The sequence below is a fragment of the Parasteatoda tepidariorum genome, chromosome 8 (assembly GCF_043381705.1).
Source record: "Parasteatoda tepidariorum isolate YZ-2023 chromosome 8, CAS_Ptep_4.0, whole genome shotgun sequence".
Lineage (NCBI taxonomy): Eukaryota > Metazoa > Arthropoda > Arachnida > Araneae > Theridiidae > Parasteatoda > Parasteatoda tepidariorum.
Window position 1 is genome coordinate 26,732,811 of NC_092211.1, and position 144,179 is coordinate 26,876,989.

The 144,179-nt window shown below is 29.0% G+C and overlaps 2 protein-coding genes and 1 long non-coding RNA gene across 6 annotated transcripts in view; all 3 read right to left on the reverse strand.

The window, feature by feature from the left end:
* LOC122270172 (uncharacterized) overlaps positions 1-21,100 on the reverse strand; it is a 127,155-nt gene extending 106,055 nt beyond the window's left edge. For both annotated transcript variants that reach the window (XR_011637524.1, XR_011637525.1), the window contains exon 1: positions 15,972-21,100. This is a non-coding gene — a long non-coding RNA (uncharacterized lncRNA). The remainder of the gene's footprint in view (positions 1-15,971) is intronic.
* A 613-nt stretch (positions 21,101-21,713) lies between these two features.
* LOC107450456 (DNA repair protein RAD51 homolog 2) lies at positions 21,714-50,773 on the reverse strand. Of its 3 annotated transcripts, none has more exons than XM_016066244.3 (10): positions 50,485-50,773; positions 47,261-47,374; positions 45,017-45,133; positions 42,650-42,786; positions 40,738-40,857; positions 39,121-39,304; positions 37,836-37,935; positions 24,973-25,118; positions 22,247-22,325; positions 21,714-22,158 (listed from the first exon to the last, which is right to left on the reverse strand). In XM_016066244.3, the coding sequence occupies exons 1-10, from the start codon at positions 50,566-50,568 to the stop codon at positions 22,028-22,030; spliced, it is 1,212 nt and encodes a 403-aa protein (XP_015921730.1). In that variant the 5' UTR covers positions 50,569-50,773; the 3' UTR covers positions 21,714-22,027. The 3 variants fall into 3 exon arrangements, with proteins under 3 accessions (XP_015921730.1, XP_015921731.1, XP_071040627.1); XM_016066245.3 differs by having other exon boundaries at positions 24,982-25,118; positions 50,485-50,747; XM_071184526.1 differs by having other exon boundaries at positions 50,637-50,725.
* Positions 50,774-55,136: 4,363 nt separating this feature from the next.
* Positions 55,137-117,911, reverse strand: LOC107450430 (protein O-mannosyl-transferase Tmtc3). The gene is made up of 20 exons (XM_016066220.3): positions 117,736-117,911; positions 94,782-94,967; positions 83,852-83,988; positions 79,286-79,367; positions 78,200-78,299; positions 73,032-73,147; positions 71,934-72,106; positions 71,198-71,450; positions 69,479-69,630; positions 68,635-68,718; positions 68,415-68,552; positions 66,928-67,021; positions 65,875-66,009; positions 65,112-65,194; positions 63,771-63,843; positions 62,867-62,953; positions 61,867-61,940; positions 59,531-59,651; positions 57,761-57,937; positions 55,137-55,640 (listed from the first exon to the last, which is right to left on the reverse strand). The coding sequence occupies exons 1-20, from the start codon at positions 117,808-117,810 to the stop codon at positions 55,293-55,295; spliced, it is 2,688 nt and encodes an 895-aa protein (XP_015921706.1). The 5' UTR covers positions 117,811-117,911; the 3' UTR covers positions 55,137-55,292.
* Between the last annotated feature and the right edge of the window lie 26,268 nt (positions 117,912-144,179).

Sequence of the window (144,179 nt, forward strand, 5' to 3'; positions counted from 1 at the left end):
AACCTCAAAAGCCAATTTTCTCTTCCTTAGGCGATTATAGGCACCAAGAAAAAACAATTGCCTTGACGTTAAATCATAATTGACAATCAAAATTTTTTTTTTTTTGCGTAAGGAAAGAACAAATTGCAGCAATTATCAAATGCACATTAATATATAAAATTGGGACGGAAATCAACATGAATGTCCTTCAAATTGTTTACGTTTTCATTCTCACTAATTGCCACCCCCGAAGTTGCAACCGGATATTCGGCTTCTTTATTTACAAAGAAAAGGCCGCTATCCCCTTTCTGCAAGAAAGCAGGTCCACCGCAGCTGCCGCGCGGAAACCGTAAATTTTATAGGTCTCCCCCTAGCTTTATATGGAATGAAAGGCTGCAATACAATAAAGGTCAAATTCGCCGATGTTATTTAATACGAACAAGGTTTAAAGGGTAAAAGGTTTATTGCAGAGTTCCATATCAATTTAGGAATCGGGCAAACACAACTACGGTTTCTCTTTCTTCTAAAAGAGTCTTATTTTCTGTGTTTCTAAAAATTTATGGTCTTTGAAGTTGGCGAGAGAAAAAAGATCACGTGATCAGATAATCTCGTTACTTTTAAGGTGATGCTTTGAGGGAAAGGTCAATCTAGGTAAATAAATACATAAGGGCCCATTATATTTTGCAAGAAGCGAGGGGAAAAAATAACTGAAAATATAGCATGATATACTGAAAATACTTGTACTAGAAGCCAGTAGCAAAAAGAAATAAATATGATACATATTATGGTCATTTTCAAAAGGATAAGAAAAAAGTTTTTTTTTTTTCTTTCGATTTTTAATGAGCCATGGTAGCCTCCCAATGAGGTGACCAGGCTCGAATCCCAGCTATGACTGGTTGATACGAATTCTGCACTCAGCTCGCATCGACCATAGTGCTGACGTCACTGGCAGACCGATCATGGCTTAGAGTCCCCTTGCTGCCAGGCTATCCGTGATTTTTTTCAATACTCGATCCAGGAGTTCCTTTGTATAGTGGATTACCAGGCTACGGAGTTGAACATTGGTAGTCGTAAATTCAATTTCGACGGTTACGTCATTGGATAGCCGATGAAGTAATGACAAAAAAAAATGTGCCGTGGTTGCTCAGGGGATAGAGCGTTTGCCTCACGATGAGATTAACCAAGTTCGAATCCCAGTGAAGGATGGTTGGTACGAAATCTGTTCCCGGCTCGCACTGATCACAGTGCTGACGTAAAAATATCCTCAGTGGTAAACGGATTATGAGTTAGAATCCCTTTGCCGTCGGGCTAACCGTGGTTTCCCTTCCCGTGTAACACGAATGAGGAAAAGTTTCATTAAAAAGTCCTCCGCGAAGGCGAGTTGTGTCTCATTGCTTGATCCCAGATTCTCCTTATTGCCTTCTGGGTTAGGTTCAAAATTACAAGGCTACGGAGAACACCGATAGTCATAAACTCAAAATTAAAAACAGCTGTTCAGCACCGTTATAAAATAAAATGTTGATAAAAGGGAGCTCAACTGGAGTTCTTTTTTAAGAAAAAATAGAATTTGTGAACGAAAGCACCATAATAGCCAATCCTAAGCCAGGTAAAAGTGTGTAGAACAAATTGAACACTAAAAACTAAATTAAACACTAGTAAAACTGCTATAATCATTTCTGAAAGTAGCCAATTATCCGGATTTTTCGGTAACCTCATCAGTCTCGGCCCTGACCGATCCGGATTATCGGGTACACTATTTTGTTTAATATCACTTCATAGATGACCAAAATGTGACACTGTGTAGTTTTAACACTGTGATATGCCAAGACTTTAGAAAAATTTAAAAAATAAATGCCAACTTCGGGAACTTTGCCAAAATTGAAACTGTATAAACTCAAATTGTATTGAGTTTTGGAAATTTGTTCCAAAAAGCAATTATCCAAATATACACAATTGGGACGTCAGGTATTATAGTACTACACTGTAAAAAAATTTTGTGTATCTTAATATCAAAAATGGTGGCAACTACTTTACACTTAAGTGGAGTAGCGAAACACCTTAGATAACTCATAGTTCTTGATGCTTCACTGTACCAGGAGAACGTTTTTATACAGTACTTGATTTAAAGTATCTGCCATTTCAGTTATTCAGTAACATAAAAATTTATAATTACAATAAGATAAGAGTCGGTAATGTTATATTTTCGAACTAATACTAAGTAAGAATCATTAATTTAGGATGCACACATACATACACTTATTCTTAAAATTAGTTTGTTAATCAAACATACGCACCGCACAGAGACGAATTCGAATTAGGCTTAACAAAACCAAAGCGATTAGAAATTATACAATATAAAATCATTTAATTCAGTTCACAGAGATTTGAATACGACTAAAACATAGTTATTCTTATTACCCAACTAAAGCATACATACATATTTTAACGACGAATTTATGTTTCTTTTGACGAACATCAGCGTTGAAAAGGGCAATTAACTCTCACTAACACATTCCAGATTGTAAACAAACTACTCGCGATATTCTACTTGGTGTGTATTTGAAATTCAAAGCGCGCCAACATTATTATTTTCGTAAAAGAAAGAAAATTCTCGTATGGTGTACAAGGAAGAGAGTTTGATGTAAGATTATTCCATTTTAAGTGCTTAGATTTAAATTACAAACTTTAAATCGTATATGAACTTTCGATTTAGTGTAAAACCCGATATAAAGTGCTTCTTCTGACAATTTTTTAGGTTATTATCAACATCATATTCGGAAAGATATCACACTACAGTTTTTACACTGCAATATATTCGAGAAAAATTCGGTATTTAAATTTAAATTCGGTAAACAATTCACTGGCGATAATGAAAGTGCAAACCGTGGTGGCCCAGGGAATAGAGCATTCGCCTCCCAATGAGGTGATCCAGGTTTGAATCCCAGCGGAGGCATTTTGCTCTCAGCTCACACCGACCACAGAGCTGACGTAAAATATCTTAGGTGGTTGGCGGAACATGGAATAGAATCCCCTTGCCGCCGGGCTTAGCATGAGAGGTTTCAATAGCTTTCCTCTCCATGTAACGCAAATGTGGGTTAGTTCCATCAAAAAATCCTGCTAGTTTGTCCCAATGCCAGGAATTCCCTTGTCTTCTGGGTCGGGTCCGAAATTACAAGGCTACGAAGCTGAACATAGTTAGTCGTCAATTCAGAATTGGGTCGTTAGTTCAACTCCGATTATAAAATAAAATAAATTATAAGGATCATCTAAGTATGTTTGGATTTCATAAAAGATTGATCAAGTATTTAGGACAGTGATTCTCAACCTTTTTTTGGCGGCGGCACACTTTTAACGATTTCGAAATTTGACGGCACACAATGAAAAAAATTAGATTAAAAGTTGTTTAATTACCTATTTTACACTGTGTTAAATAGTTTGTGATAATAATTTTGAATGTGAAATAAAATAATATGTACTACAAAAGCACATTTATTAAGGGATTAATTATTTCTTTCGACTAATTTTTTATTAGTTAGTAACAGTTATTTATTTTTTTGCTAGTTATTAATTGTTAGCTTGTTTTCTATTGTTATTAACTGTTAGTTTTTTACATTAATTATTTTTTTTTTGCTATTTCTTGTTAATTAGTTTTATTGCTAATTATTAATTGTTATCTTGTTTTCTATTGTTTTTAACTGTTAGTTTTTTACATTAATTATAATTTTTTTGTGATTTCTTGTTAATTAGTTTTATTGCTAATTATTAATTGTTGGCTTATTTTTTGTTAGTTATCCTTTGTTAATTTGTTTTTAGAATTATAAATTGCATAGCTTACTTTAATGATTAGCTTTTATTTTCTTTGAAAGTTAATATTTAGCTTTCCTTCTTTTGTTAATTAATAATTTTAATAGTCATTGAGTTTTCTATTTATTTCAACATTTTTTTTCAAAGACAATTTAAACTCTTCCTTCTTATTTTAAAATTGTCAGAGACAACACAATCGCAGAGGAAGATGTTCACGCAGTTAAAGTGTGGAAAAGTTATAAAAAGTATATATATAATATTACATACATATAATATTATATATATATAATATTATATATTTGCACTTTTCTTTAATTTAAACTTTACTCGTAATAAAAAAAAAACATTATAATTTTTGCTATATGCATTTTAAAAATTTGGCGGCACACAAAAGTGCCGCGGCACAGTGGTTGAGAATCACTGATTTAGGAATTTCGTCAAAACCATACAAATAAAAAAACATAAAATGAAATAGTTGATGTTTTATTGACCCGTAATTTAGATTCACTCATAAAAATAACAAAAGCCATTCATAAAAGCAAAGAAATTGAATTAATTTGCATCGGAAATGGTAGAAATACATTCAAGTAAATGAACTAAACGAACGCTGTCTGAGTCATTCTCTCTCAATCCTTTTATGTAGAATTTAATGGTTTTTCCCTTTCCCAAGAAAGTGATCAAAGTCAAAGTAGGCCAACCTTTAATTGCGTGAGTTTTTGATAATTGCCCCCTTCGCGAGAGTAAACAGCAGGTGTTCATAGCAGAGTTTTACTCTCTTCAATTAAACAGATGCAGATGAGGCTGCAAGAAGGCGAAGATGAGATTTTTAAATACATCTTCCCCTTTTCGAACAAATGAAACTCATTAACCGGAAGTGCGATCTGTTTCCGCTTCCGTTCCCGCGATTAAACCTTTAACCACTAAATACAGCTGCAGAAGTAAAATAATAATAAAAAAAGATGTTAATTGAGTTGTTTACCCAGTTTTTTGTAATAGCAGCAAGCACAAGAAACTTTCAAACAATTTAGCTTTAATGTTAGTTAACCAGCGTCCCTCTAAATGTTAGTCAAGTAGTAAAATTTCTAAACGGATATTAGAAAACTCACTTTTTTACCTTTTCAGTTATTTAAAAAAAAAAATAATAATAATAATTCTGTTAGAGAACCTTAGCGAGAGATTCCTGTTTTCGGAACATTAAATTGGAAAGTAGGGTTGAAGAATTAGAATATTTAAACACAGAAAGAAAGGCGTTTTCATACGCTAAGGACCGACGGTACGCCGAAATAGAACATTGAATCGAACACTATGAACAGTGTCTTTTTGCATATTACGTGGCGAAAATCAACAGGGTAAAGGGAAAATTAAGCACTTTTTAAAAACGCTACGCACCCTGTTATTTCCTGTTTGAACTGTATTATGATATAAGGTTCTTTTTTACTGTTAACAAGTAAAATTTCTTCTTATTGTGTCATATCAGGGGTTAATTGTGACACAAAAATAAAAAACCCTGAAAATTTTATGTGCAAAAAATTTATATCAAGAAATTAATTTATATACCATACATGTTTCACATTTAACGTAATTTTCCGAACTAAGATCTATAATTAAATTACTTACTAACGAAGAACATCACATCTTTATCGTAACTAATTCAAGAAAAAACTTTAATTTTTTTTGAAGTGATACTTCTTTAGCGACTTCCAACAAGGTTGCGTTAAATGTTTAACGCTACATTTTAATTGGCCTGGAAATCACGTGGTAGGATCCAGTTTTCTCTCATTCATTTCCATATTGTTTTGGTTCTCACTAGCATAAAAATAGTCATCAAAGTATTGTTTTTCTATAAATATTTTAGTTTGATTTGATACACATATAATTTAATAGGGTAGTACTTTTTATTTTCAAACTTAGTGGATAACAATTGTAAAAAATGAGAGAAAACAATCCCACGGACAATGCGACGGATTTAAAGTTATGTCAAGGTACGTCTTTTGTGAATATCAATTGATTGTTAGGTTTTCTCTTTTCTAATTGCCATTTAAATTTCACCAAATGCAGCCATGAGGGATATTAAATTATTTATTGCAAAATCTTTATTGCCACTATCCACTGCAGGTTCACAAGCTCTGGCAGACGTTACTGGTGAAGAAATTGATTATTGTGAGCTGCCTGTGATCCTTGCAGGAGATTTTAATGTGAATTTCTCGTCACCTGAAGCTGAAACATTATTAACCTTCCTTAAAGACAAATTTGGATTGGAAACGATAAATGGTAGGAATGATCCAACAACCAAAGGGGGAACTACCATTGATGCAGTTTTTGCAAGAAATATTGAAAAAATAGAACTCAAATATTTCGTATCTTATTTTAGTTATCATAATCCCATTGTAAATGTTATAGATTTGGATATTTCTCTACTCGAAAATGATAATTAAAAGATGCGATCAATAGTGAATTGTAAGCATTGTTAATAAAGTTTGTCTTAAAGGAACAATATGATTTCACTAAAAATCAATTTCTACCCCTTCTTATTTTCATTTCCACATTACGAAGTTTCACTTCTTCCACGCGGAGGGACTCCACGCACTATTTTTTTTCATGAATTGCGATATTGGATTTTATTGCCTCGTGAATATGAATCGCTATATTGAATTTTAAAATCGAGTGAATTTGAATCGCGATATGGAATTTTAAAAAAGCGAAAATACAAATTGCGATATTGAATATTTAAAAACCGCGTAAATGCATAATTTTTAGATGCTTGAATATGAATTGCTATGCGTAGTTTTAAGATCACTTATAAATACGAAAATCGATGTTTGATATGACAAACACATAAATACGAATCGCGATATCGGATTTTAAAAACTCGCGAATACGAATCGCAACATTGGATTTTAAACTCGCGTGAATACCAATTGCGATATTGGGTTTTTATTCACGTGAATTCGAATCGCGAGCAAGGTTTTTAAATCGTGTAAATAGAAATCGCAACGCCTAACTTTTAAATCAAGTAAATACAAAAATCAACGTTTGATATAAAAATCGCATGAATAAGAGTCGCTATATTTCCGACTCAAATCCAAATATTCAAAATGGCGAAAAACAGCCAAACCAAAAGAATCAAATTGGCAAAAGAATCACATGTATGTATACGTCTCGTTCACGTGACTTAGTAACAAAAGTTTCAACATTTCGTCGGATTACAAGATTTTTTTTTTAGCTGTAATCCCCAAACCAATAATCGAATTTGCGATAAGCGCGAAGAACTCGTATGTTCTACTTCTAGTTTTTAGACCCAGAAGAACGATACCAAAAAGCCGAAATTCCGGAATATAATCACCTCGTTCATATATTCTATATTCCTAAATTTAAATGCGCTTTATTTTCAAGTACTGTTGGTTATTTTCCAAATCTACGCATTCTTTCATTTTGGTACGATTAACATATTGCATAAAGTTATAATAAGTATATATTTCATAAACTATACAATTAAGAGAAAAAAGGCAGAGCGCTGAACTCGCGTTCGTGAGAACGGGAGTTCGAATCCAGAATACTCTCCGTGTAATAAATGGTGACTGGTGTACGTTAAATCTGTTGGGTCACAAATCCCCCATGTCTCTATAAATTATTTTAACCCTGGGGGTACTGAATTGCAATTGGAGATTGGTAACTCTCTGGTTCAGGTCAAAATTACGATTTGTGGATGAATGAATGGGTCCGCCCTGTAAACGGATGTGACGTATGGGTGTGGCAGAAGTCGAATTTTTTTTCTTAGATGGTGCTACTGGAAAATAGGAGCAATCGCACAGAAAAATATAATAAATGAGAAGAGAACAGGGATTGGTGAGAGAAACGAACAGGGGGTGGAGCCTCCTGGTAGTTTGTTTAAGAAATAGCAGTTTTTTTTTGTTGTTGAAAAGTCATTCTTATTTTTCCTTTATGCAGATTATAATTATTACATTATGAAATAAACTATTTCATTTGACTTATGAAATGTATTCAGATAAAATAATGTTATTTTCTAGTGATTTTTTTTTTTTTTTTGTAGATATATCTCAGCAATAAACATTTAAATTATTCATAAAAATATGTACCTAAACCTCAAAAATAAAATTTGATTTATATCCAATAACATTATTATGCACTTTTTTAAAATTACAATATTGAAATAATAACAAACTACATTTTCTAATTGTAAAAAAAAAACTAGTTTTTCTTTCTGACTACGTTTAATTAATATTAAAAAAAAAGGGAAATAATAGAAACAAAATAATAACAGTCATAAATCAAAAGTGTAAGAGTAAAAGTGTAAAAAGACTGAATAATATTTAAAAAAAATATCAGTTAATTTTATGGCGTAGTTGCTGAGTTTTCTTGATTTCGCAAACACCCCAGAAGTTTCTTTTTAGGCGTATTTAGAAAGAAAAATCAATGCGAAAAATTTCTTAACAAATTTCGACCTTGGTATGCCCTATTATGCTTGAAGTCGTAAACTTAATTATTTTTTACTGTGATAAAAATTTCCGGAAAAACACGTGGGGAATTTTGCAATAGCAGCTACAACTTGTACTGACCAGTAAAGTATGAATTCAAATACATAATTTTTTTTCTTAGTTTTTTTTGTAAATTTATGCTTTTTTAAATTTTTTTTTAATTCTGAAAAACTTTTGCAGTTATATTAATACATCCAGGAAGAATTATGAAAAAAACAAACAAAATACCACTTTATAAAAATGTATCTAAGTCTAAATTACGGAAATGCGATAATAATAACATTGAAATGATTTCAATTTCAAATGTTATCATTTTCGTTTCTATCCTAACCAGTGTTAAATTGACGAAATAATTTTTAATAGTTTGTAATTATTCCTGTTTCAAGTATACATTCCCCCCCCCCTTCTGTTATTTTAGTGGTAATTAATAAATAGAAATAATAACTTTTCATTTGTTTGATGAATTGAAATTAATTCGTTTTAAACATTATCATTCTTTTTCACTTTCCATCATTAATATTGACATTATAACAAAGAAAGGCTTTTAAGGTGCTTTTTTTCCAGCAATTCAATAGAATTTAATTTTCTTATTTCATTTTACATATTTATTTTATTTTATTGCCGTGTTTACTACTACTTCGTCAGTAAAACATATTTGAGCTTTTCTTATAACTTGTTTTTTCTCTTGCATCTTTTTATATAAAATTTAAATTAATTACACACATTGAATCAAACGTGTTAATAAAAAAAGGAAGAAAAAAATGGTAAAACTATATCTAAACTATTTAAAGTAACTTATTAATAATTAATTCCATAAATAAATATTAAACAAACGACATAATTGATAGAAGAGTACTGATTACTAATCAATTTTTTTGTATCTAATTATACAGTTCAAGGATTTACTCAGACACGTGTGTCTGCGCATCTGTTGAATGTTATTTCCGGTGTAAATGGTGTAAAGTTTTAGGGTTGCGGTTTTTAGAAGCTTCCATCAGCAGACGATTTATTTCCACTGAATTCCAGTTTTCAACTTCAGTCAATGAATATTCGAATTGGTTGTCAAGATTAAATCAGATTTGTCACGGGCATTTTGGATAGATTTGCATTTCAATGTAAGAAAAGTCAAATTTAAAAAATAAAAAACTGGAAAAAAATAGGGGAAAGCTATTAATAGCTAAATATGTTTTAGTAAACTTCTTAATGATAAAATTCTTAACTTTAATATTTCTGCAATCGATTTAAAGTAGAATCCATATTATCTATATCTGTAACGATCTTGTAATCTTAATTAAGGTGTTAAATTGTACCAAATTTCCGATTAAACTGAACCACAGTATCATTAAGTTTCAGAAGTACGATAATATGGTTCAACTTGTTAAAGGTTGCAGTAAATTTGTACCATATTATGAAACGCTCCAAAATTTCTAACGGTGTATGAAATGTATAAAATGTTGTTCCATGTCCTACATTTTAATTAAAGAACTTTAATTAAACGGTAGGAACATTATCTTTAAACAATATATTGAAATTTATATTCGTTTATAGAATTAAGTAAGATTGTTTCATTTTATTTAATATTTTTTTGTAATAATAATTTTTTTGGGCAATTGAAAAAAAGGCAATCAATGCCGAAATTGATAAATTTAAAAAAAAAAAAAAAAGCTACGTACTTATTGAACATACTCTATGAAGATTTTGATTGTGCGTATGAATAATTACGTTCTAATCAAAGTTATTCCCATACATAATTGAAATAAATTTTGTTCTTCATGTTCTCTCAAAAGTTGCATAAGCTGCAGGCAATAAATTTTCAAAAAGAAAGCGATTCCATGAGGAAAACTTAGCTGTAAGTCGCCTTTTTGCTTTGTATAACTTACAAAAACTAATTTTGACAGTTCAACTACCGTACAATAGACCTTTTCAGAATTTTGATTTATTTCAGTGTCTTCCTGAATTTTTTTTCTCTCAAAAATATGCTTATTTTTTTCAACTACTAGAGTGGCCTTACCTCTTAATTGCAGATTAAAAAAACACGTTCTTCAATAGCGTGCACGCCGTGTCAGGATATTTAGCTAATTAATCATTTAATTGCAACTCAATCCAGAACCCGGCTTTAAATTCAATCCACCTTCATTTTTCTCTTATCTACCTTTATTCACAGGCTCAGTTTTTCATACAATGCTCAATTAATAAAAACAACATTAGTTAACCACGTAATAAAGGCTAACACATAAACTCTATTAAAATCAAACTGCGAATTTAATTTGGCTACTTTAAGTGAGCCATTGTTAATCGACCGAGCTTAATTCTCTTTATAAGATGACACGTCCTTGGTCATTGCAAATCAACGCGTAATCTTGTTAAGCGAACAATAACAGTGACGCAATTAACAACCTATACCGGTTATATAAAAAGTAACAAGTTATTATGTAAATTGGCGTGAAAGGGAGGAATTAGTAATTAGAATTTAGTAACCTCGAACCAGCGCTTCGGAACACGCGAGAAAAACAAAAGTCCATCGGATTTGCGCACAGGTACGGAGCATTAACAACAATCCTTACTCAGGTACATAGAGAAAATGCGGAAATTAATTGTTGAATTTCCTGTTTTGCTACGCACTCACCCGGGCGTGGCACCCCATGAAATAAAAAAGTAAAATATATATATATTAGTTCCGTGAAAAGGGGTAAAAATTCGTCGAATGATAAGGGTTTAGAACTAATGACAATAGTTTTTAATGTTTTTTTTTTTTAATTGCAGCAGTGCATCTTTGCTCATAGCATGAGATTTTAACAACCTTTTGTAAAGGTCTAATGATTTTTTTTACCCCTTTTTTTCTTTTGTTTTTATTGAGTTTTGTTTAGCTTGTTTTTATGTTCTTCGTATGACCTTTAAATGCCCTTTAAACTTAACTTGGATTAAAGTGGTCCTTGTGGTATTATTTTAGCAATCAGATATTTTTCGAATAATTTTTAGTTATTAAACGGATTGTTAATTTAAAATTAGCTTATTGTAAATGACTTTTCTTAAATTGAAAGGTAGCAGAGTGTGCTTGTTTAATTGTTCCATAATACGACAGCTAAATAACGATTTGATGTTAAAATGCAGACGATTCTCAATTAACACGAATAAGTTAAATTTAGCTTTCTAATTCGGCACAATTCATATACTATAAAGCAGGAATGCAAAATGTATGGACTTAAACTTATATAATATTAGCAATTCCTTTTTTTCCCCAGGAAATAATGTAAATATACTTTCTTGTTAACCCTTTGACGCAGAATTTTTATTAAACATATTTTTCCTAATTTTTTCTTCATAATTTTGTATTAATTTAGGTCAAAACAAGTGAAAATTATGCATTGTTTAGCATTCTAATAATTTTTAGTTAAGGAAATACAGCATCGAACACCGGTGTCTCTTTTTTACGTTAAAGGTAAAATTTTCCAAACAAGGCTAACTTTCAAACAATAATGTTTAAATTTGCTCTTATTTGCAATTATTTAGATCAAAGAGAAACAATAATTTCTCAATGAAAGTTCATTAATTCACAAAATTAATTACTGACAAGTTTTTAAATATGCATGAAAAAAAAACTCGAACAACTTGTTTTGGATTTTATGTTTTAGAACAAATATAATTCCGAGAATTTAACAGATTTTTTTTAGTAATTATTAGATTGTTTTTTGTAATTAAAAAATACCAAAATATATTTTTACTTGTAATTAGAGGGTCAGAGAAAAAATATATATAAGGGATACCGGTGTCCCATTTGCGCCAAAGGGTAAAAAAATTGAAAGTGCATTTGCCGTTTTGGTATTCAGCTTCACGTAGGCCTTTTGTTTTACTGCCAAAAACTGCAAGACTAAGAAAAAGAAACCTAAAATTACGAACATGCTTAGAAAATTGTAAGTTTGATTAATTAATCTAATGGAACAGTATTTGAAAAGAATTTATAGCGTAATAAAATTCCAAATATTATGTTATTTTAACATTCCCCTTGTTATAGCGCAGATGTTTAAAAGTGTTATTTTTTCTCCAAAGAAGTTTTTGCTTTTCAAAAATCCGTTTTGCAATAATTTCATCTCTTGTATTTAGAAATTATATGGCATAAAATAATATTATTATCAAAGATTGAACTACAGTTTTTGAGACGTCGTTTTATGTTGTTGCTTCTAATATCAGTAATTTAGCTTCCGCTATTATATTTATTCTAAGAATTTGAAACTAAAAATTAAATTGAAAGGTAAAAAGATAAATTGAAAAAGTTAAATTATAAAGTAGGTAAATTGAAAAAGATCTTGTATTGAAAGAAAAAAAAACTTCCATTAAATGCCCGAGAATAAATTGTATTTAATTTTCTACAAAAGAACTATTATCTGTAGGTTTTTTTTTAATATATATATATTTTCTGCAAAAATAATTTCAGGTATAGAAAAAACAAAAGTTCTGCTTTTACTATTTATTTGTTAATATGACAGTTTTCAAGATTCGTCATTTCTTCGTAATTCTCTATTAATTTTTAACTGAAAGAATAAAAAAAAATTAGCATTGCAATGAAGTAGAAGCCAACTTCCGATAGATTTTTAATTTTGAGCCTCTATTTAATTTTGTGTATCAAAAAGAACAAACTATACCTAATCATAAGGCAGCTTTTTTTGAAGCTAAATATAAATGTTTAAAAAATGAACTTTCGATTTAAAGAATCAGTTTCAAGGTTAATCAAGCTTTATTCCTAGTAATAAAAAATCGAAACAATTGGAGGTTTAATAAAGAAATTTATGATGCAACAATTTATTAAGAATGGCGTAAAACCTGTTTTTTCGAACAACACGAGATTCTATTATTAGTAATCTCATTCTATATCAAATTTAGACACACTTTTTAAAAACGAAAATTCTTGGGAAAACTCAAGTTTTCCTAAAATTTGTTTTAACTATTTTATTAACGTAGTATATGACATTCTACAACTAGAAGAATTCCCCCCCCCCCCATGGCAATGTGCCAATATCGTTCCAACACAAATTACATTACGATCTTCTGATTGCGAATTTTTTTTATTATTTTCTAATTTTAAATGTATTTGGAAAATCGAAAAATTTCCTTGGAACTAGTTTAATTAATTTTATTAGCGAGGTAAAAAAGAAACCTCTACAACTAGGAGAATAGTTTTCCCGCCATGGCAATGCGCCAAAACTGTTCCAACACAAATTTAATCATACTTTTTTCTGATCGTAAATTTCAGTTTACTATTTCCCAATTTTGAATTGCAAATTTAATTGAAAAATTGAAAAGTTTTGTAAAAACTTGCTTTATTTACTATTTCATTAACGCCGTGAAAAAACTTCTACAACAGGAATAATTTTCCCGCCATGGCAATGTGCCAATTCACGTGGGCAACAATTACTTTTTTGTTTGTTAAATTAATATCCTTAACACGTGAATTTGTGAAGGACATTGCGTCAAGGAGAAACAGATAGTGTGTGTCTATTTAAAATACTATGTAGTATATCTTATCCATTAATACTTTTTTTTTACAGAATTTTTTTTTTTTAATGCATCAAAGAAAATCCATCAAAAATAAGTTTTTTTTCTTCTTCCCCCTATCATCCTCGGATGTTTAAATATGAGATAAATCTAGTGTAGTTATTATAATTTTTATTTCTTACTCATTTACAGATTTCAATCGTTTCTGAATTTGTAGAAAATCATAATACTTAAACAGCAATATAAAAAAAATGGCAGGTTTTGGCAAAATGGTCGTTTTCTAATTTCTTTTTGGAAAAGCAACTTTATTGTGTTTTCATCTTGGACGTCTTTAACTGTTTATCCTGAACTGCTCGGTACACAATTTCGCAGACATATTTAAATGCAGCTCAGACGCATTCTGTGTAAATTCTTTTGATGACTGAACAGAATTTTCGGATTGGTACAATGGTGTTTGTAGGATATTGTAAGCTGCATCATACACACGTTTCGGATTCACAAGTTGGATCATACATGAAATATGATTTGAAAGCTAGTCTTTTTTTTAAAATTTTACATGAATAGTGAATGAATCATTTATATTCCGTGGAAGACAGCCACGGTCTTGTGCAAGTCATTGGGTACGTTGACAATGGATCCTTTTATCCCTAACTGATCATCAACAGTTCTCGTATTTGCATGAAAGGGGTTCGGATAGCCACCATTTGCTCTTCGGTAGGGTTCGATTCTCTCAACCACTTAGGTACTTTAGTGAGGAACGGGCTTCATGCTTGCGTTTGCGAACGGAATCCTTTCGTTTTTCCGTTTGTGTGTAACGCTTAAGGTATTCCCGTCTACGTTCCTTGGCTTTTTCAGCCCCGGTAAGTTTAGGCCCTGGCATTGCTTTTTTTCTTGCCTCAACTCTAACTTTTGGGACAGTGTCAATCAGTTTGGACCCTCTTTATTTCTGATCTTCAGCTGAATTAGTATTGAAAACGATCCAGTTTGAACTGTAGCTTAGAATTTCTGATTCTTAATTAAAACAATAAATCGTTAAAATGATGAAAATCCCTTTTGTTCACAACTCAAGAAGTATTCAAGAAGTACTCAAAAATAAACTCACTAACTTAATGCATAACAAAATTAAAAGTGAAAAAAAAGAATGATAAAAAAAATTATCTAACAGCAGCGGTCGTCATAGCAACGCATGCAATGGCGACGCATGCGCACTGTTTACTATTACTCTTGATTACTGTAGTTAAAAAGTGTGAGAATGCCATCAAATCCAAACCAAGACCAATTTTGCCATTGGGTAAAATTATTGCATAATTCAAAATGTAATTTTTTCTTGAAGATAAGGACTCAAAAAAAAATAATTTTCAATATATTCAATGAAAAATATTTTAAAACTTAAGGTTAAACAAAGTATAAATTGCTTGATTAAATAGAAAAAAATTCATTGAATTGAACTTTTTGTTTTAAGGAATTTTTTTTCTTCATGAAAATAAAAAATTTGAAATTAGTTTCTAGAATAATTACTGGGAAATAGAATTCATATAGTATACGATTTTTGTTTAATTAAAGTTTTATTGGTTAAAGTTATTTTCAACAAAAAATAGTGGTACATTGAATGAAAAGTCTCTTGAAAGCTAAGGTTAAATAGCGTTAACTTCTTGATTAAAGGATGATAAAAATTTACAATTTCTATTGTAAGAAATATACTAACAACATTAATCGTGAACAAGCTGTAAAATATATAATTAAATCCGATGAAAATTTAAGGAGTTGAAAAACTCACGAGTATGAAAAACGCTGTATTGCGAACACAATCAAACGTACATAGAATGAGTTTTATCAACTTTCTCATTTTTATGAGTTTCAACTTACATTTTTAGAAAAATGCATTCGAATAAACGAATTTCTCAATATATTTGATCAACCAATATATTCTACGTATGTTTTATCAACCTTCTCCTTATTCTGAGTTACAACTTACATTTTTAAAAAAATGTACTCGAACGAACGAATATCTTTAAATGTTCTATCAACCTATATATTTTACGTATGTATGAGGATGTGTTCCGAATTCCACGTGAAAAACTTACGTAGAATACGTTTCATTAACTTTCTCATTTTTAAGAGTTTCAACTTACCATTTTGGAAAAGTGTATTCGAATGAATGAATTTTTCAATACGTTGTATAAATTTATATATTCTACTTACATTTGCTGTTGTGCTCTCAGTACGAGAGATCAAACGTACTTTTTACAACCCTCTCATTTTTATGAGTTTTAACTTACATTTTTAGAAGAAAAAAAAATAACACTCGAATGAACTTGCCGTCGAATCATAAAAAATTTCCTCTTAATTTCATTGATGTAGTGTAAATTTACAACAAGTCGCGTCGCGTTGTGCATTTTCTTAATGTTCCATTGTCAGCTGTTGTCGCCAAACTATGTCGCCGTGTTTCCAACAGAGATTAAAAAAAGTAGCCAAAAATAGACAGCCATCATTTAACGATGCCATTTGGTCTTGAGGATGAGACAAACATGATTTGCTTTTCATGGCGAAGGACATCTTTATTTCAATGTCATCAGAGGGTGGGTGGAAACTAGGGATTAAATAAACAAAGCAAAATAATTGTAAGAAAGAAAAAAAGCGCGGGACTTTTCTCAAGGTTAAGTGGCAGACAGTTATTGAGATTTTCTCAGCTGTTTTCTCGGGATTCGGGATATATAGTTGCTGATCACGAAGGTTTTGCCATTTATTTGTCTCTGTGAGTTACCTTTATACCTGGATCTTAAAAGATTATCTACAGATTTATTCCATTGCACGATTTGGTTAACGGTTTCAGAGAGAAATAAACAGCGTATTATACTCCAAAGGTAAAATAGAAATGGATAAATATTGTACGCAGATTAAGAAACAATGTTTATTAAATTAAAGACCGAACTGTATTACATTTTGTAGGAAAATGTTAACAAATAATTTTCGTTTTTCTATCATCTTAAAAAAAAAGGAACAAAAACAATTACTTATTGGGGATAATTAAATTTACAAGACCTTAGAGATAAAATAAAAACTAATGGATTGTAGGAATATTATTTAAATACATTCTTAATTTTGGACTATCTTGTCGGCAAAGATTAGCAAATTGCAAGCCCTTACTATACTATAGCGAAAAAATTTTGTTTTACAAATTTAATTATTTTTACCAGGTTTTATATATATATATGTAATATAAAAAGCTTCAATTAATCTTTTTATGTTAGTTCTTTTCTGTAAATCTTTTATTTTATTATTCTAATCGAAACACTCTCTCACACTTTTAAACTCCCATTTCCGATTCTCTAAATTTTTTTTCTTTATCACAAAATTAAGCCAGGGTGATTCCGCAATCAACAAGTTTTGAAAGATATTTAAATAGTAAACAGTCATTAGTTTTTAAACTTTTGATAAGTATCTTTTATTTTAATGCAATTAACGTTCAATGAAATTTTTAGCGTCATCCAAATAGCTTTTCATCAATTTAAAACTGCAATAAGATTAAATTTTTTAAAAAAAATCTAAAAAGTGAGAAACGCGTAGATTCAATATATTTTCTCAAAACCACAAATTGCACCATTTTATTACTTTAAAATTTTGGAGAAAAATTCATAGAAGTTCGAATTACCCATATCTGATAAAGCGACCCCATTATTTTTCCCTTTTTTTTTTCCATAAAGGTATTGTGCTGTCTGTCTAATCATACTTTATCATCAAATGTATCTTTATCGTAAAATGATTTTAAAAAAGGTAGAGTTATTCTACGGTAAACAAAACTGAAAGGACAAGAATTAGAATTCGAAATTACAGTTTTAATCCGTTAATGATTAGAATGAAAAACAGAGAAAAACCGTTTTATCAATAAAACGGTTATAAAACGTCAAATATACAGAGAAAGTCCGTAAAAAGAACGGGAATTTTTTACATTGGAAAAAAAAAAAAAGTTTTCAAATCATATTTTTTGAAAGAACTGAAACTTCACTGAAAAAATAAATAAGATAAATAAATAATAAAAAAGTATGTAAATAAAAAATAAAATTTGTTATCTAACTGATATTGTCGGGGTTGATTGATACCCGTTGAGCGTCCAATAAATTTATCTCACAATAATTTCCCAATTAAAATTAATTAAAACCGACAAGCAAGTTTTCTATAGGCAGTAACACATCTAGAAACACCATTAAATTTTATAAATTTCAATTCTTAATAAAGACATGATGCATTCAGAATAACTTCATACAATATTTCTCCAACAAATCAATCAGTGGTAATAATTCGATTAAAGGAAAGGCTAACCCACTGCTTTCCTATCAAGGAAAAGATTCCGTCCGAGTTCAAAAATTAAGTCAGTAGTAAATATGGGTTATTTTTAATGCAAATATGGGTTTCCGACACGTGTCGCCTTGAATGGAAGATCTGTCGATTGAGCGGGCGATCTCCAAGGACAAACTATCACCCTAATCGACGCAGATTGAAGTCTTTCAGTTCAGCTCCATCAGCCATGCAGAGAGAACAAAGCTGTATTCCGCATTGAATGAAGCAGACTCCGTCAACATCGATACTTTTGGCAGCCATAAAAGACAATGCAAATCGACCAGCATGGCTACCGATGGCTTCTGCATCGGCGTGGGAATCGCCTTATCTCTCTACCCTTGAAGAAAGTGACGCTAAACACGTGGGAAAGAGAGAGAGTGTATGTCATTCATAGCAGACAGAATATACATACATACATTGTGGCTTTTTGTTTGTTTTTTCATTTGTCCGGGCAATTAATTATTAATGGTTTAGAAAAGTAGCCATGCATATGAAATCGTCATTTCTAGAAAACTATTATGAATGGCTAATGATGGTTAAGTTGATAGCTCTATGAGGGATGTGAATTAAACATGTTGGAGGAGCAAGGTTGTAGTAGAAGTACTTGAGGGTCGGGGCGGTGTACACCCCAAGTTTTTTTTACTAATATTCCATCTTTTATTGTAAATGACGCAACTTATATCAATTTTCTTGCAAAGTTGGCAGCTTTGCGAATCAAACGTCGGAAGAGTAGGGTGTAGTAGGAGTACGTGGGAGGAACGGTGTATCCCAAATGCTTTTTTCCTAATATTACCATTTTTGTTTTAGAAATTATGTCATTTTTATTAATTCTCTGGCCAAGTTGGCAGCTTCGTGAGATATGCGAATCAAATGATGTGAAAGGAGCAGGGGTGTAGAGGAAGGAGTATCTGAGGGAACTGTGTACCCCCAATGGTTTCTTTCTTTTTTTACTTATAAAATACCCTTTCTTTAGTCAATTATGAAGTTCTTATTGAATTTTCCTGCAAAGTTCACACCTTAATGAGTACATGCGAAACAAACCAGTCGGAGGAGAGGGAGTATTAAGGAAAACGGTGTTCCCCTCCCCTTGTTTTCGTGATGAAACTCCCCTCTTTTTTGCAGTTTTTAGATATTTGCTGTAAAACTTGTTTATTTTTAGGACTGTACTTTTTTTTTTTTAAATATTTGTTAAAAAATAAAAGTAAAGAGTACAGTAACATTCTTTTTAAAGTTTAAATGGAACAAAAATTAATTCGAATGTCAGGTTTTTGCATTTTAAAGTAATTTACTTTTGCAATAAAATATGTCATAAATTTAAATTAAACAGACAAACCTTACTTTAAGATAATTTTAAACGAATTGCAGTTAGAAATAAAGATTTCTGTAACAACTAATTATTTAATAATTATTATTTTACATAAAATGCTATTTTTAACTTATCCATTTAAAACATTTCCCCTGCAGCTCTGTAAAGGAGAAGTCTAAGATTTGACATTGAAGGCTAATTGTAATGAAGACTATCTTATTCATAATTTGTTTAATTTAAATAAACTTTTTTTAAATGTCCATTTTGAGTTTTTAAATGTAATTTTATGTTATTATTTTACTAACTATTCAACACAATTTCGGACCGACGAGGCTTTGATCTAGCAATGAAATGTAAACTTTTTTTCCAACTAGCCTCATTCAAATCTTTAGAGATCCGTTTCTAATTGTAATAGAAGTTTCAATCGTTTTCTGACTGCTACAACTAATAGTTATCGTCAAAAAGTCATCGATCAAAATTCCATCTAACTGGAGTGCTCAAATCAATTCAAAAGTTTCAATTGTTTCCTGACCACTGCGAACAAAATTTATCACCATATCTTGATATTGTCATGCTAGTCTAGGTATTAAATATATATTCACATGAATTTAAGTCATATAGTTAAAAAAACTCAGTATGCCATTCAAAATTTTAGTTACTCTAAGTGAAAATATCTGTTACGGAAAGTATTTTTAATACAGAAGTTATAGTGTGTCTGTTAATTTTCTAATTTAAGTTATTTTTACCTTAAAAAAAAATAAGTTGCTTATTGGGTTTTGCAACCTGACGATTCTATTTTTTTCTGCTACTTCATATAATATTTTACGTAAAAAATTGCAAAGAAAAAGAAACTTAGCTGGGAAAATAAGTCACCAGGAAGTGACAGAATAAAAGATAAAGGGGCAAAAATTATTTTGAAACATCTTTATATGCACGAAATAATAAAATGCAAAATAATGACATCTAACTACTTTTAGAAACTTTCAATTTGAAGACTAAATTTTGAAATGGCGGGGAAAAAAAAACTTAAAATTAATGCAGAGAGAAGTGCTTTAAAAAAAAAAAAAAAAGAAGATTGAGTAAAAAATTTGAACTTTTTTTGTTTTGTTTTACTCCCTTTTTCCATCATGTTATTTGCGGGTAAATAACTTAGATAGTCACTTCTCAAGTGCAATAAATTCGCGAAGTTGACTACAAACAGGATCTTTAAAGTTTCAACAGCTTTTCAGGAAAGAAACAAGATGAAACTCCGAAAATAAAAAACAAATAAAAATTTCCTACATTTGGAAATATAAATTACTGTAAACTCAAAAAACAGTTACATATGAGATAGTGTTGCAACTTGCAGTGGAAAAAAAAACTCCGAAAAAAGGTTTTTCCTTCACTAAAAATCGCAAATTAACTCATTTTTTATTTATTGAGATACAACGTGATTATCCCTTTTCTCTCCAATTTCCTATTTTCTGATTAAGACAGGGGAGTAAAAAATGATCAAAACGGTTTGCTCTCTTTTCTTTTTTAGAAATTCAAATTGATCATTAGATTACAATTTTTACATTTGAATCAATTTAAATATTATCCGTCTCAATCTGCAAATAAGGTCTCATGGGATAGGGAGATAACTCATCATTGCTATTAGTGTCGCCATCTACTGGTGAATGATAAAACTTTAATTTCAGAAATAACAATTTACTTACTCAAAACCATGAAGGAATAAACACCGATAACGTCAACAATATATATACAGTACAGAACCCGTTATCCGGAAATCAGAAAACCGGAAAACCAAAAAACCGGAACGAAATTCGATAAATTTTCCCACCATTTTTTGAAAAAAAAATTTTTTTTCCTCGTAAGATTATAGGATTTTTCTTTCTTTTTTGAAAGATGTTTACCATACCATCATTTTAGAAATAATCATTACTGTATTACTTCATCGTTTTTTCTTCTTTTTAAGATTATTTCCTAATATTTTTTTTTAGTTGGGTTTAACAATAAAAAAGCGGCTTTTTGTACCGATTCAGAAAACCGGAAAAATCAGTTATCCGGAATAGCGATGGTCCCGATCATTCCGGATAATCGGTTCCCTACTGTATTTTTAAATGCGTTTGAAATAAATTGTTAGTAAAATGCTTTTGAAAAGGAAATTAGAAAAGTTTTAAGAAAACTCAATGCTTTTACTCAAAATAAAAATTTTTAGTTTATTTTAATGAGCATGATTAAAAAACGTTTAGTTTTTTTAATTTAGAAAAAAAAAATTAAAACTACATAAGTGCAAATAACACAAACAACAACAAAACTTTGTCACAAAATTTTTAATTATAAAAAAAGTGAACTTTTAAAACTGCAACATAAATTAGGAAAAAAAAAAAAAATCTTTTCATCAACCGATTTTAGATAGAAATTTCTTCTGCTACTGGATGGTTCAAAGATAATATTTAATTGCACATTTTCATTTTTACGTTCATCTTATTAATTTTTTGCATTTGTAAAATTATGGAACATTAATGTGACGGTTAAATAATACCTATGGTGAAAACAATGACACTAAAATCGATTGATTAAACTATAAAATACATTGTAATGAGTTAGACACATATAGTATTTCTTCTCTTTATTGTCTTGAAGTGGCAGAGGCAGTAAATACAGTACCAGTTCCAGTTACTTCAGAAGTTAAAAAATTGTACTTAGTTTGAATAGTTCTATTTAATGGATCCGACATGTTAATAAATTCAATATCATCTCCTGAGAAGAAAAGATTAAAAGGAAAAATAACATAAGGATTTTGCTAAATAAATCAATAGAAATATTTATAATTCGCCTTTGTATTTACCTGTTAAAACGATTCCAGATTCGTTAATAGAGAAACGAACGGCAGCGTTGGGAGCAACAGGTGATTTCGCTATGATTAACTGAAAAAGATGTAAGCAATTATAAATGAATAGTAAATGTTGCGAAGCAAAGTTAAAAGCAGTGTTTACATCACATTTAGCTGTAATCATATAAAATTAACAAATTTTTTAATTATTTATAAACAGAGAACTAAATTCTTAAAATTTTATACCCTAGTGACGACATTGTATATAAATAGCGGTATTAAAAAAAAAAAAAAAAAAAAAAAAAGAAAAAGTGGCCTGATTTTAATTTAAATCGTCGCGTTTTTTTTTGTTGTTGATTCGCNAAAAAAAAAAAAAAAAAAAAAAAAAAAAAAAAAAAAAAAAAAAAAAAAAAAAAAAAAAAAAAGATCAACATTTGGTTAATGGCAAAGAAAGAAAATAGAAGAACGGAACAGAACAGAACAAAAAAAAGTCGGGGGAGGTCGGTGAGTAGATAGCGGCAAAATTACACACAAAACAAGTCAATTTTACAATTAATCGGGCAATTTTATTCTTGACAGCGGCGATACGGTCGAGTAAGCGAGAAACGCGGAACTAAGTCAGGACTATTTGTTAGAGAGAATGGGTGATACGTGATGTTGGAAAATAGGGTGGTTTTTGAGGAGGATACCCCCTGTATGACCACCACAGCTGCAGCTTCCTGTTGGAAAATTGGTCGTGTCACAAATGACTCGGCACCTCGGGCCATTTCTTCTCCCAACACGGAAATAAAAATCTTTATGACGCAGCTTTCATTGGAGATTGTTACACATTTCGCCAGGTGTATTCTTTATTGATAGTGTTTTTTAAATTTCGAATTACGGCTGTTGTCTCTATACATTAAAGGAAAATATTGTACAAAGTAAAATTAAGAATCAGAATTTTATGCAACTTACTAACTATTGTTGTACTATAATTCGTTACCCAAATAACTTCATTGATATGCCGGATTATGAATGTTTCAGACCAATGTTTTTACAACCAGATTTACTCGAAAGATTAGTAAGTTGGTTAAGTGGCAAAATTTTAACAATTAAAAAATTGTGGCGCTTAAATAATTTTTTGACCAGTTTGTTTTTGACATCATTTACATGCTTTCAGCAATGAAAAATATTTAGAAACTTACATTATTGTTACATAAAATCTATATAGATATTTCTCTTACACGGCGACAAAAAAAAAGCCTCATTACAACTCCCCGAACGGCAACACTAGAAAATCGACTAATGATTGCCGCTAAAAATGTCACATGCCAAATCTAGCTGAGGTGGCTCAACATATAGCGCCTTTAAAAACTGAAATAACTAGAGAGAGCATTCTCATTAAATGTGATCTCTTCCGAAATTGACCCTATCAGCTGCGGCAATCTCATACTATTAAGCTAGGCAGAAGTGAGTAGTCTTTGTCGATAGATCTCTATTTTAGTATTTTGTCGAAGAGCTTTTTTTCACGAATTTATATATTAAGCATTTATTTGACGATTTTTGATTTATATCACGAATTTACTTGTTTTATTATTGTTATTAGTTATTCATTGAAAAATGAGTCTCAGTCGTGCTGTTACGCTTTAAGATTTTATACTATAGCACATTTCTAATAGGTTTAACGAATTAAATGTCATTTATTTGAATTAAAATTTATTTTAATGACTTAGTATTTACTAAAAAGATATAAAAAAAAAAAAAAAGTTGTTATATGGATTTGAATGATTGTTTTGAATTCTTAGAATTTTGTGCATTTGCAATGCACCTAAGTTAGTAGCGAGCGAAGCGAACCATATAAGATTGCGTAGCAATTTTCGGGGGTTGGCGAGCGTTAGCGAGCAGGGGGGGGCCGCCCACTAGTTTATATTAATTATAATACAGATTATATAATATTAATCCACGGACCGACTATTGAGAAACAACGAATAATTTTCAAATTTGAAAACTGGATAGATTCAGAGCTTGTGCCACTCATAGAATCGTTTCCTTAAAAATGTTTGTACGTACTTTTATTATTCAAAATTGGAAAGAAATTCTGATACTGTATTAATCATTTGCTCAATTATTTGGATAGCTATCGATAGTTAGCTCAAACGTTTGTGTATATACTTTTTCAAAATTCGATAACGAATTCAATGATAACAAAATTAACAGGGTTTCTAACATGTTAGGGACAAAGAAAATGGTTAAAGAGAAAGTAAAAGTAAAAAAGGCTATCTGTTATCATTGAAAAAAATGTAAGAGTCATAATTTACATAAATACGAGGGCGATAAACCGTCGTGAAAAATATGACCCTCAGGTGTTGGCAATTTGTTTATCATGGGAAATAACCCTTCTAGCGTAATAAGATGCGCGATATATCGTAGGAAAATGATTACCTAACGGCATGATTTGCTTCTAATGTAGCGTCGGAATTCCAATGTATAGCGATAACTAAACTGGAAAACGCAGATTGAGAGAATAGATTAATTACAACGTAGGCAAAAAAATTAATTGTGGGACGTGAGCAATCGCAATGGGAATTTTGTATAGCAGGAACAGGCAATGGTCTTAGTAACTTCGAATTAGCGGGATTCCACTGTTCTATGTTGTGTTTTTAAAGCATAACATGAGCAAATAATGACTAATTCTCTTACAATTTTTAAACAGGGTCTTAAAAATGTAGAAAACGATTACTATGAAGAGAAAAAAAAATCACCTGGCGTACAGAGGAGTCCAAAAACTGGGCAACCAGCCGGGTGTTCACGCAGTGGGACCACGTGTTTCCTAGGGCGGGAACTACGTGATCCGCATTCCCACCATGTAACTTCACCTTTTTCTCAGAACAGACAGGTGGAGGAACACCTATAAGAACAGGGAGGACACTTCATCAGAACTTTTCAGTTCTAGAGCATTTAAAAAGAAAGGGTACGTAAGACCAGAGTCAATATAAATTATGATTCAAGATCAAGGCCAGAAAACAACTAGAAGCTGTTTCAATTTTTCTTTTCTTCATAATTTGATATTTTTAATGCTACTAGGCATTATTTACTTCTGTACTTTCTGTTTCCGCCTTTTGCAGCTGCATTTAACTTTCGCTTTTAATATTAAGTGAGATTGATGAGAACAAAGAAACTTAAAATGGCCTTTTTTTTCTATTATTTTTTTTTAAAAAGGAAAACATCTTACAGCTTTATTTAAAACAATGCAATGTAAAATTACTTATAAACATTTGGTTTAGACTTTCTATGATACTTGATAAGTTGTTTTTTGTTCTTCTAACTCCACCCAGCTCAGAAACTGAAGAGATAAGAATTCAAGGCCACACTTTATTAGGCTTAAGAATGTTTAAATGTAAATAAAATATAAATATAAGGATCATTAAAAAGTCCACAAATAGTAACATAATTTTTTATATTTATATTAAAAAAAGAATTACATTAATATTAAATATTTTATTATTCCCTTTTTTGAAATTTCCAATAAAAATGTTCAGCATTTTTTAAAATGAATAATTTCAATGATGCAATGATTATCTTTTTGTACCCCTGTACGGCCAGGTTGAACTGTAGGGGCGGATTTTCAAATTTCATATGGTATTTTTATGAAGCTAACACTCTAATAATATCGTTTTAATAATAATTATTAACTTATAAAATTAAAAAAAAAGTCTAACCATTAAATTCAAACGAGTTATGGTTAAAATTTTATAGTTTAGGGTTTCTCCTTATCTTATTTAGATCCTTTTCTCCCCAATCCTATATATTTTGATTGAAAATCGCAATCTTAGATTGTCATATTGCATGGTATTGTTACCAAACATTTCAATGGATTAAGAGTACATAAATCGTTCTATTTTAACCAGTTATTATATATTCGCTTTCGTGCGTATGACGATAGAATTTTAAACTCTAAATTTAACTACTCTCTGACTATATAAGCATTCAAATCTAATCTAGAACTTTGTACCCATGTAACGCAATTCAAGTTCCAAATGTCTTCTAACCGCTACCGCTACAAGCAGAACTTTTTCAATATTAGCATTAGAGAGAATTTATCAGAATTCCGAACACTTAGACACTAACTAGAACATTAAAATTTTAACTGAAGTTTTGTGCTGGATGACATCATGAGTCTCAATTGTTTTCTGAACGATGGAATTTAGTGTTACATTATTGCCAAACAGAAATTATCATAAATTAAAAATTTTTCCTGCAAAAAAGAACCATATTTCAACGGGTATTCTATGTCTAAAGACAATACAAATTCAATGGTTTGAAATTGAAATTTATCGCCTAATTATAGCAAAATAGAATTGATTGTCGATCTCAACTCTGATCATCACTCACAATCACCTACTTAGAGTAGTCTAAAATTTTGAAAGACATGAATCATGATATTCCCCCAAAGAAGTTAAATTAAGAGATTTCCAAACCGTTTGGACATGTTGATAGTCCTCATCAGATACACTTTCCCCAGTAAGAGAACTGTAAAATTTAGTTATAGCGGGCAGCGTATCTTCCTCGAATTTATATACTTACGTATACTTGTATGGATACGTATACTTGAGGACATACGTATACTTGTATGGATATAAACCAGGCCCGTAGCCAGGGGGGGGAGCGTCGGGACAAATCCCCCCCGAAGTTTTGGGATTCAAACTTTTTAGTCTTTCTTTGAGCCTCTCAGTAAAAAGAAAAACAAAAACTATCGAATCAAACTTTTTCCCAGTACACCACCTTCGCTAGGGCATCAACTTCACTTGACCTTGTGGCTCATCTTTCCTTCAGTTAGACTCCTACCCCGAAATCAATTGTTTTTCAGCATATTAATTTATGCAATTTCTGAATCTACGCAGATTTCATTAACATCGAAAACCTCATGGGAGAAATGGAAGTATGGGCATCAAAGTGGAACCTGCGTAAACCCCTTAGTAGACCAGACACGGCATTTTCAGCAATGGAAGAATGCGACAGTATCTTTTTTCCAAACATTTATTGCTTGTTATCAATATTGGCTACGTTGCCCATCACCACAGCAACTGCAGAAAGAACTTTTTCTACTCTTAAAAGCATAAAAACAGCGATAAGAAATGCTAGTAAAGTAGAAAGGCTAACAGAGCTAACTTTATTAAGCATATTTCGGGATATTCCGATTTGTCCTAAAAAAGTAATCGAAAAATTTTCTTCAATTTTTCGCCGCATGTCTTTGTAAACTTTGTTTACAAATTGATTATAATTATTATGCAATATTAATTGAAAAATAATTATTATGTAATATTTTTTAATTACTAGTTTAACTTTTGCAAACAGAATAAACAATATTTGTTACAATGTTTTCCCCCTACTTTGCATGTCTGAAACTGTCCTTGCTTCTTACCATATCCCCCCCCCCCGAAAAAATATCCTGGCTACGGTCTTGAATATATACCCTTCCTAAGAAGTAGACTTAGAGAAGGATGATTAATATTTTCTTTTAAAATGATCGAAACTTAAATGTGTTACTAATTTTTCCAATGACGTATTCATAAATTGGAAACTGTCGATGAAATTTAGAGAAACTTAAATTTTGTTATACAATTTGTCAATGCTGAAAGAAATATATTATTCCATACTGTTGGCAATTACATTAAAACTATGATTTTTAATTTTCACCAAACCTTGCATAATGAGATGAGCATCATGATGCTTAAAATTATGAAAAACAACTGGAATTTTTTTAGTTAAATTTTAAGTTACAAGAACGATGAAGGGGTACACGTCTAGCTCCTGTGAGATGGTCGTGATCACGAATTCTGTCATCACCAAGGGGTTGATCACACACTCAGCAATTCAAGGCAAAACGAAATGCCTCCTTGTCTCCTGGGGTAAAGCCCATGGGGACTATTGTTGTTAATTTAGTTGCCAACTCCTCCTTTTCCCTTAGTATGTTTTCCAAAATGTGGTCCACAGAATTAGATCCTCTGTAGACCGTAACAGGTTTGTAAGTTTTTCCATCAGGTCCTACGATTACAAAAGCATAACCGCAGGGTGTATGAATGGACATTTTCTCTGTATATGTGGCTAAAGGATTAGGTTGACAACTATCAATTTTCTTAATGAGAGACTCAAAATCTGCATAAATTATATAGGGAATGGGATGTTGAAAATTAATATTATGAAAAGATGCAATTTTATCTTTATCATCAGGCATTTTAATATTTTGAGGGGAATTATGTTTACAAAAAGTTAAGTGTTTTTTAAGGGTCTATTCTTCTGCAAATCGATGAAGACATCGATAGCAATAGAAGCTTTTAGGATTATGTTTAGTGGCATCACCCATCAGACGAGAGAAATTTCGAATGAGGCAATAATGATTTTGCGTTTCAAATTAAAAGTAATTTGCAGCATTCAACATCCTCACGCTCGGAAATATACAGTGGAAATATGACCTCGTCATACCCAAAGACGTTAATTCGAATGTTATTGAGCATCTCGATTTTAAGAATTTGGAATATGGGTACTCGCAAGCTACAATTGCCCAAGTTAATATTTGATTCCAATGGTAAATAATGGTTTTGAGATTTATGAATATTCATTCGAAAAGCCAAAAGACACCATACGAAACATTTTTGATCTATATTTTGAATATTTAAAACTGCTTTTTTATTTAAAATTTTAGTGGGAAATGGAATATAACTGCTCGTGCTTAACGGGCAATATCTAGCACTGGATACTTCCATAAAATCAATAAATTCGAGTATCCAACCTGAACCATTGTTACAAAACTTTTCAAAAGCACCATGAATTTTTAGAAAACCAGTGTTTATATTTACCTTCAGAGCATTTTCTAACAACTGGTTGCTTTAAAGCAGTCTTTCTCAAAGTGGGCGATAACGCCCCCTTAGGGGCGTTTGAAACCTAGAGGGGGGCGTTAAGGGACCCAGAAAAAATGGGGGGGGGGGGGTTGATGTGGGTTAGGGGGGCGATGTATAATTTGTAATTTCATTTACTTTATATAGTATTTTAAATTTCACTAAAATTAAAACCCACCTACTACACAATAACGAATAATTAGTTTATATTTCTACCCTGTAAGATGTTATAAAAACTTAAAATACTTAATATAGATTTCGTAGGATAGCCCGCACATCGTACGCAATCTAGTTGTAACAAGTTTCTGCGGATAGATAAAGAAACATGATCGATGATAGTTAAAAAATTAGAGCAATTTTACCTTAATTACATTGCACCAGAAATTATTTTAAACATTAGGAAAAAAACTACCANTTACCAAACGCGGCGACTTACGACTGTTTTTGAGTAAAATCGAACCTGATATCAACAAACTTATTAAATATCATCAAATTCATCCATCTCATTAGATTAGTATAAAAACGAAAACTGATTACATATTTATATTGTTTCTTTTAATTTGATTAAAATATATTATTAATATTATAAAGTTGGGTTTTATTTGCTCTCACTGGCAAAAATTTCTAGTTTAGAATGTAAGTTTAAGCATCTGAACCGACTAATACATATAACTAAATTAATTAAAGTAATGAAATTGTGGTTTTTAAGTTTTAGGGGTGTATAAAAAATGGGGGGCGCTGAAAAATAATTGATTTTCAAAGGGGGCGGTAAAAGAAATAAGTTTAATAATCACTGCTTTAAAGCATGGGGTTGCGTACTCAGGTATCCCCTCTGAGTTTTTCCTATGGCATAACGTCTTTACATCAACAAGGTAGAATTTGATGTTTCCTTTTTCTCGAACTTCATCTCTCAGTTTTTCGTTGAGTTTTGAACGCATCTCTTCGAAGAATAAATTGAAGTCAAACATAGCATCTTCGCTAGGAGTTAAAAATGCGGAAGAAAAAACCCCTAACGCTGGTGATGGAGAAACTCTTTTGGATTATGATGCCTCACTCAACTTCCTCTTTAAATGAAGCAACCTTGTGTGATCAAGCAGTTCGGATTTATTAGAAAATTTCGAAGGACATTGATCACATTGGTGAACCTGTATGAAATTACAGTAATGAATTCACAAATTAAATAGAACATGATTAATTCTGTGTTATTGAAATTATACTTACATTCTTAGTTGTGCAAACTTTATTATTCACATGCTGGTTCATGTTATATTTCCGCGAGAAGGACTTGTTACATTGAGGACAACTAAACTCCTTAATTTCATCATGAATTTTACTGTGTTGTATATAATTGTACTTCCGGCTGAAAAATTTACAGCAGATAGGACAAACCTAAAATAAAAACAAATAATGATTTATACAAATTTAGTTTTACATAAAATAAAGTAATAATAAGTTTATTGACTAACAAAATTTTAATCAATCATAATTTGTTTTTATTTTAGGGAAAGTACAATTATATACAACACAGTAAAATTCCTGATGAAATTAAGGAGTTTAATTGTCCTCAATGCAAAAAGTCCTTCTCGCGGAAATATAACATGAACCACCATGTGAAAAATAAAGTTTGCACAACTAAGAATGTAAGTATAATTTCAATATTTCAATAACACAGAATTAAACATGTTCTATTTAATTTGTGTATTCATTACTGTAATTCCATACAGGTTCACCAATGTGATCAATGTCCTTCGAAATTTTCCAATAAATCCGAACTGCTTGCTCACACAAGGTTCCTTTCATTTAAAGAGGAAGTTGAGTGAGGCATCATAATCCAAAAGAGTTTCATCATCACCAGCGTTAGGTGTTTTTTCATCCGCATTTTTAACTCCTAGCGAATATTCCTTGATTCCTCGAGAAGTTGCGTCCTAAACTCAACGAAAAACTGAGAGCTGAAGTGTGAGAAAAAGGAAACATCAAATTCTACCTTGTTGTAAAGACATTATGTAGTAGGAAAAACTCAGAGGGGATACCTGAGTACCCAACCCCCTGCTTTAGAAGCAACTGCTACATCTAGCTATTAGAAAATGGTCTGGAGGTAAATATCAACACTGGTTTTCTAAAAATTCATGGTGCTTTTGAAACATTTTGTAACAATGGTTCAGGTTGGATACTCCAATTTATTGATCTTATGGAAGTATCCAGTGCTAAATATTTCCCGTTAAGCGAGCGCGAGCAGTTATATTCCATTGCCCACTAAAATTTTAAATAAAAAAGTAGTTTTAAATATTCAAAATATAGATAAAAAATGTCTCGTATGGTGTCTTTTGGCTTTTTCGAATAAATATTCATAAATCTAAAAATCCACAACGAGTTAACCATTATTTACCATTCGAATCAAATATTAACTTGGGCAATTGTAGCTTGCCATTACCCATATTCCAAATCCCTAAAATCGAGATACTCAATAACATTCGAATTAAAGCCTTTGGGTATGACAAGGTAATATTTCCATTGTATCTTTCTGAGCGGGAGCCAAATATTTAACATATGTATATTAATTTGCCAAGGTTATATGTAACGAAATAATTTTACGTTATAAACAAATATTCATATGCGGTATACAATACCACAATGATCATTAGTGTTTTCAATAAAATTCACTGTTATTTAAGGTGCAAGAATTCTTTCATTCAATAACTCCTATATAACAGTAGAAGTATTAGAGATAGCATACACTGAGCATAAATGATTAAAATCAGAGCATTAAAGACTGTTCTTATACCCGTTTAATTAGTCAATTTATCAAAATTTGATTTTCCCCTTCTGCTTCTTGAAGAAGGTAAGTCAAAGAGGGGTAAAACTCCAGTCATTTACTCTATTGTATAAACTGCCAGCAAGATTTGATTAATTCTTAAACTATACCCTTAACACCTGGTATAGCAACAAATGAACAGGAAATCCCTATTGAAGTGACCACCTATTGTTTTCTTTTCTTCTTAACTGAAAAATAGAGATTCTATTCTAGCTGGTGGAATTTTTTTTAAAAAGAAATATATTTTTTTTAATTTCATCTCTTCTAAACGAGGAAATTGAACATTAGTTTCATATAAAATAATTTGGTTCCGTTACATTTTATTTGTATAAGCAGGTTATTCGATTATCCAATATGGAGTTAAGTGGGGACGACTGTAATTATGATGCACCTAGTGTAATTTTGCCTCTCATTTTAAGTGGTTAGCTAGCTTTAAAAAAAAAGCCAGTCAGTTATTTTACATTATTATTTTTTATCTTGTAAATTGAAATGTTTTTTTCTTTTAACTTGCACAAGAAAATAACAGTAAAAGTAAATTTAATTGTTATTTTTGTTAACAGGCTTAACATAAAATATCTGTACATTATCATTTTTGTTATTTACAGCCACATTCTTCGTAATAGAATTTCTATTCTCCCCTTTTTAAGAAACAATGGTCATAAGTGTTTTAAATAATTCAATGTAAAGTACAAGAATTTCATTATGACATAACACTTACACACAATCATAGATATTAGAGAAAGCATAAATTGTGTGAAATGATCATAATAAAAACATATTTTTTGAGGCAACTACTACATTTTTACCTGTGATTTTTAAGTAGATAGCAAGTTTTTAAAGTTAGCAAGTAACCTTAGATTAATTTTATTTTAATCGGAAAACAGTACTTTTTGTCGTTTTTTATGTAGATTGCATGTGAAGAATGCAACAATAACAGGGTGCATAGCCAAATTTTTCAACAAAAAATAAGCACCTTTTAAGCACTACATATATTAACAAAATGCAATGTAATTTTCAAAGACTTCACATGATAATGATAAAATAACCAGTTTCTGACAAAGAACTCTTATCTTGATTATATTAACCATTATAAAAAGATCAAGAGGTTTTTCGATTCGATATCTGAGGGTGGAAAATGAAGCCTGAAATCAAGAATATCTTGCAAAATGCAGCAGAGTTGCACATGAGAGTGCAAGAATCTCACCGAGCCCAGCTCAGTATATTCACATACGAATCCAAAAGTATTTCGTCAAATATGTAAAATGATTGGCACTTTCATGCGCTACGGGCCGACGGGACGCCGAAATAGATTGTGGTTGAATTTATTGTGAAAACGTTTAATAGAACAATGTGTAAAGCACGCTTTTGAACAATACATGTCGAAAATCGATATGGTAAAGAAAATAAATATTATTTTCGAAAAGGGAAAATTAAGCACTTTTTAAAAACACCCATTAAAAAAAGCACTTTTAAAGGCTTTTAGAAAATAAAATCAAAAATAAGCACCTTTAAGCACTTTTCAAAAACTCTACGCACCATGAATAAAAGGAAATTATTAGTTTTAACAACAGGGTTATTATAAAATACTTGCTCATTATCATTTTTGCTATTTACAGCCACAATGACTGCATTATATTTCTATCTTGTAGAGAACAAGGGATTATGGAGTATTTCTAAAGATAATCAGAGATATATTTATATTCATTTAACTTTTATCATCCTTTTTAGCGTTTTAAAATTTTATATTGCTGCGAATTTTTTTCAAAGCATAAAAAATTTAAACACTTATATTAATTTTAGTTAATTTACTAATTCAAGATAAAAGTTTTTTAATACATTTAAGATATTTTCAGCTATGTTTAGCTTTAAAAAAATTTTGTTTCATTCTTGTAATAAAAATTTTAAAGTTTAAACTAAGGAAAAAAAAAATTTAGAAATTATATGAAGTTAAAATTTTTTTAAAATCAAATTCATTTTAATAATAATAATGAAAAAAAATATTTTTCTGCAGTAAAAACATATTTTGTTAATGTTTTGTCGATAACTAATAATTTTGACAAACCGGAGATAAAAGTTGTTCAAATTTACAATTTCAGATCAATTGCTGCAATTATAGTTTGAGCTGATACTCTTTCACCAAATTTCAACATCACATCTACAAATGAATTATTCTATTACTCAAAATTACACTCTGTTATGAGAAAGACTTCAAAAAATCATAAAATTGATAATTTTCTTTCATGAATTTGCTTAATGAGGCAATAGCTGAAAAATTAATTAACAATACTGCAATATTATTTAACAAACTGGACTGATAAAGTTGTATTGTGATTAAAGGTATGCAAAAGAGAAAGCATAAATAGAAATATTGTAAATAAATATTTATTGAACGAGCTTCTAGCACAGAGTTTCAAAAATTAATAATTTATTGAATTTTCAATTCTTATGAACAGCTAATTTGAAGATATTACATTCTGTTAAACGTTGTAATTAAATATTACTAATTAGAACTTAATGCTTCTAATTAAAGGAAAGTTTCAGACAGAAAATACAACTTAATGTTATGATAAAAAAAAATCGAAATTCTGTAATTATTCAATTTTTAAAACCATGTCACCCTTTATGTCACCATGCTGTTAAAACATCTGCAACAGGCACAAAAATCATGCGTATTTTACGTGAGGTTTAAAAGACGACTTTGACAATCATTGCAATCTTATAACATTATTCTTAATATACATTGTTCAACTTTTTTCTATTTAAGGGCAAAATACTGAGATGATTTTTAGAATTGAAGTTCAATTTGTTGCTAAAAAAGTGTCACATGCTTGTTTCAGAAATATTACTTAAGTCGAAATTTTTAAAATGATTGAATCAAATTTTAAAATTTTTATTATTTGAATCTTTATCTTATTTTTCACATTGTTGCAGAAATGCAACAAACCAATTTTTCTATAAATTTTTATTATTTGAATCTTCATCTTATTTTTTACATTGTTGCAGAAATGCAACAAACCAATTTTTCTATAAATTTTTAATTTTACTATGAAATTTATTATTATTTTTATGAGCTTAAAATTATGTATTCTAATGTATTAGCAATTTTTTTCAAATTGTTGATGGGTGTTGAGATAAAAAGGTTTGAAATATCTCTGGAAAATGAAGTTTTGAAATAACAAATATCTATAATTCAAGACTTTTTTAATTACTACATCTTCTTAAAATAGTAAATAAGTTAATGGCTCATGTAAAAAGGCTATTTTTGTTCTTGATAAATTGAGTTAATTTTTTAACATTCAATGTAATTATTTTACTGTAGTTACCCTATTATTAAATGATGGAAGTAGTATTTGCAAGTTTATTCTTTTTTTTTCCTAATATATTTTACAGCATGTTTTTAAAAAAGAATTACGTTTGATTTTTTTTCCTCTTAAAGGGTCACATTACCAGCAGGATAATTTCTTTTTTTAATAAACAAAAAATTTTTCGGAGACTTTATATGCACATTTAATTAACGATCAATAATTTCCAACAAAGTAAAGGGTAATACTTGGTGCTATGTAAACTAAAGCAAAAAAAAAAAAAAAAAAAAAAAAAAAAAAAAAAAAATGAATAAAGCACACACTAAAATGTTTTAGCTTTAAATGTTGAAAAAAGCTTTTTGAAATGTCTTATGCTTTAATTAATAATTTGTTTCCAAAAATTAAAAATATAGTTCAGTTTGTTTTTAAATTTAAAAAAAAAATTTAACTTGGAAAATTTCTACATTTTTTTTAATTTTTTGCATATTTTTCAAAACTTTTTTTGCCTTATAGTTGCTATGATCACTGCTAAAATTCTTTGCACTCATTTGCTTACATAATAATTAGAACATTTTCTATAATTAATACTACAAATAATCAAAAAAATATATTAATAACTCTGGTACATCAAGCTGTAAAAATCTTAATGATTTTTAGAATATCATTAGAAATGCACAGTTTATCATAATGACTATTTTCACTTCAAAGCTTTATTTTTAATTGAAAAGACCATTAGGAATTCAAATAACATGTAAATACCATGAAAGAGAGAAGATGGGCTTTTGCTGGAAAATCCAGTTTTTTTTCTTTCTTAAAATAGTTTTTGATAGCATTTTTAACCTCTGAGTTAGACAAATTTTATGGCAATTATTCTTTAAATAATGCTGATAGAGATATAAACTTTTTTTCATATTTTTTTTTGAATTGCTTAAAAATTTAATATCAGCAATAAAATTTTTACAATTCATTCAAATTACATAGACAATTTTTCTATATCTACAAGTTACAAAAAAAAATAAAAATAAACATATTAGTAAAAAAGTAATCTAAAATTCTAAATAGATGCAAACATGATAGTTTTTCTTTATTGACTAAAACTATAAACTAGTTTTTTACACAATGTAATTTTGGGATAGAAATAATAGGTAAATACAAATTTAAAACATTTAGTTATTGACTACAAATAAAGTTAAAAAAAAAATATGAAAAAAAAGTATGTTTTAAAAAGAAGAGAGTTTAAATTGAGAATAAGAGAAGCAGAATTTTCATGTTGTTATAAATGATATGATATTATAAACAATATTTTATAAAATTATCAGACAATGAGGGAAAAAAAAAGAATATATTAATTGTGAAAATAGTATTTTTTATTGCAACCACAGCACTGGAAAAATATTAGCTAAAACATTGCAATGTTGAAGTTAGAGGTATGTTTAAATTAAATAGAAATGAGAGGGAAAAAATATGCACACTAAGATTAAAGTATCAGTTTGAATTCAAGGTCAGGAAGAAATTTAATGCACAAAGAGTATGAAAGTAAAAATACTTTCAACTACTATTTTTTCAACATTGTTTATTGAAAAAAATTTAAACACCAAATTTTGATCATTCCACCATTTTTTTTTTTAATAAGAAGTGCTCCAAAATTATTTTTTGAATTTCATGTAATTTATGTTAAAACAAAAATTTGATGTATTCTGAACTATCAACTTATACCAAAAGAAAATTCTGATAGTTTAAAGACTATGTGGCAAATCTAAATAAATTTTTTTTAAAGTGAAAAGTTCTTTCTTCTTTCCTTAGGGCTACAAACAAATAGGCATTCTTCATAAACTGTATAAGGACACAGTTGCACCATATAGGTTGCTATCTGGTTAAAAACTTAGGGAAACATGTATTTAATCCATATAAGTAAGAAACTGTGATGGTTTGTAGATTAAAAATTTTTTTTCATGTGCATTTTTGATAATTCATGTTTACATTATGAAAAAAAAATCGTTTTTCAATTAACAAAAATTTTGATCATTATTGTTGACCTTAAAAGAAAAATGCATAAATATAAGGGATAATATCAATTATGAAAATTCAAGCTTTAACAATGAACATTTTTCTATAACTATTACTTAATAAAAATTCCAACATTTTTCTAAAACTATTACTTAATAAAAATTCCAATTATTTTAATAAATATTATTTAATAAAATAATTAGAAAAATAATGAAACAGTGATCTCTAATCTTTTTTTCTCCAAGAACAGGTCAATGTAATTTTAAAGCTATTCGCAGGGGGTCCAGATTTTAGATTGTTTTGACTAAAAAAAATTTAATTTAATTGTATTTACACATGTCCTCAAAATAAAATACAATAACATGCACGATATTGGTGCCGCCTATCAGCTCCCAGTTAACCTCTCGTCAATCGAAAGTCTAACAAACCCGAAAGAAATACATCACAATAAATAAAATGGAAATAATTTAATGTTCCTTTGGTTGCCAGGTACCATTTGAACCATAAACCAATATCAGTCTAGGGGTTGGAGACCATAGTATTAAAATACATAATACAATAATCAAATAAACATAGAAAAATTATTTGTATTAATTTATTTTTATTACCAGCATAGGCACTTGAAATATTCTCATCTTCTTCTGCTATGTCCATAGCAACTGATTCCAGTTCTGCAATATGGGAGGTGATTTGATTAGTTAAAAATATCTGGAAAAATGAAAAGTTTTGAGTTTTCATTTTACAAACTAAAGGGGAAACAAATTGTTTACATAACTAAATGATGCTGGAAAAAAATTTTTGATTATTAGATTAAAGAGGTTTATCTATTTTAGGACAATTTCTTTCACACACAAATATAAAGTAGAATCTGAATAAATATCTGATGGTTATAACGCATGTGATAATCGGAATAATTTTAAAACAGTGCAAATTTCTGCATGTTCGAATTTCTGAATATTTAGTTCAACTACAAAATAATAATAAACAGTTAGCATAAACGGAAAGTTCTTTTTAATTTGGAAGAAGTTAGCATGCCAAATAAAAAGACTTTGAGTGTAACTTATAGCATGGGTGCAGCAGGTTACGAAAGGGTACAATGAAATCAAATATTAAGGCTACAATGCAAAAGAAAATATAAATATTTTTTACATTATTTAAATAATCAAATAAAACAATTCCATTAACTAGTTTGATTGTGTTAAAAATTTTAATTTTCTACTATACAAGGAAGTTTTTAAAATAAGTTCAACTTCGTCAGAAAACTACTGAATCAAATATAGCAGATTTTGATAGTCAAATTATGCAAAATTTAACAAGAAAATTTGGTTTTAATTGTAACATTTTCTCAAAAAGCAAATGATAAACAATTAAAGAGTACATAAGAAAACTGGACTTAGTATGAAAGTTTTTTGGTAATAGGGATATTTTTTTTTAATCAATTATAAAAATATCTGACATAATATTAAGAAATTAAATGGAAAACAATTAGAGAATTCATCAAAAATTTCTCTTAGTGAAAGCAATTTGGCTTTATTGATTTTGAAAGAGTTTGCAATAAATTATTTAAAATTGTACAAACAAATTTACAATGAATATATTTGTTTTAAAGTTTTTCCGTCCTGAATCTTTTTCATAGGGTAGAATAAATGTTTGGGATATTTAGAGCAATTTTTAATCAATAAAGAGCTTTTTTTTTTACAATTATATTTTGATAATAAACGTATTGAGGAAAGACATTCATAAAAAAAAAAAACTAAACTGATAAGGAAAGAAGAGCATGTAAACATTACAAATCAATAGAAATTGTTTTTTTTTTCCCTTCAGTACATACATATGATTAAAGAAAAAGTCATAATTTACAGCAAAATAACCATTTATACATTTATGACTTACCACAATATCATAAGCTTGAGCTAAATTTTTTAACAAAGCAGCTTGCTCCATAAGTATATTATTTCGTTGAATTAAACTTCCTAACTGTTCACCGCCAAATTCTTTTCTCACTAATGAGGCAATAGAATCTATTATTACAACTCTGACTTTATTTCGTATAATTTCTCTTTCTAGATTTGGAATGCTGAAATGTAACAATAGAATAAAATTAAAAAAATATATAAAAAAGGTAGAACATAAAAAAGTTTTTAACTAGGAAATTTTAATTTTTACTTTTCTTAATACAACGTAAAAGCTAACATGAAATTTTGAATATTGAAACAGTTTAAATTTCATCAATATCAAGCAAAATATATAACTGGTAAAAAGATATTTACTACACATAATTAAACTATAATACTTCCATATAATTATTATTCTAATGACTTTCATAAGGGCTCAATTATGATACAGATTTATATATTATTTAAAGAGCACAAAGGAAAAAAAATTGTAAATTTTAAATTTTTTTTTTTAAAAATGTTTTTAATTTATAACATTTTCGTGATTAAAAAAATTTAAAGAACAAAGAGAAAAATTCCTTTTTATCTTTTTGTTTGAGTAAGACAATCGAAAAATAAGATGAAACTGGGATGTTAAGATAAATTTTTTTTTTAAAAGGTTAAAAAACTAAATTTATTATAAAAAGTAAAATTTGTAGTTTGGTATTTATTGCACACATTTTTAAAAAATATTAAAAATGTGTGAAATAAAGCATAAGGAAAACAAATTTTATGCTTCTTTTTGATATGCATGGAAATTATACAATTTTGGTGATTAAAACCATTTAAAGATTAATGAGAAAAATTCTATTTTATTCGAGTAAGACAATCTAAAATAAGTTGAAAGTAGTATGTTAAAACACTATTTTTTTTTAAAAGGTTAAAAAATTGTAATTTATTATAAAAAGTAGAATTTGTAGTTTGGTACTGATTGCCCTCATTTTTAAAAAATATTAAAAATGTGGGCAATTCAGCATAAAGAAAACTAATTATAAGTTTTGTATTTCTTTTCATAATGTTTGGAAATTATAAAATTTTTGATATTAAAAAATTAAAAATAAGAAAAGAGGAAAAATAATTAAAAATTTAATAAATTTTTCATTTTTAATTAGAAAAACTAAAATAAGAGAAAACTAATACATTAAAATACTTTTTTTTCTTTATAAAAATTATTACTATATTTACTTTTATTATTACTTATTTATTTACTATAAAAAGTAAAATCTGTTGATTGATAGTAATGCTAAATTTTATTTGAAAAGAATAAATATCTTTAAAATATAAAAAGAAAGAATAAACATGCATACCAAAAGAATAAATATCAATTTCATCTTAGATAAAAATATGGCAGTTCTTTTTTTTTTTACTTTAAAAATGTATTAGTTTTTTTTAATGCAGGTTCAATATAAATAAACAGCATTACATTGGTCTCTTATATAATTTTTTAATAGTTTTAACACCATGAAAAAGCATAGAAATTATGAATACAAAGTATAGATTTAATGAAACATACATATTGCAGTATATACATTCAAAATATACATATTGCAGTACATGGGTCTACTTTGATACTTACATTTCTCTTAAGGCATCAATACAAGATGCTTTATACACCATAATGCTTTGTAAAAGATTGGCTAAATTTTGGTCATCTTTATACAAATGAGGGAACTTTTTTTGAGCCATAGTTTTAATCCTAGAATAAAGTAAGAAATTTAACAAATTGTTACTATTTTTGAATAAGGTGTTTTTTTAAAATTTTTTTTGTTTTTAAAATGTAAAAGAATAAAAATTAAATAATAATAGGTAACAATGGGGCATTGAAATAACCTACTGAATAGTTTCAAATTAAGTTTTTATTTTATTTTACACATAAGTGCTACAAATTACATTTCAAACAAATAATTGTAAAATTCTTGTAAATAATGTAGTTATGCACTACTTAAAATTTGTACTTAAAGCATGAAATCGAAAGTACAGAAGAGTTTCTTACACACAGGAAAAAAAATGCACGTCAGTATTTTTTATGTGAAAAAATGTTTAACATTTTAATTATATGAAATTAAAATGTTAAACTTGTTAAAAATTTGTTAAATGTTAAATATTTTTCTCAAATAACTGAAATTCCTCCCAAAAACTATTAAAAGCTTATAAAATTTAAAAAATTAACACACATAATTATATTTTGCATTAACATAAGCTATCACAAAAACTTATTTCAATATAATTGATACATTCATAATTCTATAAATTATTATTCAATATAAGTGTATAGTATCATCCCCTCCCCCCCAGGAGAATCTGAACTCTGATTGAAACCCCTAAAACATATATATTAAAAAAAAATCATAAAATAAATACAATAAAATTGCAAAAAAAAAAAAAAAAAAACTTACTTGCAAGAAGGATGGCATTTTAGTAATTGCTTGCAAATTTTATCACAAATAAATTGAAAATAAGTAAATTATTGTGACACTTGATTATTAAGGTGGTTGATTAAGTCAAAATTTCAAGTCCAAAAATGTCGCTACTTTGCCTACATATTTAGCAATAAAATTCACGGCCAAATCAAAGAATATTTAGGTCACTCAGAATGTGGGCTAAAATATCCTTTTTTTCAAGTGAAACAGATTTTTTTTTTAAAGCAAAAATAGTAAAAAAAAAATTCAGTTTGTGGGCTTAAAAATGTAAAGTTTAGATTGAATGTACGCTCTTGGATGCTTAATTGTAACTCAAAGTACAACTTCAGCTCAAGTTTATTGTTTCAGCTTTAGTCTAGAATTAAAAAAATTTTTTTTTTCCTGTATATTTAAATATACTTTTTCATTTGAACAACAGTTTTATTAAAACCTATAGTTCTGATCTTTCAAAATTTTCTAATTTCATAGATTTGTTAGCAATGTATAAATAGAAAATTTATATTAATCTTTTCACAGCGAAATAGACCCCACTTCAATTTTCTATTCATATTTACCTAAAAAAATTGTAAGTTAACTTCTTAATATATGTCAACAACTGTATTTTAGCAAAAGTGGATGCGTTTACCGCAGGGAATGATAAAATGAATGATAGAATGATAAATGAATGATAAAAAGGGAATGATCCTTTAAAAAAAGTATGAAAAGCAAATGAGAGAGCAGCATAGCTGTTAGAGGTGATCATACATCTCATTAGACATGTCTTTCTCAGATTGACAGGGTACAGTTTGCTCCAATTTGTTTTACCACAAATATTATATCATAGGATTTCCATATATATTATATCAAAAAATAAGATTCAGATCTTAATGTACTTCTGGGAAACATAAATAATATATTTCATACATATTTATACTCGGAAACAGCTAAAAAAAATTTTAAATTAAGAAGGGTGTTTTGCGATACAATCTATTAATTATATTGAACATTAGAGACATTTTTTAAAGTAGATTTTTAAATTTTTAATCAAGAATACTTTGATCAGAAAAAAATTAAAAGAAAAATGCATACCTGTCAGCACTAAAGGCTGATTCTGTATCTATATATATCACTTTTGAGCTTAATCCTCCAGCAGATGAAGGCAGCACAGATAAAATACTCAACATGAAACAGAACTGAGTTTTTCCAACACCAGGTGGGCCTGCAAACTGTTAGAATAGAAAATATATTTTCAAATATTTTATAACTATATATCTATTTTATAACTGTTTCTATTTAAGTATAATGAAACTTTTTAGGCAATATTATTAACATTTTATAAGCTGAAACTGAACTTATTGGAGGGAATATTTTTGATTATTGGAAGACATAATCTACAGATGTTTTTTATCTTTTAGAGGAAAAATACATATAAATGTATTTTTTTAAATACAGCTTGTAAAAAAAATAATTATACATTTATTGGTATGGGCAGTTAGTTAATGAAATGGCTATTGATGATTACATACAATTTTTTTCATTCCAGAAATATTTTATATTTCATAATTATTTTTAAAAAAGATTAACATTTTAACTGAAATGTTTCTAATCTTTCTGCTTTCATACATTATAAGTCTGTTTATATAAATATATCGGTGTAGGTCTCAATAAATTTTTCTTTTTTTTCTATAATTATTTTAACATTTAATATTTAGAGGAAAATAACATAGCAATCTCTCTTAATATACCTAAGTATTTTATGTTATAAGTAAATTTAGTTAAAAAAAAAGGGCTCAGAATTTTATTTTTGTTGAATTTTAGGGCAAATTTCATGCAATACGAAATTTTTGAAAAGGAAAAAAATGTGGTTATTTTTGCTTAAACTTATACATTTAAACTTATGACTAAATGATAATTTGTAGTTTTACAGTGTATTTTCCATTCTAATTTTTTTTTTACTGAATAGTAAATGATATCAAGGAAAATTTTTATAAAACTAGCTAGTTTAATTGAGATAATTTTTTTTTATGCCTAAAATTAATATTAGAATTATTTCTATCGATCAGAATAATTTCTTGCAAAGAAATGTTAGTCAATAGAGCTTTAAGTTTTTTTAGACTTTTACTTTTTCATTAACAGTCATTGTAAAATTAATATTGAAATATAATATGTTTAATATAAATCCTTTTAATTTTAAGTATTATAAAGCTATAATTTGCTAATAGCTTTATAATACTTAGAATTGGACTTGGGTGAGCAAAGTTGTAAAAAAAGATTGAAGGTTTTAAAATTAAAAAACTAGAACCAGATATAAAATTCAGAATACATTTTTTATTGCATGTAACATATCTGTAACTTAAATTTTTAGGTTTCAGATAAAATATAGAATGCAATTTATAAATCTTTCGTTGCTAATTATTGTACTAAAATAAGAAATTTTTTTAAAAAATTAATGTAACTAATAACGGCTATTAATTTAATAACCAACTTTTGGTTGTATCTCAATCCCAATAATCAATCACAACACGAAATTAAAGATAATTAGTTTTTAAAAAATAAATTTACTACAATAACATATAAGAATTAATTGTATACCGAAAAATATTAACGTAGGACAAGTTCAAATTTACTTTTAGAGAAAATAACAATGACTTATTACTTTAAGCTACATGAACTTCAAAGACCTTTAGGTTTTTTGTGAGCTTGTGATATTTTTCAATAAATCAATGATTATGTAATCTTAGATAAACGAAAGGAAAAGTTGATAAAAAAACATTTCAAATTTTAATGTTTAATATCAAACAGAAAGCTAGCATCTTCATTAACTCAAAAATTTTTTTAAGATTTTTTGTTGTTGATAAATTTGTTGTCCCACAAAAGAATGTTTCTTAAGAATCATATGGTATTTTCATAAATGCAGAGAGCTTGCAACAATCATTCATGAGTGTTAGGCTAAGTTTACTCTATCAAAAGTCATCACCCTCTATGCTAATTCTAAAAATGGCAATAAATGCCAATATGAAGAAAAGCATTTCTTTGTAAAAATGAAAAGCGTTTATGGTATAATTTTTTTTTTAATATTTAAAAATTACTCCAACATTATCTATTACATTATCTGAGCTCAGATTTTTAAAAATTAAGATTTGGTCATTAATTTTGATAATTTTCATCTAGATGGAAAAAGTTTTGCCAAATGGGTAACTTATAAAAAAAAATTTAATATATTTAAAAAAAATAATTTTTTATTAAAAGCCCAGATGGTACCTTATGGCCAGAATTAATTATAGCATTGCTTCAAGTGTAAGATACCTAAACTTGTTTTTTATCCCCTTAGTAGTTTAATAGTATTCATAAAATACAGTTAAATTACTGAGCTCACATTGGGAAGAGGCACAACCAGTAATTTTTGTTATTAAATACAAGCCTAAATAGTTCGTTAAACATAATCGAAACAAGTACTTCAGTGATACATCCAAATGGTAAGCCACCTTGTAGTAATAAGTCTAAAGAATGGAGAGATAAAGGCAGAAATCCAGTGGAGGACAAAGACTTTTGCTTCAGATACATGTCATAAGCCTATAAAAAATTTCAAGGAGGCATAAGAATAAAAAAATATTTTTTAAAAGCATTTATGAACTATTTTAGAACAGTTAGCGTCATTTACCATAAGAGGTTGAACTAATTTATAGTTTTTCTTCTTTTTCACATGAGATTAAATATACATTTTAATTTAAAATAAATGCTAAGAAAGCTAGCAAGAAGAGATTTGTTTGATGTATACTTTAACTGTAGTTATGTAAAATGATATTAAAAAAAATGTAGACACATACCACATAATTGATTAATAAGTAAAACAAATTTAATCTCTTATAACTAGATTTGTGTTTATACAAGTTACATCAAATAAAAAAATATTTTTACATGCTCAAAACTATGAATTCAATTTTCTAAGAATCTTTGATTAATGAATCACAGTTAATTTGCCATAATAAATCACACTTTCCTCTTCTTTTTTTTAATATTATGGTTACTAATATTTTTATACTATATTATAATAAAAATGTTGTAAAAACCAACATTTGATCCAAGTACAATATAACTGAGAATTTTATTATCTGACCACATAAAATAAGAAAACTCAATTTTAATTTCTGCTATAAAAAGGAGCAATATTTTCTGTATTTGAATATTTCAGTATAATTTTACAAGGGTACCATCTGCAATATTAAGAACTTGAGAAACTTCATTATGCACAACAGTGAAAAAAAGAAGGTAATAATGTCTTCTTCTTCCTTATCCCCAAAGATAGCAGGGCTAAACAATGTCCATGAAACTCATGACCTGGAAGAAGTCGACCACCAAAAGTGGGTTATTCAGAATGTCCCCTTTGTCCACACCAAGACAGGCCAGGATATGTTGGTGAGAAGTGTGCAAGCTGTGCCACCTGGGGCAGTTTGGGTAGGTTTTAACACTTAATAAGGTAGATGCAATGTAGAATAGACAAATAACAAAATAAAAACATTTTATTCACAAAGTTGCAAAGTGATTGCTACTATTGATTATTTGACCCCCATAATTATGCACAGCAGTGAAAAGGTAATAAAGTAGAATAGACAGATAACAGTTTATTCATGTAAATTGTTAAGTGGAATCTATTATTGACTATTGGACCCTCCATAATTATGCTAAGGAGTGAAAATAAAGTAATAAATTATAATGGACAGATTATAAAAGAAAAACATTTTATTCACATGAATTGCAAACAAGGATCTATTAACTATTTGACTCTCCATAATTATGCAAATTAGTGAAAAGAAGGTAATAAAGTAGAATAGACAGATAACAAAATAAAAATATTTTATTCATATGAGTTGTGAAGTGGAATCTATTATTGACTATTTGACTCTACATCATTATGCAAAGGAGTTAAAAGAAAGTAATACATTAAAATAGATAGATTACAAAAGAAAAACATTTTATTTACATGAGTTGGAAAGAGGGATCTATTATTGACCACTTGATCGAAAAAAAAAATGATCTTTAAGTTTTCTAATATTTTTAATCACTAATGACATTTTTCAGAATAATAAAAAAATAAACTTGTCAACACCCATTAAGAAGTTCAACTATTAAACTAATTTTAAGTAAATGTGAATAGAAAATTGAAGTGGGGTCTATTTCGCTGTGTGAAGATTAATATAAATTTTAAATTTACATTGCTATGAAATTAGCTATGAAATAAGAAAATTTTGAAAGATCGGAACTACAGGTTGTAATAAAACTGTTGTTCAAATGAAAAAGTATATTTAAATAAACAGAATTTTTTATTTCATTTCTAGACTTAAGCTGAAACAATAAACTTAAAGAAATGACAAAAGAAAACATATTTACATAATTTAAATGACACTTCCACAAAATATTATGTTGTCATTCCCTGGGAAGGATTGGTACGAAGTCTTTTTCTTCTTAATGCGCCAGATGGCGTTCTTTTTAAATTTGTATGCATTTTTTTGCTTTTTGTTAATAAACCTTTACTTTCTGTCTGAATCTTGATCCACAGACTACATATCACTTATATTCCTGGACTTTATAATTTCTTGAATTTTATTTTAATTTCTTTAGAAATGGCAACTTTACAGTTATTAAACAGCAATTAAATAGTAATCAAAATAGAGAGATTGCTCGAAAAAATCTTTAACTTACAGTATTTGGTTGAGAGACACACTTTGCTGCAACTTCATTCAATATTTCTTCTGCTTTAGATCGGTTTATGCCAAGTATAGTCTGAAATTCTAACTTGGTAAGAGTTAAAACATCCTAAAATATAACATAAGCTATGAAGATAAAACTATTAGAATAAATGCAGGTAACTAACAAACTTTATATTAAACAGACAATGCAGAAGCTAGGATATGTAATGTTGTGCCAAGAAGCAATTTGATTTTAAGTTATAACTAAAGCAGTGTTCTGCTTAAGCATTTTTAGATGGACAGTCCACTCTGTCTGCCCTCTTTGTAAAAATAAGCCACTATGCCTTAAAAACACTGCATTTTCATTCATATTCCATTTTAAAAAAGAATAATTTACTTATTGTTAATTACTATTTAATATTGTTAATTCACTGGTAAAATTTTCTGTTCATAGCTCTAATTCTGATTATTATTAAAATTATTTACTTTATTAGGATTATTCTCAACTGGTTAAATTTTCATTAGTTTCTTTTTTTCCGGGTGGGAATATATTAATGAATTTTTTAAATTATTTTATATTTAAAAATTATTTTTGAAATAAATACCAAATTTTTTTTTAAATGCACCTTTAAATGTTCATTTTCTCATAATTTTAAGTTCAAAATGTAGAAAAAAGTTTTCAAGTTGTTTATTAACTAATAATTTTTTTAGCTTATTTCTTTTGGAAAACAATTTGTGCAGTAATTACTTTTTATAAACTACAAATTTTTATTTTGATAATGCACAATGGGCTATTGCCGACGATCTGGGAAACTTTCCTGAGGATGATTCAAAGACAAGTCATCACAATTTTGATCCTCTGCAGAGGGGATGGCACCCCCGCTTCTGTAGCCTTACGACCTGCATACGAAATCAAGCACTTTATGGTAGAACAGTTTAACAAGGACAAATATCGCACACCCTCGGTCCCTACGCAGATTGATCCAAATGGTCACCCACCCACGCACTGACCGCAGCCAGTGATGCTTGACTTTGGTGATCTGCTGGGAATCGTGTCTTAACAATCAGTCCACTGCAGGACATATTATTAGTATGAGGAAAAGGGAAAAAATATAATAGTTATCCATTAGAAATATTTGAGATAAATACAAAAAAACTGACGAACAGCTATATATATAAACTGAAGTTGTAAAGTTGACTCAAAACAAAAATTTAATGCTAAACATAATAATTTTTGAAAAAGAGTATCCATAAAACATTAAAAAAACAAACATAGTCTGTCAAAAATGCTTTTAAAATTACTATGTTATCATAAAAACAGAAGGAAATTTTAAAGCTGAACATATTATTACTGCATTTTCAATAAAAAGTGAAGAACAAATGAATAAAGCTTAATAGAAACTTGATGTGTTATAATAAAAATGTCAGTGTAAGTTTTTTAAAAGAGAAAAAGTCAGATAGAAACCAAAACTAAAACTTAAGTTTTAAATGAAAAGTTTAATGCTAAAAATCTAAATTTTATTTTTTCACATTTATTTTTAGACAAATGTGACGATAAATGAATTTAGTGTATTAGAAAAGCTCTGTCATACCATTTTGTGTTATAATAAAAATGCGGAAAATAAAAATGTTAATAAAAAATGTTTTCTGCATAAAAAATGTTTTTTTTTTGTACTTTTAATAAAAATAATGACTAATGTTGTTTTTTATACTTAAAATACATAATGTAAATTTAAAATAACATAAACCATTAAAATATACAGAACATTTTAGAAGATTACTGTATCAGCATCTCCGCTAAAAAAATTGTCAAGTTTTGGCAGGAACAGGTATCGACATGAAGCAGTTGGGCGTATGATCAACATGGGTGCATGTCTCTTTCAATAACTAGATATCTTTAGAAGTCTCTCTCAATATTTCAGACAAATAAAGGAAGCTTTAACAAATTATCAATGATTTAAATTCATCGAAGTTTAAAGGAGAAAGAGATAAAAATCAGGGGTCTGTCCAGACATTTTGTGAAAGGTCCGTTTTTCGTGAAATTGTGAAAAAATTACTCACATTCTTTCAACCAGGGTCCGCTTTTATGAATTTGTGCAAATAGGGTCCGTTATTGCAAAAAAAACTTTTTCAAGGAGTTTTTGAATTGTAAAGACATACGAGATTATGCTCAATACTGTAAAATTATAATTAAAAAAATTAAATTTTAAAAAATAAACAACAATTGCTGTTTCTAAATTAGCGATGCAACATACAAATATTTGGCATTTAGCCTATACTGCTGAACGCAGAATATTCATTTCGGACGAATAATGGAAGAATCGTCTGCCGAAGACAAAACTTAATTCGTTTATATCCATCTTTCTTGTTTTCTGCCCTGGAAAGGGTTTATTCGATTAACAAAATTATAATGAACATAAACAAATTTGTGAAGGGTCCGATTAAAAGAAAAATCATTTTGTGAAGGGTCCGTTTTTAAGTTAAAATATTTTGTGAAGGGTCCGTTTTTATGAAAAGATATTTTGTGAAGGGTCCGTTAATGGACCCAAATTTCTTCTAAACAGACCCCTGAAAATAATCAATCTATTTTTGAAAATATTTAGTAGGTATAGAATTTTCTTCATGTGTGAAATTTAGAGAGCTATTGTAATTGTCTATTTTAATATGACTTCCATAAAAATAGGAACTCTGCGAAGCTCATCAGTATCGATACGACATATCCCCCAAAATTCCCACTCCTATATGATTTTTTTTTCCAAAACAGTAAAAAAAATGTTCATGATAAAAATGTACAAATTGCTAGCAAATTAAGGGGAGTTTTCCATATTGTAATCTGTGGCAGAATAATCATCAAGTCTTGGCAACTTCCAGTCAGCGGAACAGAAGAAGCTAAAAAATAAACATCACAGAAAGGGATTACCTCAAAAGGTATAACTCATAACCATCTCCTGGCAAACATCTACATGTTCTTTTTTTTAAAAAAAATTTGCAAGTTTAAATACTATTAGGCGATTGTAGTTGACTACGACGATATCCCCCTACGACATATCACGATACGGAAATATCCCCAACTCAAGACTTCAAATGAACATTCAATCATTAGTAATAATAAATTAAAGATGTTAACAAAAACACAAATACGAAAGTAAGTCAAACTGGTATTAAACAAAACTATAAAAGAAATTTGAACATGTTAGAAACACTAACAAGAATAATCTTGTTCTTATTTTAAAATACCTTGCAAGAAAATAAATTATTTTTTTCAAGAACATCAATAATATTCTGTGGAATTCGCAACCGGCGAATCTTATAGGAACCCATAGTATGGAACAAATATTATAACGTATAAGTATTAAAAATATTTAATACACAAAACAAGTACAGAATACCAGAATCATATTTAATTTCATAAAAACGAGTGTATTATTAATTTTAACATCGACAACCGTCAAAATTCCTCAAAAAGAACAACCAAAGCGCCAACAAATGATTCATTGATTGTTTATACGATGAAACAGGAAAAGCTTTTGGTTGTTTTTTTCTGCCGAATAGATGGCTATTTTACTTTTTTTTTAAAGGACCATTCTCATTACAGTACGCGCTAGCAACACTCGAATACGCCATCTGGGGAGAAGACTGGTTGCATGTCTTAACCCTTCCGCCTTTCTCTTCTCAGTTGTATAGGAATGTACTATGATATTTTCCCCCTTCTTTCCATTTTTCGCATTTAATTGTCAAAAATATTTTTTTAAAACTTCCGCGACACTGTCTCTGAGAACTATTTTCAATGCAGTTTTTAGTTCTATACAGTTCCCTAACGTAAATGTTTTTTTAAATCTATTTTAGATCAAGACAGAAACTAACGTACTTCTATGACTACCCACACATTAATTGTTATTGATGTGAGAGAAACGAACGAATCAATATTTTAATCAACTCTTTTTTGTGAATAGATTCATTAAGTTAGTTTGGAAATTTTTTTTTTCCTTAAAAAGTTTTCCTTCAGAGTTGTTCAGAGTTAGTACTTTAATTAACTGTATAATTGTTTCAAATCGTTTTAATGCAATGCATGTGAATTGAACGATTTCGATGCTGTGAAAATTGCATGAATATTTGAATGCGTGTGGAATTCCGAGAATACTGAAACAATCTGGGTTATAGTTCAAATATAATAAAAAGGTTTTCAAATTTTTAATTCCCCATTGTCAAGCATGCTCAATTTTAGCAATAAAATTTTTGATTAAAAGTGGCTCTATATGACCTTAAATATATTAATGAGCCCTTAAAGGCATAATTAGAAAAACGTAAAGTTAAAATTTTTAAATATGCAATGATAAATATCTTGAAATTTCCAAAACAAAATTTAAAATCTATCCTAAATTTTACTATACCATCAGGTTTCTAATATGATAGATATATTTACCGGCAAACATAAGTGTTTGAATAATGTTATAGAAATATGACTAGGAAAGAATTGCGACCAATAAGCTGTGGGTAATAAACATATATGGCAACGTTACTTTTAAAAAGTAACGAGTAGAAGTACAAGTATTTTTAAAAAAAGTAACGAGTAAAAAGTAAAAAGTTCTTATTTAAAAAAGTAACGAGTAAAAAGTACAAGTAAAAGTACAAGTACTGAACAAAAAAAGTAACGATTTAAAAGTACATTTCTAGGAAATCGAAAATTCAAAGTAACCTAAAATTTTATTGAATAATATTCTTATGTTCTTTAATGTTTTTGCAAAATTGTTGTTATTTATTTAATTATTTTTAATTTTGAAAGTTATGGACATTAATTTATTTTTAAATTCGGAAGAATATTATAATATAATTTTATAATATAATCGTATAATATAATTTTAAAATCAAATATAATTTTAATATCAAACTTTTTATGGATTTGCACGAAAAAGAAATTTTATCTATTGATTTTAATTTTTAGTTTATTATTTTTATTTATTTAAATTACCATTGATTTAAAATTGTTTTACTCTATAGAAACGCGTTTTAAAAGCACAAACATAAACAAAGCAAACACGGGGTTTCAGATAGCTTTGTGATCTTTGAGCTAGTAAAAAATAATTGAATGTGCAGTATAAGTTGAAACAGAAGGTATTTAAACACGAAGTTAGCTGTGAATGCATATATATTGCACATTAATTTTATAAATTAAAAAAACATAAGCATTTTTTTTAAATTTAATTTTTTGTTTTTTTAGAAAGCTTACCGAGTTTTAGAAAAAAGTAACGATTTCATTCGATATTTCCGTTACAAATACTTGTACTTTTTCCCTAAAAAAGTAACGAAAGTACAAGTAAAAGTACTAAATTTAAAAAGTAACGAAGTACATAAAAGTATACGTACTTTTTACTTGTACCGGCGGTACAAGTAACGAAAGTAAAAGTACTGCCATATATGGTAATAAATATGGTCATAGAAAGCATTTTAATAGGGGTAATAAATAAAGCATAGAAAGTATTTTAACTTAGAGAAACTAAAGCCAAATATTTTTAATTTGACCCATCCTGATTGATTCCATTGTATACATTGCTATGTTTCTAGTCTAAAGTAAAAGCTAATTCTTAAAATAGAGATACTGTTCGTTTCCGAAGGGAAGATACTATACGATTTTCATCGAGAATAGGTAATTAGTTGGATTGCGTACTTCCTGTGGTACGCGCGGCGCACGACGACTTTATTCTAGTTTCACCCATGCTTTTATGAAATCGGAGCAGACCTGATGCGCAAATGTCCGGAATGTTTACCGGTAAGAAATACACATTACTACCATTCTAGACAGAGGTAAACTAAACTTTTTTTTAATAAATAATAATAAAAAAAATGAATTGCGTGTATTAAACTCTATTGATTATAAATCTACTCTTCACTGTTTTTATTTTATGAAAGACTTACGTATTCCAATTCTTAAATTAAAAAATCGAACGCTCAAAACTAATTGAAATTCGTTTAAATAGTCTTAACATAATTTTTAAATTCAGTTTGTTTAAATTGTACCAATTGTATTTTTGCGAATTTTTAACGAAAGTAAGCTGAACTGAGTTAACTTTATGCTTTACTTTTTTCTCAAATTAATATTAATTTATATTTTATACAATGTATTTTAAGCATAACCAAAATTTTATGTGTTCATAACATATCGATATTAAAATGCCCAAACTCATGAACAGACTGAATTAAAATAAACAAAGTTTTTGAGTATATTTTCAGCACAATAAAGTATTAAATGCTATTTTTTAAACGTCTACTAGATACGAAAGCTTCCTGTAACTTTTTCATTAGAATATAATATCATTGGTGAACGTTTACATAATTTTGAAACTGTTTCACCGAAATGCCGCAATGAACTGGCATTCAACGGATGCTTTCTATGCATTACGGGGACATCGATCTGCAACAGGAAAGTGTGCAGGTGTGGATCGGAAGTTTCGAAACGACTGGGGGAGTGTGTGGCATGAAGTGGAGGTGGTAGACTGCCGTTCTGCTTTCGCTTCGTGTTTCATATTCATTCAGCCGTTTCGGAACTTCTCGATTCATGCGTGCAAGTTTCTGCCGTTGAACAATGTTCTCATACTGCGTAGAAAGTTTAACGTTAAATCTCAGTGATTGCAGCATTTTTCGATTGTAGAATGCGAACTTATAAGCTTTTTCATTAATACGGACTGCGCGGTAATTTAGTATAACAGAAATAAAATTATGGCAATACATAAATATGCAACAATATGCCAGACACAGATTTGGCAGAAATTCTGAATTTGCGTTCGAATAATTTAAAGCTTTAAGTAAAAGCAAATAAAATTCAATTTTAATGAATAAAGTAATATTTTGTAATCTAAAATAGAGTAATATTTTATTTAGTATTCGAGTGGAAAAAATTACTTTGTATTCAAAAACTTATTCGCACATTTGCTTAAAGGTTGCTAAAATTTTTAGAAAAAAAGTTTAAACCGGATCTATTATTCTTTTGGATAAAATTACATTGTGCTGGATGTAGAAAATATCTTTTTTTCAAATTAAAACGTGGATTTTGTAAATTAAATATATTTTAAATATTTACTTTGAATGCTTAATTTAGTATTATTATTCATATAGTTTAGTTCTTTTATATCAAGTTGTTGTAATTGTTTTTCCATGATTTTCTATGTAGTTGTACTAGAACAAAACTGCTAATATTTTATATTGAAGTACTTGAGTGGCTCTGATACAAAATCTGTTAACTGTAATTAAGTTAAAACAATTAGAACAAACCAATTTACAAAAAAGTTTAGGCTAAACTTTTCTAATAAAAATAGGAGAAAATAGAATGTTCATATTGAAGCTGTGGAAAAGCTTCATACAATTTATTTTACTAATTTCTTTTCAAAAATTTAAGTTTTCAAATTTTGCATCAAGTTTTTTTTTTTTTATCGAAATAAGACTAAAGATGTTGTATATTGTTGTATTTCGATGTTATAGCATTGAGTGTACTTGTAGGTTGGTGATCAGTAGCAAGCGGGGAAAGGAATCCCTCACTTAGTAAAATTATTTTATATTAAGTATTGCAACAGATTGAAACTTCCGGGACCACATTAAACTAAAAACTAAACTCAGCGGCGTGACAGCCCTAGAGGGCCAAGGCATACTGTGCCCATCTCAGTTTTCTTTACCTTGTGCTCTGGGGGTGCAGAAGCAGATGTTCCGGTCATGTGGTCAGCCGAACGCGGAACCCCCAGTGTTTAGTTCCCAAGCATGCTTGGTACTCATTTATCGACCCACTGAAGGGATGAAAAGCTGAGTCAACCTTGCCCGTACCGAGGATCGAACCAGGGACCTGTGGCACGACAGCGCGAAGCGCTACCGCTCAGCCACCGGCCGTCACATTAATTATGATATTTTTATGAAATAGATTTTATTCATAAGTTTTAAAAGACACCTTTACAAAATATGAAATTTACAACAAACATTTGCAAACAACATAAGGAAGCATTAAGCACACCATATAAATTAATAGTATCAGGATAAATCTTAAAAAATATACAGTAAAAGTATCACAATTTTAAATTTTCATTGTCAGTTTCAGTCAAAGTTTTCCTTTTTTGGGAAAAGGGTAGACCCGAACCGTTGTTTTCAGAGCTTGGATGACACTCAATATCAGGAGCTTTGCAAAATCCTGGATTCGATCCTGTTGTTCGAATATCGTTCAGAATTTTTTTCCCTTTTCGTTCCTGGACTATTTGCAAATGATGTTTGACATAAGATTCTTCTGGTTTTAAGGATGAAACGTGCAATAAACATTCTTCAGCAACGTCCAGTTCCCCCAGCTGGTAATGCGCTGCACATAAATTATGCATGGCCGGCACGTGATTTGGATCTTGTTTCAATATGAGTTTGTAACACTGAAATACAGAAATTTGAATTATTTGTAAAGATAATGAACTAAATGAAGAACTGAGTTAAAGTAAATTTGAAGTGACATTTGAGTGCTACCAAAATAGAGGCTAAATTTATTCAATTGTTTATTGCCAGATGAGCTTGAAACATTTTGTTACTTTGTGTCTTCACCCACTAAAATCTGAGAAGTTTAAATCATTGGCACAATCAGTGGGTGAGACGTGTAACGTGCTATATTTAGTGAGTTAAAAAAGTTCAATTAATTTTGGCCTCAGACTATCGAGATCTTTGTAAAAAAAAAATTAAAGTTCCTTTATAATGCTTTAACAATAAACTTTTATTTGTAATGGAAAATATTTTGTGGTGCTACGTGACAGTTTTTTTTTTAAAAAAAACTTTTTTTATTGAAATGGTATATACAAAATAGGTTTTGGAAAATTGAGAATCTGAGGTGCGCAATTCTAGCAGATCGGCTGAACCAGAATTTTCTAAGCTAACTGAAAATGTTGAATTGGAAATTATTGTTTGTCATTAGTTCAATCTGGTTTGATATTGTTTTTCTTACAGAATTGTTTGAACTATTGATAAAAGAAATATTATTACACCATGAATTATAATGTCACGCGGTAACTATTTAACCAAATTGTTCGGAAAGTCGGCAGTTTAACCACTGATTACACTTTAAAATTTCAAATAATTCGGAAAGCGCTTCACTGGCTCCAAGTCACAAAACTAGTCCACACTTTATTTATTTCTTAAAAGGATCAGAGAGTTAAAAGTGAGTTTGTGATTTATTACAGTAAGGAAACACAGGTATATATAGGTATGTACTATGCATAGAAGTACAGGTAAGTGAACACTCATTAAATATCAGAATAACATTTAGGTTTTAATACATTAGATAACATTCAGGTTAGACTAGTATCTTAGAGGTACGGAATACAATTTGTTTAAACATAGTGTTTCGTTGAAAATTAATAATTAGATATTTTTTGAACATATGCATTTCAGGGATATCTAAATGGCGTTTCCTAACATTTCTCTTCTTCTACAAATGCACTACAGCCTTTCACGGCCCGAGGTGGTCTGAATAAACTTTCTTCAACGGATTCTATCAAGCGCTATGGTCCACGTATGACAGGATTAAACAGTATCTACCATAATCACCTCTTTTATAACATATTCTTAGAATCATTGCAAAAGAGGATGAGAAAAAGTATACACATGAGGCCTCGAAAACTAATATATAAGAGAGGAAAAACACAAATAAAAGTGTAATCTATAGTCTGTCTATTGATAGAACTCCCATCGACATTTGTTTGAAGCAGTGGCGGTGACTATGGTTATGATTTTCAACTATTTAGTAGGGGTGTTGGGTCACTAACACAGGTTTTGGCTTGAGTCGGTGAGAGAAAAGGAATCAAGGGAGAGAGAAGCTCTCCTTTTTGAAATGCGCTATTTCTTGCTTCCATAGCAGCAGACGGTCTTGGACTTTGGGGTGAGGGGAGTTCTTTCTATCAACAAACAATACATTTTATGAATCACTGTTGAGAGAGGAGGGATTGAAGACACCAAAACCAGTTTGGTAGCTAGATGACCTCTTAACTCTTTTCTGTTTATTTCTTCCAGCAACCAAACAAGTTTTAATGTTTTTAGTCCCATCTTCCTTGTTAATTACTAATAAAGTTTTCCTTTCTTCTTTGCATTAATTTGAGGCTCTTATTGCGGAGTATTAGTACTTCCGGATCGGTAGTTATGCAAATGCTGCGCTTGTATAAAATAATTTCTGCTCAAATGAGGCCTTATTTTTTTTAGAACAGAATTTCTTAAATTTTTAACTATAAGTACAAACGTAAATCTAAATTTTAAAAATGTTTAGTTCAAAAATTACTACGTCAAATCAAAATTTATTGGAAAACAACATATGTTTGCCTATGCAGTATGAGAATGTAGAAATTTATGTAAATTATGATTAACCATATAGTGAACTAATTTCTGACAATTTTGAAACTCACTACGAGTACTTTTGGCTTTTGTTTATTATTCATATTCAAGTTTTAACAAAAAATAAACATCCATAGTAAAATAAAATAGATTTTAAGGTATATAAGAACGGTTTATTTACTTGTAAGGCAGCGGTGTAGTTTTTGAGATGGTTGAAGTAAATGTTTCCCAACAAGATCAATCCTTTAATATGTCTCTTGTCCAGTTTCTGTAAATATGCTAGAGCTTCGAAAGGTTGTCCTTTTTCGTAGAGGATAAGAGCAAGATTGAAGAGTGCAGCATCGAAATCGGATTTGAGCTATGAAAACAGTGGTAAATTTACTAAAATGTTGAAAAAGACAAAGCAAAATGGAAGTTAATTTATTTAGGCATATGCCTCTTTCAGGATGAAGCAAATATTACCATGCAGGTAAGAACCAGTGCTCTATATAATTTATTGGAGAGATTTCGCATAGCGTTTGTCTTTCGTTAACCGCAAGGCTAATTTTATTTTTTGAACATGGTGATTTGTAGGGTAATTTGCACGTATGCGCTGTGAAGCTCAAATAGCGTTAACTTTATAGTTAGGGAGAAATGTAACACTTCACAAAATTTCTCTATAAATAACTGATGTTTCGCAATAACTGCCCTTAATATTTATTTTTAGAATCTTTCAGAGGGAGGGATTAAAATCCACAAAAGCTACCATATTTGTCAAGTGAGACCAAAATGTATTCACTTTTTGTTAGAAACAACTTTCATGACTCATCTTCAAATAAATTGGTTTTAGATGATTTTAATACTTTCTTTGCCTTAACTGACCTTGGTGGTTGGCCATTACTTGAATATTAATAGCAATGTAATGTATTTCTATAATAACCCGTTGTGGGCCAGTAGGGTCATGGCAGTTAAGTTCCACAATATCATGACCAATGAAACGATGGTGGCAATGTTATCAGCATTGTACACGAACCACCTTTATATCTCAGATAAGCTGTTACCCATCAATCTGAAGCTGGGTCGACTTGGAAACATCACTGAAGATCTAACCCCTGTCCTTCACAAGGACAGCTCAGTGCCTTAATTACTATGCTATTTGAATATAAATCCGCAAATCCTAAAGAGCAGTTCTTACATACTTTTTCTAAAAATATACATTAAGAGCATTTATTGCAGATCATCTTATGTGGTAAATATAAAACAATTGAAATTAGAGACATTTTTCGAACACTAATTGAAGGAAATTACATGACATTAAGATCATTTAGTGTGGAGCATCCTATGGTAGTAAATATAAAAATATTGAAATTAACGACATTTTCTGGACACTAATTGAAGGAAATTACTTGACATTAAGAGCATTTAGTTTGGAGCATCTTATGTAGTAAATATAAAAATATTGAAATTAAAATTTTCCTTACATTGATTATATGACTAAATGATATGATATGAACTAAATTATATGACATTAAGAGCATTTATTTGGGAGCATCCTATGTTGTAAATACATACGTAGTATCAAAATATTGAAATTAAAGACATTTTCCCGACACAAGTTATATGACTAAAAGGTATAGAACTTTTTTTTTGGCTCTCCTTTATTTAATCAAACTGTGCCTTGTTTTTTAGTTTATAGAAATTTCGCACGTACTTAATTTGGTTTGAGCTCTAGATTATTTTGAATATTTTTTATTTGATTGCAGGCAAAATATCTGCTTTTTCTGATGAGAGAAAAACTGAGAATTTTTTTCCTTAAAAGTAATTTAGCATTTAAAAGTGCCAAGATCCTTCAAAATTTTATTTTAAGAGTTATATTTAAAGAGTATCGAATTTTGCTTTTTGAGGGATTTGGAGAAGTATATAAAGGGACAGATTGTAAATATTTTCGAGTAACAACAAGAAGTAGAATTACTTGTAAAGCTCTCTTGAAATAAAGTTCAGCTTTTGCTGCATCTCGATCTTGCATAGCCAGCATTCCCAGATTAAAATATGTTCTTTCGGGTTGTTGACCTTTGTCCAGCAAAACTTTTAACCTGGTAATTGTAATAAATAAAGAACAAATAAACAAATAAATAGATTTTGAAAATATATTTTAATTAAGGTCAAATAATTGTTAGGTTAAGTCGAAGAGTTAGCTGCTAGAAAATGTCATTTTCATTTTGATGTGCTTTGGATTATATATTTCATCATGTGGCACTAAGACATTTTTGATTGATTCTAGAAAGAATGTCTCGAAATACTGTTTGATTGATTAAGAAGACGGTCTCCCAAAACTATTTGATTGAATAAGAAGACGGTCTCGAAAGACTGTTTGATTGATTAAGAAGACTGTTTCGAAAGACTGTTTGATTGATTAAGAAGACCGTCTCGAAAGATTGTTTGACTGATTAAGAAGGCTGTCTCGAAAGACTGTTAGACTGATTAAGAAGACCGTCTCGAAAGATTGTTTGAATGACTAAGAAGGCTGTCTCGAAAGACTGTTAGACTGATTAAGAAGACTGTCTCGAAAGATTGTTTGACTGATTAAAAAGACTGTCTCGAAAGATTGTGTAATTGATTAAGAAGACTGTCTCGAAAGACTGTTTTGATTAAGAAGACTACCTCGAAGGACTGCTTGACTGATTGAGAAGATTATTTCAAAGACTGTTTGTCTGATTGATTAAGGACACAGATTAATTAAGAACACAGATTGATTAAGAACACAGATTGATTGATTAAGATTCTGATTGATTAAGATTCAAAATCTACAGAGAGACTCTACGATCACGGGATAAATTTGGAGGGGTAGTTGAACGGACTAAAATATGTATTTTTTCGAGGAAGGTAGGATCTAAATTGACGCGTTCAAGTACGAACGCAATAAATGACATAGTTGGAAAAATGCGCTTAGTTATAAAATCAGCACAAGGTGTTTGTTTGCATCAGTAAAGTATTCGAAGCAAATGTTCAAAATTGCGTCCACTAACTGTAATACAAAGAGCAACTGTGATTAGCTGGCTATGGAGGTAATTGTGATTGGCTGGCGATAGTAGTAATTATGATTGGTCGGTAATGGGCTGTAGCAGGAATGGTTTCTGAACAGGCCTAAGCTAATTTTAGAAAAGTCGAATCAGTCCCTGTGGGAAAGCGATTCATTTGCCACCAACTCTCATAGTAGGAGGGAAACAAGAACTGTATGACAACCTCGCATGGAAGATTCCATTTTGAACATTGTGGATAAAACATTCCGTACAAGTACAAGAGTTAATGCACCTTGTCTGCATGTGAGACAGCCCACTGTTTAGAGAGCATTGCATGAAAATAGTTTACACCTATACTATATGCAGAAAGTTCAAGCCTTTCAAGCTACAAATCCGCGCATTGATTTCTGTCGTCGGTTCTTGCTTTAGTGTTTGGAGCAGGAGGATTTATAAACGGATATTCTATTTACTGACTAGGTAGCTTTCACGTAGGAAGGCGTTTTTACCAAGCACAACAGTGACGTGTGGGCAACGGATAATCCACGCATAACACGTCCAAATCCATTTTTCTGTGAATGTGTTAAGAAGTACCTCTTAGGCCAATATCTCATACCTACAAAGCCTCACCTGGATCCCGTTAATGTATTTTTCTGCTTAGGGTTTTTCCAACATTTCCTTCAAATTCAAACGTGTTTCGTATTGTAATCTCCAAAGTATGTTTATTAAGTTGAAGTTAAATAGTTTTATTGAGTAATACAAGTTCTGAGACTAAAGAAATTAAAAAAAAAACTTAATTTTGCTAGTTTGTTGTCCTGTTAAACAGTGTAATGTTTAATATACAAAATAAATAGATTAAGTGACAAAATTAATTATATTAGTGACATTATTATATTAGTGATTTAATAATAGATTAAGTGACAAAAATTTATTATATTGAAGTCTCACAAGCAAATGTAATCAAGTTTGTAAAAATATAATTTATTTAAAATTTAGTAAACTTTTTTCATGAGATTCTACACGTATTTTTATTACGGATTATGCGTTGAGAAACATTTCTGGACACCCTTAGTATAGTGTTGCTGCTCAGTTCGATGCATATGTCGAAAGCTAATTGTTAAACTTGGCAAACTGTTGTCTTCAATTGAGTCAAAAAGACGTTGGCAGATTGCAAAGAGCAGAATTTTACTTTCAGCTTAAAGCATATAAAACAAATAGAAGGAGCGATTAATAATCGAAGGAATAGTATGTAATTAAAATTAAACATAAATTAATTTGATAATATGCATACCTTTCATGCGCTATTCTTCTTAATTCCGAGTCACCGGAATCTTGAATAAGAATGGCGTAATTCAAAAGAGATTTCTAAACAAATAAATCACAAAAGTATATTTGAGATTACAAAAGAATGGGATAGTAATATACTATATATAAGAGATATATATAAGGTAAGATATGTAGTTAACAAGATATATTGATAGTTAGTAGGATATATAAATAGTAAGATATGTAGATAGATAACTATTTTACATTATAACCGTCGTTGAACAGTCAACCCAATTCTTTGGGTTTACTACTACTAATGTTTAACTTGAAAGTTTTGAACCCAATCCGAAAGACAAGGGAACTCCTTGATCAAGTATTGGGAGAAATTTGCCTTCGCGGAGGCTTTTTTGGTGGAACTAACCCGCATTTGCGTTACATGGAGACGAAAACCACGAAAAGCTTCCACGGTTAACCTAACGGTACGGAGACTGTAACCCATGATCCATCTGCCACTGAGGATATTTTACGTCAACACTGTGGTCGGTGCGAATCGGGTGCGGAATTCGTATCGATCAGCCATCGCTAGGATTCGAACCCTGTTCACCTCAATGTAAGACGAACGCTCTATCCCCTAATCCACCATGGACCAATCAGAAGTATTTTATTTTATTTTATAATCCTCGTTGAACAGTCGACCCAATTTTCGGGTTTACGTCTTCTAATGTTCAACTACGTAGCCTTGTAATTTTGTACCCAATCCAGAAGATTAGGGAACTCCTGCTTCAAGTATTGGGAGAAATTTGCCTTCGTGGTGGACTTTTTGCCAAACTTATTACCAAAATAATTTTTTATTTTTTTTACCAGAAGTGTTATTACTATACAGTACAGTAATTTTGCCGTGAATTATATTAAGCAGGAAGAAAGATATTCTGAGTTTAGAAAGCACAATAAAAATAAAAATAAAATAATAAAATCATGATACAATTATTCGTTGTTGCATATGTATAAAATTATCTCTTGCTTACCTCATGCTCTGGGTCTATCTGCAACGCCTGATCAAAACGCGCTAATGCTTGTAATGATTTTCCTTGTTCCAAAAGTAAGACACCTATCTAAAAATTTGTTTTTTGTTAGCACATAGTTATTTTATAAGTCATTAATAAAACAAATTCTACAACGAGTTTCGATACTAATCGTTTTCAATTTGTTCCCGTTTGAGAAATTAACTTTAACTCTTATTATTCTTTAATCTCCAGTGATCAAAAACAGCTCTTCCGCATTGATTTTCAATGTTCTAAATATTTTAATTGTTTATGAAACTCGGATTTTTAATTTTTTAAAATTTCATTTAAAAAAGATAAAGATGTTTTTTTGTGAATAATAATTTTTTCGCAGAAATATAGTGAAACTATAAAATAAATCAAGAATGGTTTTTTCTTCTAATATTAAAAAGAATATTGATCCATATCTATTCGTACTAACTTCCCTAAAAAAACGTAATTATAGTTTACATTAAGATTAAATTGTTTTTAAATTTAAATTTGAAGCAATCATGTACTCCTTGTTAAATAATTCCAAATTGAAATAAAATTAATTCAACCCATAATAGTTTAGATAATTTATTATCAACTCATAATATTCATGATGAAATTTCCAATAAAGTTAACTGTGTTTTTCGAAAGCATCGCACGCTCTCCGTTAGAATGAAATATACAATCCTCACTAGAATTTGACTTCGCAATCTTTTGAACAAAAAATTATCAAAAATCAATTGTTTGAATGAGAAGTGCTTTTATTTTAGTTCGTTTTGTAAAATTTCTTAAAATGAATAGTGAGATTTTTAAGATGACAAGGACAAAATTATGTCTTTCTTCCTCTTGTTTTATTACATTTATAATTAAAAATACAGATATTCGAAGACTTACTAACGTTGTAAAATAGATCTGGGTTGAGCCTATCGTGCTTCAGGGCTTCGTGGTACATATCCTGAGCTTCTTCAGACCTGAAAGAAATAAAAAAAAAAGTTAAATGTATAAATTAGCTATTTTGTATTTGTAAAATGTTTGCAGAGGAATTCGAGAACAGATTTCTTTGGTGATGGACAAAATTAAAGACGACCTATATCTGGATCAAATAATACAAAACAGCGAAATTGTGTTAAAAGTAAAAATAAGTTCAATAACAAAAACAACTGTACTGTAACTGTGCTGTTTGTGTACTGTAATATAATTGCTTGGAAGCAGTGTCCTATAATGTGTTCCTCTTTGGCATTCTATTCTTAACATTGGTGTGTACTGGATAATTTTTAATACTGCTTTTAAATAGTACTCTACTGTTAGATGAATGTGACTCGAGAAGGTTTTACTGTTTCGCTTGAGATTACTCGACTCTTAGGTGAATGTGACTCGAAAATACTCTACTGTTCCGCATGAATGAGATTCACGAGGACACTACTGTTTTGCTCGTGACTACTTAACTGTTAGGTGAATAAAACTTGTGAGGACTCTATTGTTTTTCTCGTGATTACTCTACTGTTAGATGAATGTGACTCTAGAAGGGTTTACTGTTCCGCTTGAGATTACTCGACTGTTAGGTGAATGTGACTCGTAAATACTCTATTGTTCCATATGAATGTGATTCACGAGGACACTACTGTTTTGCTCGAGGCTAATTAATTGTTAGGTGAATGTGATTCGTGAGGTCTCTATTGTTTTTCTAGTGATTACTCTACCGTTAGATGAATGTGACTAGAGAAGGTTTTACTGTTTCGCTTGAAATTACTCAACTGTTAGGTGAATGCGACTCATAAATACTCTACTGTTCCACACATGATTACTGTTGCTTAAATGTGACTTGTGAAACTGTACTGTTCCGCTCATGATTACTCCACTGTAACGTGAATGTGATTCTCGAGGATTCAATTGTTTTTCTCGTGATTACATGAATGTCGCTGTTAGGTGAATGTGACTCGTGACGACTCGCACGTTATTACTCTACTGTTAGATGGATGCGACTCGTAAAAACTGCATTGCTACACTCGTGATTACTTTACTGTTAGGTGGATCCGTAAACGGTTTCATTAGGTAGTTCATAATCTGCTTATTTATACCCTATACACGATATTTTGATTGCAGCTCTTAGTTGAAAATTATTTAAATATATCCACACTTTCATCACCTTTTGGAAAAAGGTTGCATGGGATAGAATTAAATAATAAAAAACTATGAGCGTACTGGTTATATTGCCAATCATAGTAATAAAAAGTATTACCTGTTAAGTTTTAGTAGAACACTAGCTCTCTGCATATAGGCATCAATGTAATCACTCTTCATACTGATTGCTTCTTTGTAAAGCTACAAATTTAGATAAATTTTTTACTTTATATTTAATTACTAGCTTAAAGATTATAATAAATATATAATTATTAATTCTAACGCTGCTATGTAAATTTTATTAATTTTAATATAACAGTACAAATTAAATCAACTCATTTTAGTTGAGTATTTTATACATTCTTATGTTAAGAACACATTTAAAAAAGGATTTTAATCAAATTAAATCAACTCATTTTAGTTGAGTATTTTATACATTCTTATGTTAAGAACAAATTTTAAAAAAGGATTTTAATCAAATTAAATCAACTCATTTTAGTTGTATTTTATACATTCTTATGTTAAGAACAAATTTTAAAAAAGGATTTTAATCAAATTAAATCAACTCATTTTAGTTGAGTATTTTATACATTCTTATGTTAAGAACACATTTAAAAACGGATTTTAATCAAATTAAATCAACTCATTTTAGTTGAGTTTTTTATACATTCTTATGTTAAGAACACATTTAAAAACGGATTTTAATCAAATTAAATTTAGTTGAGTATTTTATACTTTCTTATGTTAAGAACACATTTAAAAACGGATTTTTAAAATAGAAATATAAATTTTATGTATTTATTAAAATTAGACTCCAAATTATTATTGCTCTGATTATTATTGAATTGAGCTCACAATAATTAGCAATTTCCTAGACTTACTTCTTGCGCTTCCTCTAATCTAGAAGTATTTTTGGAAAGAAGATTTCCCAAATTCAGGAATAAATCCAAATGACTCGGAACAATATGTGCTTTGTATGTCTTTCCAGGAGTTTTCTTCGGTAACAGATTCTTAGCCTAGAATATGATAGTAAAATATGTTTATTTCAGAAAATAAGTTGGGAACCAAGTAAAAGTTATAATGTCATTTGGCGGAACCCTTATGCCAAAATTCTCAGAATTCTCCATTCCTAAGTGATATCGCTATTGAAAACCTTTTAATCAATTCACTCTTATTCCGTTTAATTTTCAATTAATATGAGTGTTTTTTTAAAAGTTAAAAATACGCTTCCAATGCCTTTATTGTTTATACCAAATACTTTCAAAAGTTCGCCTAAAGGAGTATAAAAGTTTTAAGAAAACAGTATTTCTCCGTTTCAAGCGGAAATTCGTGTTAAGCGTTTTCGTTTTAATGAGGTTTGACTGCACATGAAAATCTGATTTGGAATTGTTATATAAATAAGAGAAATTTTCCAGTTTTCCGTTCGATTATTTGTCTATTAAACCGCCTATGATGAACAGTGGTAGTGGTTTTTTTATCCCGTTGATGAAAGTGCATCACGTGGTAACGAAATACGTCCAGCTTCGTCAAATATACTATTTGTAATTTTAAAAGTGTTCATATTTAATCATTATATTTTATAAATTTAATGATTGTACTACATGGAGTTACAACGTTAGATTTTTTTTATCTCAGAAAGAATCTAAATTTGTTTACCTTAAATAAATGTTTGATTATTTTAAAATAATATGTAATGCATCATAATATATAAGTGTTGGGAATAATGATTAACAGAGAATATCCGAGATCATTTGAAAATAATATGTAATGCATCATAATATATAAGTGTTGGGAATAATGATTAACAGAGAATATCCGAGATTCTCCTTTCTTTTAAGATTTTCAATCGAGTAAATATTCTCTAGGAGAGAATAGCTAATGTAGAGTTTATCAGAGAAAATATTGAGAGGAATTCCATGGGATCTTTTTCTTACCTGCCAAAAGGCTTGTTCTGCTTTCTCTGTGCTTCCTAGAGTATTATAAATTCTTCCTAAATTTAAATAAGAACCAATATCATCCGGTTGAATCCTGTAAAAATTAACACGACTTAAATTTATAAAATATACGAAATGAAATACTTAAGCTGTGAAGATGTTATACACGCCAATAAAGCATTGAACGTAAATTATATAATATTTTTGTATATTTACAATTAAAATGTAGTGAGATATTTCAATATTTAAGAGCACTTGAATAATAATTTTCTCCGGAATTATATATTACCCATACTTTCTTAAGCATTTTATCCGTATATGATAATGTATTTATATGTACCAAAAATTAAAATTTTCAATACTGATCTTAAATCTGTCCTACTGTATGGAACTGATTCATGGAACTGCAATAAAAATAACATAAAGAACTTTCTAAGAAGTTTAAAGCAAAACACGTTTTTTATTGGAACACTGAGGGCAATAGGAAAAGAGGAAGGCCAAAAAGTACTTGGAGCAGGATGATTATAAGTGAATGGAAAATAATAGGAAAGGCATGGAGGGAGGCAAAATATCTGGCCACAAATAGAGTGTGATGGAGAATTATGATGGAAGCCCTATGCTCTACTTCGAAGTGAAGAAGAATATGTGCATGTATGTAGGTATTTATATGTATAGTATATACCCATAATATTTAATTTGTGTTGAAAGAAACTACAAATATTATACACAGCCTATTCAGGGAACATGCACATAACACTTTATTCACATGTATAGCAGCTTTTAATACTTATTTATTCGTATGTATTTAACCGACAAACAATATTTTATTTAGACTCATTACACTTGCAAATAATACTTTATAAATCACGAAGCTCAAATTACATTAAATAAGTAGAATTAAATATTTCATTTTGCAATAATTTTAATAATGATTATTTATTTTTTAAAATAAAAAATTTTGCACTTTGTTTTAAGTGAAAAAAAATGTTTAAAGTACTGTTTTGAAAGATGTTTCAGAAATCTAATGGTTTTGTGTTAATAAATCTTTATAGTTTATGCTCATTTTTTTCGTATAAAGCTTATCACACTCTTTTTGCTGTATAAATATCAATAATTTGTTTCATAATTTCTATAATTTTTAAAAAATATTTTTAGAAAAAATTTAAATGTTAAATTTTTTTTATTTACACTTAAAAAATTATTATAAAAAAATTTAAATTACTTGATTAACTATATATGCAATCAAATTACAAATTAAAATTTCGTAAAAATTTAATAATTTGTATTAAATTTAGTGTATGAACATAATGCAAGCGTTATAGTTGCATGTTAAGATTAATTTAATAAAATTGTAGTCTGAATGCATTAGGAAGCGAAGAATATGAATCAGAGTTTAAAACAGTAATTATTTTGAACGAGTTAAATTTATTGCTCGCAAAAAGTTATTTCCTATACATTCTCATAATATTCAAGGTAGTGAAACTTACCGAACGGCTTGTTGGAACAGTTCTAGAGCCTCTGCGTGTTCCCCTTTACTTTCCATTACGTGACCCAAGTTATTGTAAAGTTTGGCATTCGCTTTTGTGAAACGCAATCCTGATTTGAATAGGGACTCTTCATCTTTCCTAGGGATTAAAACAAGTAATCGCATGAGGAACTTTGCCAAAGAATTTTAACTGAAACCAAGAATTGTTAATGTGCACTTACCAATCCAAATTTCTGATCACAGTTTTGATAAAATTAAGGCACAATAGTATCACGATGCAAGCATGCAGAAAAGTTGTACGCTTTCTGGAAGAGATAAAGTATCGTAATTATACAGGATGTTCCGTAACCGTCACATTTATAAATAGTTTTAGAATCCCCGTCAAAATGGAAAGCAAAAATGCATGCATTTAGGGTAGAAAACTAATATCGTGAGGAAAATACAAGAACCTTATCGAATTCTGCGGACTCATTAGAGAGGTAGGTAGTATGAAAAAAATTAAAATTAGTTCAATTTGCCAGATGAAATTCAAAGGTTGCAATTTCAGCTTTTCTGTTCCCTTCTGTTTCCTTCAGAAGTAAAACAGGTTTTGATGTTTTTAGTCCTGCTTTCCTCAATAATGTTTTTTTACGGATGTATATATCAGTTTGATAGCCTAATGAAATTCAAAAGTGTGTATAATTACAGCTTTTCTACCCCTCACTGTTTTATTTAACAGTAAAACAGGTCTTAATGTTTTTAGTCACGCTTTCCTCATTGATGATTCATGAGTTTTCAATCGTGTTTTTTTGACGTTTATATATTTAATTTTAGTATACTTTAGTGAATGCTTTTAGCTTTCAATGTGTATAATTTTAAGCTTTCATTATTGACAAGTGTAGTGTATCTACCACTACAAAAATAAAAATCCAATTCACTAGTATATAAGACATGTTAACTCGATTCTGTGGTGGGGTACCTTTTCAAAGACGAAGGTTGACATTGTCAATAACGACTCTCCTCACAACAAGGTAATCTAAATTTTGAAATTACGAGCACTTCTAAAACAGAAAAAGATGTAATTACCGATAAATGAGACATAGATTCTGCCACCCACATGCAACAAGAAAGCAGAATCCCATGCTTGGAAGATATAGAACTCTTTCTGCTATCACAAAGCCCACTGGATAGAAAAGATTTGACGCAGGTACGAAAGGAAATATACACATAGAAACACCCTAAATAAAGAAAAATAAACATAGTTTATGCAACAAACAAGTTACAATAAAACGTAGCAATATTAAACAAGTGTTAAAGTTTGTCTGACTCAATTTGTATCTTTATTACTTCTGGAATCGTTTTTACTTCGTTGTATGCTGTGCAATGACACCAGTCTATACTTCTTCGAATAACCCTAGTAATATACATGATAAAGTAAAAACTTCATTAGCTGATAAAAATATTTAAGTTGAAAAAGTCGACAAGCTTCAAGTGGTCAAAAATAGGGGCCCGTTATCAAGACCCGTTATCAGACCTTAATAAGGAAAATAAAACAGATTTGAAAAGAAAAAACATTAAGTTGCTAACAAAAATAAAATAAAATAAAAATAAAACTGGAAGGAAACTGCGGTAGTTGGGTGAGGCAAATCAGGGCAAAATGCATTACCAATCACTTGGAAATGCAACCTGCCTTCATTTATTTGTCCCAGCTGTCACGGATTTTTACTTATCTTTCCACGTCAGCGAATCTTCGCGCTTCAGTTTTTTAAAATTATTAATTTCGATTCAATAAATAAAAGATCAAATAAACCTATTTCTAGTTTGTAAAATCTGTAGTATCTTTTGTAGTTGTTTTTTTTATCATAATGTTGAAAACTGCATGGTTTGCATAATTTTCTACCTCTTAACGTGGTTTATGATTCAATGTTCATTCGCGTGTTGTTGACTTTTATCACACCTTGGAATTTGGAGCACCCTGTATAATAAGTCGTTAAGTTTTCTCTGATGACACTTGGACAAGTCAAACTCGCTCACCAACCATTGGCCATTTGTGCCTTTCGTTTGATAAGAGAGCACCGCAAGGGTAAAAGTGCGTCTTAGCTCAGAATCTTATTCATAGATGGCAGCACCACTCATTCATGAGGCCACTTCCTCAATTTAGACATAGATCTGAGGGGGTAGAAAATGTTCTCAAGATCCCTGTTCCCATGGTACCACTAAACGACCGATCACAGGACTTTCCATTCTACATATTTTACGAGCATGTATATCGCATGTACTCAATAGGTCCTAGCGGAGACGAAGATCAAACCTCAGCCCATCCGAACCGGTGGCTAATTTACAATCCAGTGGCCTTTAATGACTCACTCTCTTTTTTGGAGATTTTCCTCTTGGCTGTAGTTGGTCCCAAGCATAATAAAACTTTTTATTTCTTTTAAAATTTAATATCTGAATCTTAAAAGTGTCAGGAATCATTTTCTTGAATTAAAACAAAAAAAAAATGCTAGACAAGAAAGTGGGTCATTAAAAGCCGCTGGATTGGAAAATCGCAAATCGGAATTCGATTCTCTAGCCATTAGGCTCACACGACCCTAAATCATTTAGTAACTAAGTAATAAAAGTCGTACTGATTTAGTAGTTAAAAAATTTTCAAACTAACTGTAGTAGTAGAAATTGAGTTGATTCAGTCGAGAAATTGAGCTGTATAAATATAATAGATTATATAATAAAAATTAAACAAGAATTTTTTAGTTTATTAAGTTTTTAAACATAGTAAGCATTTAAATTTTCGAAAATTAAACTTACCAACATTAGTTTGGGAAAAATTCGGTTTTTTGAACAATAACATGTCCACACTAGTTTACATATCACAGTATAGAAGAATACAGTGGCAATGGCTCTTGAGTCCATGAAAGACACGACTAGTGGTATTGTTCCCATAGTCCAATCACAACAAAGATTCATTGGATAGAGTAATAGCCAAGTATTCAGTGGAATTAAATAGTGGTGTGTCAAATGGCGTGTTGGCCAGTTTTCAGTTGCCGCTGGATTGTCGAATCTGTATGATAGACCAGTACAGTTGAAGGTTAATTAAATAGTCTAGATCAGAGACCGTAATAAAATTCTATTGAATAGAATGTTTATAGGACAAGGAATCAAAATTATAATATCATTAATATTGCAAGTACACTATAATTTATAAAATAATTTATATAATATAATATCTATACCCATGCACGTAGGGGGCACGGAACTGGCCTTGCATTAGAAAGGTCCTGGGTTCGAATCCCGGGCAAGGCATGGATGTTTCTTTCTCTCTCTGCGTGTTCTATGTCCTTTCTCCTCTGTGCGTTTCGTCACCAATCCCGTGATTTCATGACGAGATGGTTCTCAAAATTAACGAAATACAGCTCTAAGTTTGCTGATTCGTCAAATTTGAAACCTTATTTCTGGGAGTGTGATTTTAAACTACAAACTAATGAGATTCCTATTTCAGTTGGGAAAAAATAATTTTAATAAATATAATTTTTTTAATACTTACTTATTAAAAACTGGTAACTTTGATCCCATGATCTGCATCCGCGCATATAAGAGAACAGCCGTGCCTATTACAAGTACGAGTAATCGGAGGACTAAGTCTTTTCTCCAAGTAGGGGTTGGACCTTTGATTTTGCCCTTTGGCGCTCTTTCTGGCATCAGTGGAGGAGGAACAGCCTGACAAAAAAATAATAAAATTGATGATTTTTCCTATGGAACATTAACCATTTGACGAAGAACATTTAATGAATATTTCTGATACTTTTTTCATTATTTTGTATTGGTTTAGGTAAAAAAAAGTGAAAAATATTGTTTTTAGCACTTTAATAATTTATAGTTATGAAATACAATATGAAACACCGGTGTATTTTTCTGCGTTAAAGATAAAATCTTCCAAACATGACTCACATCGAAACGATAATTTTTCAAATTCGAAGTTATTTAGATCTAAGATAAAACAGTTATTCATCATTGAAATTTCTTTATTTTACAAAAATTGATAAATTTTTGAATGTGAATGAAATTCTTTTTGTCAAAATTTTTTTTCTGGATTTTATATTTTAATACAGTGACTAAATTTGTACAATTTTTAATTGATTAACTTTGTCTTTTAAAATCTTCTTCCACATTCAAATTGTTGACATTTCTTAAAAAAAAATACATGAATTTATACATGAAAACTACAACAATATATATTTATATATGCTATTAAATTTGCAAGTAAATTAAAAATTTAATGCAGAAGATTTTGATCTTACATTTAGCTAAAGTCTGATTCTATCAATTATACGTATGTTTAGTATCACAATTTTTTGAAACTAATTTAAATATAATTCATCCAATGTTTTCATTTGAAATAGATATATGTGCTTGTTATAGAATATTTATTCAATAACGTTATAATGTTTATTTTCCTTTAGGAGACGGGGATTATTGCAATGAGAATAAATTTTTCTTTGTAATTTGATCAATAAAATTTTATTTTCAAGTATTCCAAAATTTTGCATTCATATTTGCAATTTTGCATTCATAAATGAATGACTTATTATAGTAAACAATATTTCATAAATAAATAAGTAAGAAAAATCATGGTGAGGCATACTTGTTGAATTAACAGGATATCGTAAGCTGCGCACACTGCAACTGTTGTTATACCTTGTTCTTTACTGAGCATGGCTAAGCCCACAAAAATAATGCAACACATCAGTGATCTATAATCTAAAAGATCAACAAAAATTATTAACAAAACAGATAAAGTTATTCACATATTTGGATTATCAAATACCATTGAAAAATAATCACTAAATAGAAGTATCATGAACTGATTGGACAGTTGTTAAACTGATTTCTACACTATCTTGTAATTTGATCAGATATTAGAGAGATTTTTCATCCCTTTCGGCTGGCTAATTTCTTCCTTTTAGTCAAATATATCACCACTGCACAAACAGCTCCTAATTCTGGTTAAACGGAGAGCTGAAGTTAACCGGACTGAGAAGAGTGCAATATTTTTAATCTGAATAATGCTCTAAAAGTACTCCAAAGAATACTATAAATGACTCAAATAACCACACTAAATAGATGGATTTATTTCGAAAAATTCTATAGAATAATTTAATGTGTTGAGTAAAAAGTTAAGGAAAAGTAAAAAGGTTTGGTGATGTTAAGGAAAGAACCCCAAATCTGATTACTAGTACAGAAGTGTCATGGCTTTCTTGGCTAAAAAAAATCTCTAACCCATGAAAGGTTAAATTGCTTTATAAAAACACAACATGTTATTCTCAAATGACAAAAAAGTAATCTCTAAAGTAATCTCTAAGCCATGAAAGGTTTAGTTTCTTTATGAAAACACAACATGTTGTTCTCAAATGATATGATAGGCAATATAAAGACAGAGTGAGAGGCCATGAATGTTTACTTGATCACAAGAGATATCATCATCTTAAAATAGTCGTGTAGTTGATAGGAATTCCATATTTGCATGAAATAGAATGAAAATTTAGAAAGCATCAAAATATTGTTATAGAGATGCCATTTGGTGCATTAGATGGTGAAAAGAAATATGCTGAACTGCCAGCTGGTGCTGTTATATGGAGGGAAAGCGTCTCAGGTTTGGATGTTTGTAGGTAAGTAGGTTTAAGTCGCATTAGATCTGTACAATGGGCTACTGGTGAAAGTCTGACAAGCATCTCTGAGGATGACCAGAAGACATGCCATCACAATTTTGATTCTCTGTGGAGGGGATGCGGATGTCTCCTCCGCTTTGGTTGCCAAACAACCTGTACGCGATGTCGAACAGTGGAACAGTTTAACGAGGACCGATACAGCACACCCTTGGTCCCTACGAAAGCTGATCAAAGTGGTCACCCACCTGCTTACTGATCGCAGCCAGTGACGCTTGACCTCGGTGTTCTACTGGGAACCGCGTCTTAACTATCAGTCCACTGCGGGACGTTAGGAAGTTTGAAAAAGAATGTGACGTAGGTGCATACACACACTGAAGTTTCGATTTGTAGAGAAGTGTCTTAGTTTTCTTGGATAGAGTGATGACTTCCCTTGAAAGTTGTTTGTTAAACATTGGAACAGGTGAAAGTTTAATTCAGTCTACTTGTTATGCTTTTTTCATAACCAAAAACCAGAGGTCTTATGTATTTACTACAACTTAATTTTTCAGTTTTTGCAATTTGTAATCGTTATTTAGTTTTTTTTTTTTGCAAAATAAAAATTTTAAGAAGAAATGATAGGTTTGTATTCAAATTTCTGCGGCAATGGCTTTTTTTCGACATACTTTTTTTTTCTTACATACTTACCCTCAAATAAGGTCACAAAATTCTTAATTATACAACTATAATTCATTTTGCAAATTATTTTCAAAATGATCTAATGATTTTTTTTATGATTATCACGATGTGTCTATTATTTATTAATTATGTGTTAATTATGGTAATATATTGCGATAATTTTTTTCTACACGATGAATGTCTTAGGCTCCATTATGATTATTACGATGTGCTTGTAACTCATTAATTATGTGTAAAATATGACAATATATTATGATAGTTATTCTTTTTTATTTCAATGTCTAAGGATTCCCTTAGGATTATTACGATTTGTTAATAGCTCGTTAATTTTGTGTTAATTATCATAGTATATTATGAGAGATATTCCTTTCCTATATGAATGTTTAAAGATTCCTTTATGATTATTATGATGTGCTTTTAGCTCATTAATTATGTGTTAATTATGGCACTATAATATGATAGTTATTGTTTTTTATTTCAATGTCTAAGGATTCCCTTATGATAATTACGATTTGTTAATAGCTCTTTAATTTTGTGTTAATTAAGATAATATATTATGATAGATATTCCTTTCTTATATGAATGTCTGAAAATTCCTTTATGATTATTATGATGTGCTTTTAACTCATTAATTATGCGTTAATTACGGCAATATATTATGATAGTCATTGTATTTTATTTCAGTGTCTAAGGATTCCCTTATGATTATTACGATTTGTTAATAACTCGTTAATTTTGTGTTAGTTATGATAATATAGTATGACAGATATTCCTTTCCTATATGAATGTCTAAAGATTCCTTTATGATTATTATGATGTGCTTTTAACTCATTAATTATGTGTTAATTATGGCAATATATTATAATAGTTATTGTTTTTTATTTCAATGTCTAAGGATTCCCTTATCATTATTACGATTTGTTAATTGCTCGTTAATTTTGTGTTAATTATAATAGTATGTTATGATAGATATTCCTTTCCTATATGAATGTCTAAAGATTTCTTTATGATTATTATGATGTGCTTTTAACTCATTAATTATGTGTTAATTATGGCAATATATTATGATAGTTATCGTTTTTTATTTCAATGTCTAAGGATTCCCTTATGATTATTACGATTTGTTAATAACTCGTTAATTTTGTGTTAATTATGATAATATATTGCGATACATATTCTTTCTTTATATGAATGTCTGAGGATTCCTTTAAGATCATTACGATGGGTTTATAATTCTTTATTTGAGTGTCAATTATAACAATTTATTACGACAGTTTTTGTTTTTAATCTGAATGTTTTAACGATTTATTTGTGATAAATACGATGTGCTTTATAGACATTAAACATAATAACATATTAATAGTTACATTTTTTCTTTCTTCTTCTTTTTTACCAAATCATTTTTATTTATCTCGTCTCGAACAAAGTTATAAAATTCCCGCATCGAGTCAATATCTCAAACGGCTGTTACAACTAAGCCCTTCATGTTACTTTAATAAAATACATTCCCTTATGACTATTGTGATTGCGTGAATTAGTGTTGCCATTTTGGCGATAGTAATGTATCCCTGTCGGTATCGAAAGCTATAATGTTGGGAAATGAATCCTAAAAAAAAGTATCCCGTTGGTGGCAATAAAACAAAATTTGATTTTCGGGATTTCGCTGGAGGGAAGTTAAATACATAAATGTTGTCATTTTTAGAGGTAGAATGAACGGAAATGAGTTGCCCGAGGTTGTTAAATGAAAGCAGCCCTGAATGGGCCACAAAATTGAATGTTGCCATAAATAAAAGGTAACAGCGCACACTTTATTGAACACGGATCTTAGTTACTGCAGGAGATTGATGGTTTAGGACAATTCGGAAATTTATGGCTAAGCTATGTTAAAGAAGATAATAAAATATGGTCTTAAAGTGAGCTGAAGTTTTGACTTAAAATAGTTTAGAAATTATTTAAAGTTTTCATGAATATTTTTATTTATTTATTTTTTGGCATACATAATTTTTGATTTAAAATTAAAAAATTTTTTTTTTTACAAATTTAAGTATTAAGGAGGAAATTTCTGCGTGTAGTTATCCCATTGACGCGCAAATTTTGGAAACTTGGTTTTGTTAAAAAGTGCCTTTTTAAGAAACATTTTTATAGAAATTAACAATGCATACTCAAGCTTAGCACTTTTTTTTTCCAGAAAGGAAATAAATGTCATTAATTCAAAAATGGCTTTTTTTTTTGAAAAATGTCGTTCTGAGTATTTTTAGAAAATGTTTATTACGTATCGCATGTAGATTTCTGAAAAAATTCCAGAAAAGCATCACATATTGAATAAATAAAACTTTTCGTAAGAATTATTAGAGCAATAGCCCGCTATTTACAATAGCAAAGAGCTAAGCTATGAAAAAAAACTTTAAATTCAGCTAAAGTAAAAGCTAAAATTGATTTTAGTATCGTAACAATTTTATCTATACTAGCCGTCTTTGGTGACCAGTTAGGACACATTTCAAAATTATATATATATATATATATAAAACGTTCATGTTACTTCAATGAAGAGGTGGGAAAACATTAAATTCTTAACATAGATTTGATAATTTTCTAGCATTTCTTGAATTAAATATTCGCCTCTGTTAAGTAAGCCATAAAAAGTTGGAGGTTGAAAAAAATTTCTTAAAAATGGTTTAGAAAAATAAATTTGGTTATGCAAAAAGAAATGAGATACTTCTTTATAATTTCCAGAGTTTAAATGAGTAAACTTATTATTCCAAATTAATAGTTTCTATTAATCTTAAACATCTTTGACTTTGCACACAAGAGTAAATTAAATCCTCCAGCAAAAAAAATTTCCTAAAAATAGCTGTAGTCTTAAGTTAGTTGCAGTTAACTACAAAAGAAATGTAGATTTTCCAACCACTGATACCAGTCATGCTTATTCGTTGGTCAAAAATAGAACTTCGTTAGGCNGTTCCTTTACTGGGTGTTCATTCACTGGTAAGAGCTGTTCCTTCACTTGGTCTTCTTACTACTTGTTATTTGAACCTCCAAAACTTTAAAACAATATTATGTAAGTTCTCTACAATTTTTTTACATAATTTGCAATTAGTAACAAATATGTTGACACTGTCATTTAACTAAAATTACGAATTATGAAATTAATATGATTTTTTAAAAGGCAAGCGAAGCTTAAGTGTTCCTTCTCTGGTTAGTTTACCCTATTCTAAAATATTTTCTTGCATAAAATTTTAAGAATTTAAAAGTGGAAATATTAAGAGTGGTAATTATTAAAAATGTAATATGTAAAGGTATAAAAACTTAAGATTCTGAAGAAATTGCAGATATTTTCAAATTCTTCGAGTTTAACGTAAATATCTATTCAAGTCTATAAATGCTATAACCTTGTGAAGTCGAAAACTGAAAAGGCAACTAAAAATATCGAAGAAGAAGGATTGAAACAGAGAAGTCTATTAAACTTTACCGTTTTCTCCTGAAGGGGATCTCGATCGAGAATATGATCGAAAAGCTAGAAGGAAAAATATGGATGATAGGAGCTCTGCTCGGCCAACGACGCCAGTCACCTGGAAAATAAGATCACTTATTTGAACAGAATAAAAGAGAATATTTGTTGGCAACTTACATTTATCGTTTTTTGAATTTCTAAAGGCAAATATCGAATATCTGAATTAGATAATAGAAAACAATAGCGAATATATTGCAGTGCATCTTTTACATCATGCATTATAGTTATGTAATGATTCTTTCATATATATCTTTAGATTTTTTGTCGAAAATGGAATAAAAGAAATATGCACTTTAGGGGCACAAATTAATATTTTAGCAGGGAACAAAACAAAACAAAACAAAACAAATGAAAACAAATAAAAACAAAACAAAACAAAACAAAACAAAACAAAACAAAACAAAACAAAACAAAACAAAAACGCTTTTAAAATCTAATGATTCACCACCGAGAAGAGCGGGACTGAAATTTTCAAAAATTGTTTGATTGCCGACAAATAGCAAAGAGAAGCTGAAAGACAGATATTCAAAACCATCCAGGCATGAAATGCTATCTATATTGTATATTACATAGCATTTTTGTTTTTTTCTCCTGACTTTGTTATTAATTTGCAGCTTTTAAAGTGTAAACTTTTTTGACTTCATATTTTGATTACGAATATAAAAATTACTGAGGGTAGCCATTATGTATTAAATGGGAAAAATTGACAAAATTTAATAAGTATTATATACATATTATTTTAATTCTAGATTTAATTTGGTTTTTCAAACTAAAATAATACTTTGCCATTGATAGCCCATTATTAATTTCTATTAAGCTATGATAAACATTTTAATAAATACTGAAAGGACGCTTAAAGACTGCTAATTTAAAGAACATGGAAAATCTTTCCAAGTTATTGCCTATTTCTTATCAAAATTTGAAAAGTATTAAGTGGGAAGGTATGTTTTCTAAACAAGCTATACTGCTGTATTTAAGGGCGTAATTTTAAATGAAACGAAAAAAAAATCTATCGAATAATCAGCATTATTTTAATTTACTTACCGCCTCAGTGTGAATTGGATGAAGACCAAACAACATTGCAGCAATAAAACTTGCACTTTTAGATAAAAATTCACAACAAAACCTAAAATAAACCAAAAATTATTTATTGCTATTCCTATAACGAAATTGATACTTTAGATTAGTATTTCGTGAATGTTATAGATTTTTAAAAATAAAAACTTCTATCCCATTTTGAACGGTTTTTAGATTAAATACGCAGTTCTTAAAACAAATTCCTGCACTATTTATTTAATGTTTTTTGATCTTTTCGTCAAGACACGATTCCCAGTAGATCGCCAAAGTCAAGCATCACTGGCAGCGGTTAGTGTGCGGGTAGGTAACCATTTTGATAAGTCTGCGCAGGGACCGAGGGTAGGCGGTATTGGTCCTCGTTAAACTGTACCTATCGTGAAGTGCATGACTTTGCTCGCAGGTCGTTGGGCTACTAAAGCGAGGGAGCTATCCTCTCCGTAGCGGATCAAAATTCTGATGACATACCTTAGGATCATCCTCAGGGATGTTTCCCAGACCGTCACCAATAGCTCATTGAATAGCTCTAGTGCGTCGTAAATAAAGTACTAATACTACTTGAATAAATCATACAAAATAGCGAAGGATTTGAATTTAAAATAAGTTTGTAAATCTTTGCTATTGTACTAAACCTTCTTAATTTAACCGTGAACAACCGGGCGAAAATTCAAATTTCGTAATAATTCTTATCCTTAAAATTTTATAATAATTCATGAACTTATAATATAATTGCTTCAATTTTATTAAATAATGTACTTTCCCCATATTCATTTAAAACTGTATAACTACATAATTTTTTGTTACATTTCTGTAGTTTTTAAATGTAATTTCGCTAAATATCATAATATTAAAAAAAAAATAATAATTTAATTACGCATTATTAGAAGCATTTTTAAACCTCTACATATCATTTTCCTCCAACAAATTTACAATTTCAATAATAAATTATTGTAATACTTGCTATAACTTTTGTTTTCTTTGCAAGAAAGAGGATTACAATCTAATTTTATAATTCAAAATTACAATTTCCATAGCTATTGTATATATGATAAACTGAGCTTTAAATCATTACAACTCTTTCCTTATACGTGTATGTCCCCCCCAAAAGTCTCTTATTTATCCTGTTGTAAGAAAATATGTAAATTTATTAGAAGAAAATGAATGAAATCCAGCTTTTTAAATTTGCTTAAATTATTACTTAACACATTTATTTATTATTTCATAAATTAATTCATGTTTGTTACTCAAAAAGTCGTTTTAAGAAAATATACCAATTTAAATGTAAAATTTTTGAGCAAACGATTCTTAAATACAGCATTTTTTCACAACAGTTTCGAAATCTTCATTAATTCATAAATTAATTCATGTTTGTTACTCAAAAAGTTGTTTTAAGAAAATATACCAATTTAAATGTAAAATTTTTGAGCAAACGACTCTTAAATACAGCATTTTTTCACAACAGTTTCGAAATCTTCATTAATTCATAAATTAATTCATGTTTGTTACTCAAAAAGTCGTTTTAAGAAAATATGCCATTTTAAATGTAAAATTTTTGAGCAAACGATTCTTAACAGCATTTTTTGACAACAATTTCGAAGTCTTAATCTTTATAGATTTGAACAAAACCTTTATTAGATTAAAGAAAACCGTTTCCGAAATTTTTTTTATTTAATTTTTAAAGGTGATTCCGTCAGTAAATTAGTTTTATGATAATTTACTAATTAATCAAAGAAGTTTTCCGAGGAGAGGATTATATCCAAACAAATTTCTGATAATTAACGTTAATTCCATTGTTCATTAATGCGTAATAGAATTCATCCTCATTCATTGTTGCCAACACAAAACAAAGAACTATTTACCACCGAGCATTAATAGCTGCGTTTATGTTCAGTGCTAAATAGCATTTAATTTCAATTCATCCCTTTCTTTTTGTTGATATATATGTTCTCATTTCCTGCATTTACCGCAGCTTTAAATGTCAGAGAACATTTTAGATGTTTTCTAGCAAGGGTTTTATTGTTGCCTCGAACATCTTTTTCTACGCCTGCTAATTCTGATTTGCTGCATCAGGAAGTACGTGCTTTGTAATAGAAAGTAATCATGGTTTTTGTAATGTTGTTGGCTTGATCGGCGCAATATATTTCGGGAGCTGCAGTTTTATTCAACTTGGATAATTAGTGAGCTTTTTTTTTTACTATGTGCAAGTTCTTTATTTAGGAGTTCTGCGCGATGTAGCTATAATTAAAGATTATGAATTTTTAATACCCATTTTTGACATATTATAACTTAAAATGGTAAAAAGCTTTTTATCAGCATGGTAAAGAATTTGTTTTTGGTAAAGTTAGTAAGAAGGTTAAAAAAGGTAAAGACAAAATTAATTTTTATGTTAAAATTCGCATACAAACCGATCAAAATTCGAATATTTTAAGATAGATTAATTTGAAATTTATGTTCTACAATTTAAAAACGTGATTCCGAAATAAATTTGATTTTTAGTTAAATATTTCAAAATTTAAAAAAAGTATTCTTTTAAAGCAAGATTTTGAATACATTGTTGATGGTCGAAAAATAACAAGTACAATCGACAAAAGTAACTTTTGTTTCGTTAAAAAAATTTGATTTGGCTGATATTGGCAGAGAAATTGAGAAAATATTTTTTCTCAAAGAGAAAATAGCGAAATAATGTCAATTTATAGCTTAATTTCTTTTATTTATCCACACCCCCATTTATTTTGTCATTGGTAAGACAAAATAAATGGTTTAATAAATGGTAATGGTAAAATAAATGGTAAGGCAAAATAAAGATTTTGGAAATAAATTTAGGAAAAATATTTTAGTATTATATGATATTTTAGTTAAAATATTTCATAGATTTCTCTAAAACACTTGGCTCTCGCTGAAGACCATATATACCCTTTTAATTTTTGAACGGCTGCAGCTATAGATGTGAAAATGGAAAAGCAACTTAAATATTTTAAAAGTCATGAAACTTTCTTTTAAATTGCTTATTTTGAGAAATTTTTCTACTTAGAAGAAAATATCAAACTTTTTGAAGCATTTTTGAAATCCCAGATAATGTAGTAGTGGAGTGACTCATTGCATTTTATTTTATATTATTTTATAACCACCTATGGACAGCTGACTCAATTTTAAGTTTATGACTACCGATGTTCGACTTCACAGCTTTGTGATTTTGAACCTAATCCAAGGAAACTCCTGGATCTGGGAGAAATTTGCCTTCGTGGAGAACTAACTAAACTGTATTTGCGTTACACGCCGATAAAAACCACGAAAACCTCCCAACGTTAGGCTGAAGGCAAGGAAACTCTAACCCATGATCCGTCTACCACTGAGGATATTTTACGTCAGTACTGTGGTCGGTGCGAGCCGGGTGCGGAATTCATATCGACCAGTCATCGCTAGGATTCGAATCCAAGTCGCACCATCGCATGAGCTATCATGGTTTTAAGTCACTGCATTGAAAAAACAGATAAAAAACGTTTTTTATTTTCCATAAACTGTGGCGTTTCTTCATATTGGAGCTTTGCTCCATTTTCAGAAATAATATTAAGGGTACTGGTTAAGGATAGGCTTAACTTAACCTTACAGTCACGAATAGGAGCTTCAAACTCTTAGCAGTTATGGATGGAAAGAGCATATTATTAGCAAAAAAACGTTATTTCATGTAAGGACAGAGCTTCCAAAAGCAGCCTTAATGCTAAGATAAGATCGCTTAAAACGCGTATTTGTTTGTTCAGAATTCCTTGCATTGTGAATAACAATCTCAGGAAGGGGAAAAGCAATTAGTTATTGCTATCTTTATTTTTAATTTTCAATACATATTAAACTTTATACATCAAAAATCACGTCATACTGTAGGTAATTTCAAGCAAACAAATGCGCGTTTTAAGCTTTTTTATTTTAAGATTAATGTCTATAAGTGTCTATTCAAACTATATCCATGTAAGTTAACAACTCTGTTTATTTTATTTTGATGTATCGCTCTTTTTAATTTTTCCCCCATACCGTTTTCGTTAACTTCACTCTCTTCCACCAAGTGGCGCTGTAAGCAGTCTCATTTTGTTGTGCGTAGCCACTTTATTTCACCTAAATACTATTCTAATGACTATAGCTGTAGCCATTTTATACTTAAGAGGATTACGAACATTGGCGTTTTTTAACTTTTGTCTGACGTAAATTAGACAAATTACGGTAAGAAAAACGCACTAGAATTTTGTCAAATAGTTACGTTTTTTCTTTAAAATGAATTCTTAAAAGCATACAGTTTGTAAAATATGCTTTCTTGTTTTAAGTTCATTGCAAAAAAGTTAGTTTAATTTTATTATGTGGAAAAAGAAAAAAGTGAAAAAAGAGATCGAAAGTTCGAATTACTCTTGATTCAATAATTAGATTTATACATATTGAAATGCAGCGCAACTTTTTTTGAAATAAATATACCTTTTAATATAGCGGATTTTGATCTTTCATCGCGGAGATATGGTGTTAAAGGAGTAGCAATATCAAAGAAATGGTTACCTGTGATAAAGAAGGGAAACAACTACATGGAGTGCAACATTTGTAAAATGGTATCCAAAAGGATTGAGTTCGTGAAGCCAATAGTTCAATCGAAATGTAAACACGCATAATGGACGATATGATTTGTGACTTTCTTCCTAAATATAAAAAGAAAAAGAAAGAACATCAGTTTTATTTTGAAAGAATAATACTTAATGACGTTTCATTATGACGTCACAGAGACGCAATTTTCAAGGTTTCTTTTTACCCCAGTCACAATAGAGCCTGTCGTATTTAAAATTCCCTCGTATTTATTCCCTTAATTCACTTTTATTTAAAAATAATCTTTAGTTGTTACAGATGAATAACACATCTCTGTATTTTAGTTGAATAAAACCTCATCCATTTCCTTTATATGACTATTTTTTACTCTTTCAACCAATTTTTATTTATTTTATAACTGATGCTGAACAGTCGACCCAAATCTGAGTTTACGACTATCAATCTTCACCTTAGTAACCTTGTAATTTTTAACTTAACCCAGAAAACAAAAACTCTTAGATCAAGCATTGGGACAAACTTGGAACAAAGTATTGGGACTTCGTTGAGGACTTTTTGATGTAACTAATCCGAATTTCTGTTTCATGGAGAGGAAAGCGACGACGGTTAGCCCGACAGCAAGAGGATTCCAACCCTCTACCGCCAAGAATATTTTACACCAGTACTGTGGTCAGTGCGAGCCGGAAGAAAACTTCGTAATAACAACCACATATTGTAACAAGATATTTAACATCCTTGTAACAAGCCAATATCCAAGGCAAAGGACAACCTCCGAAAGTTCTTTGCGTGAAAAGATCAATTTAAAGCTTCACATAAGATTCTCTCTGAATTTTGAATTGCATAAAATCTCTTTATTTTTGTCTCTCTTCAAAATGAAAAGAAAGAAGTGGTGATATTGTAAATTTTTTTTTATCAATTTCACTTGATAAAAATCATCATTAGTTGACTTACAAATGCTGCGCATTGTATCATAGCATGTTTAATGTGGCGAACTTAATAAAATAGATCATCTCTACATTACAAAAAAATTCCAAACACATCAGTAAAATCTATTTTACAGTAAATCCATTTTTAGTGTAAAATTTTATACCGTAATTTTTGCAGTAATAATTACTTAACACTAGATTGCCTAAGGAAGTCATTTTGACTGCTTTTAATTTCAATTAGAAAAACAATGATGTATACAATGACACGATTTCTTAGAATTTTGTGACTTTTTGAACAACATATAATTTTTTTATTGTTAATATCTACTAATAACTTGTTACATAACTGTAAATAATATAAAAAATCTTGAAAATTAATTTTAAGCAAATTTATTGACACATTCACAATCTAGTCATTTTGACTGCTTTTCGGCAATGTAGGTATATACTAATTTTCCGTCTTTCTAGTGTTAATTACAGTGATTCAATGATTATACAGTAAATATTACTTTAAAAATTATGTTATTATATATCAGATTTTTTTCTTCCGTAAAATTTTACGGTTAAACTAAATCTCTTGATAAAATGTACCGGCACACTGAGTGCCGGTATTTTTTACCGTAATTTAATCTGAAAAACGGGAAAAATGTAAAAATGTTGAAATACTGAAACCAAACTATAATTTACTTTAAATGCAAAGTAAAATTGTATTTTGTCTTCATTAACACTCGACACGCTCGAAGAAAAATACTTCCAAACATTTCATAAAATAAAAATAAAATAACCAAACGATTTAAAAAAACTTCAAGACTTTGATTAAAAATAATAAATGAAAACGATAAAATTTTCGTCCAACTAGCAGTCAAGTAATATGATAGAAGGAGAAAATAATGTTTTAGGGAATAACTACATCATTAGGTACAGTGGAAGATTTAATATTTAAAAAGATAAAGTTTCATTTTCTGGATTCAAAGAAATATGCCATTTTTATAATATTTTATTTTCTGCGGAAAATATCGCTGTGAAGAAAAAAATTCGATATTCTAATAATCTTCCATTCTATTACTTTGTTAGGTTTTAAATTTTTCTTTTGCTGTTAACATTTGTCAAGACACATTGTTAAAATGCGAGGGAGTCAAAATTCCTTTTTTTCTGCGTCAAATTTACGACTGAACTTCACAAAAATATTGTTTTAAGAGTTTTTGTATCTTCTAAAATGCATTCCAGAATGACGTTTATGGTAATTTATGATGGCCGAAAAGTATTTTATAAGTCGCGCTTACTTTTCTTATTCGAGTTAAACTATATTGCAAAATCGTTTTCTTTTAACACCTCTCTGCAAAGCTTCCTGAATTTTTGGAAAATGTCGTTAAATGGAAACAAAATGCTCAGGAACTGTTAAAAAAAATCGTTTGCTTGTTTAGATTGTGTGGCATAAATTTTACAGGATCATATTTATTCCAAAATATTTTCTTACATAACAGTTTAAGCGTTTGAAAACTTCTGATACTTTTAAAAATAATATAGAATAAATATTTTTCTTTAAGGTATCCAACTGGGGAAAATCGGCAAATTTGACGAAAATTTCGATTTTTTTAAACTTTTGATACTTGAATTAGCTTTCTAAATCCCTTTAAATTTAGAATGAGTGTTATGATTTCTAATGATTTTATACGTACATAATAAGTTATTTTTGTAGTATTTTTTGATAATTATATACTGCACTTTTAGAAGAACGTTGAAAATTTCTTTACTTTCATGCGCATAGCTTCATTTATCTTAAAAATTAGCTTGCTGCAATGATGCCAAATGGCGTTGTGCGTTCTGCCTGGGGTTTGGGCTTGGCGTTAAAAGTTTGAATTTGAAAAATTATTATCGGCCAAAGATGGAAAGTTTGAATTACAAACATTTTATTACAAAATTCTTTGATCTCTTACTGAATTTTATTATGCGTTTTATATATAATACATTTTACATGTAATGCATTTTATGTATAATACATTTTATGTATAATACATTTTATTATAGAATTCTTTGAATTCTTAAATTTTGTATAATGTTAACTACGTTTTCAACTAAAAGCCATGTTCTGAAAAGTGAGAATTCATTATTTTTAGAACATGCTTTAAGTAAGAATGTTTAGAATTTTTCTTTTAAAAATCAACATTGCACGATATATTTAATTCTATTCCATTGTTTTTTTTTTCAAATTTTTTGAGACTTTAGTTTAAAACACAGGTAATCATATTGTTGATAGAGAAAAAAATATTTGGATATTTAAGCATTACAATTTGTTGTAAAGATGTCAGCGAGACATAAAAAATTTGTAATTTTCATGCTCAAATTTGCCCTAATTTTGAAAGAATTTTTTTTGTTTAAAGTTTACTTTAAATTTCTTATTTTAAGACCCCTCCTTACCTGAAATAAAATTAAAAATTTAATTTTGGCCGAATCCAGTCAGATACTATTTAGTGCATTTGGTAAAATTTTTTTGCGCTTTAATATACCTCAGAGAAATTTAGAAAATGGTTTAAAGTTTTTTGCTAAAAACAAGATTTAGTTTTACCGAAAATTTGGTGAAATATTATTTGTGTTTCCTATTCAATCATGTTAAGTGATATGAAATAATAGGTCTAATACGGAATTTATGTCTAAAATACGGAATTTATGTCAAGAAAGAAAGCTTCGAATAATTTTTAGTTATTTTCGAATTTCTTCCCATAAACAATAAAATTTTTTATTTTATGCATTATTAGTTTATCATTAATATCAATATGATAGAATAAGAAAATTGTGTTTTGGGTTGCATCGAAATTTTCACAACACATTGAATCATGTAAACGTATCAGGGGCGTTTATAAAAACTGTCTAACCTTTTTTGACAGTTGTTTAAACAGCAAAATTTGTAACAGTTTTTATTTCTTACACTACAGTTTTCAACTTACCACTTTAATTTTGAAAAAATATGAAGAGTAAACATATAACTTTAATTGAGGATGTGGTTCAAATTTTTCTGCCATGCAAAGAGTTGATATTTACACTGAGAAAAAAGCATGGTCAAAATTACTAAAATTAGGTAAAATTTACCGTGTTTCTGATTCGATAAAAACACCAGAAAGCTCAGTAATTTTTACCGAAACGCACTGGTAATGATTTGGGTCAAATTAACAATGAAATATGGTTTTATATCTAGTCGTAAAATTTGGTAAATGTGGTAAAATTTGGTTATTTCTATCATGATACTTTAGAGCATGACATAAAAACCATTTATTCGGTTGAATTTATTTTTCAGTTTTGGTAATTTTTAACAAATGTATGGTTTAAATATCGTATATTTTAGTTTTATTAACCAAAATTCTGCTTTTTTTTTAAAAAGCAAAAATGCCTTCCCCATACAGTTCGGTCCAGAATTTTTTCTCCGTTTAAAAAAAAAATCTTTTACTCTCTAGATATATAAAAATATACCTTTTTACATATTTCATTTTCTGCGAACAATAGTACAATAAGAAAAAAAAATCGATTTTTAAATTTTCTTTCATTCTATAACTTTGTTGGGTTTAAAATATTTCTTCTACTCTTAAAACTTGTCGAGACGTATTGTTAGAATGCGAACTGGTTGAAATTCTTTTTTTTCATCAAACTTACAATAAAATTTCACGACAATATTGCTTTGGGAGTTTTTGAATCTTTCAAAATAGCATTATGTAGTGACGTTTATGGTAATTCATGATGCTTTTAAAAGTACTTTATAAGCTGCGTTAACTTTTCTCACCAGAGTTAAACCATATCGCAATATCGTTTTCTTTCAACTCTTTTCTGTGAACAGAGTTCTCAGCAGTTTTAGAAAATGTTATTAAATAGAACTTTATAATGCAACGAAATGTTTTGTTGCGACTGCAAAATCGTTTACTTGTTTAGATTGGATCGCATAAATTTTAAAGGATCTTATTTATTTCAAAATATTCTCTTTTCAAAAATTTTTTAAGAGTTCGAAATGTTTTTACGTTTTTAAAAGTAACTTAGAATAAATGTAATGCAGAGTTCTCCTTTGAGAAAGATGCAGATTACTTTTGCAGGTTTTTATTCTTTATTAGTAATAATGTTATAGAATAATATAGAATATAGAATAATATGGAATATAGAATAATATAGAATATGGAATAATATAGAATATAGAATAATATAGAATATAGAATAATATAGAATAATATAGAATATAGAATAATATAGAATATAGAATAATATGCAGGTTATATTCTTAAGTAATAATGATGAATGTCATAATAATTATGATGAATGTCATAATAATTATGTTCTTATCTGATTATTAAAAAAAAGAACATCATATTAAGAACCTTTCCCCCCAAAAAAAATGTTGAATGGAAAAATTTGAAACGATAAATCCATTCTTACAAGAAATAAAGAAGTTTTCAAAGGAATAAAGAACCGTTAAATCTTAGAGAATCACAAAGTGTGAAAATGTAATTAAGTAGTTTATATTACAGCGCTGTTAACATTATATCGAAATTTACTAAATATTAATTTCGAAAACTAAGCACGAAAAAAAATTCCACATAATTAATCGTACAGTATGGTAATGACATTTCTGGTTAAAAAAACAATAATTATGGTTAATAAAACTAAAATATATAGCATTAAATAAATAATCCCACTAATCTGAAGCTGTAAGATATTACCTAATTTAAAACCGTTTAGTTGGTTATTATAACCTATTAGCATTGATAATCGCTGGGTTATTTTCTTGTCGAGTGACCTTGACTGAATGGGACAGTTGAATTCCATGCTAACTGAAACCAGTAGTAGAATTCCAAGCGTAACAGAGGGGAAATCACACAGGTATTTTATCATAAAAAATGTTTTAAATATATGTGAAAACAAAAAATTGCGCAATAATATGCTACTTAAAGGTGCAATGTTTAATTAAATGGCATGATATTTCCCTGTAACTATTTGTCAAATTTGCAAAATGTCCCTTCTGTTACATTGGAATTTTTTGAAGTTAATAAAAATATATGGCAATTTAACAAGTCTTATAATAATTTATTTTACCTTGAAATGTGATAATTAAAAAAAAAAATTACAAATAATGTTTAGGATGTTCCAAATCACAGAATATATCGGAAGTAACAGTGCATGTCAAAAATGTGGGATTTTCTTTGTCCCCTCAGTTACGGACGCTTTTAATTCCCTGTCAATTAAATTATGAGGCTCTTTTATTATTTTATGCAATTAAATTAAACATTGCACCTTAAAGTAGCATATTATTGCACAATTTTTCGTTTTCACATATATTTAATAAATTTTTTTAGGATAAAATACCTGTGTGATTTCCCCTCTGTTACGCTTGGAGTTCTGCGACAACCTAGTTGCGCTTAAAAATTTAGACTTAAGGAACATGGTAGATGTGTCCGCTACCAAGAATATGAAAAATCATCAATTAATTTCAACAATATCAAAATTATTTTAACCCCAGTCACATCAGCTCATCTTGACACCCTTGAATCTTGTTTCATTCATATGAATGCTGATTTCCTTGTTAGCGACATTAGTTCCACACAACTTCTCCATAGCGCGTGGAAATGCATCTTACCCTGATTCACCCCTCCCAGCCACTGTGGTTTTTCTCGTTCTGTTTTTCAACTTTTTACTCTCGCAGCTTTTGTGATTATTTTCTAGTTTTGTTTCTCATCTGAATTTTCCCATTTTCGTAGGCAACTGTTTGTTTTATATCTAAAATCTGTTTCGTTCCTTTAAGTATGGCAAGTCTTGCAGATGGGCTCCTGTTTTTAAGCGCTTGAAACATGGCGACTATTAAACTGCTGTTTGTAGAAAATGCAACACCGTGAAGGAATCATCAGAATCAAATGAAATTCGCAGCAAATGTCAATTATAGGATATTATGCAAATTAATAAAGTTTCAGAGCCATCGCGCGTGCGTGGCGCGCGCAGCGCCCTCTGAATTGATGCTGAAAGCGTATAAATAAAGTGCTGTAGCGGGACGTTGAAAATAGTCTATGATTATTTGTTAGTGGCAAACGTTTAGTGAGACCTGAGTATGCCTCCACGACGGAAGAATAAGAAATTCAAGCAACTTACGGAGTTTGAACGAGGGAGGATAATCGGCCTTCGAGAAGGAGGATTTTCCTATCGCGCAATAGCAGCTCGTATGCAGCGGAACAGTTCCACAGTGATGCGAGTTTGGAAGCAGTGGACCGACGAGCACCGAACAACTCGAAAAACAGGCACTGGACGACAGAAGGTGACGTCAGAGCGCGATGATCGACACCTGCTCCGCATGGCGGTGAATGATCGCACAGCTTCCTCCAGGCAGCTGGCAGCACATTGGTCTACTGCTACAGGTGTACAATTGTCGGCTTCGTCAATTCGTCGTCGTCTGCTGCGCCGTGGATTGCGTGCAAGGGTGCCATTATACAGGATTCCCCTCACGGCGGATCATCGACGGCTGCGTCGGCAGTGGGCTCTTGAGCACAGAGACTGGCGAGCTGATTGGCACCAAGTTGTCTTTTCAGATGAATCACGCTTCAATTTGTGGACCCATGATGGCCGTGTTCGTGTTAGACGTTATGCCGGTCAACGCTGCCTTCCTGAGTGTATTATTGAACGACATAGTGGTCGAACACCCGGAGTTATGGTCTGGGGTGCGATTTCGTATCATGGACGATCCAATTTGATACGAATTGAGGGTAATCTCAATAGCAACAGATACGTCCGTGAAGTGCTACAGCCCGAAGTCGTTCCTTTCCTTCAAGGCATCCCTGGAGCTATCTTTCAGCAGGATAATGCACGCCCACATGTTGCGCGGACTGTTAGAGACTTCTGTTCAGCACAACGCATGCAACTTCTTCCTTGGCCTGCTTATTCGCCGGATATGTCGCCTATTGAGCACGTGTGGGATATGGTTGGTCGGCGTCTCACTCGTGATCCGCGTCCTGCAGTTTCCAAAGACGAACTTTGGTTGCGCATACAAGCGATATGGAATTCTCTTCCTCAAGCAGATATTCAACATCTGTTTGACTCCATGCCACGTCGTATAGCAGCACTTATTGCAGCGCGTGGTGGCTGCACCAAATACTGATTTCGGACGCTTAATTTGTTTCTTTTGTTTTGAAAATTTCATCATTTATTTGTATCAGTACAAGTCGTTTCTGCATTAAATTTCATTTGATTCTGATGATTCTTTCATGGTGTTGCATTTTCTACAAACAGCAGTTTATTTCATATTTATATATTTTTGTAGCGAATGAAGTTTTTATTCAAGTAAAATATATGGCATTTAAACTATTTATTTGGTAGTTTTTCCATTCATATGGTAACAGTTTAACAAAAGTTTGGATTTTCAAAACACTTTTCACACTTTTGGTAAAAATGTAAAACTGAAAAGAAAATTTAACTAAATAAATGATTTTTATTCTATACTCTGAGGTAACATGATAAAATTACCAAATTTTAACACATTTACCAAAAATTTCATAATTTATTATAAAATTGTATTTAATTGTTAATTTTACCAAATCGCTTCGGTAAAAATCACCGAGCTTCTTTGTGTTCCGATAGCACCAAAAATATAGTGATCTTAACCATATTCTGGTAGTTTTGGCCACATTTTTCCATTAATAAGCCGAATTTGTTACATTCTAGAATAAAGAACTTTTTTTCTGTAATTTTATTTTTTAAATAATAAAAAGAGTTTTTATTCTTGTCTGATTAAGCTTTTACTAAAATATAATGTGCAAATACAAAAATTCTTTCTTACGTCATTTGTTTTCATATCTCTCCTTTTTGTTTTAAAAAATTACACTCATCGAACACAAAAAACTCAGATAACGAAACTGATGACCATTATTCAACTTCTTTGACATAAATATAGTAAGTTTCAACATCCAATTTACAAACTTTCGTTCGTAAAAGATAAGCTATCGTTCATCACCTCTCTTATACGAACTTTAATTCAAGAAAAGACAATGTTATCTTTTCCTTTTAAGTAGTTGACAATAAAAATGACTTTTCACTTTGTGAGTGAAGCAGTAGAGGGTAAGCCTTGTCGTCAGAAAATTTAATTTCCCATGCCTGCTCGCGCTTTTCATTAAATCGCTGCTATCAATTCAGGAATCCTTGGAAAGAATTTATTTGGAGCGTGAAAAATACTTTATTCTAGTTTGGGTATGACAGAAGATTTTTATACCCCCAAGGAAAGTTTATATTAAATTATAAGTATAGGTATGCACAAAATGAATCTTTAACGAGGCCTGGTATGTTACGGATTGATTTAACCCATAAGGGAAAAGATAAAAATTTTTTCCCTATTTTTCTCCAGTTTTGTAAGCAAGAACTTTCTTGAAAAGTAAACATATTAGTCCCATGTAGAATGATAAGTTAATTAAACGTAAAGTTTTGGGAAATTGGTACGCTTTAAATGTAAATTTTACTTAATATTGTCGGAATGATATTACCATTGATATAGTTGGTAAAGTAGCTTTGGTACATTTTGCGTAATATTAACGGAATGGATTTTACCAAATATCTTCCGTAAGATTGCTTTCCGTAAGATTGCTACCTTTACCTTCGATAAGATTGCTTTCCGTAAGATTGCTACCTTTACTTTCGGTAAGATTGTTTTCCGTAAGATTGCTACCTTTACCTTCGGTTAGATTGCTTTCCGTAAGATTTCTATCTTTACCTTCGGTAAGATTGCTTTCCGTAAGATTGCTACCTTTACCTTCGGTAAGATTGCTTTTCGTAAGATTGCTACCTTTAACCTTCGATAAGATTGCTTTCCGTAAGATTGCTACCTTTACCTTCGGTAAGATTGCTACCTTTACCTTCGGTAAGACTGCTTTCCGTAAGATTGCTACCTTTACCTTCGGTAAGATTGCTTTCCATAAGATTGTTACCTTTACCTTCGGTGAGATTGCTTTCCGTAAGATTGCTACCTTTACCTTCGGTAAGATTTGTTTTTCGTAAGATTGCTACCTTTACCTTCAGTGAGATTGTTTTCCGTAAGATTGCTACCTTTACCTTCAGTAAGATTGCTTTCGTATATTTTACGAAAGATTGACGAAAGAAAATTTACTATTTAGATTTAGTAAAAATAATTTTGTACATTTTACGTATTATTGACGAAGCAAGTTTACAGTTTAAATTTCGGTAAATTTCGGTTTGAATTTATTTGCGCAAATTTTTTGTTTTTTCGATAACCACTTTTTTTGCATAATTTGACGTTTCAAACTTTTGACGTATTGTAGATGTAAATATTATGCAAAAATAACGTAGCCTTTCTTAACTTGTAAAAAGTGGTTAGTAAAACATACGTAAAAGAAACAATACTAATGTATGATTAGTGTGGTATACTAATCATACATTAGTATAATTAGTATACCATACTAATCATACATGATACTATACTAATCATACTATCATATATAATAATATTATCATACATGGTATTTACACATCGTATATACTAGTATGCACATTAGTATGATTAGTATTGTATTGTACTAGACTTAACTGTTGTTGTTGTTACTTATTCCACTCGGCCCAGAACAAGGCTAGACCAAGACCAGAAGACCGTTCACCGACAGAAAATCATATACCATCGCCGGACCTTCCAAGATAAAATTCTTCTCTAGCCCCATACAGGACAGCAAATGGTCAGGTGTACCCTGGTGCACATTACATTTTAGGCACATAGGGTAAGTCTTTTTTTTTTATTTTTTATTTTTAAATTTCTGTTGCATTTTATTTACTCTCGATGTTTTGTTTAGTGAAATTCTGTTCACACTAGATCACGTTTAGGCAAGATTCTGCTCACGCGAGTTCATTGGTTGCATGGAAATTTCACCATGAATCCCGTGATATGCAAGCATCCAAGCAATATTTGATCAGGCACCGTTATGCGTTGAATAATTTGTTTTCATACTTACTTTATGCATCGGTGTGCCCCAAAAATCATTGAAAAGTAGATTAGATAGAGCTGTCTTGGGTCTGAGATCCATGTTTTCGACGATAGCTGGTCGATCATCGAAGACTAAACCACAGTTTAAACTATTTGCGTAGCACATGAAGGAAGAAATGGCGATAATTGCAGGTATGATGTAATTGGTATCCTTCTGAAAAAAACAAACAACGTCTTATTTTTAAACAGAATTAGTTTTTTCCAACATTATTTATGAAAAAATGTCAGATTTTATTATAATTATTATTAATTTTATTATATTTCTTAGCATATTTGCAAGTTTAAATTCACATAATTAACTATGAAATTTGAAATGTTGCATGGTTTTGTTTAATCGAGTTAATATTAGTAAAGAACTATAGGCAATGCTGTAAAGTATTGTCCATTGCACCAAATTAAAATAACCAATGTTTTTTTCGATTCAGTAGGAATTAAGTAACCGATACTTAATGTTGTATCATAATAAAGTTTAGAAAATTTTTTAAAAGCAAAAGCGAAATTTAGTTTGACTTTTTCTCACGTTCACTATCACACACTACAAAATAACAAGGAGCATGCGCAGCTTTGTGGTGTCTGTGCATCGAGGACAAGCACAGTCGCTTTGAAACATACCATACGAACGTTAAGGCGAGGCATTGCTAAATCTCTCTAATGTTTTAAAACCAATAGTATTTGAAATGATTATGTTTCAAGATCTAATGACAATTATTCAATTAAGTTAACACGGTTCCAACCACAATTGTTTAAGAATTGTTGAACAGATGTAATATTTCGAAACAGATCAAAAAATGGCAGAAACTAAATATTTCAACACTAGTTCGAAATATTTTAATAAAACTTTCCTTAAGGAAGTATCGGTTTAAAAATGAAGCAGTTAAAAAATTTTAAATCTCGCCTTTTCTTTCAATATGTAGTGTGACAAAAATGTCACAATTTATTGTATCATTTGTGTAACACAAATTGAATCAACCCTTTGACGCAAATGCGACACCGGTGTCCCTTATATATATATTTTTTCTCTAATTACAAGCAGAAAGATATTTTAGCATTTTTTTAATGAAAAATGGTCAAATAGTTGCTGAAAATATGTAAGATTATCGGAATTATATTTGTAATAAAATATAAAATCCAAAAAAAGTAGTTTGAAACTTTTTTTTAAATTCATGTCAAAAAAATATCGATAATTAATTTGATAATTCAATTGAACTAAAGAAATTGCAATGATGAATAACTATTTCTCTTAGATGTAAATATGTGCAAATCTGAAAAATTATTGTTCGGAAGATTTTACTTTTAACGCAGAAAAAGACAACGATTTTATGCTGTACTTCATAACTAGAAATTATTAAAATGCTAAATATCATATTTTTTACTTATTTAGATTCAACTTAATGAAAATATTGAAAAAAGTATTAAAAAAATGTTTAATAAAAATTCTGCTTGAAGGGGTTAGATGTGCTTTATGTACTGTGGGCCAGAAGACTGTGATTTGGCCAAAAGTAAAAAATTAATTTTTCAACTAAAATATGTGTAGGTAGTTTTAATATATCCTAAATTAAGTATTCATAATCATTCCAAACATTATAATTTACTTTTTGGACCGACGAGAGTACAATTTAATGAAAAATATGTTACAAAAATTGTTTTAAAAGTAACTTTTAAATTTTTATTTCAGAAATATATATAATAATTTCACCTTACTGTTAGATTTTCATCAGAGTAATTGGTGGTAAATTATAGTACAGTTTTTCAATTTGTTGGATTAGTTAACTCTTGACAAACTTATAGTTTATGTCTTTTCATTTGACATTTTACAATGTTTGAATGACTTTCGAAAATTAGTTCCAAAAAGTTTTTCGAGGTAATTAGCTAAGCTTTTTGTTGTTGTCTCCTTTGATGTTTCTTCTTTCGAAAAAACCTGCCCCATTTTGCCCGTATTGCAAAGGTGGACTAAATATACCAAAAAACTAAAATTATGTTTTTTTTTTATGTTTTCGAGTTATTTTGTAATTAATTCACGTTATTTTGCAATATTACTTCGAAAATATATTTTTGCTTTCCATTTTTAATGTAAAATTACGAAAATTATTATATTTTCATTGCTATATTTAATAATTTAAACGTACTATATTATTATTTTTATTTTTGCTTGCCATATTTCAGCCGCCATTTTGTTTTTTTGGGTATTTTTAATGTATTTCAAAATTTCAACTATGAATTCAATTTATCATCACATAAAAACCTCTAAATAAAAATTTTGAAACAAATTTTATCGAAATACTAATTTTGGCCACGAAACCTTAGATGCTGGCTCATTGTGCACTGAGGTATTGAAAATTTTCAGTCAGTAAAAATAAGAACAATATAACTGTTCCCTTCAAAATATATTGCGACAAAAATTTTGCCATTTATTTCCAGAATCTCTACATTTTATCACTGGAAATGTTCTAGAATTGATAGATATAATCAACGAATCATATATCAATTCTATCTCCAGGGATTAATTTCTCATCAGCGAGATCCCATTAGAAAAAAAAGGATAAGTTGGATATAATCAACTAATAGTTAACACTTTCCCGAATTTCCGGCATGTCACTTATCACCGGATCTAAATCTCGATTAAAGAAGCTAATTCCAGGTAGGAAAAAGAATTCCCAAAAAGAAGGAAAGACGGAAGAAGCTAGACGTCCTGGCGATCAGTAATCTCTTTTAGATCTTCTTTCAACAGGGAGTAGTGACGCGAGGGGATGGGTACGAACCCAGAACTTCGTTAAGATCCGAACGGGTAAGCGGAATCACATTTTTGCCTTGATAGCCATTTCTTTTTTGCCCATGCAGTTCACGTCTTCCCACTTCCTGAGGAAGAATGACTTTAGATAGACGTTGAGAAAAGGGGAAACTTGGTAAAAAGTTTCGTTTTATTTGAATATTCCTATGTATTTTTCTTTTTTTATTTGCGTGAGAAGTTTTACACCTGAGAAAAAGTTTCGGAAACTTCTTGCGTTCCATCGTTTCGTTAAGCGATTAGGAAGGAACACGAAATTCTTGAAAAGCTTTCAGGAATATTGGCGAGAGAGTCGATTGGAATATTTTTCGGAAAAGCTTGTTGTCGTTAGCAGCGTAAAAAGCACCGTTAAGGTTTGAGATAGAATTCAGTAACTGGCTGCATAATTTAAAAATGTTTTTGGTTGCTTTTTAAGGGATGTTGCAAAAAGTAAAATTTTTTAACTCTTTAATGTTAAATATATACATAACATTAAATAAGACTTTCTGAAACAAATGCAGTCGGGCTTGTATTTTGAGAACTTCTTCATGACAGAACTTCAAAATCGAGTGTTCTCGTTTTAGCGAGCTTTTGCTTGTGATCTAATATTTATAAATTAATATTTCTAATAATAAACCGTAATATTTCTAAACATTTCAAGTATGCTCCTATATAAAGTGCAAATTTTATGCTGTTTAGACTTTTTGATGTTTACGATGCACAACGAAAATGAATGTTAATTAAAAAAAAGTTATAAATGATTACTTTTTAAATTACATCCAGTATTTAAAAAGTAATTATTTATGCATATGCATACTCGCAAACAAATACAAATCTTTTTTTCCATCATTTAACAGATTATTCATCTGCAAAAAGTTTCCGGGCCATTCTTCATCTATCATCTTCAGCATCTTTCATATAAATATGCATCTATCATTTAAGATCATCGCATCTTCCTCTTGGGATTAATGGAGCTGTATCCATTTCATCTCCATTTGAAAGTGGGTGTGTCCAGTTATCTACAATATACCCCATGGTCCACTTATTGAACTAGTATAGTATCAAAATAAAACATCAGGAAACCATTTGGCGCCACCTGGTCACACATGCAATGAAATATTAGATGAGGCCTAGGTAGCTGTGGAATTTATGATCTTCTCATTAGTTTAAAGCTTAAGCTGTCTTTAATAAATCCCTTGTCTCACATTTTAAGAGTGAAATTCCCTAAATATTTGATGATTAATTACTGGAATCAAAGTGAACGTTCAAGCTATTAGGGACAGATGGTAAGATGATCACTCACTATAAGGCGAGAGGGATTTGTTGAAGGAATCTAGGGAATTTTTAGGGATTTCTCTTTCTGATTTAGCTGAATAGTTAGGTATGGTTTGAAAATATTTTAACGAAACTATTAAAAATGCATAAAAAAAGATGGATCTAGTGTTTAATAAATGCAATGATTAGGAAGATAAAGGAAATAATATTTGCCGTCGTTTTTGTTTCTTTGATATAGTTTTTGTCTCTTCTGTACTATACGTTTTTTTAATGTAAATATAGGAAAAAAATTGTTTTTCAAGGTCACTCAAATGAATCATATGATCCTAAATGATTTCTATGCTCCCCTCTTTTCTTTTTTGATTTCTTGTAAAAAAGTATACTGAAAATAAACATTGAATTTGAAAACGAAATAAAAAAGATAAAAAAAATATTTGAAAAAAAAAAATTGCAACTAAAGAAGAAGATGACTGTTACTGATGTCATTTTTGTGCCCGAAAAATAAAAATACAAGTATATAAAAACTATTTCTTTATTTGTTATTTAAAAAACGCAATTGTATAATTTTTTCCTCTATTTTTTCCTTTTGTTTACCACCTGTGAAAGAAAATTACAAGTACATAAAAATGATTTATTTTTAGTTGAACTTTGAAACTTGTTTTCTAATTTTTGTTTTTCTGTACTTTGACTTTTTATCCCTTGAAAATTAAAATTACAAATATATAATTAACATTTATTTATAGTTAATGCTTGAAGCTTCCTTTTTCTAATTTTTTTTTTATTTTTTGACTTTTCGTCTTTTGTTTACTACTTTAAAAGCGAAATTACAAATAAATACAAATTATTTATTTATTTATTTAAAGTATACTCCGCATATCAATTTTTGTTTTTCTACTTTTGTGACTATTGTTTACCACTTACAAAAGAAAATTATAAGTACATAAAAATGATTTATTTTTAGTTAAATTTTGAAACTTGTTTTCTAATTTTTGTTTTTTTGCTTTTTGACTTTTTATCCCTTGAAAATTAAAATTACAAATATATAATTAACGTTTATTTATAGTTAATGTTTAAAGCTTCCTTTTTCTAATTTTTTTTTATTTTTTGACTTTTCGTCTTTTGTTTACTACTTTAAAAACGAAATTACAAATAAATACAAATTATTTATTTATTTATTTAAAGTATACTCCGTATATCAATTTTCGTTTTTCTACTTTTGTGACTATTGTTTACCACTTACAAAAGAAAATTACAAGTACATAAAAATGATTTATTTTTAGTTGAACTTTGAAACTTGTTTTCTAATTTTTGTTTTTCTGCTTTTTGACTTTTTTACCTCTTGAAAATTAAATTACAAATATATAATTATCATTTATTTATAGTTAATGTTTAAAGCTTGTTTTTTTCAATTTTTTTCTTTACTTTTTTCTCTTGTTTACCACTTACAAATTTACCGATAGCTAAAAATTATTTATTTATTTGAAGTATACAACTCGTTACATAAATTTTTGCTTCTCTACTTTGAGTATTGTTTACCACTTGTAAAAGAAAATTACAAGTACATAAAAATGATTTATTTTTCGTTGAACTTTAAAACTTCTTTTTCTAATTTATTTTTTGCTTTTTTACTTTTTACCACTAGAAAAATTAAATTGCAAATGTATAATTATCACTTATTTACAGTTAAAGTTTAAAGCTTGTTTCACAAATATTTGCTTTTTTTCACTTTTTGTCTTTTGTTTATTACTTGAAAAACAAAATTACAAATGTGCAAAAGATATTTATTTATTTAAAGTACAGAACCATAGACTAATAATATAGGTAATAGGACTAATAAATAAGACATAGACTATATTATAAGTCTATGTATACTACTTGATATACAAATTTTTGTATTCTTCTTTTGACTTTTGTTTACATATTGAAAAATAAAATTGCGATTGCATGAAAATTATTCATTTATTTGATGTTTAAAACTTGCTTTTCGAATTATTTTTATTCAACTTTTTTCATTTATTAAACGTAGTTAGAAAACAATGAATTACCTATCACACGGAAACTATTTTCCGGTTTTTGTAAAGTAAACAGCTATTCATTCATACTATGGTCTAAAGTTTACACTCTAGTGCAGTGATTCTCAACCACTGTGCCGCTGCACTTTTGTGTGCCACCAATTTCTTAAAATATGCCACCAAATATTAAAAATGATACAATAAAAATTATAATGCTTTTTTTATTACGAATAAAGTTTAAATTAAAGAAAAGTGTATACATATATATATATATATATATTATTATTATGCATATATATAATATTATATATATGCTTCTTGTAATTTTTCCGCGCTTTAACAGCGTGAACATCTTTGCCGGCGATTGTCGTGTCTCTGACAATCTTAAAATAAGAAGGATGAGTTTAAATTGTTTTTGACAAAACATGTTGAAATAAGTGGAAAACTTAATGACTTTAAAATTATTAATTAACAAAAGGTAGCAAGCTAAATATTAACTTTCAAATGGAAATAAAAGCTAATCATTAAAGTAAGCTATGCAATTTATAATTCTAACAAAACAAATTAGAAAAGGATAACTAACAAGAAATAAGCTAACAATTAATAATTAGAAATAAAACTAATTAACAAGAAATCACAAAAAATAATAATTAATGTAAAAACTAGCAGTTGATAACAATAGAAAACAAGCTAACAATCAATAACTAGAAAAAAAATGACTGTTACTAATTAATAAAAAATTAGTCGAAAGAAATAATTAATCTCTTAATAAACGTGCTTTTGTAGTACATATTATTTTCATATATTCACATATTCACATTCATATATTCACATTCAAAATTATTATCACAAACTATTTAACACAGTGTGTTATAGGTAAGTAAACAACTTTTAAACTAATTCTTTCCATTAAGTGCCGTCAAATTTCGAAATCGTTAAAAGTGTGCCGCAGCAAAAAAAAAGGTTGAGAATCACTGCTCTAGTGTGACTCAACACGTTTTCGGTACCTCATTGAATCATAATATCGTTACCTTAAACTATAATATTGAGCAATTTTGCTGCAAACTTAAAATTTTATTGAAATTGAACCACATTTCCGATCACGTTAAATCATACACTGAGAACAGAAGTATTCTAAAAAATTCCAGAATATGGTAAAATTTACCAATGTCAACGCCGTATTAAGAACTATAATTTTCAAAACCAGATTTTTCGGTATTACGTTATCATGTGATTGGTTTAAATACTGCATATTTTAGTTTTCATTACCAGAATTATATATTTAATTTTTTTTTATTATCAATAACGTCATAACAATTTAGTACAGTAATTTCTGTTCTCCGTGGACTATATTGCAGTTAGATATTAGAAATAAGATGATATGGACAATGTCAATGCTGGCGCCGTATTAAGAACTATAATTTTCAAAACCAGATTTTTCGGTATTACGTTATCATGTGATTGGTTTAAATACTGCATATTTTAGTTTTCATTACCAGAATTATATATAAAATTTTTTTTAAAAATCAATAACGTCATAACAATTCAGTACAGTAATTTCTGTTCTTTGTGAACTATATTGCAGTCAGGCCGGCCAGGTGGCCGAGCGGTTAGCATGCCTGACTGCGAAGCCATAGGCTGCGGGTTCGAATCCCGCTCTGGGCATGGATGTTTCTCTCTCTCTTTGTGCTGTTCTCTGTTGTGTGTGATTGATGTGTGAATGTGGCCCACCCTTTAAACGGGTTTGTGGTAGTGTGGCGTGGGCAATGTTGCTCGCCTCCGTGACTTTGGTTCACAGGTGCCCACTGGGTAACGCGAAATGAGCAACAATTCTGGCATAGTATAGGCAACGATTCAAATTCAGTGCCTGCCGTTAGAAAAAAAAATATTGCAGTCAGATATTAGAAATACGATGATATGGACAATGTCAATGTCGGCGCCATATTAAGGTGACAGCAAACTCGACTAGATTATGGTTTAACATGCTTTAAGTTTTCTAACAGTGTAAACAACTTGGGATGAAATTAAATGATAGAAAGAGCTTAGGAGGAAATAGTTAACTCAAACTAATACTTAATAACAATAACCATGCAAAGAAGACAAAATTGAAAAAAAAAAGGTTTCTGCCATTCCACAATTTAAACTTGTCAATTCTTCTATAGGAAATTTTATAAATATATCTATCATGCTTATTTATTTATTCGGAGAATACTTTATTACTACTCGTAGTATAATTTTCCCTGAGTTTATTTCTGTTTACATTGGAAAAATTTACGAGAAAATACTAATCCTTCAACTACAAACTTCGAGTTGTTTCTATAATTGAAAGAGACAGATATCAAATGCGATGAAAATTAAATGTTGCTTTGTCTTAATAAATTTTTGTGTTAGAATAACATTTTGACGCTCGAAAATTGAGAAAAATTTTTGAAATATTTGATGATGTAGTTGGATAAAAGTATTAACTGTAAAATACGACAGTGCTTCATTTATTTCAAACTCAGGAAACTTTTCCAAACATGATTCTTCGTTGCGAGGTAAAATTTTAAAATAAAAAGAAAAGAAAAGGAAATGATTGCAAGACAAACGCGTATTTAAAATTCTAGTGGATTAAAAGATTTAAATTATATATGTACACAGGGAATGATTAAAATTGAACTATTGCTGATTAATTATGCGATGATATTAAACTTTGTTTACTTATGATGTACCTATATATTAATACTCTTATTAATCTAGTTATATATAAGCATAATTTTAAATAATTATTAACTGTTTTGAAGGCTATTGATTTTTAATTATTTCGTAAGTACTCTTTCGGGACAAGAAAGCAAATTTTACAGGAAATAATATATCTTTTAGTTAAAATTTAATAGCATTATTCGAAATTTTATTATATTTAACCAGCAATTAGCAAACATGACTTAATATTTCATTTTAATACCACTTTTAAAATAGCGTTTCCTTATCGGATTTTTGTCTACAATTGTTAAACTAGGCAGTCTCAAACTTTGGACTCAAACTGTAAGATCAAAAAAGAGATCAAATATTCAGACAGAATCGTTGTTGCTTAGGGGATAGAGCATTCGCCTTTCAATGAGGAGAACAGGGTCCGTATCTCTGCTGTGGCTGGTCGGTACGAATTCCCCACCCGACTCGCACCGACCACAGAACTGACGTAAAATGTCAACAATGGTGGATGAAGAGTCCCCTTACCGTCAGGATAACCATGGGGGGTTATCCTGATTTTGCCCTCCGTGTATCGCAAAGGCAGGTTAGTTCCAACAAAAAGTCCACGAAGGCAAATTTCGCCCAATACTCGAACCAGGAGTTCTCTTGTCTTCTGGATTAGATTCAAAATTACATTAGTAGTCGTAAACTCAAAATTGGGTCAGTTGTTCAAAGACGGTCATTAAATAAAATATTGAGACAAATTGTAATATTTTACCATTTCAGGGCTTTTCTGGATACCATTTTATTATTTGAGGGAAACTAACTCACTTATGTGTTGAAAACCACTCATGGTTAGCCCGGTAGCGAGGGGACTCTAGCTCATGATAATTGGGGATATTTCAGATTGTGAGTTTGAAGTTATTTATAATAACACGGTAATTTTTTTGTCGATAGCCTTATAATTTCTTAACAGGCATAGTATTAACTCGTTAGAAAAAATGTGAAATGAAGCTAAACTAAAATTAATTTTTTAACAATTATGAGAATATAGTTGATTTCATCAGGTTGTCTCTGTTAATTTACTGTCGGTGCAGTTGTACAATGATTGTTGAAATCAAATTGTACTTCTACAGAAATAAGTTGATTTGTCTCATTTAAATGCGAAATGAAACTAAACTAAAATTAATTTTTTAACATCTATGAGAATATAGTTGATGTCATCAGGTTGTCTTTGTTAATTTACTGTCGGTACAGTTGTACAGTGATTGTTGAAATCAAATTGTACTTCTCCAGATATAAGTTGATTTGTCTCATTTATCTCATTTCTCACTGTATTTAAGTTTGCACGTGTTTTTGCATCTCGAATTTGTCAAACTGTCCTTAATTATTTAAGAACACAAGTTGATAAACGATTGTATTAGATCGTTTTATTGGTGTCAGATAATCAATACTTACCGATTGTCACAAAAGCTGACAGTCAGTTTTAAAAACTAATTAAAGAAAAACATAGGGAGATAGACACATGTGGTCTGTTGCACTCTTTGTAGGAAATGAGGAAGTGTACCTTTAACTTAAAAGTTTTCATATAACGTATAACGTTTGTAAACAGATCCGAAGATGACTGAAAAAGCTATAAAAGTAACAAGAATTTGCAACAACAATGTGATTTAGTTTGTAAACAAATTTAATAGTTGACCATGCAGATTATTAAAAAGAATGGTTTCAGCAAAAAACAGTAGTTTAATACTTTTTCCAATTAGCAGCACAATCTGTTGAGACAAATCGAATTTTGAATCTAGTTTTGACCCCGGTCAAATGACGAGGACGACAACTGGGCTGATACTCCTCTGTCTCAAATTTCCCCACCACGACTAACGAGACGACTTTCAGCCACGACAGATTTAAAACTCACATTTCTGGTACACGAGAGTTATTTAGTTGGCTGCCAGGATTGAACTCACGACTCCTAGCTCTGCCCCAGCGTAGTGAATGACACCTTTATCGTCTGAGCTGCTGGAGCACTATTTATTACTTTAATCTGCAATGATTGTAGTAGTTATGTTTAAGATTTACTGTGATTTGTAGCGATTATTGTAGTTGTGTATGTGTTTATTTAAATTTGATATAGACCACAGCGATTCACGCTCTTTAAGTTTAACGGCAATTGTTAAGGGCACTATTTATTACTTCAATATGCAATGATTGTAGTAGTTGTGTTTAAGGTTTACTGTAGTTTGTAGCGATTATTGTAGTGATAGTGTATGTGTTTATTTAAATTTGATATATACCAGAGCGATTCACGCTCTTTAAGTTTAAAGGCAATTGTTAACGGCACTATTTATTATTTCAATATGCAATGATTGTAGTAGTTGTGTTTAAAGTTTACTGTAGTTTGTAGCGATTATTGCAGTTCTGTACATGTTTATTTAAATTTGATATAGACCACAGCGATTTACGCTCTTTAAGTTTAACAACAATTGTTATGGCATTTTTAAAATCAATATGCCGTTATTGGAAAAGTGAAATTTTTATAAAACTCTCTTTCAAAAAAGTTTTAAACACGTATGTCATCGTGAAAAAAAACGAAAGAAAAAGTTCAAACAAATACTTTAAGAAGACTCTCTAAGCATTTCAATGAAATGATAGTTTTTAAATAACTTTTATAGATTTTTCTCTCAGTTTGAGGCGAGTCCTGTTACTTCACATGCGGTGAAGCAAACACGCCACTTCGGAAAGTTTGTTTTCATTCCTAAGAAAATTTCCGCATTACCGGCTTGCTCTATCATTAACTGAATTGTGATGACGGACGTTCGTTTACGCTTAGCCTCAACTTCTCTCTTTTTTTAATGCACTCTTTATTTGAGAGAGTTGAAGCAAGAAGCAATGCCAATGTAACAAAAAAAGGACATTTTCTGTTTTGACCGATTATCGAAAACCGATTGGAAAAAGAGATAATAATAAGGATATGGGGAAAAAAGCGAGTGCTTAGAAATGGGATAAAAATAAAGTAGTAGTGGCTGAATTTTTTTTTGTTCGACTGACTGCTTTTATATTTTATTCGGAAATGGTGGTGGGGAGTTATATGGTAGCGCACTAAATATAACCAGCTCTGTGTTTAAGGGTAGTTCTGATGGAAATTTACCAATTGTTTGCTTCTTTTGCTATACAAAATACATATTATCGATAAAAATATGAAGCTACTGATGTAGCATTCAATACAATGCGATTCGAGTAAATTGACATGCAAAGCTTTGAGCCTATGATATAAATATTGTTGCTATTCGATTTTTATGACTTCATTTTTCCTTTTCTTTAGTTAGATTTTGATGCTCTTTTTTGCTCATTTGACATGGCATTGAAAGTATTAGATTATTTTGCTATATTTTCGTATTTATTCAATGAACTGAATATTTGCCAAGTTTAAATTGGACTTTTTGATTTCTAAACTAAATTTCTTTTTTTAAAAAAAATGATGTTTTAATCTTTTTGACATTTTATTAGTTAGATAATTTACGATGTTAATAAAATAGGATATTATCAATAATCCTTTGCTATACATTACAAGAGCGAAAATTATCTGAAAATTTCAAATCTATCTTTATTTTCTCGGAGATATTATTATTTTCAAAATTAATGCTTCATATGTTTAAAATATTTCAACTGCTTTATAGACTCATTTAATACAACTCCGGAAATATGAGATAATTACGCAGCTACAAATTTAGGAATTTTTAAATTTTTTTTTTATTAAAAATATTATATCAACGAAATAACTTTTTGCATGAAATGAAATTAGGATATATTCTAAAATATTTAAAGTTGCATATAAATACTAGGAAGCTCCACCAATGTTCGCTTCGCATATCAATCCCCATTTTCTGTGCAATAATTTTTGTATGTCGACGATAATCAATTTATTACATCAAAATCAAGAATAGTCGATGTAACGATTCAAAAATTTCTTATTGTATTATCACGGTTTTTTTTATTTTTTAGTCACAAAATTTAAATATTATCCTTATGATTAGTTATTTTATAAGCGTTGTTGAACAGTCGGCCCAATTTTGAGTTTACGACTACTAATGTTCAAGTCCGTAACCTTGCAGTTTTGAACCAAATCCAAAAGACAAGAAACCTCCTGGATCAAGTATTGGGAGAAGTTGTCTTCGTGGCGAACTTTTTGATGGAAATAACCCTCATTTGCACTACATGAAGAAGAAAACTACGAAAACCTCCCTGATTAGTTTAGCCTGATGGTAAGTGGAATCTAATCCATGATCCGTCTACCACTGAGAATATTTTACGTCAGCACTGCGGTCTGTTTGAGCTGGTTGCGAAATTTGTTTCGACCAGCCATCCCTGGGATTCTAACCGGGGTTATCTCATTAGGAGGAAAGCGCTCTATCCCCTGAGCGACCATGGCTCTTTATCTACTGAGTAGTTATTATTACAACTTTATCTTTATCCACTGAGTTGACTTGTTTTTTTAAATTCATATTTAAATTTTGGTTACTATAAAATTTCTATTTTGTATAAAATCTCTATTTTTAAAATCTCCATTTAGTATTTATTTTAATTGCAAACATTGGCTGAACAATCCATTTTCCATTAACTTTATTATGAAAGCAAATATAGTTGATTTATTGTTTTATAATTGTAAAAAATTAATTAAATATTTACATCATAAAATGTTTTAAATAAGGTAATATTATAAAATCACACAATAATACGATAAAGGAACATATTTTTCAGTTTCAAGCCTCTAAATTTAAATAATAATCAAAATAAAAAGGATAGTAATAGCAAAGAATAATATATTAGAAAAGAGAATTATACAAATATTAAAAATAAATACCATAACAATTTACTACATAAATACATTTATTGGTAGAGTTTAGTTTCATGCTTTTTCACTGATTTTTAAACTTTAGATATAAAGAAAAAAGTCGGTTGCTTAAATAAAAAAAAAAAGTTTTTTTTTTTTTTTTTTTTTTTTTTTTTTTTTTTTTTACAAATTTAAAATCATAATAAAATATTTTTTTCCAATAATTCAAGAATGTGTTAAAAATTTGTATGTAAAATATATTAAAAATGTAGAAATATTATTTATATTGGAAGTACGTTTTTATAAATGAGTTAGTCGATATCCACGCGAGTTTATTCGATATCTGTTCGATATCAGCGAGTTTTTTTTTATATAAAGATATCGATAGTCCTTGCAAATTACAATCTCCTCTCAAATTACGTCTCCTGGGTAAGGAGATTGACAGTTGATGTTCGATAAATAATTGATGCAACATCGAATATTAGTCATAAATTTTATTCTATATTCACATATTTCAAAAGCAGTTACTTTAGGAAGGATATTTTTTTTATCATTAGAAAACACATTGCACCTGAATTCGGATTTTCGTTGCCATGCCTGCTAATACATGCATATACGCCAAACCCATTTTCTTAATGACACATTAGCTATTTCTGTTACTTTTTTTTATATCACTTTTTCGCAACTTTTTCTGGCAGGAATATTTTTTCCCCTTACCTCAGAGATTTTTCTTTAATGTCATTAGGTACAGAGGGAAATGGAGCTAGAAGATATTTCCTTATTACATACCCATTTCCCTAAAATTACACGCCTGGAATTACTATTTTACTGATCGTTAGTACAACTTTTTTTTTACCAAGTCTGTGGAGCTTCAATTTGTATTACGTTGCAAAATATGTGTCCTTGCATTGATCGCTTAGCTCAGATATTTTGCTTAAAGTAATTTCATGGGTTTAAATTGTCAGAAAACGTCGATTTTGTGAATTTTACATTAAATTTACTTTCAGCGAGTTTTTTTTAGAGGGAAAAGATATTTAGCGACTTTTTTTTCCTTGTAAAACTCATTATGTTATTCGTTAGTTAATGATATTTAGTTTTGTTAATGGCATTTAGTTTTGTTAAAACTTGAAATTTTGTTTCGTTATATGAGAAAATCTCTGCGCAAATCATTTAACTCCATAAAAAAAGCGGAAAATGCGATGAAATAACAGTTTTCAAAACAGTTCTCTTCATAAAATAAATTTTTAATAAAATATTTTGTCGTTTATAGGTGCAAATCTTTAATATTTTTTATAATATATTTTTTAAAATATTTTTAATTATATTCATTTATACTGATATTTTTTATTTATTTATATAATATATTTTTTATTATTATACGAGAAGTTTGTTATGAATATAAAACTCTACCAACCAACCAACTCTAATTCTGATTTCCCATGTAGTCACAAAGAAATTTTACTTTGCAATTAAATTGATTAAAGAATTTGCGCAATATGTAAATTATGCTTTAAGGCACTTCACTAGTTCTAAAATGGTTTTAATGGTCTACTTTTGTTTTATTAATATTAAATATGTTGTTAAATGAAATCATGATAATAAATATCAAATGCACCAAAATGACATTACTTTCCAGCAGTCCCCCCCGATCACAACAAAATATTCTTGGACCATTATTGGAAGTTTAAAATTAAATAATTATGCAATTTTAAGATAGTGACAATATGGCGGCCAGGAGGGCAATTTATTTGCACAAAGTATACCAGTAAAATGGGATTTCTTCTCATCGGATTGAGTTGACAAATTGATCACAGCCTATTTAATAACAAGTAAGTTTCAATCCTCTTTACTAATTTATCAAGAATATTGATTGCTGTCAATTATTTGCCAAGTAATTTTAATCTTCTAGTCTGATTGATTTGACAAACTACTTATATAAACTGATATAAAATGCAAGCATGCTTTTAATTAGATAATAACGATATTTAAGTTCTTGTAAGATTTGCCTAAATCCGTGAATTTTTTAAAAAATAATTTTATAATATTTAACTTCCACACCTTTCGGTTTCGTTCGAATTCATATTAGTATTCTGTCTGTGCAGTGTGTATGTTTGATTAAAAAACTAATTTTATTTTAAGTATTCCACAAATGTATCCAAAATTTATGATTTTTGATTTATATGGTAGTGGAAAAGTAAAGAATCTTCACTGATTCTTTCAATAATTCGTATGTGATTCTGATTCTTATGTCGTACTGTAATCATGAATTTTAATGTTACTAAATAGCAAACATGGTGGTGACTACTTTACAACATGTTGTATAAAAGAACATTCTAGGTCTTTCACTGCACCAAGAACTATCCATAGTTTTGGTGTAATGAATCACTTAAACGTAAGGAGTCGTGGTGGCTCAGGGGATAGGAGTATTCGCCTTCCAATGAGGTGAACCGGTTTCGAATCCCAGCGATGGCTTGTCTATACGAATTCCACGCCCGGCTCGTACCGACGAAAATCTTCTCCACTTGACTCAAATGCTGTTTAGTTCCATCAAAAAGTCCTCCACGCAGGCAAATTTCTTCCAATACTTTATCTAGGAGTTCCCTTGTCTTCTGGATGAGGTTCAAAATTACAATGCTGCGGAGTTGAATATTAGTAGTCGCAAACCCGAAATAGGGTCTGCTGTTTAACGACGGTTGTAACTGAAACGTGAAACAACGTTTCGGTGCAAAATAGATGCCATAATTTTCAGTTTTCAGATAAACGAACATTTTGTACAGTCTGAATAATCTTAAATTATGCTGTTTTCTACATATTTATAATAATAAAAACTTTGTTTTCACGTAATTTACAGGGCTTTAGCCATGATTAAATAAAGTTTTGAGTTTGCAATTGGTGTTTTTAAATTTTCTTTATTTCTTCCCTTTTTCCACTTGGTAGTCATAATCGGAACTAAAGTTGTATTGCAGATTTCCTTTCTCCGTTGTTCATATAAGGTATAATAAATTTAACCAATGTATATTAACCAGAAAACTCTGGACGTAGGTCTAAAAAGGTAAATTTAATTATAACCACCCTGTTCTTGACAATCATATATAATTTTTTTATCTCCATAACTACTCTAACTTTAAAATTTTGATTTAAGAATTTCAAAATTTTGACACAGAATTTTCTGATAAACTATTTATCTAATTTTCTTACAAAATTGAAAAATTTCGAATAAAATGCGAGAAGTAGTTTGAAGAAGAAGTTATAACAGCAATATGACAAAAAGAAAAATTTGAGGGTATTTTTAAGAATATGTTCTCTCCATGTATTTAAACCAATTGGAATGCAACCCAGAATTTCAATTACTTTTCCAATTTAAACTCTATACTCCAACGTTAGTTCAAAAGCAGTTTGTTCTTTACAATTACATTTTACCTTACATGAGAAATCATATTAATTCTAAAAGCTCGGCACGTTTTCTAATCCAACATTGGTAGCTTAACTCGGAGCAGAATTTGAACTCTAATTTATTTAAACTTTAAAAGGATGGAAGCACAAGGATACTTATCTTATTTTAAGCTGCAACTCAATATGATATTATCTAAGAAAAATGTACAATGCACAAAAAAAAAACCTGATCACCCTGAATAACTTTTGATCTAATAATCGGATCTTCACGTTCTAGGACTTAATGGTTCAAGTGGGTGACTTCAACTATGCTAATTAATTAGTATAGGCGATATTTTAGTTACGAAATAAGACACAAAAATGCCCTTTCTCTGAATAAACATACCTTTTTTTTTAACGGACTCGGATTTCCGAACCCCAAAATATAGGAGGTAGCCGCAATCTGGGAAATATGGTCCCCATAGTTTGATCAGGAGAGCGATCTAAAATTCGAACTCTTTATGCTAATTTTACCTTTTGCGTAGTTCGCTATATCTCGAGAACTTTTTAATCGAATTGAAAATTGTTTGTATACAATTATAAAATTCGTTTATCCGAAGATAATTTTATGGAAAAAATAAATTTTAGTTACTATCTATTATTTTTAGTATTTTATTTAATAACAGTCGAAAAATTCTGAATTGTCAGATATACAATTTTTTACATTATTTTAAAGTAGGTAATTTCACATGGCGAAATTTGAGCGAAATCGGTTGAATAGTTTCTGAGAAATTGAATTTTGAAAAAGTCGTATATTTAAAATTTGATTTCACAGGAACTATTCAACTGATTTTGCCCAAAATTTGCATTTTGCAATTTAAAATTACTTACTTTAAAATAACGTAAAAATTGTATATATTAGAATTTAAAAGTTTTCTCTATTATTAAATAAAATAATAAAAAATAGTAAATATTAACTAAAATAGATTTTTTCCGAGAAATTATCTTTGGATAAATGAATTTTCTAATTGTATGCAAACAATTTTCCATTCGCTTGAAAATTTCTCGACGTATGCCGAAATACGCAAAAAGTAAAATTAACAATAGGAAATCCAAACTTTGGATCACTCTCCTGACCAAGCTATGCGAACCATATTTCCCAGATCACGGCTACCCCCTATATTTTGGTGGTCGGAAATTTGAATCTGGTGAAAATGCGTTGAAAAAGTGCATTTTTGAGTTTGATTTTATAACATAAAATATCATCTCAACTAATTAATTAGCATATTTGAGGTCACCCCCTCAAACCATTAAGATTGAGTCCCAGAACTCGAAGATCCTATCATTAGATCAAAAGTAATTCAAGGTGGTCCTTTTTTTCATCACACTATACTTGGCGAGAGAGAAAGGTAGACTTTATCTGTAAGATTTTTACTAAGAATGCCAACTCCCATATTATTTAATGTGTGAATTTCTTATAAATAAGTATTTTTAGAGATATTGATTTTAACTTATTAGATTCATTAGAATTTATTACCATACTGCATGTAATGATAATTCGATGTAAAAGAACCATAATTCTGATCAATAAAAACAAAATATAACGTATTTAAACCACTTATTCGAAAATGTTTTCGTGGCTCATATCGTAATGTTCCGGAAATTTTGGTTTTCAAAATTATTGGTCTAATTACCACACACGTACTAAAAAATACAAAGCTGAAAAGTAAATTTAACCGAATAAATGGCTTTCATGGCGTGCTGTAAGGTGTCATGATAAAATTACCAAATTTTAAGACAGCCATCAAATTTTATTACATATTATAAAACCATATTTTCCTGTTAATTTTACAATAATTATTACCAAAGCGTTTCGGTAAGAATTACTGAGCTTTTTGGTGTTCCCATAGAGCCTGAAACACGGTAAATTTTACCAACACTGAAAACTTTACCATATTCTGGTAGTTTTAACCATATTTTTTTCACAGTGTAGAACTATAACGAAAAGCTCTCCTTGTACCAAATAACTCGGGACTAGTCACGCAGACACGATTCCCAGCAGATTACCGAAGTCAAGCATCACTGGCTGCAGTCATTGTGCGGGTGGGTGACCACTTGGATTAGTTTACGTAGGGACGGAGGGTGTGCGATATTGGTCCTCGTTAAATTGTTCTACTGTAAAGTGCTCGTTTTCGCGTGCAGGTCGTCGGGCTACTGAAGCGGGGGTGCCATCCCCTCTGCAGAGGATCAAAATTGTGATGGCATGTCTTCGGATCATCCTCAGGGATGTTTCCCACACCGTCGCCAATAGCCCATTGTGCAGCTCAAGTGCGGCGTAAATTAGCTACAACTACAACTACAACAACAATTCGGGGCTAGATAACCTTTTGGATTCGGTTAAGAAGTGAGTTCACAAACGTGTTTGTGACAAATCGCATCCGATTTAAGCCGTTCACTTAGACTTTGAAGACGCAAATCGAACAAATTGTTGACTTCGGCTTTCTACCCTCTACTCCAACATGTTGCATAGATTTTCGAAAAGATAAATTGAAAAAAAAAATGAAAATTTTCATTTGATACAAATGTGTATGCTTTTAAATTGATTTATTACAAAATGACGATAACGACATTATATGTGAAAGAAAAAAAACTTATCAAAAAAACAGGTTTCAAAAACATGATTGACCGGTCGAAATTTTAATTTAAGTTTCCCCAATTGTAGTTCACAATATAACTTATAGGCTTTTATAAGTTGGAATTTTTAGAAATATCAATTTATACAAGTTTAGATAGTTTAGAATAAAAAGTTCAACAGTTCGATCGAGCATGGAAAAAATTATTAATCAAATCTGTAAAAAATGGAAGAAATTATGAACGTGGCCAGTACTATCTTAAATTATGCAAATTAATAGAATTAAGCAAAATAGAGGTAGCTTAAAACTATACATTGGCAAAAGAAATACTATTAAATATTTGAGTTGCAAACTAAGAAACATGTTCATTCAAGCAAAAATGATAAATCTCAATTTTAAACTCTTGAAGATATAAAAAAAAAGAATTTTTCTTATCACTAATATTAATTTAACCTTAGACCAATTATATCGTTTGATGACCGAAATTCGTAATGCACTAAAATGCTAAAAAAAAAGAAAAAAAAAGAACGTAAAACTTTTGATTTAATTATCGGATTTTTACGTTTTAGGGCTCAATCTTAAAGTTTCGAGGGCGTGACCTTAATTATGCTAATTAATTAATGCAAACGATATTTTAAGTCGCGATATCTCAGAAACGTACTTTCTCCGAAGAAAAAAATTTTTTTTTCAATGGATTCGGATTTCTGACCCCAAATTCTCAGATCGATTGACCTCGATTTCTCAGAAACTGTTCGACCAATTTCACACAAAGCTTGCATTTTGCCATGTAAAATTACATACTTTAAAATGATGTAAAAAATTTGTATACCTTACAATTCAAAATTTTTACGATTATTACTAAATAAAACAATAAATATTTATTAAAATTTATTTTTTGCATAAAATTGTCTTTGAACAAATGAATTTTATTATTGTGTTCAAAATTTTTTAAATTCACTTTAAAAATTCTCGAGATATGGCAAAATACGCAAAAGCGAAATTAATATTAAGGGGTCAAAACTATGGATCGCTCTCCTAACCGAACTATGGGGACAATATTTCCCAGACTGCTGCTACCCCTTATATTTTAAGGGTTAGAAACCCGAATCCGTTAACAAAAAAGGCATTTTTATTCAGAGAAAGTACGTTTTTGTGTCTGATTTCATAATTGAAACAAAATATTGCCTGTACTAATTAACTAGCATATTTGAGGTTATACCCCACGAACCATTAAGATTGAGTCTTAGAACATAACGATCCAATCATTAGTTCAACAGTTATTCTGGGTGATCCTTCGGCGGACTGTACTTATTTCAAATAGATAAAAAATGGTGATGTCAGTCTATTTTAGAAAGAGATAATGCAATGATAAAGCTACCACATAATTAAATAAATAACGCAGTTATTATGTTACATTTCATAACTTATTCTCTAAATAATTTTAGAACAATTTTTAATCAAAATTTTAATACCAGTATTTTATTTTTCTGATTCTTCTTAATTCTGCCTTTAAATCAATTGATATTAATACGTATACCTAAAACAGCTAATAGATGGTAGATTTTCCTCTACTTTATATTAAGGTATTTACATCGTACAATTCGTAATATTACGGTATTATTTCATATTATAGATTATTTCGTAATATGGTTTTATTAATTAAAATTGCGATTATATGACAATAATACAATCAAGCGTACGACAGTTTCATAGTACATTATCAATCTATGTAATAAATTACGATATATACAAAAAAAAAGGAGATTTAAAAATTAGGACATAAAAAATTGCAAACAGGCAGTTACCAGTTATGCCAGGAAAACTATAAGATTAGTTTGTTTTCAACTATAAGATTAGTTAATTTTCAACTAAGTGTACTTTTTTTAGGACATATATTTTTATAATAGCGATATTTTTTATTCTTGATATCTTAATATCTTTTTTTAAACTTTATAAATTGTAAAAAAAGATTTATTATATTTTTTAAATTTTTTTTTTAAAAAAAGATGAATTATCATATTTTTATTACATCCCCCCCTCGAGTACCAAAAAACTGAATTTAAGAATTACTGAATTAAATTTAACGGCTTATAGATGATGGTTTATTGGTTAGTTTTTCGACTAGCACGAATATTTTCAAAAATTTTTTTGGTTTCAATAAATAAGCAAAAAGAAAGTTATAAAAAAGAGGAGAAATAGTATTTTATTAACGAAAACATTGAGTCACCTTTTCCAAACAAACATAAGAAGCTGACGAAAAAAATAAGTTAAGATGGAATTAATAAGTTTAAAACTATTTTTAATCCATGGGATTAATTTTATTTGTCACCGCATGAAAGTTGCAGCAGACTTGTTCGATATTGTGGTTCAAAATTTCTAACAGTGAAGTGTTGACTGCTTAATAACATTTAATCACGAAACAGAAGAAATTTTCATCAATTTTTTTATTATATTTTTTCTTGAGTAATTAAAATATTGTAAAATTAATGTCAGTATAATAAATTATGATTTATAAATGAAATAATTATGGTTTATAACTGAATTAAATTTAACGGTTTATTGATTATAGTTTATTGGTTAATTTTTCTAAAAGAGCGAATATTTTCAAACAATTTTTCGGTTTCAATTAATAAGCAAAAAAATTAATATGTTACAAAAAAGACGAGAGATAGTATTTTATTAACTGAAACATTGAGTTGTCTTTACCAAACAAACAAAAGAAGCTGCAGAAAAAATAAGTTAAGGTAGAATAAGTAAGTTTAAAACTGTTTTTAATCAATGGAACTAATTTTACTTGTCACTGTACTAAGGTTGCAGCAGACTTGTTCGATATTGTTGTTCAAAGTTTCTAACAGTAAAGTTTTGACTGCTTAATAATATTTAATCACGAAACAGGAGAAATTTTCATCGAATTTTTTATTATATTTTTTCTGGAGTAACAAAAATATTATAAAATTAATGTCAGCATAATAAATTATGATTTATAAATGAAATAATTATGGTTTATAACTTAATTAAATTGAACGGCTTATAGATGATGGTTTATTGGTTAATTTTTCTAAAAGCGCGAATATTTTCAAATAATTTTTCGGCTTCAATAAACAAGCAAAAAAAAAAAAAATTATAAAAAAGAAGAGAAATATTATTTTATTCATTGAAATATTAAAGTTTTGACTGATTAATAACATTTGATCATGAAACAGGCGAAATTTTCATTAAATTAATTAAATAAAACTTCACAAAAATTCCAATAGAGTAGATGTTTTATTACTTAAAATTAATTCTGGACGAAAATTCTTAAAAATTTCCTAATGGAACAAAACATTTCACTTTATATTATAGAATAAACGATATAATTTCCGACGTACCTTTGGTTTTTCATCGTCAGTTTTCTTAAAGGGCATAGCCATCCCATTATACTTTTTACGTGAAAACCTGCCCATACTATTTTTTTTTTAATCTTTGGCGCTTATTACTGTAAATCTCGTTGGAAAAAAGATGGTAACTGTTTTCTACCATGGAATGAATGGATGTGAGGGACCATCCTTCCCCGCGCGGATTCTTGTTGCAAGAGAGGGCGCTAGTGTAACTTTTTACCGGTTTTTAAAGGACCAATGAAAGTGGTTCATTTGACTGATAGAGGAACTTGTGGAGGACTGATCCTTGGAGGAGAGATCTAGAGATTTGAGATGGAGTGGAGAGGCTGGAGTGTTAAGAACTGATTTTAGAAGCTTTTCAATTAGTCTCTCGTAGACTTTCTGATGGAAACAATCAGAACGCCCGATATTTCGTTTATACTTTGGACTTATTGTTTCATTTATAAAAAGTTGAAACAAAATAATCTTTATTTTAATTACAATAACTTATAATATAGATATAAAAAGTTGCAATGTTTGTTCCAATCAATAAAATATCAATATAAATCGGTATGAAATATAGGTATCAATAAAAGTATTTACGTTTCTCTTAAACGAGTTAGTATCATTTCTCCATTAATTATGCTGTTTAGCACCTAGTTTATTTTTTTGTTTCAATTAGTACCTGCTACCAAAATTAATTCAGCATCAATGGTGTCAACAATGGTTTGACAGTTTCCTTAATCAGTTTTCCTCCATTGAATTCAATTTTTAATATATAACTAATATAATTTAATAATAATATTAATAATGAATTAATAATGATAATTAATTAATAGTGATAATTAATAATAATTATTAATTAATCGTAATAATTTAATAATAATGATAATAATTTAATAATAATATTAATAATGAATTAATAATGATAATAATTAATTGATAATTATAATTAATTAATAGTGATAATTATTTAATAATAATTATTAATTAATCGCAATAATTTATTAATAATAATGATTTTAATTTAATAATAATATTTTTAATAGTAATAAGCTGAATACAAGTATAGAAAATTGCAACACTTATTCCTTTAATTTAAATTTTCTTTAATTGGATTATGTAAATGTCTACTTAATTGGTGAATATTACTGAAATTAATTATGCAACTTTGGCATCTATAAAAGTATGGCAATATCTTCCGTTTTTCTCTAACGAGCTCTTACCATTTCTCCATTAATCTTGCTTTTTAGAACATAGGTTATTTTTTTATTTCAATCAATACCTAGTACAGAAATTAATCAAGCATCATTGGTGTCGATAATAATATGGCGATTTTTTGCGTTTTTCTTTAAAAGTTTAGAAATGAATTTCGTTTTTCAACACATAACTTATTTATTTTGTTTCAAATACTGTTGAATTTAAATTATTCAGTTTTAATACAAACATCTTTTTACATCATAAATATAAACAAAATGAAAATGTGGTTTCAGAAAACAGCTTTAGAATGACATAAAGAATTAAAAATAATTTACTATCTAAGAACGTGCAATTAAATTGTTTTTCTTAATGCGAGCTGTAAACTAGCAAATATCCCTGAAAATGTAAGCGAAAAACAGAATCGGCTGCAGTTACATTTTCAGCCATTGGATATTTGCAAGTGATGTCACGCGTTGGTCAGCTAATCAAGTTCGACACACAAGCGTCACGTAGCGTATAGGTACATAATTAATCTTGATTCGAAAATTGATTCAAAGGGGTAATAAACTCAACCTTAAAACTCCAACGTTAACACGACATGCACAACCATGTGATTAATTACAAATTTTAATCCGATAAAAAAATTCCATTTTTCAAACGTCTCTTCCGAACGATTTAATTAAAATTTTTGAGTGATTTTCAGGAACGGGGGTAAAACTGCCCCTTTCACCCTCTGTAGCAGGAGTCTGGCATATACAGTTCAGGGGTTATAAGCAAGAGAAGCACGCAGACAGTTTCACAGAAAAACTCTTCTCTTTATTATTGTGAATAAACATTGTTATACTCAAATTTTAAAATTCTACTAAATAATAAAGTGAACAAACTAACTAAAAATATAAACTTTTAATTTTTAAATTTCTGTAATGTCTTATAAAACAAAAACAACCCATTCTAAAAGTTTTGATGTTATAAATTGTATAATATTAAAACTTCGATCTTAAAACTTTCATTGCTTGGAAACTTCGATCTGTCATTGGGTCTGTTCCCCGACACAAAGTTTTTGAGCCACCCCTTCCGATTTCTTCAGCTTTTGAGAAGTTTGACGGTATAAGTGGTCATTAAATGCTCAACGGTTGATTTTTTTATTAATTTGATTTATAATTTTCACTTGAACCAATATCTTAAATACTTCTTTCAGAAAATTAAACTACAATAAAAAAAGATAAAATCTTTAAAAAAAAAAAAAAAAAAAAAAAAAAAAAAAAAAAAANAAAAAAAAAAAAAAAAAAAAATCAATTCACGATTTTTGCAAACTTAGGGGACATTCCTATCGAATTCGGTTTGATCGTTTTACTTTAAATGCATCAATCAAATTCTCAATTTCTGAATGGGATTTTTTATTTTTATGAAAAAGTGACAAAAATACTGTCGGTGCAGCATTGGAAAATATTCTTTACTTAAATGAAAAGTTTGTTTTCAAAATTGAATCGTTTTCAAATTTGGATTCTACGCAAAGTGTTTATTTATAACAAAAAGAGAAGGAAATAATATCACCACTCTTCTTTTAAATTAAAAACCGATTCAACTTTTTAGTTCGTTTTCGAACTACATCGTCAGAACAGTTTGGAGTGACTCCAAATGCTCCGTGTCGAGGAACTGACCCAATATATCTATATCTAGTTTATTAAATTTCCCGTTTTTTTACAAGTAAAATTGGTTTCTTTAATTTATCTTTTTTCCTTGATAACTAATTATGTTTAACAACTTTTTTTGACCTATCTTTTTCAACGCATCTTTCAAAAATCCATCTGAAAATTTTTTTAAAATCAGTCATTACTTTAATAAGCACCTATCTGAAATAATTTTTTCTTTAATTCTCTATTATAATTAGCTTATAATAAAAAAAATGTAGAGGTTTAGAATAACTAATTACACAATAATATTAACAACAAACTGAAGAAAAAAATACGAAAGATATTTCATTATCATTCGAATAAAACCAATGAACGAAAATAAATAAATAATGTAATCAGTAAGCGCAAAATTTACGCTAATAGTAAAAGTTGGTAATTTTCGTTTTTCAATTAAGGAAAGTGCATATTATACTCGTGAAATAGCAATGTATCTTATTTTTGTAACTAGAAAATTCATTATTGATATTTCATTATTAATAATTTATATGCATTGAAATTTTATCATAAGAGTTTCTGGAAGCATTTATATGAATCCAGAAATTGTCATATTTTTTTTTCTAATTAATTTTTTCTCATAGCTATTTTGCCAAACGTAAAACTGCAGAGAGTTTGAAAGTGTGCTAACTTTTGTGCTGGAAAACAAAGAATTAAAATATGGAAATTGCATTGAAAAACAATCATAATTACCTGCTCCTATTTTTGCGAAAATATATTAAAACTCTTTCTTAAACTAAATGAGAAAAATGATTTATTGTTCTCCGATCACTTTTTTCCAACTTCTCACAATTTGTTAAATGCTAAATTATGGCTTTATTTAATTTAAAGTTGAAGTTACGTAATTAAATATTTTGGCAATCAAATTACGGTATCAAGATTACGGCTCTTTAGAGGCATTATTCATAATATTCATTTTTACCGTAAAATATTATACCATAAATTTCACAGTTTGCTTAAAGTAATTCTGTGATTTTACGGTAATTATTACTGTTTTTGATAATACAATTGTCTGTTTTTAAAAATACAAGTTTATTTAATTAGAGTGATTCAGTAATTTTACAGTAATTACTACTTACAAAATTACAGTATTGTTTAAAGATTTTATGGTAAATAGTACCGGCATCTTAAATGCTAGTACTTTATTCCGTAATTTGATCCGGCAGTTTTTACAGAGTAGGATTGAAAACTCCAATGGCTTTAATAATCAGTTTAATTTATAAATATATTTATTCATTTAAAAAAGAGGAGTTCTAATTAAATTTTGAGAAATATTTAAATTTTATTATTATTATTCATATTATAATCATTAATATCCTGGTAAATATAATATTGTTGTTCCTGTAAAAATGGATTTTACGTTAGAAAGTACCAGCATCCTGAGTGCTAGTACTTGATCCAAAATTTTTTTCAGCTGAAAATTGCAGTGTCTTATAATAAATTAAATATGCGTTATCAATTAAAAAATCAAAGAGTTCTAATTAAGTTTTGAGAAATATTTAATTCTTATCATTATTCATAGTGCAATTATTAATAACTTGAAAAATAAATCAAATTGTTTTACTTTCGTAACTTTTTACTTCATAATAGGGTTCAACTTTAAGTGTCATTCTATTTATTCCAGGAACTCATATAAATACGAGCGAATTTATACAGATAGTTAACTAAAGCACCGCACGTTTTCCTACTAAAGAGCCAGTTGCACATGCTTAAATAGAGTAAATAGAATGCTAATTTGCTTTAACAATGAAGAACTCACACTAGAAGATAGACTATGCACATAGGCTTATTTTAAAGGGTAATTTGAGAGCTGGATTTTGTGAGAAACAATATACCACAGAGCTGGAGTGACTGATGATTCGCTTGATTAGGCACTCAAAATTCCTCATATGATATTTGGTGGTGCTCCTCTCCCATCAGGATTAGTGTGCACTTAGATGGTTTGCATAGTAATAATAATCAAGGGGGATTTGAATGGTTTCGTCGGACACTTAGAGAGTTCTGCGCTCTCATTAAACTTAGTGCTTTGTATTGATAGCATTAAAAGAAAAACAGCGTACCTCGATAAAGTGTAGAATTTAGTATATTATGTAATATAATTGGAATATGAGCTCAAATAGGAAGGATTTAGATGATTTTTTTGTTAGCCAATGATGACGCACATGTATTGTAAAATTACAATCTTGAATGTAAAATTATTTACAATAAAAATGATATCGTTGATATTATTACGTTTTGACATAATGTTTAAGTATTAAGATTTTGTGTTATTTCTTCGTATTTCGTTGTAAAGAAGGATTACTTTCTTTCCTATTTATTATATTAACACAATTGCTTTATAATTTACTTTTTTCTTATCAGGAGTAAACAAGTTTTAATATCTATTTTTTTAATATCCATTTTTTGATATCTATTTTTTAAATATCTATTTTTAATAAAAATGATTGATATCTACTATCTTTCACTCTGCTGTCGAAAATAATTATTTTTTGCTATCAGTTGATAGGAAATTAAATGTATTTAGTCTTGAAATTAAATTTTGATAGATATTTTTTTAAAAGTTCAATGGAATATTCCTTTTTATTGTTCATTCTTTAATTGTTCTGAGGAAATATATTTATATGCTTTCGTCTACTACTTAAGAATAGCTTTCAATTTCTTAGAATTCCTAACAGTACATATTGTAAAGATTCTTCGAATAAGTGAATCAAGTGGTTTTGGAATTATTGATATAAAACAAAATAAACTGATAAGTTTAAGCAAATACAGCTTATGTCTTTTTTTCAATACAGTGTTTACATATTAGGTATTTAAAAGACATTTTGATGCACAATTTATGAAAGGAAAGATTTGATTTACGTAATTTTATAAGGATTGAAAGAATGTCTTTTAAATTTAAAAACCGTGCAGTAAAGCACAGCTGTTAAGCTTCAAATCACGTGTTTAAAGAATATAAAAAGAGATATAACAACATTTATATGCTGATGAGCTAATATTATCTTATGTGGTTACCGTAGCAACAAGAGTATGTTTGTGTATTTATCTCCTAAAAACATGTGTTCTCACTAGAATCTTTTATTTAATTAATGTTACCTATTTTTTTTTTAGATTTACAATCGATTCGTAATTTAAGTATATATATTGTGGAAAAACGTACGAATGCTAATACTAAGCAATTTATATTTCTGAGAAAAATTATTATGTATACTATGCCAATTGTTTATATATTACGCTATATAATTTTTTTGACCTTCTGTAACAGTAATATGATTTTAATAAAAAATTGTTTAAGATTGTTGTGTAATTCTAAAGTATTTTTTTTGTTAAATCCATGTTTTAGGTGGCACCCAGCACAAAAAACTTTTGAACACCTTAAATTATATTATTGTTAATTATTTTTTTAAATTGTAAAAAAAAAAAATGTTATTTCCTTTACTAAATTCGAACCTCATTCAGCATTGAACGTCAAACAATTTAAAACGGTTTTTTTTCTAGATATTTCTTCCAAATTTTAAAATTATCTAAAAACTACACAGAGAAAAAAAACTATGGTTAATCTACCATACTGTATGGTAAATATATTTCAGGTAAAAGAACATAATTATGGTAATAAAACAAAAAATATACGGTATTAAAATGTAAACCGTATATTTCGGTAAATATACGTTATCATATGAAGGGAACTAAAGCCATTCATATGGTAACGGTTTACCCGAAATTTTGACTTTCAAAATTATAATTCCTATTACCAAACTAAAAGTAAATTTAACCGAACAAATGGTTCTTTATGCCATGTTTTAAGTTACTATATTAGAATTACCAAGTTTTACCACAATCACAAAGTTTTATTACATATTTTGAAACCATATTTTATTGTTATTTTACTAAAATAGTTACCAAAGTTATAAAAATTATAGTGTGATCTTTGATAAAAATTATCTGCTTATAGAGTTCCCATAGAGCTAAAAATATGGTAAATTTTACCTCAATCTGGTAGTTTTGATTATACTTTTTTCTCAGTGTACAGAAAACTGTAATAAATTAAGAATGCATGCATTTTCCCTGATTTAATTTAGAGTTTTATATTTTATGTTACAATTATTTCTTGTACTCTGTTTAAATGATAGAACAGTATAAAAAATGAATTCGAAAGTATGCATCATTTAAAAAAATATGAAAAATATGTTATGATTATATAATTTTAAATTATAGATAAATATTTATGTAAGGGATTTAAAAATTTTAATTAAAAAAATAAAATTGAAAAAAAAACTATAATGGATTTCCATTTCTTGTAATCCGCAAAAAAGCATTTATTATATTTTAGGAAGTTAAATTCATTTATTACTATAATAAATAATTTAATAAATGTTGACAAAAATAAGAAATTTGCTAAATGCACAGGATATCAAGAAAATGATGGAAAGGGAATAAATAGGAAATCGAAAAAATTATTTTTATAAAAAAATATTTAAAAACATTTCTCGGTAACTTGCTGTTTGATAAATCCATATAGTCCAAAATTTTAAATATCTAAACAATTATACAGCATTCTATTTTTGATTCTATAATTTATTCAGAATTATTGTTTTATTCATGTCATTTTGCGAAGTTTTTGGAAAGATTATAGAAAACTAAAGTACTTCAATTTATTCAATTTTATTTTTATTTTTACTTTCATCATTATTATTTATATTTTCTAAAGCAAAAGAAAACCGTGAAACTAACTAGAAAATATTCTCTTTTTTTAATGAATGATAAATATAGCTAATGTTAAAATAAAGATAAGCATTACCATGCATAATTAATCTCATTAAATGAGTTGACTTTTTAACTATACTTAACTATGTTTGGTGGCCAAATGCCAAATAAAATGTAAGGAGTTTCGTTGAAGTACAAAATTTGAACAAGCTTCAATCTAATGTCTAGATAAATGATTCTTTTCACATTAAGCGACATGATTAATTGATTTTTTTACTTTTTATGCTTTATTTTGTCTATGTTTTGTCATTTGTTTTAATGAAAAAGTAATATATAAGCAGTTCTTAATTATACTGTTAAAATTTTGTTTTAATAGGTCTTAATGAAGCTTTATTTTTTAGCAGTATAGGCAGATAATTATGTGAAAAATTCACTTATGCTAACTAATTTCATAAATAGCAATAACCACGATTGTTTTAATTCCATTGAAACATTTCGATAATTCTTACTTTTAGAACAATACTTTTCGACAATCCTTGGACTATTTTTAAGGTTTTGAGTTTTGAAAAAAAGACTATCCAGTATTGTTAGAGGATTCAGTTACAAAAAAGATATCTTAATCGTTATTTACCACACTGTAAAAAATTTCGGATGAAACTACGGTGTAAAGTAACATCCGTGCTTCATCCGTAAAATCCATCTTACAGTAAAATCCATTTTTTACCGTAAATATTAAACCATAATTTTTGCAGTAACCTTTATTTAATTAGAGTGATTCTGTGATTTTATCATAATTATTACCGTGAAAATTATGGTATATCAGATTTATTGTTCCGTAATATCCTACCGTGAATATAAGTTTTACGGCAACCATCACCTTAAGTACTGGCCGGCACTTTTTGCAGTAATTTTAAATGGAATTTTTTACATCATAATTACATTAAGTAGGATTTTTTTTAAAACTTATAAAATTTTTCAAAGTTTATAAATTTTTTAAAATTTATATATTTTTTTAAATTTATAAAATTTTTTAAAATTTATAAATTTTTTTAAAATGTATAAAATATTTCAACGTTTATAAAATTTTTTTACAGTGTAATTTTTACATCGCATCTGAACTGAACTTTAATACACAAAAAAATTATAAGTTTTGAATAAAAAGTGTTACCCATTAAAAAAGTTAAAGTGTAAAAGTTACCCATTTTTTTATTCTGGAGATATAAATTTATTAAAATTTGAGCTTAGGTGAAACAATTTAAAAATAATCGTCGAATTTTTCATTTTCAAGATGATTAAAGATACGTAATCAATGTAATTAACGTAATGTTTATTTCAACAGAACTATTAACGCTATCAATTTTTTATCACTTAAAATATATAATTAAATCCTAAAAATAGTTCGATCAGTTAATATTCACATAATTGCGCTAAACTCAATATATTATATCTGTTATAAACTGACCATTGATAATCAGTTATCAGACTATCAGTTAGTCAATTTCATTATCATTTGCAAAATCAGTTTATTCAGTTTGTTTTATTTTATATTTATGTTACTTCGCAAAAGTAGAATGCAACTTTCTGTATACATACAATATAATAAATACGCAATGTTAAAATCACCTATTTATGTAACTGTTGTTATAATAATTCTGTCACTCATATCATTCACTAGCTGGTAATAAATAGGGATTTTAATTCTAACTATGCTGCTAAAAATTCCGCATCAAATTCCGGTATCAAGTACCAGTACTTAAACCGTACCATCCGTAAAATCCATTGTACAGTAAACTACCGGCACTCAGGGTGTATCATCCGTAAAAGCCTTTTTTTCTGAAAATCCAATTTTCACTGTAAAATATCATACCGTAAATTTTACTGTAATATATATTTAATTACAGTCTTTCAATGGTTTTTCGGTAATTATTGCTGTAAAAATTAGGGTATATCAGATTTTTTTCCCGTAACATTCTTTGATAAAAATGGATTTTGCGGTAAAAAACAGTGGCAACCTGAGTGACGGAACTTTTTACCGTAATTTGACCCGGAATTTGCTACAATATACTTACATTAAATGCTGATTATATTTCGTTTCTACAAAACTATTTGCCATTTTTGCATACTTTAAAAAATTATAAATTTGGTTTTAACGAAAAATTTGCATATGCATAAATCAAGCCTTACCTAAAAGATTAAAATAAATATTTATCTTTTATTGTGACATTAATTGAACCATTTATTTGAAGTCTTGCCATTTTTATTCAATCTGTCACAATAGATTAAATCTTCACGGCGAAAGAAAAGTAATGGATTCACGAAAAAAAGGTAATCAAATCTTCGTTTTTAGAAACAATTTGAAGTCTTTTATTATTTTCTTTAGATTGAAGAGAAAAAAGAAAATTTAATCAATTACTCTCTCAATTTGCTTCATCGAAGGGAAAATGGATTCTATTATTCATTTTCGGTAAAGTTAAATCAATAGATTAGTTAAATAAAAAGTTTAGAAGCATTTTAATTTAAGATATGTTGTTTTTAATTTAAATATTTATTGACATTTGATGTTTCGAGTATTTTCGCTTATTTATTTGAAATAATTAAGGCACGCACACTAAGTAATACTCTTCTCGCTCCCTGCGGAGTATTATTACTGAACTTTCAACAATATACTCAACTTTTGCAACAATTGTAAAATTTGGGAATAGCAATCATCAATGATTAACATTATCATTATGCAACATTTATTAAGTTTAGTGCAAAATTCAGCATGGTTCCTTTCTGTAAACCCACATTTCGAGCTGTGTTCGTTTTCGTAAACACACATTTCGAGCTGTGCTCGTTTTCGTAAACACACATTTTGAGCTGTGCTCGTTTTCGTAAACACGCATTTTGAGCTGTGCTCACTTTCGTAAACACGCATTTTGAGCTGTGTCCATTTTTGTAAACACGCATTTTAGGCTATGTCCATTTTAGTAAATGCTCATTTCGAGTTGTGTTCACTTTCGTAAACATGCACTTCCAGTTGTGTCCATTTTCGTAAACATGCATTTCCAGTTGTGTCCATTTTCGAAAACATGCATTTTAAGATGTGTTCATTTTTGTAAGCATGCGTTTAGAGTTGTGTCCATTTTCGTAAATACGCATTTCGAGTTGTGTTTATTTGTGTTAACGCGCATTTAAAGCTGTGTCTAGATTTAAAAACTCACTGACCGTATGCTAGTTTAATATTAGTTAGGTAATATTTTTTGAGATATACATTCTCAGATTATTAAAAACGGATTATTAACTCAACGAAATGTTTCTCATATGAAATTTTTTTTTCAGACAACCGATTAAGTCATTTTTTAAATAAGGCGTCGAGTTTTATTCCTGCACTGTGAAGAGAATCCGCTAGGCAGGAAATTTTTGCTGATTTGATAATATATTATAATTGCCAGCAGATTTTGTTTTTAAGTTGTGTAAGAAATAGAAATCGTATAACAATTTGTATTTTCAGCTTAGAATCAAATACAGGGTTATTCATAATTTCCTCCGGGCAGGAACTAGACTATCGCATTGATGTGTGCCGTGTGACCAAGGGTTCACACATAGAACACTTGTAATGTATGTAAGTAAAATGTGAATAGTTTCGGAATAACTTCATATGTTTCTTTTTTTCATATTCGTCTTCTTTTTTTTACTATAACGCTTCGAAACCCCGGAGGGAATTATGAATAACCCTGTAGAATCTAATTTAGTTTATTTTAAACATGTTTTCCGAACAACCTAAAATTAAAATTTCGTAACTTTTTTAATTATCTGTCATAAATCCGATGCACTGAATCCATACGATTTAATTGTCTGAATTATACAATTTTACACAGGGATTAACATTACACTTTTATTAAAGTAAAAATTAAAGATACATTATAATTTTTTGTTATTAGAAGAAGAATTATAATTAGAAGAGTTTAGAACACTTAAAAAATTAACTGTTCACTGTTATAACATAAAATAATTCCAATTGTTTTGAATTTGAAGTTACAGAATAATGACCTTAATTGAATAAATAACTCACGTACTATTTTTCCATTTAAATAATAAACATCAAAAAGATTTCGTGTTGTTTAAATGTATAATTTTGAAACAACTACTTCATTTGCACTTTGAAATTTTAAAAAAAATATAATGCTTTTTCTAAGTACCAAAATAAATGCGCAAGCTTAAGCTTAGAAGAAATAACTAAGGCGAAAAGATTGCAACAACCAAAAGTTTTCGCAAGTATGAGATTTAGAGGTAAAACCTGCTTTCATTAATGACATTTACGAACGTTGTTGGTACATCGCATAGCATAGTGTTCTTAAGATCCAGCATTATCATTTCCTTGAAAGCCTCATAAGGAATAACCATTTAGGGACATTTTTCAGTTAGGTTGCTTCGCATGTGGTTTATAATAATGGAGACATCTCATCTGACTAACTTATAGTGTAATTTATGTGATCATTTGCTTTACTTTGTATCCCATCTAATTCTGAATAGAAATTTTTATGATGTGCAAATTCACAAAATCATCGTGTAAATAATATTTATGCAATTCAAGTCATATTTTTAAATATTCTCTGAAAAATAAAATGTCGTACAATGTAATATTTTTAAATAATAAATAGTGTGCAATATAGCTCGAATAATTATGATTATAGGATAGTGCACTTTTATATACTTTTGAATTTATGACAATAATTGAAATTATGACATTGGTTTCATTTATTTAAATAGCTGCAGGACCACTATAGGTGAACCACTTGAGACCATTATAAACGAAACTAAAACGTTTGAGACCACTGTAAATGAACTACCAATTTCTCAGCTTTTCGCTACAAGCATATGAAACATTAATTCGATAGCAGTTTGGACTTACTGTGAAAAATGGATACTCAAATATCACGAAAATTTCTTTTTGTTGTTGACGAAAACATTTTCTGGCATATGCTCCGGGCGAACATTTCGTCAAGGTCTCGAAATAACTATTGGCCCTTTTTTGCGGAAATGAATTTCGTTAATAGCAAAAAAAAAATGTTTCAGTATTTTATTTTTTTCCAAAAAAAAAAAAAAAATCGTTGTGTCAAATGTATTAACCTTTTTTTATAATCATATGAATCATTGTCATCTTAAACAACAAAAGAAGGACAGATAGAACAGAGAGATAAATTACACCTATGCCTTAAGTGGGGATTCGATCCCGGAATCTTCGTGGTGCGAGGCATACTCCTAACCCACCACGGTCGGCTTATTTCGTAACTTTATTTTCGATCGTCTAGTCTTCATTCTAGTTTCGTCATTTTCCCACAATGCACTACGATAAGGCTTTAAGTTAAGGAAACATTTTCGTCATATATTTGAGAGTTCGTGTTTCGTCATAAATCACGTGATTTCGTGACGAAATCATTTTCAAAATTAACGATGTGCAGCTCAAGGATTGTTGAATCGTCAAAAGTGAGAGTTTTATTTCTGAGAGTGTGGAATCATTACAGCAGATTGGTCCCTAGATATCGGGTTTATTATGGCAGTTTCAGACTGTAATATATCGTTAAAGTTTTTGATGTTATATTTTTTGGCATATTTCTATTTAGGATACTGTAAATAAAATTGTTTAACCTGAAGCTAAAATACAATGCTGCGTCTAATTTTTGTGCGTTGTCTATTCATGGAAAACAGTGTCATAAATGATGCCTAAAAATGCTCAAATCTTCTTATCTATATTATATATTTTCTTCATAAAAAATTCAATCGTGAAAAATTGGGAAACTAGTACGCTTTACTCTATGAGCCATTTTATATAATCTTTTTAATTCAGCATACTACGAAAAATTATTTTTCCCCACAAAATAGTAATAACAAATGACTGACTTAATTAATAATAATTGTCATGATATTGATTGCATTTATAACGATATTGAACTTTGAATTCGCTTTTTTATGATATCAGCTTGTGAACTGCGATGGCTCAGGGTGTAGAAATACTTGTTAAACCACCGATAGATGGCAGCGTTTATTGTCAATTAAATTGTAACCGTAGCTGTAAAAAAGATTTTGTTAAAAAGCAAGAACATCTACATTGGAAAGTAGTAGTAGTAATGTCTACCATTGTTCCGTATTGATCATGTTAACGATATAAATATATTTTGTTACTTACCCCTTTGTAATTGTTGAGTTGTTTTATTGTACTATCAAGAAAACGAGAAAAAGGATAAATTCACTAATACTTGAGAAAAATCTTCGGTGTATTTAACCCATTAGAATTAATTAAAGATGAAAAGCGAAACAGAGATTAGAACGCTCCCCTTCCAATGAGGTGAACCGGGTTCAATCCTGGCGATGGCTGGTCGATATGAATTCCGCATTCGGCTTGCACCGACCACAGTGCTGACGTGAAATGTCCTCAGTGGTAGACGGATCATGGGTTAGAGTCCCCTTGCAGTCAGGCTAACCATGGGAGGTTCTAGCTGTCTTCCTCTCCATGTAACGCAAATGCGGTTTAGTTCCATCAAAAAGTCCTCTAAGAAGGCAAATTTTTTCCATTACTTGATCCAGGAGTTTCCTTGTCTTCTGGATTGGGTTCAAAATTACAAGGCTACGGAGTTGAACATTAGTAGTCGTAAACCTAAAAATTGGGTCAGCATTTCAACGTCGGTTATAAAATATAAAGTATTAGCTTGAAACATAATAGTGTATTTAAACTGAATTATACATTTCGAAAGATAAACTAAAAAAACGGAATTCTTTTAGATCAAATCTTCTTGACATATTGCCACTTAAAATAAGATTATGTAAATAAAATTGTCCTCTTTGGAAGTGAAATTCAATATTGAGTTTTTTTTGAGCATTGTCTATTCATGGAAGACATTAGTGTCATAAATGACGCCCAGAAACTGTCAAAGTGTCAAACGTCTTGACTTTTATAAATCTGTTCTGCAATAAAATATTCTCAGGACTGTTTACATTTATAGAATTATATCTAAAAATGATAAAACAAATCGGTGAAATCGCTGTGCTGTATGGTTGGTGACACTTCTAACAAAAAATAATAATTTTAGCTAATAAAAACAAAACATACGTGATTTAGATTATTGATTTGTTTAAATTATTCAATTCGTTTAAACTATTAAATTTGTTTAAATTATTAAATAACTCAATCTTTCGTTCATATGGTAACGGTTTGATGGAAATTTTAGAAGGAAGTTCCTATCGCCCCCCATTTCGTAAAAAATACTTAACTAAAAGTAAATTTAACTGTACAGAGTTGGTTTTTATGCCATGCTCTAAGCTATCATAATAGAGTCACAAAATTTTATCACATATAATACAACCATATTTGATTCGTAATTTTACCAAAACCATTCCTAAAGCGTTTCGGATCGTGTTCCCGTACAGCTAGAAACACCGCAAATTTTACCCTATTTTGGTAGTTTGTGCCATAATTTTTTTCTCAGTGTATGTTTAGCATTTTTATAAAACCAAATAGAGTAATGATAATATTTTTTGAAATGTTTAAGTTGCATCAATTATATATTTTTTTTACGTTTTCCATTTCACTGAATCACTCAAATTAAATAAATAGTACTGTGAAAATTACGGTAAAAATGTATTTTACGGTAAAATGCATTTTTATGGTTTATGCACCCAAAGTGCCAGTACTTGAAACCGTAATTTGATCCGGAATTTTTTATAATGTAGAGTAGGAAAACGAAAAAACGTTTAAACTCGTAAGCCACTTATCGTTAAAATAATGATGATAAATGTAACTGAACTAGCGCTGAACTAGCTTTGCGCTGTCATTAACTGAATTTCACGATGCTGACTGTTTTTCATACATGCAATGTTATACATTGTCAAATAAATGTATTATTTCTAGTTTTTCACTATTCTCTTTTTTTGCAACATAATCTACTTTTACAATATTTAAAGAAAAAAGTGTCAAACTTGGCAAAAAAAAAAAAATGACCAAACACTAAAAATAAATATAATACGCATAACCGGAGTAAAAAACTCGGGTAAAATTGCCGAACTATTTGATAAAGACATTTGTAGTAAAAAAAAAAGTCTGGAAATAAAATTTAAAAATTAAAAATTAAATAAAATAAATAAAATTTAAAAATTTGAGTGAATTCATCATTATGAATGTGGACTTAGCAATGATGTAAATTCAAAGCGGGGTTTGAAACGTCTTTGATGATACTAAGTAAGCGAGTATTGTTCTTAAGCAAAAAATGAATCTCGATTGGAACAAGTTTTCTCAAGGCTAATAAGTTATAAATATTAAAGCGAAATATACAAATATTCAAGTAATGAAAATTTCTTAAAATATTTAAAACCTAAAATCGCTTTTTTTTTTGCTTGCGGGAAAACATTTTCATATTCAAGAAACATATATTTGAAAACTTAATTAAATTTTATTTTTAAGGAACACGATGAAGTTAAAAAAACTAGTTTTAAAAAGCACAATTTAAACACAATTTCTATTAAACTCTTTCATTTACCAGTAGCACAGAACATACATTATCCTCTGTAATAGACACCACGTTTTTGGTGTGATACTCCTTCAGAATTATTACAAAAGGTATTTTCGAGAATAAAGACCATATTTAATGTAGAAAAGCTATTAAATTTCCAGCTTACTTCTAAAGTAAATGTTCTCGCTTACACGTATGTTTAAAGATGGTACAAACAAAACAAAGGAATATACTTATAAGCATTATGCGTAGGGGAAAATGTTATTTACGTTGATTTTTACTACAATGCTCAGAATATAAAATACTCTCAGTGAACACATCTTTGAAAGCATTCTAAGTGCATTTATTTAAGCGCATTCTGGGATAATGGTTTCAGAATCCTGGATGCATTTCAGCAATTTATTCCAGTCGGATGGTCTGAATTTTATTTATTGCAATGATGCCTTTTTCGAGTCCATGCAAATGTCCACATATTTTGAATCTGAATAAATTCAAGTGAGTTGTGAAAGTATTTTGAAAAATATGGAGGAAGTTAACTTTTGTATTGTATACTGGTTTTATGATCGTTTTTTCATTATTGGTCGCTGGTTATTTCCTACAAGCTCCAATTAAAATAAATAAATAAAATTACTAATGTATTTCTCAGTGATGGAATTAAACTTTATTATCAACAGTGTTTTAAAATCCCAAATAGTAATAATTATTTAAAATCTGTACTCGTTTCGAAGCTTACGAAGTACACCTCACCTTCAATGGTACAATAAAAAGACAATAATGCTTAAAACAGAGATAAATAAAATCGGAAAGAGGTTACGTAACCTCTGTCGTAATTTAATCATCTCTGGTTTTACCATTCCTATCCTTCATTTATTTTATTGATGATGAAGTACCTTGTGACATCGCACAGGTTTTTAATAAATTATTACTATTTGTGGTTTAAAACCGTTGTTTTTAACAAAACTTATGAAACAAATGTTGATAGTTTTTGAAATATTGATAATTGCGATCTTTCAAATGCAGGTTGCAGTATGGGCAAAATTTTAAACCATAATGCACGGAGAAAAATCTTCTGGTAAAATTACGGAACTGTATTTTACCAAAACATATTATAGTTGATAAAACCAAAATATAACTTTTTATGGTCGACAACAGAGCTGCTGGAAAGTGAAAATATTCACTGTAATGAATTGAATNTTAACGGCCTTAATATGCGTCAACGGGGCATTAATTTCCGGTGTGTGTTTAAATTATTTAAGGGTAGGTTCGATCCTTAAAGTTTTTTGATTTATCTAAAAGTGCATGGAGTACAAAAGTATGGTCAATACTACCAAAATATGGTAAAATTTACCGTGTTTTCGCTCAATGAGAGCACCAAGAAGCTCGGTAATTTTACTGTAGCGCTTTGGTAATGATCTTGATAAAATTGAAGATCAAAATTTGCTAATTGTGGTAAAATTTGTCATGATATTTTAGAGCATGACATTAAAACCATTCGTTGAGTCTGGCTCCTTGAAAAGATTAAATTTGAATACTAAATTCATAAAATTTAAATTTGATAAAAATTTATTTTCATAAAATGTGTGAATTGTTTTCTAAAACTGAATCAAAATATTTCTTTTTTTTTCTGTTACTGAAAAGCACTGTCGAGTGATAACCAATAAGTACTACTTTTTAATCAGAAACAATTACCTTTAAAAATTTTTTTTATAAATTACTTCGCACTTAAAATTTTTTTGGGGTTCTATATTTCTTTTAGTTTTCCTTAATTTTTGTGTATCTGACAGAGAAAGATAAGGAAATGTTGTATTTGACTAATTTCTATGAATTAATTCTAAACAATTTTTCTAACAAAATAGCAGTAAAACAAAAACTTTCTAGCCATATATCAAACCAATTTTGTTTTTACATTTTTGTTGTTCTTAAATGTCTTTAAATTCATAAATTAAATAGTTGAGAATAATAATTATGGATTTATCTTTGGATAAACGAGTTTTATAATTGGGTTGCAATTTTTTTTATTCTCTTAAATAGTTCCGGAAATACAGCAGAATACGTATACTATATATATATATAGCGCGATAAGATACGATAATTAGATTTTAACGTGACTTATAATTTGAAGTTTATCAAAAATTACTTTCAATTAAAATTATATTACTTTTAAGCAAACAGAAATAAAGAAATTTGTGCGGAAAGTAATAATAGCTAGCTAAAAACTATATTTAGACTCTCTTTTAAAGATGGATGTTACTTAAACGTAATACAGTTCACTGAAAACTTACTTTCAGCTGAAGTTACAATGTTTTTAAACTAATAGAAACAAGGAAAATTATGGGGGAGTAACAATAGTTATGTAGGACGTTAGAGGTGCATGTTACTTACAAAATAATTTATGTCAGTGAAAAACAGTATTCTACTTAATAAAGTTATTTTTAAACTAAAAAGGAGCAAGCAAAATTGAAATTGATTACTTAAAAACACTTCGTGTTACACTGTAAAAAATTTCAGAAACTAATTTTGACTCGACTCGACAAAAATGTTTCCGAAAATCTCAGAGAACTTCACTTAATATCATGTTTCTGATCAATTAAGAAACATTTATTTCATTTTTTAAAACTAGAAACTGAATCTCATTGCCACCTTATTCAGTTTCAGAGTGTAGCGTTGCTATCACTACAATTATTAAATTCTAATTTACTAGTATCTAAGGCATGTTAACTCGATTCTGTCTGGAGGTATCTTTTGATAGATAACGGTTGACATTGATGATTCTCAGTCGTGATCTGAACACGCCTGCCGCGACCAACAGTACGACCTCGACTTTAACGCCCACTTCGATTTGAATACACCTAGTTCGATGGATGGTTCGCAGTGAACAGTTGACTTGTTACTTGTGACTGCGACAATGTCACGCTGTTGCTACTCAGTCTTGATCGCATACAACAGAGGCTTGTGCCACTCGACTGCTAATTGCAAGACAGGTGCGACCACGTTCGCAACCATGATCTTAATACAGCTCTCCCGAGCAGCACTCAAAACTCGGTGATCTTAATCCAACTCTCCCGGCTCCTTGCAATGAATCAACTAGTGGTATCTATTTATCGAATTATATCAGAGATAAAACTCTGGTGGGGGATTAATGGAGCGTAACTACCATTAAAACTATTAAATCCCAATTTACTAGTATATAAGACATGTTAACTCGATTCTGTTATGGGGTAACTTTCGATATATAACGGTTGAAATTGTTGGTAGCTTAGCCCCACAGAAGATTTCCGAAATATTAAGAAATGTTTTTGAAGACTACATGCACCGTACAGGTTTGCAGACCCATACATTCAGAAACACTTCGGTTTTTTTTTTTTTTTTTACAGTGTAGTTGAAAATTACATTTTTAAGATATGTTTTATTTTTTTAATAAGAAGCAAGTAAAACAGTGTGTAAAGTAATAATAGATAGGTATTACAATTAGATTTTCTTTTTTAATCTTGAATGTATACAGACTCTTATAACCTGATTCGATACAAAATTTTTAAATCATTTTAGTAAAAATACTTATTTTTAAAGCAAAGTTTAATTTTAAAGTTTAGCAAAAAATAGAAACTTTAATCAAAAGTAAATTAATTTTTAAAAAAAAATTATTTTACTGCTCTTATGTTATAGTTAATTGATAATCCTCCGAACTTAAATCTTTTTACTTGTTTAATTTTATTTTAATTCCATAAAAACAATTATACCGATCATATCACTAATCAAATAAAATATAAATATTCAGTTTCATAACTGAAGCAGCAACGTTACTGAATTATAAATTTTAACTATTTTCGGAACATTTTACCAGTTTCCCATCAAATATGTTATTTTATTTATTAATTAATATTTATAAGAATTGTATATGAAGAAATATATTTTTTGTAAAATTAAATCTGTTTTAATGTGATATTTTTATAGTTTGGTTTTTATTTAATGGATATAAATTAGGAATAAAAAGATTTTTTTTAGAAAAAATTGAGTTTAAATATTCGTATTCTCAAATTATACTAAAAAAATGATGCAAACGAAAACTAAATATAAACAAATCAAAGGCATATTCATTAAAATCAACAAAAGCATAAACTAAGAGAAAGTTCTTTTTTTATTTTAATTTAACTAATTGCCTTTTTTAATTATAGAATCTTTCATTAAAGCAGTTATATTTACCAGAGAATCTTTTATAAAAGTCACATTTTTTTAGAAAATTTTGTTCATTTCCTGCATAAATAATTTAAAATAAAAAAAAGTTTAGTTCGTGGAGGAAAATATAAAAACTGCTTTAAATTTTTTTAAATGCATGGTGTTATTTAATTAGTTCCTTTATGCTTAGAGGTAAAAAAATTTGTTACTAAACGAATAATTTGAAACAGGAAAAAATGAAATAAATGTTAATGTCAAAATTGTTTCAACAAAGATATTTTTTTCCTTTTAAAATGAAAGAAAAATGATCAAAAAGAGAAAAACATATATTACATTAAAATAATCGAAATTTTTATTGAAACAATTTTTTGCAGGTTAATTGGAAAAATTGAATCAAAAGGGATTTAAAGCAAGTCTATAATAAATAATGAGGTAATGATTATTTTATATTACTGACTAATTATTTTTAAGATTTTTTTTCAAACATAATAAAAGTTAATAATTTTAACGGCCTTAATATGCGTCAACGGGGCATTAATTTCCGGTGTGTGTTTAAATTATTTAAGGGTAGGTTCGATCCTTAAAGTTTTTTGATTTATCTAAAAGTGCATGGAGTACAAAAGTATGGTCAATACTACCAAAATATGGTAAAATTTACCGTGTTTTCGCTCAATGAGAGCACCAAGAAGCTCGGTAATTTTACTGTAGCGCTTTGGTAATGATCTTGATAAAATTGAAGATCAAAATTTGCTAATTGTGGTAAAATTTGTCATGATATTTTAGAGCATGACATTAAAACCATTCGTTGAGTCTGGCTCCTTGAAAAGATTAAATTTGAATACTAAATTCATAAAATTTAAATTTGATAAAAATTTATTTTCATAAAATGTGTGAATTGTTTTCTAAAACTGAATCAAAATATTTCTTTTTTTTTCTGTTACTGAAAAGCACTGTCGAGTGATAACCAATAAGTACTACTTTTTAATCAGAAACAATTACCTTTAAAAATTTTTTTTATAAATTACTTCGCACTTAAAATTTTTTTGGGGTTCTATATTTCTTTTAGTTTTCCTTAATTTTTGTGTATCTGACAGAGAAAGATAAGGAAATGTTGTATTTGACTAATTTCTATGAATTAATTCTAAACAATTTTTCTAACAAAATAGCAGTAAAACAAAAACTTTCTAGCCATATATCAAACCAATTTTGTTTTTACATTTTTGTTGTTCTTAAATGTCTTTAAATTCATAAATTAAATAGTTGAGAATAATAATTATGGATTTATCTTTGGATAAACGAGTTTTATAATTGGGTTGCAATTTTTTTTATTCTCTTAAATAGTTCCGGAAATACAGCAGAATACGTATACTGTAAAAAAATTCCGGACCAAATCAGGGTAAAAAGTACTGTCAGTCAAAGTGTCGGTACGTTTTACATTATATGGAAGAAAAAACATCTGATATGCCGTAGTTTTTACAGTAATGATCACTGTAAAAGCACTGAAGCACTCTAATTAAAAATATTACTGTAAAATTTAAGGTATAATATTTTACGATAAAAATGGATTTCACGATGAAACCAGTTTTACGATAAAATCAATTTTACGATAAAATGAATTTTACGAATGTTAATCAATTTTACGAATCAAAATCAATTTTACGAATCAAAATCAATTTTACGAATCAAATTTAATTTTACGAATGTTAATCAATTTTACGAATCAAAATCAATTTTACGAATCAAATTCAATTTTACGAATCAAATTCAATTTTACAAATTAAACACAATTTTACGAATCAAATGACGCCCCAAAGTGCCGGTAATTTATAATGTAGTAATTTAATCTGCTTTTTTTTTTTTTTTTTTTTTTTTTTTTTTTTTTTTTTTTTTTTTTTTTTGCAGTCTACAAAAATGACATTAAGAGATTCAAACTCTGGACTGGTTTCCTGGCTGAACTATTGGGACCATATTTTAAAGATCACCAATTCTTTAATCCTTTAAAAAAAGCACACCTTTTTTCCAAGCTCTACGATATCACGATAAAACTACCAAATTTTACCACATTTTTTTACACATTAAACCTCATTTTTTGCATATTTAAAACCATATTTTATCGTTAATTTTGAAAAATTCTTTACCAAAGCGCCATACAATACCCATGCAGCGAGAAGCGCGGTAAATTTTACAATATTCTGGTAGTTTTGACCATACTTTTTTTCTCAGTGCATGCTTCTTCCATGTACGTTTTTGTGACCAATTTTGCAACTCAAATTCTTGTCTAATTATTTAGTTTATTTGTTTTTGAAAATTAAGATTCAATCTTAGTTTGCGAAAATCCTATCCTTAGATCAAAAGTTATTGAATTATTTCGTTTATTTCTCTTGCGCAATATAACGCAATAGCTTATAAGAAGTTAATAATAAATGTATCTTACTTGATCTTTTGCGATTTTGATCATATTGAATCTTAGTTTGTGAAAATCCTATCCTTAGATCGAAAGTTTTTGAATTATTTCGTTTACTTCTCTTGCGCAATATAATGCAATAGCTTATAAGAAGTTAATAATTATAATGTATCTTACTTGATCTTTTGCGATTTTGATCATCTTGAATCTTAGTTTGTGAAAATCCTATCTTTAGATCAAAAGTTTTTGAATTATTTCGTTTATTTCTCTTGCGCAATATAACGAAATAGCTTATAAGAAGTTAATAATTAATGTATATTACTTGATCCATTGTGATTTTGATCATCTTGCGAATATTTTTATCAAAATAAATTTAATTACTTGTTAGGCGAGCTTTGCTGACTCTTTTCCTCAATAGTCATATTTTTAAAAATTTATATCACAAGCGAGAAACATTCCAACATTTCAACTGACATTTCACATATTCACATTTTAATTCTAAAATCAAAGTTCTTTTTTAGTTCAGGCTTCAAATCGAGTTGCAAGTGACACCAGAGATTTCTGACTTGTTAGTTGAAAAATCAGAAATTATTTCTGAAATAAATTTAATTTAATTATAACATAAAACTATGGACATGAACAGGAAAACTTTCTCATCTGAAATGATATATTCATATTAAGATATAATTTTTAATTTCAATAAGGCATAGCTAAATAAATAAGCGAAATGCAGAAAATTACCAAGTAAACATGAGAATCCCTTGAGAAAATATTTTAGAGTTGGACTCGTTATTGAAATTGCTTTATTTTATAAAATTTTGATAAGATTCATAATATATTACGGATATTTACCTGATTAGTTTTAATTTATTTTCAAAGAATTTATTTAATTAAACTTTGCGAAAAATAAAAATAAAATAAAGCTCATCTGTATCAAATTATTTAACAGCTTGAGCTTTCTTGGGAAATATATATTGTAATTAAATTTTACTTCCATAGATTTCTAATTAAAAACTTAAAATTAGTGCTATGAAATTGCGAAAACTGTATTTTATATTAAATATGCAAATGTAATTTAGTTTTTATTAAAACATTAATGAAAATAAAAGTATTTTTAATAAGATTTTGCTTAGCAGCAAAAGAAAAGTAAAGTGTATTGTATAAATAAAGTATGAAATATAAATGTAATTTCGAAATATATTAACTTGTCGCTGCAGTTTTATTCTTTATTAATAAAATAAGACTGAATTCAATGGAGTTATGTTTCTAATAAATCCTATGTGTGCGGAAGCTTTTCTTTTTATCAAAAACGTTTTTATTTAAGTTCTGCGACAGTTATGATATAACAGTATGGATTTAAATCAAAAATTAATTTATTACACTCAATGTAACTTAAATTTTGCAATTTGCTTTTTTCGTTTCAATTTTTAACATTTAACGAAACAAACAAACAAACAAACAAACAAACAAACAAACAAACAAACAAACAAACAAACAGGAAAGTGATTTTTAGTGAAATAAATTTAATTTTACTTTTTTGTAGTTTTTTTTGTTCGTTTTATTCTCCAACATTTAATGAAGTGAATAAAGTGACTTTTTAATATTCAGAAAGAATTTTAAAAAAAAGCATAAAGAACTCACTATGCACGCATTTTTTATTGATTGATTGAAAATCAAAGCAATTCTTGATTTTTGTATGTCTGATCAAGAGCAATTTATGAAAATGTTTGAATTAACTTTTATAATCTCATAAAAAGAAATAAATTTATTTGGTTCATTTATTTCACTAACCAAATAAATTAAATTAAATAAGTTAACCAAATTATTACTTAAACTTATTTCGTTCATTATATTCACTTATTTTTCTTCTATTTCTTTTCTGTTATCATAACATTTTACTATTTTAAATTTATCAAAACATTTTAAGTCAACTGTGAAATCAAAAGTATTTTTCGCTTATTTCTTACACGCATATAAGGCAATATAGATCGTTATAATACCATTGCTACACTGTGAGAAATTTCTCGGAAAAAATGGTTAAATAACAATTTATTAAATTGTTATTTTACCATATTCAAATAAAACAGTCAAATAAAATAAGATGATATTCAAACTGCTAACTGTGAGGAAAACTGTTTATTAATTGCTTTCATCTAGTACAGTTAAACAACCGGAATTTTATCATACCAACTAGACACATATTATAGCCAAGAGGGCTAATCTGTCAATTTCATGACCGACTGAATGAGGTTCTGAGTCCCAGTGTAGACACAACAATATTTCTTCCATTCCCTTCTACATGCGAAGAGTTTCCAGTATTTATGACCCTAGAGCTCTAGAATACGACACTCTCGTTCACGTATAGATGGCAGCACCATTAAGTTGGTTGACGCAAAAAAGTCTCATATTTCTCATATCGTACTGTAAGTAAAACAGCGAGAAAAACTAATTAAACTGCATTCCACCGCTTATTTGATAAAACACAACTCAACCACAACCTAACTCAAATGCCCATTACTTAACGAAAAGCCTAGCTCCAATGCCCGGTTAAATTTATTTTTTAAGGTTTTGAAACCATGCTAGTTATAAATCATTAAAAAATCGTATAGTTTTGCATTCATGGTTTTTTTAAACTATAGTTGTAAATGGCTTTAAAACCGTATAGGTAAAAAATATTTTTTACCGTAAGCTTTGTGGTTAATTGGAGAGACAGACTGCTACAGGTTGTTTTACCGTAATTTTAGAAAGAAAATGTTAACCGTGTATTTCATTAACTAAACATAACTGAAAAGAAAAAAAAACAAAAAAAAAAGAAAGAAAAAACAGAGCAAAAGAAACATCGTATATCATTATCTAATTCAAATCATTTGCCGTATAATTTTGCATTCATGGTTTTTTTTAAAACTACTGTTGTAAACGACTTTAAAGCCGTATAGGTAAAAAATATTTTTTACCGTAAGCCTTACGGTGGAGAGGCAGACTGCTACCGGTTGTTTTACCGTAATTTTATAATGAAAATATTAACCGTGTATTTCATTAACTAAACATAACTGAAAAGAAAAAAAAAGTAAGCAAAAGAAACAATGTATATTATTATGCAATTCAAATCATTAGCAGATTAGAAATATTCTACTTCTTTTCATAGTTTTTCAATAACTCTACGTCCGATCGATAGTAAGCCATTGCTTGTGGTTCTGAAATAAAAACATGAAAAACCCATTAAAGTTATGCATGTTCCTTAAAAGTTTTCATTTCAATTTTTTTTTTAAATCTTAAAAAGTTATTTCTCAGTAAAAAAAGCTAAAGTTGTAAAGATTTTTTTAACTTTCTCACGTTATTTGTAAAATTATTTTTACTCTATTCCCATGTTAAAAACAATTGTTTTTTAAAAACAATTCTTAACTACCTAATTTCATTAATGTTTCAATAATTATTTATTTTCGAAAGAAGAGTTTTTGTGCAAAGGGATTAAAATCTGTATTTTTTTATTATAGTCAGGATAAATAAAAAGAGAAATTTGAAATTTTATTTTTGCCAGATATTATTTTTTTGGTAACACATAACTCTAATTAAAATTTGATTTTGATCTAAATTTGTGATATTTTTTTTCAATTAGGCTACTTAACTATTAAAAAATGTAAATGCTCTATCATTACATTTTATATAATAAATCAGTGTAACTTTATTTACTTAACTTTATTTATTTATATCCTGTAATTATTTCATATATTTTTTTAATAAACTGATTTTTAAATACGTTTAAGATATATATTAAGGTATTTAAAATTTTTAAGTTCTATGTTT

What these genes read in the sequence shown, in the direction of transcription:
- LOC107450430 (XM_016066220.3), bottom strand. Translation starts at nt 117,810, where the DNA reads ATGGGCAGGTTTTCACGTAAAAAGTATAATGGGATGGCTATGCCCTTT. An exon ending in CTGACGATGAAAAACCAAAG is followed by an intron (nt 94,968 to 117,735) that starts GTACGTCGGAAA and finishes TGTTTTTTTCAG; the next exon opens with AAGGATACCAATTACATCAT. An exon ending in AATCTATGTCTCATTTATCG is followed by an intron (nt 68,719 to 69,478) that starts GTAATTACATCT and finishes TATCTCTTCCAG; the next exon opens with AAAGCGTACAACTTTTCTGC.
- LOC107450456 (XM_016066244.3), bottom strand. Translation starts at nt 50,568, where the DNA reads ATGGGTTCCTATAAGATTCGCCGGTTGCGAATTCCACAGAATATTATT. An exon ending in CTCAAGCTTATGATATTGTG is followed by an intron (nt 37,936 to 39,120) that starts GTAAGTCATAAA and finishes TCATTTTTCCAG; the next exon opens with ATATTTTTAACTAATCAAAT. An exon ending in TATTTCAAGTGCCTATGCTG is followed by an intron (nt 25,119 to 37,835) that starts GTAATAAAAATA and finishes CTGTTCTTATAG; the next exon opens with GTGTTCCTCCACCTGTCTGT.